General features: G+C 32.8%; 12 protein-coding genes across 12 annotated transcripts; 7 read left to right on the forward strand and 5 right to left on the reverse strand.

The window, feature by feature from the left end:
- Positions 1-15409: 15409 nt before the first annotated feature.
- On the forward strand, positions 15410-18171 carry TRIADDRAFT_19834 (uncharacterized protein; the record flags this gene model as incomplete). The annotated part of the gene is made up of 10 exons (XM_002107940.1): positions 15410-15535; positions 15828-15944; positions 16044-16138; positions 16443-16450; positions 16520-16695; positions 16985-17074; positions 17490-17605; positions 17721-17859; positions 17944-17980; positions 18071-18171. Coding segments are annotated over 10 exons (1005 nt in total), but the record flags the coding sequence as incomplete, so codon positions are not given.
- A 1245-nt stretch (positions 18172-19416) lies between these two features.
- On the reverse strand, positions 19417-24166 carry TRIADDRAFT_63181 (uncharacterized protein; the record flags this gene model as incomplete). The annotated part of the gene is made up of 16 exons (XM_002108704.1): positions 19417-19796; positions 19893-19964; positions 20071-20151; positions 20226-20307; positions 20388-20426; positions 20516-20577; positions 20662-20718; positions 20797-20863; positions 20954-21015; positions 21123-21210; positions 21305-21419; positions 21508-21575; positions 21692-21744; positions 21855-21894; positions 22129-22208; positions 24088-24166. The coding sequence occupies 16 exons, from the start codon at positions 24164-24166 to the stop codon at positions 19678-19680; spliced, it is 1164 nt and encodes a 387-aa protein (XP_002108740.1). The 3' UTR covers positions 19417-19677.
- A 1847-nt stretch (positions 24167-26013) lies between these two features.
- TRIADDRAFT_52003 (uncharacterized protein) lies at positions 26014-27846 on the forward strand (the record flags this gene model as incomplete). The annotated part of the gene is made up of 5 exons (XM_002107941.1): positions 26014-26016; positions 26765-26914; positions 27058-27171; positions 27378-27437; positions 27745-27846. 5 exons carry the CDS (start codon positions 26014-26016, stop codon positions 27844-27846), a joined length of 429 nt encoding a protein of 142 aa, XP_002107977.1.
- A 1732-nt stretch (positions 27847-29578) lies between these two features.
- Positions 29579-32409, reverse strand: TRIADDRAFT_52004 (uncharacterized protein; the record flags this gene model as incomplete). Its single annotated transcript, XM_002108705.1, has 7 exons — positions 29579-29833; positions 29963-30067; positions 30291-30575; positions 30772-30911; positions 31079-31173; positions 31540-31769; positions 32206-32409. 7 exons carry the CDS (start codon positions 32407-32409, stop codon positions 29579-29581), a joined length of 1314 nt encoding a protein of 437 aa, XP_002108741.1.
- A 3459-nt stretch (positions 32410-35868) lies between these two features.
- TRIADDRAFT_18955 (uncharacterized protein) lies at positions 35869-39251 on the reverse strand (the record flags this gene model as incomplete). The annotated part of the gene is made up of 6 exons (XM_002108706.1): positions 35869-36226; positions 36510-36703; positions 37069-37216; positions 37620-37795; positions 37941-38347; positions 38477-39251. The coding sequence occupies 6 exons, from the start codon at positions 39249-39251 to the stop codon at positions 35869-35871; spliced, it is 2058 nt and encodes a 685-aa protein (XP_002108742.1).
- Positions 39252-44887: 5636 nt separating this feature from the next.
- Positions 44888-45550, reverse strand: TRIADDRAFT_6656 (uncharacterized protein; the record flags this gene model as incomplete). The annotated part of the gene is made up of 2 exons (XM_002108707.1): positions 44888-45162; positions 45283-45550. Coding segments are annotated over 2 exons (543 nt in total), but the record flags the coding sequence as incomplete, so codon positions are not given.
- Positions 45551-49906: 4356 nt separating this feature from the next.
- On the reverse strand, positions 49907-51323 carry TRIADDRAFT_63510 (expressed hypothetical protein; the record flags this gene model as incomplete). Its single annotated transcript, XM_002108708.1, has 4 exons — positions 49907-50512; positions 50643-50838; positions 51032-51127; positions 51279-51323. 4 exons carry the CDS (start codon positions 51321-51323, stop codon positions 50313-50315), a joined length of 537 nt encoding a protein of 178 aa, XP_002108744.1. The 3' UTR covers positions 49907-50312.
- Positions 51324-52224: 901 nt separating this feature from the next.
- Positions 52225-65283, forward strand: TRIADDRAFT_49680 (uncharacterized protein; the record flags this gene model as incomplete). Its single annotated transcript, XM_002107942.1, has 9 exons — positions 52225-52299; positions 59806-59925; positions 62922-63092; positions 63210-63263; positions 63594-63791; positions 64133-64597; positions 64845-64955; positions 65053-65120; positions 65208-65283. 9 exons carry the CDS (start codon positions 52225-52227, stop codon positions 65281-65283), a joined length of 1338 nt encoding a protein of 445 aa, XP_002107978.1.
- Positions 65284-83632: 18349 nt separating this feature from the next.
- Positions 83633-94384, forward strand: TRIADDRAFT_52011 (uncharacterized protein; the record flags this gene model as incomplete). The annotated part of the gene is made up of 21 exons (XM_002107943.1): positions 83633-83662; positions 84131-84190; positions 84483-84508; positions 84888-84950; positions 85105-85169; positions 85404-85457; positions 85566-85625; positions 86349-88233; positions 88389-88428; positions 88520-88633; positions 88717-88826; positions 88931-89021; positions 89269-89356; positions 89461-89510; positions 89588-89645; positions 89723-89762; positions 89838-89925; positions 90500-90571; positions 90665-90765; positions 90864-90995; positions 92836-94384. 21 exons carry the CDS (start codon positions 83633-83635, stop codon positions 94382-94384), a joined length of 4776 nt encoding a protein of 1591 aa, XP_002107979.1.
- A 19761-nt stretch (positions 94385-114145) lies between these two features.
- TRIADDRAFT_18977 (uncharacterized protein) lies at positions 114146-116433 on the forward strand (the record flags this gene model as incomplete). The annotated part of the gene is made up of 6 exons (XM_002107944.1): positions 114146-114209; positions 114310-114408; positions 114967-115070; positions 115183-115340; positions 115942-116048; positions 116276-116433. Coding segments are annotated over 6 exons (690 nt in total), but the record flags the coding sequence as incomplete, so codon positions are not given.
- A 14206-nt stretch (positions 116434-130639) lies between these two features.
- Positions 130640-136572, forward strand: TRIADDRAFT_49681 (uncharacterized protein; the record flags this gene model as incomplete). Its single annotated transcript, XM_002107945.1, has 30 exons — positions 130640-130759; positions 130906-130965; positions 131073-131149; positions 131265-131365; positions 131500-131552; positions 131675-131758; positions 131853-131906; positions 131979-132036; positions 132152-132318; positions 132425-132651; positions 132745-132881; positions 132993-133039; positions 133147-133204; positions 133321-133370; positions 133467-133541; positions 133627-133729; positions 133860-134016; positions 134095-134155; positions 134238-134306; positions 134388-134499; positions 134574-134642; positions 134712-134782; positions 134865-134906; positions 134995-135095; positions 135182-135276; positions 135360-135442; positions 135613-135720; positions 136038-136119; positions 136237-136307; positions 136483-136572. The coding sequence occupies 30 exons, from the start codon at positions 130640-130642 to the stop codon at positions 136570-136572; spliced, it is 2682 nt and encodes an 893-aa protein (XP_002107981.1).
- A 2951-nt stretch (positions 136573-139523) lies between these two features.
- On the forward strand, positions 139524-141457 carry TRIADDRAFT_18691 (uncharacterized protein; the record flags this gene model as incomplete). The annotated part of the gene is made up of 2 exons (XM_002107946.1): positions 139524-140432; positions 140750-141457. The coding sequence occupies 2 exons, from the start codon at positions 139524-139526 to the stop codon at positions 141455-141457; spliced, it is 1617 nt and encodes a 538-aa protein (XP_002107982.1).
- Positions 141458-144179: the final 2722 nt, after the last annotated feature.

Genomic DNA, 144179 nt, shown 5'->3' on the forward strand with positions numbered 1-144179 from the left:
CTGATCATCATTTAATCCATTTCAACTATCTCTCCTTCATCCTCAACTTAATTACTAAATAGCCAAACTTACGGAATAGCTTAGGCTAACTCAAATTTGATCTTTTTGAAATAATTAAACATAAAATAGCGCTGTACATTATTCCTGGATTGGATTACAATCGAGACAAGAACGCTGAACAATCCACCAGTCATTGATTTAGCTTATCAGATTAGCTTGGCCAAGACGACGTCAAAACGATCCATTTTTCTTCAAATTTTAGTTGAATATTATCGCCGACAGCTGATTCTTGCACTGAACTACTTACCAGGATAGTATTCTAAGTTTCTTTCGTCGAGCGAGTTAATAGTGCTATTTAGACGATTAAAAATACCTTCGTCGTTTCATCTAAAAATAACTTTACACTAAAAACTTTTAGCTTTTTCTGTAACCTACACCTTCATTCATTATACCTGATATTACGTGGTTGGCAGATTATATGACACAAGTATAGGTCCAAAGAGGAAATTACACTATAATACTGTAATATTCTATTAACTCCTACCATTTAGCTCTATATCATTTTATGATTATTACCATTGGCTTCGTAGTACGGGTTACATCGATTTCATTCATTGATCTTTCAACTTTTCTTCGCCATCACGATCCGTTAACATTTATTCAAATTGATCAACATAAACTGAACTTGTTCAAGGAGAATGGTAAGTTTTAAATAGAGATCATAACAATTTTAAACGATCAAAATAAAACCTGTCCATATCAGAATAAGTCAAGATCAATCAAACCTGCTATTTTTTTTTATCGCTGTCAAGTGAATAATATCTCTTACCTCGTTCAATGACTATAATTTTCTGAAGAAAAGCATTCGACTAAATAATAATGAAACAAAAAGCACTAGAACGATTGATTTTAGATCTCTATATTTGAAATTAACTTATCAACTATGATCAAATAAGCGTCGAAGTAATCGTTTTCCAGGGTACCATTTCAATTTCAAATGACTACATACGCATATGCATGATATTTTACAGCCTTTATAGAGATCTAGGTTACGATTAATAAATTTCTAATTTATTTAGTAATGTAGAATAAAAGATCGCTTCTAACAATATTGATGATCAATAAATTTTTGACAAATTGACCACATCAATATAATGCCAATTTTAGTAAGAATTATGACAGCATTATATCGCAAATACCGATGAAGAAATACAATATAATTTAATTTCAAATGGCTAACGATAAGGCAAATGGAGTTTAATTTAATTTTCTAATAAGGCCCTTGATTACTAAATGGTAATCTTTTCCTACTTACGATACTTCTTACGAAGGTTACACACCAACGCCGAGCCCTATAACTTCTGATCTATACCTGTTAACCAAGGATTGTAATATGATGTAAATGCTACCTTATCTTACTAATTTAGCAAACACTTCGGTCTCCTATAAAATATCCTATTTAATAATTATCTACTAGTCTATTCTAATTCAGCAAAACATTAAGTCCCCTATAAAGTACTTTAGTGAATATTCGTCTACTAATCTATACTAATTTAGCAAACAATTTAGTTCTCTAGAAAGTATTTTAGTAAATATTCATCTACTAATCTATACGTGTGTGAACTATAAATTATTGGGCATTATTCAATTCGATAGTAATCTATTGCTAAGTTTTTAAACATATACTTTAGTATTAATTTATTGATTATCAAATGATACCGCCACAAACTGCGCGTTAAGCAGTTATTTTAACATTAAAGTTGTTTCATTTTGGTCTTTAAGTTATAGCAGCCTAAAAAGATAGTCTATTTCAACTTATGAATTCGTAGCAAAGAATCGAAACCTACTAATGATTATATTGCCGTCGATAGTATCAGAAAGGATATAACGGTAGACTATCAACCTAAATTGTAACTACCATATTAATAAGGATGCAAATTTTGAAGTCTACACAAATCTCTCCACGATATCGTCAACTCTATTCGATATTTACTCCCAGCTCAATTTTCTCTTCATGACTTCATCATTTCTGAGTTAGAATAGCGTAAGAATAAGAAAAATAAAATCGTTTACTTATAAATTACCGGTATGCACTATTTGTACATCATTTTCATTAATTAATACCGAGGTCGTAAAAGCTTATCGGTAGTTCTAATAGAATCGCTTAGACTTTTAAGCAATGGCGTTAGACTACTCATTTTAATATAGGGCTATCTGTATAGGATCTACACCAAATTTAAGCCATCGTAAGAGTTAGAAAAAAATTTAAAACCAAGTACCATGCTTTGCGATGGGGCTATTCACTTATTTCTTGATAGAAATTGGAGTAGATATGAAATTTAAGCATCTTATGGCTTTAATAAGATCATATAAATTCATATTGCTCGTTTCTTTTCGTCTACTTTTATAAATAATAATAACAATCCTATCTGTTGCAACAACTAGAAATTAAAATAGATATAAGGGTACATTTTATTTTTCTTTCTTGTTATTTCATCTACGGAGCCTATTGAAAGCTTCGACTTCATATGTTGTTAACAAGATCAAGTAAATTTTATAATACTTTCTATTTTCGCCTATTTTTTTACTCGTAATTAAAATTCTAAATCTTCTTCGTGATAACTTAGATAAGTATAAATGGTTTATCTTTCATAAAACTGAATGTATCCAGCTCTCTTCACATTGATTTCATATCAAGGGTACAGAAATAGTTAGCTATAAAGGTGTCATTAGTTAACGGACATTAGCAAAACTACTAATTATATCGGGTGAAATTATTGCCATGTCCTATTGTTGATGTGAATCAAGTTTATTACTTGTTAATCAAATAGAATAGCAAGGTTACTTTACTACCAAAGCACTATTTTAGGGCAAATGTTACTTCTTGCTTTCGATTGCAATCGTACTAACGACTGAAACTTGGTTATGCTGATTTGACTGATAATGATACGATATTATACCTTTTGCAAGTTGACAATTATTGCCAAAGGTTTTACCGAACAATACTAACATTTGAACTGGACAAATGATCAATTTAAACAAGAAACTACGACAGGATGAGGTATTTTACTATCTATGATGCTATTGACATGATCATGGTATACTGGAAATACTTGAAAATTTAATATAATATATAAGTGTAATGCTGATATAGCAGTTTTGTGTTAATGTAATCGGAGGGTGAATCAGATTTTGGGTATAAAAATTAGCAGACAAGATGACAAAATAACAATAAGATGGAAAGCTAGTTATAATCCTAGTAGGAAGATTTTTTCCTGTTCTATGTATAGTTAGCCAATACAGCAATAGTACCCATAGTTACAATCAACGACAACGGTTTATCCAAAGTCAACAGTTATAAGAAAAGGAGTCATGTATCTTTCCTGAAACATCATTTTTACGTCATATTGCAGTCATTTTAAGCATTTAGAACAGGTGATGTAGAGAACTTTTGATCAATAGCTAAAACTGAGGATATTATTCTTCATTTCTCTTTGAAAAATAGCCTACGTATGTCATTCTATTTATTTAAAGTTGTTATTAAAATTAAGACTGTGACATCGATAAATCCATAAGAATTGCTATAGTTCCTTAAGTATACCGGTCTAATTACGTCATTATGATCGTTCTTTCTTGCAAGAACTTGGATAAATTGTCATTATTATATACTTTTCAGCTTTCCTTTTATAAGTATAATTATTAGATAACAATATTTAGTTTCTTCCGGGTCACAAAAATTCATTATCTTAAATTTACCCGTACGTATCCATACAATGGGATTGGAAAAGGATCATCATTTTTTTTTAACTGATTATGCCTTTCATTATTTTATTCTTAAACTACGGATCTATATTCAGCTACGGTAGAAGTAACATTAGGATATTCGATCATCATAATTTACGCTATCTATTATGTATGCTTAGTGACTACCTTTCCTGTGCTAATATCTATTCATTTTAGCTATCTTGGTAGCTATGAAATATGTTTATACTAATGGCAGAGAGTAATTTTAGTCTAGAGGGATTGAAATATTGCTTCATGCCTAATAAAATTATCTGCCAATGATATCCAATAAAGTTCAAAGAAATAAGCAGTACTGTTGCTATCAATATCATTAGTCTCAGTTATTTTGCGATACCGCAAAATCTGCAGTTTTAGCTAAGCTGAATATCAAAGCATGAGCTATATCTAGGGCAGCTCAATTTTCATATTATTATTGTAAAATTAAAGTTATCCTTTGTATGTATTTACGCAGTATTATGGCATAAAATCTATAACGGACTTAAACTGTAAGCAACCAAGAAACGAATTTGACTATTTGCACGGATAAAATTAAGAATGATTGTTAGCAGACAAGAATGATATAATTTTAGCATCTTGGAGACTGAAATTCGTTTCTAATTTGATATTATAATCATGGTTATTTCTTAATGACTAGGATATCAGCTATGAATAGGTGTAATAGCAATGTATTTCGTATACATACGGTTAAATTGGTCTTTTACTTTGCGTCTTTAAAAGATGCATAACGATTATATAATTTTAAATTAGAATTTCTCACGAATAGAAAAGTTTATAAAACATATATAATTTATAAGTATTACCACTACTATCACCGTGCGGCAACAATAACTTCAAATACTCTATTTTTAAAGATTCTCAATGATAAATAGTATCGGCTAATGAAAGAGTTATAACATATTACAGCGGTCTACACTACAACTATTAGCTCTTTTTCACAAAAACTTTTTTTCAAGTACAGTAATTAATTCCTATCATCCGTAATTCATTATAAAGGACTCGTTTTATTATTCAAATTATTCTAGAATGTTTCAATAACTAAAAATGTTATGAGTATAAAGATAGTAAGAAAGCAAATGCCATTCCTAGTTGTTGAAATCGATCTATTTTATCCCTTTTGGAATCTTTTATTTCTATAGCAATAGCAGTAAGAATAGGTAAAGTAGCCATGATTAATATTGGTGAATACAGGTATTAATGATTGACGATTTATACGATTCTGAATTGAAGATACATCTATAGGAAGTGATAAAGGCACATTACCTTCATTTTCATGTAGTAAAGTAGCAGGATAGAAAAATAAATTATCGGGATCAAGCAAAATAAGAAATATTTTGTGTTTAACTATAGAAATCACATATCAATACTGAAGGAATTTTGAAAAGAAATGATTAAGAGCAATAAACTTCAATATTTTACACGGTACAGTGACTATATAAATAAATATCTGAAATCACACCGAGAATAGTATAAAAATTGTATACGAGTATTATTATCATTTATAGCGTATAGTAATGCAGGAGGAACTTAATTAAAATTGTGGACGGATAATGAATATGAGACAATAGATGGAAAGTAATCTAGAGATATAACCTAGTCATGCGAAGATAACATAATTTTCTATATTATTGATAACGGAATCCCCATTAAAAGTAGAGAATACGTTACTAAATGGAGTTGGCCAACTAGTCTACTATTGTTAAACAGTAGATTTTAATGTCTACTTAAATCTTGACTATTACTAGTAAAATTAGAGAGATCGAACTAAAAAATAATTTCAGTTTCAAATTTTTTGCAATATCGAATATCTCGTCGTGCCATTTTTTAACATAAGCTTCTGTTACGAAGCTATTTAACATCAATTCTTACACATAGTAATAGAATATCAATGTGCATGAACACACTTCGATAATCTACACAGTATCTATGATTGTAATATACAAATTTGATGTATAATATTTTAAAAGTAGTCATAATGCCGTTATTATGTAGATAACGTCCGCTTCTTATGTTCCTACTTTGTTATGATGACAATGAACATTATTTTAAAGCTACTAAATCGTAGAAAATAATTATACGAGTGTTATGTATTGATAACAGAAAGCTCAATTTACACATCAAGCTAGCTTGCTAATCATATCAAATCAATTATAGAGATAGCACATGTATTAGCAATCTTATCAAATAGATTGATTGTATAATTGAATTGTTTCTTGTCTCCATCATGTTGTTTATTTCAATCTACTTACTAATTACTCTGGCAGACTAGATAAAAAATTTTCTATTATTCATTTCCATTTTAAATTCAGACTGCCTGTCTCGTCATTATCATAAATTGATTCTTCCTTGTTTATTTGCTAACTAGTGCCTGATATTTTGAACTTGTCAATAGCTCTCTAAATCAATTTTTTCAAAGCGTATATAGTATTAATGATCGATGACAATCCTAGCTATGAATATATTTCTCCATGATTGATATAAATTATTACAAATAATCAAAATGCAAATTGAATAGCCCGTTATAAATAATTTTTAATTTGTTTTCATTACAATTCAATGATCCATTAGAAAGGAATTACGTAGATCAAGGTATTCTTCACAAACTAATGATGGTATAGGCGAAATATTATAAAACTCAACTTTAATAGTATTGATATCATATAAATCTATAAGGTCAATCAGATCTATCATACTCAAGCATAACCTAATCTAAATTCATATATTGTTAGCCGTTCATAGCCAATCCTTTGTCAACTGTTTAAATTGACATCATTTTTTATGAAATGGATATAAAAAATGAGAAAGATGATGTTGATGATGAAATAATTTTCGTAATAATAATTTGATGTTGTCAACATGTTGAAGTGGGAACTAATAATATTTTATTACTGTTTTTAATTTCTATTCAATAATAAATAACAATGCAATAATACTTAGGTATCTAGAATGACATCAGACAATTATTATTTTCTTATTTTAATGATAATTGTTTTCAAATTATTGACAAAACTTACAGATAGATCATGTTTTAGTCACCTTAAGGCATGATTTGCCTGTCTAATAATTATTTTTAATCACATTCTCAATCAATAAGTAACTTTAACCCTATTAATCAACGATCGATTCTCTTGTCATATCAAGCCCAAGGTAGCAATGCTTATCGTTATATTTTATCCTGTTTCATTATTCTTAATATATAGATATAAAATAATAATAATAATCCATTTGGATTTTATATCAACTGCATACAAGACTTTTATCCAATCGTGTTCATATACTTAAAATATTACGGTGTACGGAGTATGATCTTTGCTATTCCTTATTATTTCTATCCTATCAATACATTTCCTATTAAACCTCGAATAACAACCCGATTATAAGCTCTAAAGCCAGTTTATGCCTTCGGTAAAAGATTAATCTTATAAAATTATAGAATTTACATTGTACATCTTTAAACTGATGCAAGATTCGATCCTTATGTTATTACTTAATTTGTTTGCTTCTAAAGCAGCAAAAATTTAGAATTCCAATTATCCGTATTTCTATCTTTTATCATCTCGCTGTCTTTAATCGACTTCAAGTTATTAGTGCGACAAAGTAATCCTTAAACTATCTTAGTATTGATATTAGTATTAGTTTTCAAACTATAAACCAATTCCAATAAGCTTGGAATCGTTTCATTAAGGTATCTCCAAATTGGCAATTATTAAAAGTTTATTTCAGATTAGTGTACATTATTCCATTTTCTTTATAATGTGAAGAATTGAAACGTAATAACACAGGCACAGTATCAATGACAGTAAACTTTAAGATCCTTCGCCATTTGGGAATAAATCCATGGCTATTATTTCTGATGATCATAATCATTTATTCTTGACTCTTCTATACAATCTAGTATTAAACTTTGGCTTTTCGATGATTAATGACAATATAAGTTTACTCAAGTTAGAATTATCCTTGTTTCCTTTTGTCAGAATCAAAACTACCAATCTATTTCTACTTCTGTACTCGTTATCGTTCATTACCAACCATAATGAAATCTTTTCGCAATGCCTTGAAATGTTAAATGATAGTTTTATTCCTATATTAGGTCTTTCTCATACTGCAACTATAGTTAGACATTTTACGTGTACCATTTGCGTAAAGGTTTCTTTCACTTTTTATGCCTAATTGTTTCCTTCTGGAATGATTGATCATCATGAACTTTTGATCGACAGATCGTTGAATTTAAAGTATAATATTTGCTCGTATCTACGGCCCATATTAACTCTTTTCATGAATTGCTTCCTTTTCATGGGAGAATTTACGATCCTTGTCTATTGCAATTGAAAGTTAGGAGTAGAAAGGAAAATAAATGATCATTTACAGTATAGTATTTACTCACATCCATATCCTATATTTAGCCTTTTCGTAAATTACTCCATCCTGACGGGAGATTTTACGATCAGTTTCTATTGGAGTTGAAAGTCAGGAATAGTAACGAAATTAAATGATCATTTATCATTAAATATTCTCAAACTAAGTCAACACTTATTGATTACTCCAAAAATGGCAATGGGAGGAAATTGCCTCTACCGTAGTATAGGAAATAGATTCTATCAGTACACCACCCAGGAAGTTGCAGTATTGACATGACTACCATAAGTATAGATCAAGATCGTACTAGCACATGTAAACAACATTTAGCAAATATCAACAACATCATACTTGACATACCTCATTTTGAATTCTACATTAGCAAAATTATCGCTTAGGATACTATTAATTTCAATCTTCAGCCCGTGTCAAGATTGACTATTTTTTCATATCAGTTCACTAAGCTACCAAAGTATTTTATCGTGTAAGTACAGATGTTGAACAAGGTTAAAAAGGTAACGACTATTGCCGTGTAGATTAAGAACCATGGCATTCCCTAACAGTGATCGTCATAGCTAAAGAGCAGCATTTGGCCGTAATTTTATTATAGACTGAAATTGCATATAACAGAAATAGCTCTAGAAATTATACTAGATTCTCCATCCTATAGAAATACTGTATACAAGTATTTCGGGCTTTTTTTAATGATTGGCATGACTAGTATAATATTGATTTTAATACTGTTGTTTAATTTTAACTATGATTCTATAAATATATGCATTTATATTCAATTTTATATCATTTTCTTCCATTTTAAATAGTGTAAAAATGTCTGTTGGCCAGCGTAAAGACAGCAAAGTACATGTCTATATTAGCAATGTGGATAAGCAAGACGCTACATTGGAGGAATTGCTAGCAATGTGCTTAAATTCATTCGGTATGTAAGCATGATGGATATTTGTTATAGTCGTAGTAAACTTTAATAACCGATCGACAGGTTGATTACTTGAACTGACGTATACAGAATATTTCTATCTCCCTGGAGAATGAAAACCACCCTTAGATAAATACCAAATTTTCATCTTTGATACCTTAATGAGGATATTTAGTAACAGTTAAGGGAGATATTGTGAAGAGCTTACTGACAGATATTTCTTGGCAATAATCGAATTATTCCGTTGGAAATGTCAATTTATGAGTGTTACAAATCTTCTTTGTAACAAGAAACCGGGTCTTAAACACTATCTTCACTAGTACTTGTGTCCCCAACTAACTTAGGGACCTATCGTAGTTGAACTAACTCTCAGCTACACATAAAAAACTACTATTGAGTAATAGGTTTAAATACTTTACTTTATTTTCGTTAACCTTAGTCGCAAAATGTACTAAAGAAAAACGAAAGAATATTCTTAGCAATAATAGTCAAAAAATCCTGCAAATGACTAACTGGAACTGAGAAGCTAAGCTAGTGCTCCGCTTTTTATAGTCTCGCCGATGGTACACTTGTGAATATTTTTGAAATAGCGGCTTACGCAGTACAGTATACATATCCTAGTATAGCAATTAAAGCCTCAAGGCTCTGCAAAGCAATTGATCTTATACTTAAATAGCAAATATCTATCACAAGCGTCTATTGCTTGTAAAATCAGTTTAGTGTAGCATAGTCATGTATTATAGTCCATCTGTAGATTCTTCAACAAGAAAACTCAAATCAATTGATCAAGAGGTTTACAAAAAGTGAAATAGTTTAAATTATTCGGGTGTTGTTCATTTCTTCTTTGTCCTAGATGTGGGTATGATTAATCTAAACGGCTGTATGGAATAATGGATATAATGTTATAGTTCATTTGGAGGTTGTTGAAGAAGGTAACTAAAATCGATTGATCGAGAGGTATACAAATGGGTAAAGTGGAAGGATTTATATTATTTTAACGGTATTCGTTTCTTCTTTCTCCTTGATATGGGCATGATTAATTTCAAAGGGGCGCATAATAACAGATTTCTAGAATAATATAGTCCATCTGTAGGCTGTTAAAGAAGGTAAGTAGAATTGATCGATCGAGAGCTATGCAAAAAGTTGAAGTAGAAGAGTTTGGATTATTTGGACGATATTCATTTCTTCATTTTCTTATTAGTAGTTGGTACTACTCATAGGAAAACAAGTTAACTATACGAAATAGTAGTGACTCTACTTTAGGTCAGATCAATCTGTAATATCGATTTATTACTTAGAATTCGTAAATTCCTACTTTCAATAACCATCTTATAATCTCTATTGGTTAAATAGACCAAGAAAGAGTTTCTAATTTAGACAACATCAGTTTTGGATGATAATTACTATGTACGAGTATATAATAGAAAAAGTAATATCGTATTTATTTCTAAATCGAGGCAGTATTTACTACATATTCGATAGAAACTTAACAGGAGAGAATACCCAGAACTAGCTACTATTTTTCACATTAATAAAGCTAGCTTTGTGTAGAAAGACGTTATCGTCAAGGTTTACCCTGAAATCTAATTTCCGATATTCCATTTCAATACAAATAGGACGCCATGATTCAATTATATTTCATACGTATGTTTATTTATGTAGCCACATTCATCTCCATCGATGTGTCTTGATGGAAATGATGATGGATAATTAACAGTTCACTGTTAGCATTGAAACTTAACCTTATAAACGACAAAAATTCATCTTATTTTTAAGCTAGATTAATCAATTGCCTGTTATATTAGTATTATCGTCATAGCTAGCAAGCACTCGATGACGGCTACATCCTACATGATCGATAATTGTACGTTTTATGATTTTAAGGCGTTGAATAAGATGAAGATATTAATTGTTTCAAAGTTGCTGTTTTATTTTCTTTTTGGTCACCTAGTGATAAGATTACCTATAGATCATAACCACCTACTGTAGTACAACAATTAAAATATTGTAGAATAGATCTCATCAACCAATATAACCCTATGAACCCTAAACGTAATTTGCGTCTAATAATATGACTTCCTCTTCGTTATGTCATGCCTATTCTATGCAAATTGGCTATTGATCAATCCTTTCACTTTTTCCATTTTATAATTTTTCTCTGAATGGATATAAAAAGGTAAATAGACAAAAATAAAGGCTAATGCAAACATTATGTTCTTTAAATTTTTAATTTTCAACCTTTATTTTGACATTAACTTGTCGCTATTAATTGCTGCCAGTAATGATAGATACCAACGGAAAGATATTAGTACAGTAGCATCATAACACGAAATATATTATGTCAAATGAACATAAATTCTTTTGTCCATTAATATATTTTTCTAACTTAAATACCAATGATGCCAAAATAGCTTGTCTCATGATATTAGGTTCGAGATTGATGAGTGCGTTTTAATAGTCCATTCTTTCACTTTGGAACTTTCAGAGCAAAATCATTGAATACAAAGCAGAATTTGGGCTGCTAATAACGTGGTGGGATCACCTATTTTAAGAATAATTAAGCTAAAAGTTGAATTTTTATTGCTGGGCTAATATTTCTCATTACTTATACATTTAAAACTTTATTTTTTATTGTTGTACTTGAAGAGGACGTGCTATCTTTTCATATCACATTACCGTTTAACTTGCGCCAGAGGGATAAAACTTTGATCATTTCCGCTCAGCCAAGTGTTATTATGAACGCATATATAGCCAGTTATCTCTTATTGCACTTACCCATTACCGTATAATTTCTTACACTATTTTCCATTTTGGGAGCTAGATAACCGATTATATACTATGTCTGAACCGCTAATTATGACAAAGATTGAAGCTATAACATTTATTACTATTAAATTTAAAATTTTTAAATCACTTCACTGTTAATTCGAACATGTATCGTAACTCACAAGTTATGAACATTCTATTTCATGATACGGTTTTATCGTGATTCATTATCCATATCCTACCGCTAATTCATCATATAGACTAACCTATATTAATCAACTGAATATCTACACTACCTTAGATTATTTCCTTTGTTAGATTGAATATTTACGATAACTCTTGAGCTATGAGTATTGTATTCTACTGCCTTGCAATGATTAATCATCCATTTATCGTAACTCAGAAGTTGTGGATAATAGATTTCATTCTTCCACTTTCTAACAGTCAATTATTCAACATATACCGATAATCATGTTGTCTATAGACTGTAAATAGGGTGAATTCTATTTTATAACACGGCGCTATCCTTAATTCATTATCCATATCCTGCTACTAATTCACTATGCAGACTAACCTATATTAAAATAAACTAAATTTCTAGACTGCCTTAGATTATTTCTCTTCGTCAGATTGAATATTTATGATCACTCATGAGCTATGAGTATTGTATTCCACTACCTTGTCACAATTAATCATCTATTCATCGTAGCTCACAAGTTGTAGGTAATACATTCCATTCTACTGCTTTCTAATAACCAACTATCCAGCACATATCGATAGTCAAGATATCTAAAGGCTATAGATAAGATGAATTCTATTTCATAAGACGGCTTTGTCTTGATCTATCATTTATATCATGCTGCTAATTAATCACGTAGACTAATTTGTAATATAATATAATAAAATGAAATGAATATTTGGACTAGCTTAAATTATTACCTTTTTCTTATTGATTAAGCACAATTATTTATGAGCTATGAGTATTGTATTCCACTACCGTACCTTGTAATGATTAATCATCTATTCATGGTAACTCACAAATTATGAGTAATAGGTTCCATTTAACTTCTTTCTAACAAGCAATTATCTAGCACACATCGGTAATCATGTCTAAAGACTATGAATAAGATGAATTATGTTTTATAACACGGTTTTGTCTTGATTTTTTATTTACATCAAGCTACTAATTAATCATGTAGACTAATCTTTAACGTCTGTTATACAAAAATGAACTGAATATCTAGACTATCTTAGATTAATTTCTTTGCTTAATTGGTTATGCATAATAACTCATGAGCTATAAGTATTTTATTCCACTAACGATTAATCATCTATTCATGACAACTCACAAATTATGGGTACTAGATTCCATTCTACTGCTTTCTAACTACCAATTATCCGGCAATTATCGATAAATATAATCATGTTGTCTAAAGTAGTGTAAGTAAGATGGACCAGGCAGTTAGACAGCTTTAGATCATTTCCATTGTTTGATTAAATATTTACTGAAACTCATGAACTGAAGATAATCATGTGGACTTATCTACCGTATATAAAGTCAACTGAATACATATTAATTCTAACTCTTGAGCCATGAGTACTTGGATTGCTCAGCAATCGGTAGCACTCTGATTTCACTAGCCATCTCAAGTTATTAATCACGCAGTTTTCCGAAATAAAGTTGAATAGATAACTACAGCGCGTAATTTCAGTTTCGTAGGCAATAAGCATTAATACTCAGGATTAGAATTAGGATTAAAGTTAGGGCTAGGGTTAAGCTGAGCTTCTACACTTTCAAAATACCCGATTGGCCATCCTTGTTTTCCTGCAATTCAATTTGTTTAATATTATAAAGTCAATTTTTGATAGTAAAAGAGTCTATTAGAACTGCATAAGAAGGTTGCAGTTAGGCCATTTCCATTGATTGCTTGAAGACTTATGAATGACGAAATTGCTGCTTGAAAATGATTAGTTATATTCCTACTTTACGGAATAGCCATATCGGAAGTTTCATTTGTCAAGTTTGGACGCAATTTAGAAACATCATTCAATCTACTTAAGGATATCCTTTCTCTCGATCATATCTGCCTAAGTGATTTTTGTTGTTAGAGGTTTTCTGTTAAGGGGACTCAATGAAGGGTAGACTGGATAGTATATTAACAAAAGAGGATACTTTTCATACTTGATACAGTGATACTATATCGTTTAAATTTATCCTAATGATTTCTTACAAATACATTTGAGATTATCAATATCAGCTTCAATATAGATATTACATTCTTATTGAAGACAATTCATTTTAATTCTTTTCCGCCTTATTCTACTTTTATAACATTGTTTGGATTTGAACTTCAAGATGAAAATGGTATTAGGAATGAAAATGACCATTTCTTGCAAGCCTTTTTCGTTTGCCATCCCTGGTTTATTAATTCTCAAGATTTATGCGACAATCTGTTAGAAATGTAAGTGATAATAACTTGTTAAAATTCATGAAGACTGATAATATATGCTTTACAGTATATACCAACTTATCTCGTATATCTATCGAAACAAATAAAACTAAAAAGGAAAAAATCATGTCCTGTAATGGAATGCAAATAGTTTCATGAGGATAAACTAACATAATTCTCATTTCCAACAACTTCGCCCCACTTCAATTATAACAGATTCCACAGCGATATTTTACCTGACGATATTTCAAGAGCATTTCAAAATATTTCGACTCAAGATTGTCTAGCTACAGACTGGAAAATAGTGGTGGCACAAGTTTTCAGGTAACTCCATTTAATTTTAAATTGCTTTAATTTCCATTAGCACACTCATATGCTCATTTCTTTTCCTTTAAACAATTTACTATTGGATTCAATTGACAATTATAGATATTGGATTGAAAATTTCCCTCACCAATTCCGCCATGACGACATTCTTGAAGCGGCAATTATTAACATCCATAACGATTTAATGACGGCTGGCGATAAAATTCTGGCTCAATTATTCGATCCAAGTCCAATGTTAGCGACAAATTGATACTTTATATGTTAAAGTCTTTATAATATCAGAAAAAATTAAGTTCTCAAAGTTCTGTCATTAGACTAATGAATACTAATCTGAATAAACTATAATGAATATCTTATTTTCTGCTTTTCCTAATCTCCTAATCACCACAACTCCTCTAGTTCTGCCTATCAATCTATCGCCAGCGGAGCAGTTTATACGACTGATGATTTTTTTCAATGTAATGGTGAAATGGGCAATTTTTCATTGGATTTTGCTACCATGACTGCTGAATCCATTGCTAACCATCTAACTTATATCGAATCCACCACTTTCGCTGATGTACAGGTAATTGAAAAGAATCAACTATCGTCGGTAGTCTTTGGCGATCATGAGATAGCAAATATTAAGTCAACGCACATCAGAAAGGATGGATGTTACTTCCATCAGAATATCATTACCTAGTGATTCTATGATAGATTATACTCATCTTCTTGTTGTCTATAGATTCAAGAGATTCGACAATTTGCCAAAAAAGGAAAGGTGACAGAAACAACTCCACAATTAGGTTCATCAATCGGAATCTTTAATGGTGTTGTGGCATGGATACAAGGCATGGTGTTAAGTGGTATTACAGCAGAAGATAGAGCTAAGATCGTGACTAAATTCATCGAAGTAGGCAAGGTAAATCTATGGAAGCCAATTAGAAATCTGCTGCCTGATGAATTTTTAAATGTGATACTTTATGGGCTAAATATTTATAGTTTTCTGCTGATTTGAGTTGGATTCGTGTATCTAAAATGACTATTATTAGAATTTTGGGGATACTAAAGAATTCGATTCTAAATTCTAAGTAGATACCGATGAAACAAATATCAGATTGCTCTTATATAAGAAGCTAAATGTATTTTCCCCTTACTAACGCCTTTTCATCCATTTTTTTATAAACTGCTTGCCTCGCTACTATGGATAATAGTATCTAAAAGCTATCAATAACTTCGAAACACTAATGGCTGTTGTTACCGGTTTAAGTCATACATCTTTAGCAAGACTCAATCAAACGTTTGCATTACTTTCCAATGAATCTAAAATGGTAAAATATTATTTCATGAAATGTTTTACCTCTATTTCAGAATGTTTATGTTTTAAGTATAAATGGAAAAATATTATTTCTATTTCTTACCCAATGTAGGCTCTTGCAGGAATGATTGATTTGCTAACCGTTACCGATAACGCTAGTCGATATCGTAAAGCTGTAGCTGAATGCAATTGCTACAAGATGCCAATGTTGTAAGTACTCATGTACTACCTTTTTTAATTTGGAGTTAGATAGATATCCCGATCTTTCATCATTACTATATTATGGAGTGCTCAATTTTATAAGTTGCAATGCAGTTCTATTCATTGATTTTATACCGATGTAATATGCATATTTTGTGGAATCAATGTTATAGTAGTGCTAATTTAGATAATTTATATCTCTTCTTGATTTCTATCAATAATGCCTCGTCTATACTTTTATAACTCAATTCATCCTTAATCCAACATCATCCACTAGAGGTAATCATCATACATATATAGCGATGATTAGATTGTTAAGTTCATTTTCGATTTAAAAATAGCCAATAGCTAACATAAATCCTCTCTTTTAAAATGTAATTTTTCTAGCAATCCACTTGAAAGATTTAGTCTCATTAGATGCTGTTATGCCTGACTATACTCGCGATCAAAAGATTAATTATCAAAAGCTCTTACAATTATCATGTATTTTGTCTGAATTAACGAATGGGCAAAAATATTTTCCTGATATCAAAGTCAATGCTGAAACAATTGATATGATGAAGGTATGAAGAAATACGTAATTTAATTTGATATCAATATTAAGCATAAAATGTTGAGCTACAGGTAATTCATAGGAGTTTGAAAGAATATGTGAATTCAATAAAAGTATTTACCGTAAATTCAATAGAAATGTTCGAAGTTAAATACTTTCTCATGAAAGTTTACAGGATATATGAATTTAACAAAAATATTCAACGTAAACACTAAACAGTTGTATTAATACGGTATTCCTAATCAGGGTAAAGCTAATATGTGGTCATCCTGTCTCTATCTTGTCCTTTTCTCATTTAGTTATCGCTGGAACCTCGATTTTCTGAAAATGAAATTTATGAATTATCATTAGCCAGAGAACCTCGAGCTCCAAAAGCAGCCGGATCTATAGTAAGTCCACTTATTAACAGGAATAAAATGGGCACAATTTATAATTTATTTTATAAATCAGAGCAAAGTTGATTCATATTTATCATAGAAGTTAGCCATATTTTGACCGAATTTGTTTAATTTGTATACGCTATCCTCTTACACTTTAAAAACGTTATTCCAGAAAAAAACCAATGAGAATGTTTTTGGAGCATGGGCTTCCACTATTACAAGTAATATTAGCCCAGATATTGTCAAAAAGCACATCCAAGCTATGGTTAAGGTACGTATTGTACATGTTATCCATACTAATATAAATCAGATAATAAGTTAAAACTAGGAATACCCGCAATTTTAATTAGACAGTGAAACAGAGTAGATTACAACTTATCATAGACATTTAATAAAAGTATTTACACCAAAATATTTCCTTAAGGCTGTTTTCAAGTGTTATGATCGTAATAAAGATGGAGTGCTCTCTATGGAAGAATTTGCTGCTATTGCTAGTAATTTTCCATTTCTTGATGCGTTTGGGGTCATTGATACTGATGAGTAAGTCTTTTTTTAATTTCTCAGCTGCTACGCTAACTGATGATTTATCAAAAGAGAGAAATAAAGTCAAGTAAACTTAACTAAATCTTGCAATTATATCCTGCAACTGTAATAGCGATGGCCATATTACTAAAGAAGAATTATTGACCTACTTCGAACGGGCAAATTTTCAAGCTTTACGTCAAGGATTTGTCCATGAATTTCAAGAAACAACCTATTTATCTCTAACTACTTGTTATCATTGTGCACGCCTTGTAAGTTACAACCTAACGATAAACAAAATATAAAAAACTATCGCAAATAATTGACTGATGAACTATTTTGATTGCTTGCTTAAGCTTTGGGGCGTTATTAAACAAGGATACAAGTGCAAAGGTTTGTAAAGTAAAACGATTATGCTTCTACCAGAAACAACACAGAACTGACTTGATGATAGCATTACTAATGACTAATTGATCTATCTAGGCTGTGGAATAAATTGCCATAAACAGTGCAAAGATCTAGTGGTAGCAGAATGTCGGCCACGAAATAATCGGGATAACAGTAAGTTCAAGGCCAATTTCTAGAGCCTCCTGCAATATTTGGCATTTTCCATTTTATTTCTGGCTTTTTCATTGATAATAACAGCAAAAGAAATAGATGACTGTATCTTAACTTAATGCTATTTTCGAAATATTTAGATGATCAGATGCCTACCAGAACACATTCTCTGATTAAGAAAAAAGTGAAAAAAGATCAAAAGCGCCATACTATGGCCGCTTTACCCGGTGTTCGCGATTGCGAACAATTTCGAAAAAGTGCCAGTATGACTATTCAAAATCCCGACGATGATGAGAGGCACCGATCAAGAACGATGCCGGGTAGATTCATTAATGATCTTGTACAGAGAAAAAACAGCAGCGAAAAGCTATTACCAGCTCAAGAGAAATTTGGTAGTAATACATCAATTAGTAGTCGTAATGGTCGCGCATCTATTGCTGTAACGGAAGAGGTGCAAAAATATCTACGTATCAGATTTCAAGATAAATTCGACAAGATTCTACGCCAACGCTAGTTTAACATCGATCAAATTTTTGCTTTGTTTTTTGCTTTTCTCTTCAATTTTTTTATATTTTTATACATAATTCAGATGTATAACCAATTATGGGAAGAGAAAACACAGTTAGAGGAGGAATGCCTAGAGGCCAAAGCTACAATAAAAGCGTTACATGAACAACTTGACAATGTTCGTCGGATTACTTGTATGTATCTGTTAGAACAAATGAATCAAATCAACTTGCAAAGGGATTCGTCTATTTGATGTGTTTATTGTAAGACGATCATTTACTGTTAGATGAAATTTTTTCTACATGTAGCTTTTTCTATATCAAAAATTTAAACAAATTTGATAGTCGATTTTCAACTTTGCTTGTTATTCATTTTCTTACACAAGTATAGTATTTTTGAATTAACTGCCTACTACAATTAATTGATGCAACAAAGTAAGTTAAAGGTTATTGTAATAGTATTATCATCTGAAGATAATTGGATCATACTGTAGTGTACTTGACTATCGTTCGTCTTTTAGGAAATACTATCAGCTAATCAATTTTTAGATTTATTTTGTTATGATACAAAATCAATCTAATGTGTTTACGATTATTGATAGAAATATGGCTACTAGCTCATGATGATCTAATTTTGAAAATTTAAATCAATAAGTGCTATATTGCATGTTCTATAACATAATAACTAACTAACCCTCTAGTGCGCATAACGGCTCTTTAACCTATGAATAATTTTTTAACATATTTTATTGCAATTTGGGTTTAAACGCGTTATAGCTTCACATCAATAACTTATTAATACAATAAAAGTTTCGATGAAGTTTTCGCAAAAGTTTAACCAACTAACAATTTTTTAACCACAATTCTTATTCTTCAACGTTAGCTAACAACCAATAAAAGTAATTAAGAAATGAAAGAATGTAGATATATCAGTTTACAAATAATTAAAAATTGGACGACCATCCATTCGTCTTTACATAGAGTTTATTAGAGTCTGATTCTCTATTGCTCGCAAAGGGTGTCAAATTACATTTTCTTGTATTCCAATTTACTTTCTAATCTTTTGTTATCAGCTACTTTACGTACAGCTTTCATGAAGTCCTCATCGATTACGTAATTTCTTTCTGCGCGAATAGCATACATGCCTAAAAGAATAACCAATCAGATATTACTTCCGCTCTTTCTTACAAAATCAGTAATCACACAAAATTTAATCAACATGAGAGGCTTTAATATTTTACCGGCTTCTGTACAAACGTTTCGTAAGTCAGCTCCATTAAATTCTTCTGCTAATTTAACGACAGCTTCATAATCTATCAGGTAATAGTTTAAGAATATTAGCTTAGGAAAAGCCATTACTGAATGAAACATATTTCAGCCGTCTTATTCATCTTTATTTCGTAACATTCTAATACCAACCGATTTCGCCATGCTTGGTAATTGGAGAAGCATGAATCTTTAATATCTCTAATCTAGCTTGTTCATTCGGAAGAGCAATCTCTGTAAAAAAATTTGTAACACAATTATTAATCAAGGGACAGGGTGATCACGCCAAACACTAGGTGACAACTTACGGATCTTTCTATCAAGACGTCCAGGGCGCAACAAGGCTGGATCTAAAGTATCAGGGCGATTGGTGGCCATAATAATTTTGACCTGCAATTTATGGTATGTCAAATATTAGCATTTAAGTTAGTTTTAACACTAAACTCCGAAGTAATTAATTACACTTGTACCTGTCCTAATGCATCGAAGCCGTCCATTTGATTTAATAACTAATTCCAGAAATGGCAAGTAGAAATATTTTGTTAACTTCCGCTTATACGCATTACAGTTTTAAAGTAATTCTTGCTAGATATCATACCTCCATAAGTGTTCGTTGAATTTCACGATCTGCAGAAGTACCTTCAGAAAATCGTCTTCCACCTATATAAGACATATAGAGAAAATCTATAGAGCGCAACAACGGCAATTACCTAAAGGCGCATTACGTAGTATAGAGAAACTTACCAATGGCATCAATTTCATCCATAAATATAATGCAAGGCTGATGATCGCGTGCGTACGCTAAAATGGATGTCAAAGAAGGTATGTAGCATTTATACAAAACAGAAAACAGAATTGCCTATTCACTAATTTTTTTACCGAACATTTCTCTAATAAGCCTTGCACTTTCGCCGATATATTTATCTACTATAGCACTGGAAACTACCTGGAATATGAGCAAAAATTAGGTTAGGCATGTTTGCCAGAATATACTGTACATACAATACATAAAAGTCATAGGTTAAGAACACAATACCTTCAAAAAGTTAGCATCTAATTGGCTTGCGACAGCTCTAGCTAACAATGTCTTCCCTGTACCTGAAATAATTAATTAATAAAATCGTCCAGTATTAGCAATAGATTCGGTAAAAAGCACTGACAGTTGTATACTGACAAGGAACTACTGTTATAATGTAGTAAACAACCTGGTGGTCCGTACAGCAGTACACCTTTCGGAGGATTTATGCCAACACGTTGAAATAATTCAGGGTTGAGCAAAGGTAATTCTATTACCTGGAGGTTTATAGTAGGAGAATCAACAAATTTAATCTCAACACTTGTTTACAATTGTAAAATAAGAGCACTAAACGTTATCTATGTTATTAACCTCACGCAATTCACGAATTTGCTCACTTAGACCACCAATCCCAGAAAATGACACATCACCAGGATCTTCATGAGACATATTATACACTAAAGGATCAACTTCTCGAGGTAAACATCTTATCCAATAGAATATAATTCGGTACGAATGTTAGAAAATGAAACACTTAATAATAACTTTTTTTTTAATATTTTATTATTAATTACCTCATAATTGTTAGAGTTGTCATGTCCAATGCCACACGCGTACCCGCCTTAAGTTTGTTTTTATCAATCTAAAAATTTATTGAGTGTTAATACGAAACTATCATGCATAATATTTAGGATCGCCAAGACGAACTAAAGTCAGCTACGGTGTAATAAACATCAAGAAACATTATAGGAGATATACCCTTCTTCGAACGCCAACAACATATCTTGGTCCATTGGTAGCTTTAACGATATCTGATAAAATAAATATAGAGGGAATGTCAGCGAAAAAATCTCGAGCTGAGCTAATTTACCAATATAAATTTGTATAAAGTATAATTACGTCATAGAAATATAATCATTACATTTTTCTTCCGCTAGCTGTCTTAGTACTTCACCAACAATCTTGTATAAAAAGTTATAAATAGCAAATTTAGATCCTCAGTTGCATAGATGCATATTTATATATTATCTTACTGTTACAAATAAATATGACTCTTTAAAAATTTGCACTCAGATGTACATTTCTTATTAATAAAAAGAAGCGCTTGACTGTAATACTAATAATGATTGCGGTTATAACATGTTATAAAGAGTATTTCCTATTTGCCAAGATTGGCATTTAAATCAAGACGATACCTGTCCTACACTTTGAAGTGCCTTAAGGTTATCTTCCGATTTTTCATATTCTTTGCTAAGATCTTTTAATTTCATTCTTACTATAATATTTTGAAAGCACAAAATTATAGTAATACCTTTATACATCAATCTTGATCGACCTTTATGTAAAATATTCTGGAGATTTTATCGAAATGAATATAGCCGATATTTAGTAAAGTCTGACTGATAGATAACATCAGTAGATGTTAATTTGACTTAGACGATCTTTCTAAATAAGTAGAATTCGAGTTTTATGGAGTAGTCTAGCCATAAATGCAAAAATGTATAAAGCACAGTTGTATAAAGCTACAGTATTTTAAAATTTGTCTTTCAAATTATGTGAGGATATCTTAAATCATTTAATATACTGCACATGAGGCCCTTTAAAATATCTATTTTATTACAGTTCTGTAATAATGTGGGTTAACTCCAAGTAAGCACATCGTTTGTGAGGTCGCTCAAAGATAGCATTTTTGTGTAGATAGCAACACTAGAGTTTGCTCATAAAGTCAATTGAAGCTTAATAACTCTTCATTTTTGGTAAATGGGAATTGAGTACGGCACCTGATCGAGGATTATATTATTACTTTCTTACATTGAAATAAGCTACCTAAGTAACGTTGTAATATCGTACGAAAGTATGATCAAGTAAGAAATACCATAGCCGATTTTCAAAAGCTCCATTAATGTAGACAATGGCTCCATACCAAGATCTACTATTGCTGTACCAGTGTATTACTAATGCCAATATATTTCGAATTATATCGAATATAACATTACGGGATCCAGTATTGTTAGTGTACAATTAAATTTATTGTAAACTCATCATTTCAAGTCTGTCTGTATACGGGTATAACTGATGAGTTCATACTAATACTTTTACTGTACTTTTCGTTTCAGTTGTATATACTGTAAAAATTTCCAATATATCCTCGCAAAATACGCGTTAACTAGGCGTATAAGAAAAATTTCCATGTGAACTGCTGTAGTTATGAAACAGATATTCGATCTTGTGTTATGTTGTGGTACAATGACATAGTGCACCTTTACACAGTATTCGCTCTTTCTCATGACTCCACTACGAAGACTGATGCCGTGCGTATTTAGAGCGGTGAGAAGAGGAATAAATAAGTAATTTGTAGCGTAAATCTTCGAGGATAAAGTACTTCTACTTGTTGTAGGATTATTACCCAATAGTGGAGGATGACTACGGCCCGCAAGATCACGGCTTGAGAGTTGAAAACATTTTCAACTTTCAAAGAAATTGTAGCCTCTCATCTTGACTGCACCATCATACTCTCTAGTTCTATCTAAGTCTATAGACTACGAACGATGACCCTGATAAATTTATGAAAACTTGGCATAATTACTTTAAGGCATTTTCTTCCCACGATATGATAAGCAAACTGCCCTAATATCATGGCTTCAAAATAGAAAACTATTTTCAAACTTTCGAGCAATGTTGAAGTCCTGCTGACTGAAGGCGAACGCTATGGCAACCATATCGTTCCTGTAGTTTACTACTGTAGATCGCCTTGTGACGCTAGTCTCTATCTCGTAAGATAGTGATGAGAAATGTTCTAAAAACAAGTAGAATAAGGTAATTTCTACTTTTCTGCCGTTCTAGATGGTGCCTACATTGCCTACGATCATAGCTTGGTCATTTAAAACCGTTTCCAATACTGTATGTCCAGAAAGCGAAACTCCAATCATTAGCTGGTCCATATTGGAGAAAGTCTTCTTGAATCTACTGATAGTAACGTGCTAGAACAATACTGTGCGGCCAATACTGTAACGAGCGCTGTCATGGCTTTTGCTGGTCATGACTGATTACAGCGACGCCAACATTGCTATACTAACAACCATTTCTCTTGTATCCAACTTTTAGCCATAACGATGTTGGAGAATCATTTTAAATCGACTATCAATGTTACTTACAATCTTTTAGCTTGACTTCAAGCTCACGATGGCGTAATAATTTCTTTCGATAATTTTGCAACACCTTAGGACGATCCATAGCTACGCTCGGTGATTCTGTTTCTCCACTGCAATGAAAGAGTCCTAGGCTACCAAGGTGGCCAACGATCGTTTCGATGGACAATGACCAAGCAATCTAATGAGTATCAATCTACAGCACAGAACGGATTCACCGGAATGTCGCAGTGTCCGAGCGTCGGTGTCAAGCCAGTGATTTGAACCGTTTGAGTGTTTGACCATAGTTAGGGAGTTCTACAGTACTGTACTGTAGAGCTCCCTAACTGTGGTCAAACGACTCTAATCACTGGCTTGACACCGACGCTCGGATACTGCGACGTTCAGGTGATTCCGTTCAGTGCTGTACAGTGTACTGTACTGTAGATTGATTTCTTAGTACACTACAGTACTGTACATTGTACTGTAGATTGCTTGACGGAATTTTACTCTCATCAGTCTCATGTACTGTACTGTAATACACAGTGAATTTAAGACATGTACAGTACTGTACTGTAGAACTCCCTACCTATGGTCAAACGACTCAAATCACTGGCTTGACACCGACGCTCGGACACTGTGACATTCCGGTGAATCCGTACAGTGCTGTAGACCTGAGAAAGGTTCGGTTCAATACCTTTATGATCTACTGTACAGTACATCTACACTGTATGAGTGAAGTACCGTACTGTACTGTACTGTACAGTACAGATTGCTTGACAGAATTTTACTCTCGTGTACTGTACTGTACACTGTACACTGTACGGTACAGTGCAGAACAGTGCGCAGGTGTCTGTACGCCAGTACTGTACTGTACTGTACGTCAGCACTCGGCCACTTGTCACTGATAATGTACTGTACACAGTACTGTAGTACTGTGCAGAAGGTCAGGGACTTGGAAGACAAATACTGTACAGTACGTAAATTTTGTGCACGAATTCTCGTAATTTAACTCTTCCTCTATCGATTGACTCGTATTTTATTAAAAATCGACAGAAATTTCATTGTTTTATTTTCAAAGTTTATCGGGAAAATGGACTGGGATAAACTGTACAGTGTACACTCACTCACTCGCATTCACTACAGTGATATAGTGCAATAGAATGAGAAAATCAAGAACGTCAAAATGCCGTATAAGAGTCGTATATCCATGTTGATCCTGCTGTTTTTCCTCCATTTTTATACAACTGCAGTACAAGTGGATTTTAACTAGGGTTCAACTGCAGTGCTAATTTCAATGATAAAGTAGGATAAGAGGAAAGAATTTCACTGTCATAATCCTCACAGTACGTCAGTACGTCAGGCTGTCGTCAGCACTCGGTCATGGCGGCACTGGTACTAATAAGTGTACAGTATACTGTACAGTACTGTAGTGTGCTAATCAACATTAATCAAATATAGCCATTTTACTGTATATCCAATCCTACAGTAAATCATACTATCTGTTATTCGGGCAAATCTGTCAGTCGGACGCATCGGATGCCCTCAGTGTAAGGCGGACTAATTAATTTCCTCTAGTGTCAATGTGAAAGTGCTGATACAAAATGAAGATCTCTTCGGCGGTGTACTAGTACTACACGTACAGTACCGTCCATTTAGTCATGGACAACTCAATTAGATTAAGTAGTTCATCATTTCAGTGTACAACTACACTGTACTGTACACTTCCTTCCTCGACAATTAAGCACATAAGAGAAACGTCGTGGAGGTAAAAAGAAAAAAAAAAAGCCATATTAAAACGAAGCCTTTTCTTTTACAGTACAATAGTACAGTATACAGTACTGTACAGCATATACTGTACACTGTACTAGAAGTGCGATTTACATCTGCGCAGTAGACAAACTGCAATCGTGTAATCGGGCGTTCAAGGCAAGAAAGGCAGAGCAAGGCAGCATGGTATGATTAAATTAAAAAGTTGTTCATCTTTTTTGATTCATTTTTTCCCTTCCTTTGCAACAAATTGATACCAGTTATAATGATAATACTCTTGAGTTTAGTGATTACCTATTTAGAGAAATGATACGACTCTATAAAGTGGTCAAATAAATCATGTTGTTCATGTCGGAGCGTTTGTCGATCCGATCACGCCTTGTTGAAGGTGCGCGGTACTGCATACTGTACGGTACTTCAAACTGGCAGTAAAGTATTCGAGTTAGTCCAGTGGACGAATATCGACTATCTACGTTATCGACTACCAGCAGCCATCTTTATCGTATTACTATAATCCTACAAGGATTATGGAATCACAGCGATTAGCTACTTTTGCAAGAAGATCATTGCTTTCGATCTCTGTACTTATTAAAAAGAGTGCAATGACTTAAAATGATATCCAAGTTCATGGCGCTCGCTGTTAGAACTGTATAGCGTGATATTTGAGTCCTTTCTTGGCTAGCACGCCAAGCTCAGGCTATTATTGGGAAATGTTACTTGTTTCCTCTATGTTTACAACGATCTTCCGAAATACTATCTGGACTTGATGTTTAAATAACGTTCACTTAGTGTTTTTAACAACCTTTAATATGTTCTTAAACTCTATTTTCGATGGAAGAAAGTCGACAACGACTGTACAGTATATTCCAACATCAAAGTCCTACATGATTTGTTCCATAAACGTTATCCTAACCTTTGACTATTGGTCTTGTAGATTCGTTTCATCTTTATCCAGAATCGTGCTGGTAAAACACGTTTAGCAAAATGGTATATGCATTTCGAAGATGAAGAAAAGCAAAAGTTAATAGAAGAAGTACATGCTCTTGTAACTGTCCGAGATGCTAAACATACCAACTTTGTTGAGGTAATTCAATACGATCTCAGAGATGAAATTACTTGAATTACCTACATGTAGAATGTTGTATAAGATACCGGAAAATCACAACCTATCTCAAATTGGTTTAAAATTCCTCTAATGATATATGGATATCGATTGTATGTTTACAGTTTCGTAATTACAAGATCGTATACCGACGCTATGCTGGGCTCTACTTTTGCTTATGCGTGGACATCGCGGATAATAGCTTAGCATACTTAGAAGCTATACATAACTTTGTTGAGGTAAGGATAGCACTTAGACACAATGTTACAATTTAAATTATCAGATCTTACCTATGCAGTAGATACATATTACTCGTTTTTCGAATCTGTTTGTATTTCTAACTTCTAATGTTGTCATACAGTCCTAAGATAGTTAAATCGAAATCCATAGTGACTCTTTTATGCTTTTGGCCTATTCAATAGCTATGTTTCTTCAATCCTGTTAGGTATTAAACGAATATTTCCACAATGTTTGCGAATTGGATTTAGTGTTCAACTTCTATAAGGTAAGATAAAGTTTTCTACTAGCTATTGTCAGTGTATAGAGAATAATCTTCATTGTATCTCCTATTGTAACTAATTACTGTAGATGTTGTTGTGAGCCTACAAAATTTGGTGTAATCAACATGCCTCTAGTATTGATAATGATACACTTTATTATACTTACAAGGGCTTTTTATACCAACTATTGATTAGGTCGAATAGCAAAGTTGTTATTGACCTAATTTTGTAGATATCAGCTGATAGTATTCAGTTATAATCTTGTTTGTCTGCTTAATTTAAAGATTTTTTAAATTGTTTATTTTCATTCAGGTCTACACAGTTGTTGATGAAATGTTTTTAGCTGGCGAAATTCGTGAAACTAGTCAAAGCAAAGTATTAAAACAGTTGCTGACGTTACAAACATACGACTAAATTTAAAAGCCACACCAAACTCATTACATTAAAGATCTTGTAATAGTTATGTGACAAGTAAATTGGAAATAGAATTGCCTAAATTATGGATTACCGTCATTTACACACGTAGTTTGATATAATCCTTAGAGTTATAAGAGACACTTGTAAGTTACCAAGTTCATGGTAAATTTCCTATATGAATGTATTTTAATCCTAAGTAATAAGTATAAATAAGAATGGTTCGGCCATGGACTTCTCACTAACTACAACTCTATGTACCATAGTCTGTAATACTGTAGTAGTATGACCCAATAATTAATTAAAAATGTAATTATAAAGTTAGCTAGTTTAGTTTTGTACTTATTCATATAAACGATTACCTATCAACTTTTATGATAAAATTTGCTCTTCTGATGTATTTGATGATTATGATATTGTATTGATTGTTAGTAAATGAAATTTTAGAGACTAGCGTCGATGTTGTAGTTCTGTATTATCGCTAAAAATAAAAGTTTATATAAAATTTTATCAAATTTTATCCAAAGTGGTAGCCTGCAATTCATACTGTATACAGATGTAGTAATACAACTTTGCAAGATCAATGATAGCTACAATAATACTGCAATTGCTCTATAAACGAGGTGTAACTTGATTTTCAAGGCGTACTTTTCAGCAATCTTAAGAGGCTGACTATGTTTGAGCCTTCTAGTCAGGTTTCGTTATCTTATAGATTCAGTTAATTCATCCTGCACTCGTGCGACTACTAATAAGATTAAGCTTAACAGTTAGTTAGGTGAAGAACAACCTTTCTGTGCAGTTTCTGACTGCACTGTACATTCACTGTACGTAAAACATTTGATGATCAAAATTGTGAATTCTGATAGCTAGTATTTGTTATAAACATAGTATAATGTTGGTGCCACTTAGCGTAGACTTTTTTAGATTTATGTCAGTCTTAGGCAGCCATCCCCCGATTGGATATAATTCAATGACTCGTTTGTCAAATTCCAACTTTAATCTTTTTGAGAGCAATCTGAAGAGTAGTAAAGTCACATGATGTAGTAAGCTCAAGGAATAGTGAAACTACAATTCTATAAATAGTTTTCAAACCTGATGGCCAGCTCTCAAGGAAATCGATGAGCAATGAATGGACTTCAGCCCTTTAGAGCACAATATGGTAACTCAAAGCTCGAGTTGTTAAAATAAAGCAAATCTACAATATAAGGAATAGTCCAAGAATACCATTTCATTATACCAGCCGCAACCTACAAATATTCTCTTAGGTTAAACAGACTGTTCGACGTCACATAGCCTTTACAACAAACTGTTACCATACCTTCAAAATCCACAAGTACTGTAATCAGCTGAAATCACTACGTCATGTCTTCAAACATATATAAATAACTATATTAATATCGATACCAACACCACCCTTGCTACAACCCCCTTCAAAAAAATTATATTCCGTTAAAAACTATCGCCACGGAGTTTTCGTTCATAAATCTCTGATATAACAAAGTTATAAAAGGCTTACGAAGGATAACAGATAATTTTATTTCATATCTTAAAATTGTGTCAGAAACTTACAAGCTCGCTTACAATTCTTTCTCTGCTAATGCTATTAATTTAGAGTTAGATGATATGTAGCATTTTTTGATTTTAATTTTTAGTAAATACTGATCATAAGCGTAATACCTGATAACGAAAAAGAGTAAAACTTTATTATTTGTAGACATTAAAGTAAATTAGTTTAAATTACATTCGTTTCATTCAATGGTGAATTCTTTAGAATTCTATCAAATCCGAGTCTCGTTAGGTCTATGGAAGTAAATTTTCCATCTATAATTAATTCGCTAATGGCACGTCCAGCGGCAGGGCTTTGTTGAATACCATGGCCACTAAATCCGTTGATAAAGTAGAAATTTTGCAATACAGGATGAGCACCAATAATAGCGTTCTGGTCTACAGTGTTGTAATCGTAGAAACCACCCCAACCACCAACAATCTAAGCATGAATTTGGAAAGTGAACAAACGAAAATAGCTTTTCAAACTTCTTAAAGAATTACTCTAATTTTCGTACAATTTATTAAATCATATAGTTATCTACGGTATTTACGTATGCAAGAGTCGAACCTTAAGAGATTCAAATGCTGGTACGCGTTGAGCAAGGAATTCCCACAGTTCATCGTAGAAATACTCGAAATCGCAGTCCAAATTATCGCATTTCGGCTCTTGCTCCTAACATCAAAGTAAAAAGTAAGTATTACAGAAATACTATTTGAGTTTAAGCTGCCCATTTATACTGTACAAAATTATTTATAATTTAGTGTAAAAACTATTATCTGGAATTCAATGCCGAGCACACGCTCATTAAAATTAGAATGCCGTATGTAAGTAAAGTTCTGTGCCGGCACATTACAGCTAGTCAACGTGATAGATTAAAATACTGTCGATAACTTACAGCGCTTGGACTACGTCCACATATATAGTAGCCAGAACATTCACGCCGGAAATATGTGCCAGATGAATCAACAGTAACTGCGGGCGTTGACTTTGGTCCAGTAGGACAATCATAAACGTACACGTACCTTTTGGCTGGCTGAACTGGCAAAGATACAGACATTAATCCATCTTTCTCACTTCCGATACCAGCCATTGAAGCAATGTGGCCAGCCCATGGGCCACAAGCATTAACTAAGTAACGACATTTTATTGATTCTTTGTGATTGTCTTCGTTCATTTTCACCTATCATGTTCATGTGAATATTTAAAATTTTAAGATTAGAAAAAGCAGATATATTTTTCTCAAATCAAAGCTCAATAAAAAGTATGCAACACCAGTACATAAAGCAGTGGATAAATAAATTTAAATATACGAGCATATCAATTATGCGTACTACAGTTTGAAAACAGCAAAGGATGTCACGTAAACATTCAATCACCTCGATTCCTGCAATTTCCTTCTGGTTTCGCATGATATCAACAACTTCTCCATTCAAATATCGAACTGACATTGCCACAACTTTTTTTCTCATGCATTGTAAAAATGAATAGGGATCAAAAGAACCTTCATTTTCGAGACCTAGATACGAAACAAAAGGGCAAATTTAATTCTATTATGCTTATAGATATTTGACTATTTATTCGACAAGTTTACTCCGTAGTGGCAATCGATTATATATTTTCATAGTTAGTTTTGCATGCAGGATTAACAACTTAAAGGAAGGCTCGTAAATGAAAGTTTATTACCTAGAGAAGCAATAGCAATACCATCCGTATTTATCCATGGAAATATTTGCGATAATTCCTTTTTGGATAATAGTTTGACTGCAGCTCCCATGGAACTGTTGATACCGAAATATGAATAGTAGATCATCGTTAAGTTATAATTAAAAGAAACACAATTGTAATTATACGTACATAAGAAAATTGTGAACAATTAAAAGTGTTGAAAAATTTCAATAATTATATTGGCTTAGTATCTAATATGACTCGCTTGGAGTATTCTACAAATTGGATAATAAAATTTCTAAATAAGAAACTGATTCGAATGTTTCTCTTAATTGTAATTTCGTTCAATAAAACATATAGTTGGACATGAACTAACTGCTCAACAATTAAAATGAAAGTTGATTTGACTAATCTTGTATACTACATGGCCAATTTCACGTATAAGCCTATTATGGAATTATGATAGAAAATCACTTTACCGTTGAACATCATAGTTTTCACGCAATAATTTCTCTCGATTCTCATCAACGAGATAGACGTAAGGGGCGTTACGAAATTGGATATCAAGATCATCATCGTCTTCCACTTTCAGATATTGATTACATTTCGAAATAAAATCGTAACCAAATTTGGACATCATTATATTTTCAGGAACGGAAAATTGCTGGCGTATCGAGCCACAAGAAAGTGGTGTAGAGGCCTTTTCATACTATTACAAGATAGCATTTAAAATTGGAGAGTCAGACTTGTCAATACAACATTTGGATCGCGTGACGATTGCACTTACATAAATCATGCACTAAATGAACTGATTATAATAGTTCGTGTTCATCGATCATAAAGTACTTGCATGCAGTAAGAAATTGAGAAACCGTATTGGTTAAGAGAAACTTCTCAATTCACTTTGCCTCACGTTAAACTTGGTAACTTCAATCCCTGTACTCGTATAAGTCTAGTAGCACAGTTATAAAAAAATGCTATCAATTGCTAACTACTTAGTGTAAGCCATGAACGGTTATCGATACTTTACGAACATTGGGAGTAATTAAGTTACGGTCCATCCCGGGAATCGATCATACCCCGGAACATTTAGACATGTCTAATCTACAGTAGATGATGATTCATCGATACTATCATATATGTACCTTATTATCTCTCTCGATAACACATATCTTGGTTGGATCGATACGCTTGGCTAAAAAGTATGCTGTTGTCAAGCCCATAATACCACCACCAGCGATGACAACATCGAATTGGTCAGAAGGTAAAGATGACAGATGCTTTCCCCATCTTGCCAACATCGACTTGTTTAAGGATTTTATGGATGAATGTAGCAGACGACTAGCCATTTTGCAGGATGATTTGGATAGCTAATGGATTTTGGACGATATCATTTCACAAAGAAATGACAAGTAGAATGCAGAATACGGTAGATCAGTTCGAATTTATCTTAGCAATTAATGAACCAATTAATTAATCAGCCCAGCAACAGTTGCAATTAGCAATTTCCGAGCTAAAAAGCAGCTGGGTGTTATGACTTTTGCGATGGATTGCCCTTGCCACCCACCACTTAATCGTCCAATGTCTAGTGTCCAACCTCTAATACAAATTGATATAATTTCCAGTTCCCGTTGAGCTAGGTTATAATTCATTAACAGTTGGCAACGATATCGTATGGCAACAGTAGAGATGTTTACACTATTACGATTATATAAATAGACTATAATAAATATACTGTATCATGTAGGCAACGCTAATGCTGAAGTGTGAGGAGGTCCAAAATCCAAATCGTACTCACTCGTATGTTACATCGTAAACATGACTTTTGTCCCATACAAAATCATTGCAAAAGAATACAAGCGCCATATTCGACCTACTTGTACTGATGGTTTTGCAATATGACGAAATTATACTTGTAATGGCATCTAATAAAATGCCCATAATTATTACAAATGGAGACATAAAATTGCTTTTAGGACATAAGTACATATTGAAATTATGCTTGGATGATAAAATGAAGTTGGAGAGAATCAGCGTTGGAGGGTTAACCGGCCATTAGCCAGTAGAGACGTGCGATTGAAGTTGGAAAGTGCTGTTGTAGAAGAAAAATATTTTCAATCACAAGAGGGTAGAATATATCAAATTCCTCTCATTGTAGATTTATACTATGCAAAGTTTAAGTCTAGAACCTGCGAAAAATTACTTTATAGTAGTCTCTACCATTCGTATACTAACGGCTTTTCACCTTAAACGACTATTTGGAACTTTCTTAATTATAATTAGCGATCCAGCCGTAGGCGGTAGTTGCCTTATTTGACGGCCCAACCATATTCTATCTACACTGGTAACATTAACAGCGACTGCGGCAATTCTCAATAGAAAATGGCGGGCCCTATTACCATCTAAAGAAATAGGAAAATAAATTAATTAATGCTATACAGTCAATAAATTAAGTTAAGTTAATCTTATTACAAGTAATAAATAGCACGACCCGGTAAATATGGCATACAGACAACAAAATATACCGTAAGTAAGAGATACAAACGGTTAAATTTAATTTATGGCAGGTCTGGCGCAAAATTCTAGTCTTCAAGTGATTGTTTAGCCTGGATAAGAGTAGAAAATCCTGACGAAAAGAAAAGGCTAGAAATTTTGCCACTGCGATTAATTTTAATTTTAATTCCTTTACCCTTTATAACAAATTGTAGCTTTGCATCATGACTATTTGATGCCTGTAACTACCCGTTCACTTTCTTAGTATTAAACAGCATTGGGCAATGAAACTTAATTAAAAAGTATAAAGTTGAACTTGTGGACTATTTCCTTTTTTTTGCTTAAAGAATGGAATTTAGGTAGTTACATATTAATTAGAATTAAAATTATTAAATTAAAAATGATTAATTCTGAGGACAACAAACATGCTGTACGACGCATCTATCAATAATTAATATAATTAATTTACATTTCCTATTTTAATCATATTTAGCGATCCTTGATTAAAATAGCTGTTTTTCGTATTGCCTTAGCTATGTTTAAGGTATAATTGTATGCAATTAAAAGTATGTTATAGTTCTTACCCTAGCAGTCAAAATTGATTGTCGTCGAAGTAATTGTGTATGAAGGAAAATTTTTCTTCACTTTAGCAATATTATGAATAATCGTTTACTTATAATATTAAGACACAACTCTTCTGGATATTGACGTAATACAGCAAGCTGAGCAGTAATTATGAATGAGCAGACGTAATCAAATCAGCTAAAAATATCGCCTAAAACAGATCCAGTTACTAGTCTAGGTAACCTGATCGTTACTCACTAACGCACTCTTCCAGGCTTTTAACAGAAATGCCAAATATTTCTTGATAGGCTATAGAGTCAACGTATATAATATACACGTAGCGCTAAAGAATCATTTTACGACCCCATTAAATCGCATTTACGCATTCACGTTATCTGCATAGCAAGGGTGCAACTCGTTAAACTTGGAATCAATTTTAACTCTCCTTGCGGCCTTCCTATGCTTTTAAGTTGTATAAAGCAATTATATAATTATTGGTGAGTTCCATCTTTACAAATTTACAAATTGCTAACAGCAAAGCTAGCTTTAATTAATAAACGTTTTGCTAGGAAATATCTCATAAAATACTGAATAGATCTACTCGCTTCAAGACTTTTCTGAGTTATAAGTTATATCATTCAAATACCTACATTAACCATACAAAACCAATTTAAACTATTATTATTAATACCTTCAACAACGCCAGCTTTGATTTATAAGTGTTTTTATCACATGACAGTCTTTTATAGGTACTTATGCTGTAATATACGGTATTAAGCATAGTTATTGATAGGACCTTCTTTAGTAGCATATTAATCAGTTATTATACTGTAACGACAGTAACTATCATCTAATGGCTAGATTAGTAAGGATTGTTTAAAATGATAATATACAACGAGTAACTGGAATAATGGCCACAATATAGCAGAGAAAGTAACACGCACAGAAGCATTGTCATAACATCAAAGCCTTGGAAAGTCCATAGGATTAGCTCTTACATTAACGGTCATAAGTGATTGGCTTCTTTATTTTTACATAGAAATGAATTTTATAATCTCTTGTTCTGCGACAATAATGCTGAATTTGACAACCGGTCAGGCACATCCAATTTACTACCATTGTTACTAACGATAACGAAAGAGATTTTAACCTAAACAAATCTTTACCTTCAACAATTCATTGCACACATTTGCTTCACTCAATATCGTACAAATTTATTGCTAACAACAAAATGGCCAACATGAGATGGTTGCAAGCAAGTAGGGAAGATAAATTATCATTATTACAAGTCAGCATTAAATTAGATTTCCATTTTATTCCATAATCATTTTATGTACTTGAATAATAATATAATTTATGGCTAAAATTTCAATTAGCAGGTATATGGTTAATACTGGAATTACCAATACTTCATGATTTCTTCTTATTTCATTAGTTCATAATACGCTTGTAAATAAAATACATCAGCTAGCTATAACCTGACATAGTTTATAGCAATAATATTACAACCTATGGAAGATACCTGCTTTTTATATCAAATCTACAATGTTTACTTACTGTTATAAAAATATGTTCTAGCATGTTTATTAATCTTGGAAAGGGATTATTGAGATTAAAAATATCATAAACTTAAAAATGACATAGTGATTTTAAATTGTTTCTCACTCTTTATTACTGGTAAGTACCCAAATGAATTGTATTTCTTTACTAGCATCACTTTGACTATATAGTGCATTTATTATAGCACCTTCTTATATGAAATTGGCAGATGTAGCTGTTTGGCCTAAATCTTTTTTAGCACTTGATATCTCAGGGCTACAGTCATGCTCGTAAGGTTTGGAATGATCTTTCTTATAAAATATCCAACTAGCAAAGAAGCAAATAGTAGAAGCTATCTTGATAAATAAACTAATGCCACTGATATAGTACATTATAGCTTTGTTATCATAGACTAAACATACAGATACTTTATTACTACAGTTACTATCCCAAAATACACATGCTTGATCAATAAATGCTCCTACTAGTATCGGAGCCGGTAGGCTGGCAACTAATCTTAAGAATACCCACGAGAAACCAACAGCAAAGGACCGCTGACTTTCCGAGACACTTCTAAAATTATTAATAAAATAGTAAAATTAATGGTTTGCTCAAGCTATCATTATCTCGTCTTTTATATCATATCTACGTTAATATACGAGTAAATTAAATTGATAGATTCTATGTATTGAGAGTAACTTTTAAATCTTGAAAATTAACGTATTAATAAGCCTGCGACAATGTCTAAAGTAAAATTGTAAAGATTAATAGCTCTGTAGCCACGGAGAACTTGTAGCGTATTTCAATATTAGCAACTGAAAAGGCAAGTCTCAACTTCTTTCAGGAATAATACATGAAAAGAAATTCTTGCCTCATCATTGCTTCTGTTATTGGAACTATTTTAGCACTCATGATGGTTAAGGAAATTGTTAAACCAACGAGAAATGGAATCAATTCTTGGCATGATTTACGGCATAATCCTCCTAGAGCATCATATGGCCGTAGTGGAATTGTTGTTTTATTGACGCAACTGCAGTCTAGGTACATCTGAAATTAAGTTAAATATCATTAGCAAAATTCAGAGTAAAGAAATTAATTTTGATTTGATACTCACATTAGTATATTATTCTGAATAAGTAACTGTGATAATTAAAATCTGCTTATAGGTGTTATAAATTTTTTATCGAAGGTAGCGATGAAACTACATATTGATTTCTTCTTAAGATATGCAAGTATTCTAGCATTATAAAACACCAATACAAAATCTGATCATGTTATCTTCGGATAGCAATACAGGAATATAAAATACTATGATGAAGGTCTTTGAATCTACGAAATAAATTTCTTGCGTAGAATACTGCTGTAATAATATTGTCTATTAAACTTCATATTAATTTTGATAGAATACTCACATTAGTATAATATTCTGGATTAAAGGCACTGCTTGAGCAGCCAGCATGGCATGGAGAATAAAAACTAACTCCATCTATACCACATATAGGATTATATTTAACGCCATTACACATGCAGTTTGAATTGCAAGAGGACATCAAATTAGGACTAGGGAGCCTAGTGATGTTATAAATTTGAAACTTTTAATCATTTGAGTGTGCTATCAATCAGAAAATAACATTATATCTTTTAGGCTAGATTATGCCTTGTGAATGACAATCGCAATTTCATGAGAGTAAAATTTTGCAATTCAAAAATTGTAGATTCCTTTAGATAATTATACAATAATTGTAGTGCAAGTATATTTTATACTCAATATAGAAACATGAGACGATATTAATGCGGCAATGTAATTGTAGTTTCTCAAAAATTTTGCATGGGCATTATCAAAATTAATTGTAATTAGACATCATTTCGTAATTCTTGATTTGTAAAATCTTTCCTGTTAACATCATCTTAACTATCCAATGCTTGATATTAAATGAAGTAGTGTAGTTTGATTCAAACTTACGTTGTTGGTGTGGATAGAGGATTATCAGGATAATTACGGTTAACTCCAGCAAATGGAAGATCACCGCAGTAGACAAAATAAGTTAAAACAACTATGGCATCAGCTATACTAATGATCCAAGTCAATTTGATGGCGGCGACGCCATTCATCTTGAGAAACTTCATGATTATTCCACTCTAGTCCAATCAGAAATATACCTTCGGTTATTAATGGTAATAATGCTGTATAAAATATATCTTAAATAAGCTACAAGGTACTAAAAAGTTTTTGCAAATATGATCGTATCGAACTATCATCAATAAAACTAGCCTATCAGATTACCAATATAATGCCAGCTGTACCGCTAGCTAAAGCAATATAACCAGTAGTGAGGCTTGCTTGATAAGCCGGCATATAAAATCGTGTTTCAATAATTTTGACTAAAAAGTAGCCAAATCCAGATACTAATATATACTCGAATGAATTGCCTGCTACTATAAGCATGTATGGGACGTTGGTGACTAATGCTTTAATTGCTTTGAAGATATTTTTAGTCTTGATCCCATATTCATGATCGATCCGAGCATTTTTACCGGCCATATCTTTACGTAATGCTTTATATTTTTCAAATCCTGGTAAATACTTCGGAAATGCAAATAGTGGTATAGAAATCAGCACTAAGATAATTCCCATCGATAAGAAACAAATCCACCAAGCACCAATCCACCTAGGATCAAAAGGTGTCATACCTTGCACAGTAGATAAATAGAGATTTTAATTTCAGACATCGAATAATACTTTATTGGAGAGAAATAAAAGTACTAGAGATAAAATTGAAGGATTTTAAAAGGAGTAAAAGTATTTTAATTATTTGATACCTATAGGAGCTGACTTAGGAGTATCAACATAAATTTGTAATATCGTAGCAGCAATAATAAAGCCCAATGAAGGACCTATAGCAGTTACGCTCGACATAATCGCAAGATACATGGCTGATGACAGCGGATGGACATTTTCATCAATGTAAGCATAGCCAATATTCCACAATAAGTTATAGCCAGCACCCATGATCAATTGACTGATGATAAAGATTGGATAAAACCGACGCGAAGAAGTAGGAACACCTGCATTAATATTGCAAACTTGATCGGCAAAGGAGTCGGGTTTATCGATACATAAATCAGTATAATTACTGGTAGTAATAATAGGTTGATATGGTCCGACAAAGAAATGGGGTAATGCAAAAATGATCGAGCCGATACCAACTACCAATGCTCCAATGCTTAGAAATCTTCCTTTATGCCTTAAGCCTGCGTAATAACTAGCAATAAAACCGATAATTGCTGCAGAAACCTCTGAACATGCAGGCAATGCTCCAACTTCGGCACTTGTTAGTATAAATCTCTTTTCCAGCGAGCTCACTACAGAGGCAGTAAATCCAGATACTAATACTTCAGCAAAAAATCCATAAAGAAAGATGAATAAAAGTAACCACCATCGATGGTTACAACATTGAAGCCATGTTGGATGGAATGAGCCCCATCCAAAGTATCCATGTTTTATAACTTTAATTGATTCCTCGAAATGTAATATATCATCATTATCATCATCTGCTTGTTGGTGGTCATTTTGGGCGCCATTACTATTAGACATGATGACTTGCAGGTGGTAGAATAATAGGGGATACTTTAAATTATCTCTTAATCGCTATGTCTAATGGCAAATTAGATACAATTTGGTTAAAGAGAGCAACTAGATGACGACTAAATAGCGTCTTAAGTATCCACCCGTCTATAATTATAGTGAATCAAGAAAAGAATTTCATTAGGAACCATATAACAAATAAGAGCCATTGAAAGCTTATTATATCAATTAAGAATTCATTTGTTACTTTAGAAAAAAAAAATGTGATTTACAGTAGCGGGTTAAGTGTAATTTCTAATTTACTGTCCAAAAGTACGTTTATATAGTAATCATTAACGGTCTCAGAAAATTTCTGAATTGTAATATATCTAATTTGTCGCTAAAAATTCTATTACTAGCATAACGGCATACTCTAATTTATACGTGGAAAGTTTATTCATTCATCAAATAAATCATGACTTGATTTAAACTGAATAATTTACTTTTATCACGATATGTACGGTATTAAGTGGCATCTCCAAGATTATGAATTTATTTTGAAACTAACTACAAGCCCAACGAGAAGTTCATGGACAGTTTTACTTTGGATAAATTGACCAATTTCTAAAGGTGATAATATGAACAAATATGCGAAGAGTAAACTTGCTTTTTAATTAAAAACTTATTAAATGCAAAACCAAGCAACCACCTGGGCACTTCTATTACCGCTAATTATCAATTTGTTGGTCTCAGGAAGTAATTGCAATAAAAAAACGGGATAATTAAGCAGTTACGCATACGCATTTCACACTCATTAATTATTTTTGAGAGCGACGCCATATACGTAAGGCGTCTTCTTAAAATTTCAATAAACTTGAATGAAAGTGCGGCTTTATAGCTACAATTAAATGTGTTAACTAATTTCAAACGATTCAATGAAGAATATATAGCATTATTACGGGAAGAAACATCGATTTATTAAAAGTAATAATCGATGAAGTACTATCAATTTGTAACAAAATTAGAGTTGTAAGCGTTTGTTAGGGTACGCCCTTATTTTTTTACCTAAGTTTATGCTGTCTAGCTTTATTATAAAGTAGTACCATATAAACACTAATCATGTTCAGTAAGGCAAGTTTAGTATGTTAAAAGATCAGTTATAAAAATTAAAAATGGTTGAAAAAAGCCATAAACACTTTCAGGCTTCAATATTATAGGATTTCCTAACGCTAGATGTAATTTTCTGTACCGGTACTCTAGCACGAAGTTAATCAAAATGGATAGCAGCTATAAAAGGATAGCTATGTTTCAATGCACGCCACACTTAAATGGGAGCCCCACTGGCGGTAAAAGATATATACACTTATAGAATGCGAAAGGAATGATTAAATTAAAAATTTTACCCCTTCACATTTCCTATGAAAGCTATAAAAATAATAACAGATCGCGTCAAAAAGAACTAATTGAATAAATAAAAAATCCGGTTATCTTGCAAACATTTTCAAAGATGGACTAACTTACCTGCTGAAGAATAGCAATCAATGTTAAGTTGAATAGGCACCGTTGTTAGACTGAACTTGTATATAAAGGCACTTCTAAGCAAGCAGTGGGGTTAAATGCTCTATTTTATGGCTACTAATCTTGCTATAACTGCTAAAAAGGTGATCGATTTTGAATATAACGAAGACTTAGCCTTGGTTTTAGTATCTACTTTATGAAAGATGGCAATTAGAATGAAACAATTAAGGAAAAGAATTGGTTAAAAAATAAAGATGCAATTATTTTCTTTGTGGGATTGCCTTATTGAAAGCACAGCGGTAGGTTATTCAATAAACGTATTGAATATTAGTTCGTATGGATTTAATTTGTATGCAGGCTAATGGTTGTTCTACGTTGTATCACTATAATAAAAAAAATTCCAAGTAGCGTTAAAGATGGATTATACGTATTAGTTCAATTCATTATTAGAATTTTGTTTTCCTGTTTATTCAATTTCAATAGAACATCATGTCTACAGAACTTGGTGTTCCACATATCGACTGTATAATAGAATTAGTTAATCAATCACCTTATAGCATTAGAACTATTGCATTATTTGATTAGGCAATCGTGTTTTGACATACTACAGCTTGTTATTTGTACTAGTTGAATGGAAAGTAAATAGATTGAATCTTTAGCCTGGAAATAGAAATTGGGTATGTCGTCATTTAGACTACCGCGTGTAGAAATAGATCTAGATGTATTTCATGTCTAATAAAAAATAGTACAACGCAATTAGTTAATCGATTTGTTCTTATAGTCGACTTGAACGCTATGAAGTAATCACATATATCTTAATTCGAAAAGAAACAAAGAATAATAAAAGGATTTCAATAACATTATTAATAGTGTAGGAGTGAAATTTGTATAATGGATTTTGATATTGAATTAAGAAGGCATACCAGTAGTTTCATTCATTTATTACTTGCTACCTCAACTTGGACGTAAAGGAACCGTGCGATGGACAAGTAAAATCCATAAATGCGCTTATAATATCTGATTAAAAAGATATCATTCCATTTATCGATAGATTGGTTACTATATCCATTTCGAAGTAATAGGTTTTATTCAAAATTAAAAGCCATTAGTGATTATGTTATAACGACTAAAAGGGTTGGAATCCCATTCAAAAATGATACTACAGTAAGAATATAAACCGGGTCATCCCTACTTCAGGACAAATTTACTCTTGTGTTTCGATATCATCCGATACACCTAATAGGATACACCTAATGGGAAAGGTGAATAGTATAATAATATAGCCATGGATAATAATAAGTTTTGATATATACGAACTAATAAGTAATTGATCATCACATTTTATGTATAGGAAATTGTTTGAAGTTCGATGAGTAGTCATGATTGAATAAGAATACATACAGTAATTATAATCAATCATTTCAAATCATTTAAAAAAATTCAACGTTGTAGTCCTTCTTCTATGCCACAATTTTAGCAACTACCAATGTTATTATTGCACTAATTGAAGCGTTGAATAATAAAAATTTTTCGATTAGTGAAGAATTGGAATAACATGTTGCTTTGTATCAATGCAACAATAGCATGTTTCCGCTTTGAAGTCCTCAAAACCAGCCAACTTGTATGAAATAATTGGCCTGTGGTGATAATAGCTGACTTAGAGCCAATTTGCAATGGCACTAATTGAACCTTTAAAGATCCATTACAGTTGTAATAATGCGTAATGAAAATGAATAAAACCAATTTTTGAAGAATATCGCTAGTAAAGAGTAGAAAACCCAAGAAAAATTTATTAATACAACATATCAAAGTGTGATTCTCAATGTAAACATCAACGCCAGATGCAAATAGTCTTAAAATGATTAACGAGCTAGCAAAATACTACCTCTAGACACAAATAAAATCTAATCTGCGAAATATGAAATGTACAGTATGCTTAATGGGATTACAGTGAACCAGCAACCGTCAGAATGAAGTTACTTTAAATTAATGCGATAGGTAAAGGTGTGACTATAAGAGCGAGATTCAAATACTGTAGTTTTAAAATGATATGCGATGTAACCAATTCTATACATAAAACTAATCCGTGAAATATGAAATGTATGTTAAAACGGGATTACTGTGAGCTAACAATGATTAGAATGAATTCACTTGAAGGCATGGAGGAAACAGACTAAAGCCATTCACGAAGAACATCACGTAGGAGAAGCAAAGAAGCTCTGGTAATACAACAGGTAAAGTTATAGCTATCCATGCGAAGATCAAAACCAGATTGAAATATTCTTGAAATGATAAGTGGCCTAATAAATGGAATATTCATCGCACTATACGTATGCCATACTAAAATCGATACGAGTATGCTAGGCACTAAATGTACGGAGATTAAAACGAGGTTATCGTTAGCTAGAAGTTGCTACTGTGAATAACTTGAAGTGATGGATGAGTTCATCCAAAGGTCTATCCGTAAATTAATGTGCAAGGAAATGAAAGATTACTTAAACATCTAAACACACTCTACTAACGTTATAGGCATCGTTTTCCCTAGGATATGGATGATAGTGTAGTTTGTTGGTATAAATCTACTGTACAGTTGTCTGGAGTTTTTAAATGCCGTTTTAACCTGTGATACATCGAAGTCGAAAATTGCAGATAGCAAGAGCTAGAAATAAAATTTAAAGGCAGCACAACTAAATACTGAACACATCGACTACTAAGATTGCCCATAGCTTGTAATTCCACGGCTTAGGCAATAGTTATATATGGTGGTCATGATTTCAGCTAATTAAAGTGGCAATGTGTTAATAAAGTAAATGTTGGTTATGGCTACTATGATGAAACGGCTCATATCTACCATGTGTTCTATAAGTCTATAGTCGATAGCCTTTTAAGTGTTGTTATTAGGCAATGTACTAACGTGATTGATGACTCTTATGTAGAGTAGTATTTGATTGTGATTAAGTTATGTATATAGAATTGATATCGTAGAGGCTATAAATCGATTATCCGGTGTATTTTAGCCACTTTCAACAGTTGAAGAACTTGAAATTCTTCTCCGGCAGTATTATAGGCTAGTAAACCATGCATTACATATCCCCACTCGACAAGGATTGACTACGAAATGATAGCATATTCAATCGATTTCAACACTGCTTACGACTACAGGTGTAAAAAACATTTATAAATTTAGTAACCAGATGAAGGAATGAGTCATTTCTCTAGCTTTTCCGCTACGTATACAGTCCTATAGATTGATTATAGCTAATAGATGCTTTATTCTTGAACACTTCACTGATCGAACTACTATACACGAGTAAACCATATAGTATTATTCCTACTTTATGTGGATTTTAAAAAAGATATAATAGTATTTTCCATCGATTTCAACAAAATATACTATTGAAGCTGTAGAACTCTTTCATAGATTTAATTTATGAATGAAGGCAGAAGTCATTTCTCAAGCTTATCCGTCGCGTTCTTCAGATTGATTGTAGCTATTCGATACTTTATTCTTGAACGCTTGATAGCTCGAACTGCTATACACGAGTAAATCGTGTACTATAGTTCCTACTTTCTAGCGATTAAAAAGACTTGATAGCATTTTTCTTCCATTTCAAAAAAGTGTGCTATAGCTGTAGAAGTTTTTATAAATTTAATTGACAAACGAAGGAAGGATTGCTTTCAGTAGCTTTTCCGTCGCGCCGTCCTTCAAAATGATTAGCCATTCGATATTTTATTCTTGAACGCTTGATAGATGTAACTACTATATGAAAATTGCTATGAAACAATTAGGTATTTTATCCAGTATAGTACTTTAATTTTTGTAGTTCCAATTCAGTGTTATCATGAACGAAATACAACGATCGTTGAACCATTCATTATACGGCCATATCGACGAATAGGAATCGTCTTGTTTTTAAAGATCTAATAATGTCGGAAAAGAACGTTATCCTATCTACATTGGTATTGACTACAAAAACAATTTACAGCATCGTCTATGATATCCAAGACAAGACTGTCTACTTTTAGTTTATTGACGGCGGACTAGTGTGGGGAATACTTTAAGGTCGGAATCCAGAAACTCCAGATGGCGGTGGATAAGCAGCAGATGATGGAGGGCAAGCACCGGAAGGTGACGGATAAGCACCGGATGGAGACGGGTAAGCATTGCGTGGTTGTGGTGGATAAGCAGGGGCTGAAGGTGGATAAGTCGCTGTTGAAGTTGGATTTGCAGTACCTGAAGGTGGATAAGCAGCAGTTGAAGGAGGGTAAGCAGCAGTTGAAGGAGGATAAACAGCACCTGAAGGTGGATAAACGGTAGAAGATGGTGGATAAGCGGCACCTGAAGGTGGATAACCAGTAGAAGGAGGCGGTTGGGCAGTAGGAGGATGCTTTTGGGCAGTAGAAGATGGTGGATAAGCGGTACCTGAAGGTGGATAACCAGTAGAAGGATGCTTTTGGGCAGTAGAAGATGGTGGATAACCAGTAGAAGGATGCGGTTGGGCAGTAGAAGATGGTGGATAAGCGGTACCCGAAGGTGGATAACCAGTAGAAGGATGCGGTTGAGCAGTAGAAGGATGCGGTTGGGCAGTAGAAGATGGTGGATAAGCGGTACCTGAAGGTGGATAACCAGTAGAAGGATGCGGTTGGGCAGTAGAAGATGGTGGATAAGCGGTACCCGAAGGTGGATAACCAGTAGAAGATGGTGGATAAGCAGTAGAAGGATGCGATTGGGCAGTAGAAGATGGTGGATAAGCGGTACCTGAAGGCGGATAAGCAGTAGAAGAAGGCGGTTGAGCAATAGAAGATGATGGATAAGTGCTAGCGGAAGGGTTACTAGATGGCGGATAAGAAGAGGCACCATAGGATGGAGGATTAGCCATTGAATTACCTGGTGGTTGTTGTCCAGGGATTGCTTCTGATGGTGGTGGATATACTCCAGGCACAGAAGGTTGTGGATTAGGCATAGAACTGGGAGGTGGTTGTTGCTCCGGAATGGCCGCTGATGATGGCGGATATCTTGGCGCTACTCCAGGCGATGGTTGGCTTCCTACAGATCCTGCTGTTGGTGGATATACAGAGGATGTAGGTGGTGCAAAGTTAGAATTCTGATTTAAAGGATTATGTTGAGGATGTGTAGTAGGTGCATGCATGCCAAAATTGCTCGGATTGCCTTGATAGGGTGGGTAAGCCCCTACTGGCGCTGGAACCACTGGATTGACTGATGACGGCGTACCTGGAATACCAGGAAAGTTCATTCCATGCTTTCCCATTAGTTCATTATGATACATTTTACCCCGTAATTCAGAGGCTTCAGCGCGATTATGAATCTTGGCAGATTTCATCTAGATACGGCATAGTAAGTAACAAATTTAGAAAGTCTTTATGACGCTATAAACGAAAAGAAATGATCGAGGAGCAAATTGTCTATTTGTTGTTCCTACAGCATGACTACATTAACAAATTCTACCAGCATCAACTAATGTATCGAAATGTTCAGTACCGGTAGTTATATGGACGGCAAAACTATGAATATCAAGTCAATAAATAATATAGTTTAAGGTAATGATTACTTCAACATCACTGTTACGAGAATTAAACGTAAAAGTTAGAGGTTATTACTTTAAATCAATAGTATATTCCATTTACCTGCAAACGCTCTGCTTTTTGAAAGTTACCTCTACTTGCAGCAGCGGCAGCTTCGATGTTAAGTTTTTCTTCCTTTTGCATTTGCTTGGCTAGTTTCTGTTTAGCATTAGTAAGATTAGGATGTTTGAGATATTAGTGTTGAGTAATATTTGCACGAGTCTATCTGCCAGAAATGGGTAAGAAATTAGTTCTATAGAATCTTTGTCATGTTTGCGATGGTGGTTCTAGGCGTAAAAGAGATGACATACGAATATCTTTGGATGATCTTAAACGTTAGCGTAACTCAGAGGTATGATTATTAACGAAGGCTAGAATTAATTAATGGTCCTACTTTAAGTTGCATAAGTATCATTGGTGTTTATATACTAGCAATAACGAATTTTGCTGGCCGTCTAGTTAACATTTCGATTGGAAACATTAGTCTATCAGGCGATCAGTTGTACGGTATTTGTAGCTACAGAAGCAGTCTGTCTAGTCGTTTTATTAATTTATCATTTAAATTTAGGACAGAACTGTTAATTGTAGTTCATTACGGTAGCAATTAGCATAGTAATATAAGATGACTGTAGAGACGAGTACAATATTAATAATAGTGGAAACCTTGGTTCGGGCAAACTACCATAGTTCAGATTTATCTAGTTGGGTACAGGTATTATAAACGAATTCGGCTTTATATCGACGTAAAATTGTGATAACTACCTTCATGAGTATAGTGTGCTGTTATGGATAATGTGCTTTTCTAGTATGATGTTATAGTGCTAAGGTATCATAAACTGTAGCCATGACAGAGCATAGAATTAATTTACAGTACATGAGTTAGTTGTTTTAGCCTCTCGAATACACAACGGTAAAAGTCTTTTAAATAGCTTTTTTATAAGGACTATTGGGCTGATTATAGGACATAGCATTGCCCATTCTCAACATGGATCTTACAACAGTTACAATATACTTTTCCTCTACAACATTTTCCCTATTCTAGATGCTATCTAAGTGGTTCTATTAGTATATTTTCCCTTTCAAGTCTAATATAGTTAATCGTTCCACGTAGTGATTAATGTTAAGATAGTTGATCGAATTTGAAAATTAACACGATTGCACTAATCCTGCACTATATGCTTCTTTGATTAATTTTATGCTGTAGGAGTGATCTATTCTTGGCTCAAAATTGTACAGAGTTATTCGTAACGTAGTGAATAGTGATGAGTATCGTGATATAGGATCGAATTTTTAAGTTAATACGATTGTCCTATCCGTTATACAACGAGTACTTGCTTCATAGATTAGTTTCGTACTGTAGGAGTCCTACATCGGTGTTCTTTTCGCTCAAAATGAATATAGGTAATCATTTGACATAAGGATTTATATCATGATCTTAGGTCGAATCACTAAGTTAGTAAGATTGCATCATAGCTAATACTCTTTATGTTTTATCGATTCGTTTAAGTACTGTCCCATTTGCATATTGTCTATAAACCAACAGAATTAATGACTTCATGCCATCATTTATAATATCATTTTCGACGCAATGGCACCATCTCTAATACTCTTTGTTTTATCGATTAGTTTCGGGGCTGTACTGTAGAGCTCTATTAGCATCCTTTTCACTCCAAGCCAACGGGGGTTAACTGTTTCATAGATTAGCATGGTATTTTATCAATTGCTAAGTGAATGCGATTGCAACATTAGCAATATTCTGTACAGTGTACAAGCCTTAGCAGTGAGTTTTAATGTTGTAGCAGTAATGTACGAGTATTAATATTCTTTTCACTTGAAACTAATGGACCTTACCATTTCAAATCATCAATGGCCGTACTCCATGGCTTATTAAATTACGATTGCTTGTATAATTACTACCAGTTTATGATTAACGGTAAATTATGTTTTCCCTTACTGCAGACTAATCTAGGCGTCACAAGGGGAATTTCGAACGCGATAGAGCAGAAGGAGACTATTCGCAACAGAATATCGTGACAATCATGGTTAATCGACTCCATTTAATGGAAGCTACTGTCTACGCCAGCATATTGCCAAAGATGGAAAATCTCCTTTTCAAGCTGTGTTTTTAAGCTATTTTACAAATAGAACGTATGCAATATTATAAATGTAATACTTACAGCCATTTCTTTTCCTTCTTTTTTTATTAATTTTGCTATATTGTGATCCATTTTTATCTTTCTATAGGCTGTCGGTTAATTGCGTTGGGTTGAATAGAAGAATTCCCTTTCGGTAATTATTGGAGAATTAAACCAGCAGCTTCCACGTTTATGTATGCATGTCTAAATTTTGACGCTCGTTGGCAGCTTAATTAATAATTAATTTATTCAACAACGATGATATCAGTGATTGCCATTAGCATTAAACTAGTCTGCCCCTCCATAGCCTTGGTAGTTCTATAGCTTGTGCTAGCTAATGTATCGGTACCAGATTAGCTATTCAGTTTTGGGGCCCATCGCTACTCGTTCTTTACCAGCCTGTTGGCCGCAATGATGCCAAACAATAGAATCATTTCTACCTCATTTATATCGTTCATTCAGTGCTAGAACGGCTGTTATCCACTATAAATGCTACAGCATTCAATCCCATGTATTAAGATTTTTATTATGGTTGATAGGCTATTACAACGGGCAGATGCCAGTTACAAATCGGATAGATAGGTTTTGCATTTCGGCTAGTAGTTGATCTCGCTAAATTTATGATTAAATGATTGTATTATATCGAGCTAGCAGGCAGAAATACTTACTAGAAATTTGACTGTTTGTATAAAAATTGATAGAACTGATTCCAAATTTTAAATGATAAGGTATAGAGTATCCTACACTATTATAAAGAGTGTACTCTACACGTAATAATAAGTCAAGGCTTGCTCCTATGAAAGGTTATAGATAAGTTATGCTAGCATCTTGATAATATCTCTTATTGATGTTAGTATAATGTAGATTAAAGTTTTCCTTTATTAGTAAAGTATGATCAAAGTGGTAGCCATAGTGTACGTTCGTAATTTCTAATAAAGAAACAAAGTACCAGACGTTACAGGATCGATATTTAAGGCAAATACCTTTAGGTGCTCCTATGTTCTAATTTAACGCGTAATTAACTAAATTCTGAAGAATTCTTAAAATTAGATTACAGTGATTAGAGCTTTTAGTCAGACATACGTAATAAGCTACGGGTATGCTACCGTCTATTCGATGGATAAGGCCGACCCATTTATTACAAGTATCAGATTAGAGTTCTAGATGGCGTTTTATTCCATCACGATTTTCATCATTTGGATGATAATGATGCTTGTTATTATTGACGATAGTGCATAATTCAGTCTATTCAAGAAAGAATTCCAGGAGTTAGTAGGTCCCAGTGATATGGTAATGTTCAAATGGCCCTAAATTTTAGATTAAGTTATATCTGCAATTATAAGGATGGCTTACTATCTTTTATTGTATGGAATAGTCTATCTATTAGTACGATATAGAAGTGTTTTTCCAATCATTTATTTAGATAATAATGAAACAATCGAACGTACTATATTTTCTATAGTTGTTCGAACATAATCGAGAATGATTTCAATAATTTGTTAAAATGGCTATTTAGCTAAAACATGTCTTAGCAAAGTATTGTAATATTGAAGACATTATTTAATGTTAGTAATATATTTTCAAACGCACAATCTATCAATAAAAGGAATAAGTTAATAACGCCTTGGTGTATTCAGTTTTACAGACTGAAATAACAATTATTTATATGCTTGATTATATATAATATATTGAAAAATATGCGTATATACAAATGGTCAGACTTATGAAAGAGTATCTAATAATATAAGTGTAATTATGACATCAAAAGTTTGAACCACTGAAACCATGTACTTGATGATATTTCACATTCATTGGTGGCCAACAACTTCATTCCGCTGCTTTGTACCTAGTGGAATTAGGGTGCATAGGGTGGCGGATAAATTGGAGGTTTAGATTCACTAGAGCCAATTTGCGAAGGAATAGATGATGATGGAGGATAGATAGCTATGCCATCGTAAGATGGTTGGACATTTGGAATACTAGGAGATGGATAATTGGTAGGAGTAGGATAAACTGCCGCAGCATGATTACCAGATGGTTGCGAAACTGAAATGCCTAACGGTGGATAAATAGAAGGAACAAAATAAGGCAATAAACCAGGAAAGCTAGAAGAATCTAATTAGTAACTGCACTAGTGCTATATATCAGATTATTTGCTGGTGGATATGCTGCAGCGGAAGCATACCTGGTGCTGTAGGTACCGATTGGTTGGGATAGCTTTGATGCTGAGGATAAGCTCCAGTCGCAAGAGGATTGGCAGGTGTTGGCCCAGAGTGCATACCTGGTCTGTTCCTGATATTGATTTCTTCGCGAGCATTATGATACATTTGGCCTTTAACTTTAGAAATCTCAGCACGATTATGAGCCTTTTCCGATTTTTGCTATTGAATGTGATGTTTAAAATTTGAATAGTTAATTGGATGAAATTGATTAATTGATAAGTTGCACTATTTCTTAGAACACAATAGTTATATGCACGTATACCTAACATTGATGAATAGTATCTAATTACTTATTTCTATAAATAGTCAATCAGGATTTTACAACTATAAAGTGGCAAATTAATATATTTACCTCTAGGCGTTGGGCAACGTGGTAATGACCTCTTAGTGCGGCCCTTTCAGCTCTGTTTTGGTATCTTATTTCTCTTTCTGTCTGTCTTATTTGCCTCTACAGAAGATAATTTAAAAATAATTATTTAGTCTACCTTTCATAAAATTTTTCTTTATTAATAATAAAACCATCGATAAATCCTACTATATGATATTTTGTAAGATAGAAGTGAAAATTATTTTATTCTTTAAAACGCTACAATTAATACTTTTCGCCACAGTGGAGCTGCTAAATAAACTTCTTCAATATCCATTGACTACTATATTACTGTACTTTATAGTAAATCAATTATAGTTTGTGTAGATATATATGTATCTTAAATTATGGTAAATGATCCAATATGTAAGTTGCAAGCATGCGATTGTTTTTAAATATTGCTAATTAGAATAGAGGAAAGTAGTAGTTGATATACAAGTGAATTCATTGGGGTAGATATTAATTAATATCCAAGTTGATTATATTACCGGCTATATACTAGAATATCATACAGCGTATTTGATATCAATTTGAATCAGTATAAACCCTAAAAGAAATATATTCCCGATTTGCTCTATTGTATACCACACGCTCTTATAAACTAATTCTAGCACGATTATGACCCAATTTTTTACTTGTGCCGGTTCACCAAAATGATATTAAAAATTACACTTATATATGTTTATACGTATAACTATGATGATCTACTGGATCAAGTTCCTAACACTAAATTTAATTTACAGTAGTTTTATGTGATTAAATTAGCAACACACAATCTGAGGTACTAACTACATATACTATATAAAGTACATAGGAACGATTTCTTGATAGAAAGAATGCTATACAAGCACCATTATTGAGGCTATTTGCTAATCATGGTCCTTAAAGTCTACGAAATAATAACGGCTAAAGTTTATTAGTCTTCGGGAAGATGTATGTCGGTACTGCATAATTTTGACGAAGCATATAATACATGCTTGATAAGAAATAGAATGTGATTAGTTGGTCGGAGTTACAACATAAGTAAGTACTTTCTTATAAATCCATAATAGGGATGTAGAATACTTTGATTCAAACAGTCTTGAATAGGTATTCGTATATAATATCATGTCATACACTTTTATTCGATAGGGAATAAAGTAGATGCATCATCTCTGCTGCTGGGCTCTTTAATTAATATGAAACGTACAGTTATCGCTCTTTCTTCTCCTCGCAGTAACCTTCTTTCTGTAATTCTAGTTCTTCTATCCATGGTTTACTTCTTCAGGCGATTTACTAAATATACTGATAAAAAGCTAATTAATACACGTGTATTGAAAAATTAAGAGTTTAACTACGGCTTTTCAAAGTAGCCTTACAGTTATGCTACTTCTACAAACTGTAAAATGCAATACTAAATGATCGTGAGTAGACTAATAAATACAATCCGCTCTAATAGCACTATACAATTAAATATCACATGCTACTCAGGCGTATAAAGAAGCAGTACTTGAAATAGGCATTACATACATGTATTCTATAATAATGAGAGACTGCAACCGTACTGGCAGTCCATACAGTAATGCATCTACGGTAATATGCTTACTTCAAGCTTTTCTAAAAATAATATGCTAATTATTCTATACTGGATGACGTAATGGAATCGTTGTAGGCTCATGATGTAATTGGTAGATAGGAGTAATGGAAGTATTAAAAAATTTATAATTTCGTAGTATAACAACGGGCATACATTATAAGAGATTCAACAGCGAACGCATTCACGGGAAGCTACTTAAGACTAGCTCAAAATTAGAATATGATTGTTATATATGGAGCAATTACATATACAGCATACTGTAAAGTAGTATTATACAGTATATAGAATGATTAAAAGTCGTACTGTAGAATTACAGTTCAAAATGATTAACGTTCTAATTATGTAATTATCATTTTAAGCTAATCTTACATCTTATATGGATAATCATTTAGCTAAACCATAAGTGAAGTAATCTAGCAAATGTATGAATACCTTCATAAATTTATTAATAAACGATTCTCAATTGAACCTACACCGCTTACCACGAACATAATAATGATTGCATGTATCAATAATTGTTTAGCTTTGTATACTAGCTTATTTTTGGATGTGATTGCGTGTATTTCTTATTGTTAGAATTTTCTACTATCTAAAGCAACTGTTATAATACTAACCAAACTGATGATATCAAAATAGTATACCAGTTAGGATATGATTGCATATATCCGTTATCATTGACCTTATCGGCTAGCTGATTTTTAAGATACGATTGCATATATATTTAATAGATTTTTTTGTCTACTAGCTAAAGTAGCTGCTCTAATGCTAGCGAATCTGATGCGGTCAAAACAATATAGTATAACACTGTAATATACAAGCGCTACCCTGCATATTGCATAGTTGTTAATTTACGTAGTTGCATAACTTACATTTTTTACGCTATAACTGTAAAGTTAGTCAGTAAAAGAACAATAATCTACATTTCTGCTTTGATATGATAATTATAGCTGTAAAATTCTTGCTTTATTTAGCGGACTTTACAATAAACTGGAGCTGTAATATCTGCAGAACTAACATATAATGCTACTACTATTGCAATTAAGTTCGGTTTACAAATGACAATTATAGCAGTAAAGTTCTTATCACATATGATGGACTCTGCCATGAAGTAGAGACTTTGCTGCTGTAGCGCTCATCGTATTGTGCAATCGCCACAGCAGTACTAGATAAGCATCCAATTCCATAAAGGTAGCTGTTACTAATCATATATAAGGAGACTATCACCATTAATCGTGCAACGTCTGAGCTAAATTTTATATTAAGAATCGATATTATCAACTTATTAAACTATTTTATCTAAACAGTTAAAATTAATTTGGTATGCTATCCAACAAATTATTTGGAGATGGATGCATCTATACTGAGAGTTCTGATGTTAAATCATTTAAAGGAATTATACTAAATGGTTCTGCAGTTGAAGAAAGCTAGCTTCACGAAGTCTTAAAATACTTTCTATTGAATTAATGCCCGTAGCGCTTGTGTGCATATAAAAATGCTTCAATAGTTGTTAATTATTGACGACAGGATTTGTTTAAATGGACGAGAAATGACGAGCCAACTATCCATTTAACTGAATGAATGCTCTATATCAACATGGTATACTCGCGTTGTTATAGATTAGTCTTATTGGTCAATATTTGCAAAAATTTATTTAGCTTGTAGGTAATATACTACAGTACATCCTCATTATTTATATGGAAGTTCAATACGTAATGAAACAAAACGTACATGAGTACAGATGAAACCTATAAAAATGCTCAGGGATTAATAAAAACTTGTTTACTATGCGATTAACATAACAATTTAAGTATGGCAATATACGTATTTACTATCCTGGCGATTACAATACTGTATAGTAAGGCAGTTCCCTCTACTTATGCTTATGCGTATTATTAAATATATGCATGAAAGCGATAGCAAATCATTGCAACTTATTACTACAACAAATTCCGTTTCATACGTTTTTATTGGTATGTTCCCATACCATGACTACATCGATCTATGCTATATACCAAATAAATTTGTGCTTCCATAAAATATCTATTACATTGAAGAGCAACATTAGACCTGGCAAAATCTCATATGACAAAGTCATCTCTCAAACCGTGTATTTACTAAGAATTCCTAATACAACAGGAATAGATTGTAAATTCGGATAAAACTAAAATACCAAAGGTCTAATCGATCTCTTTAGTTTACAAGTCCATACGCTCATGTCATATATCAGAAATGAAATTACACCAACAATTACAGAATGTGCCAGAAAGACAACATGTGCTTCATTTCTCCTTATTTTCTAATCAAGGTGTTCTTCTAAAACAGTTGACTTTCCAGGTGGCCCTACGAAGAAGGATTATAACAGCAATCAAAAATTGATATAATAACAAAGTTTGCATCAACTGAATCCTACACATTAAAAGAATGGATCTTTATTGTAGCAATTGTCTGAAAATAGAATTATCCTATTCTACTATGATTTGGGCTTCTACCTTAACTGCTGCACCAACATTATTAATATCTAATAGGAAAGTGTCATGACCATATATCGAGTTCAGTTCATAATAAGTAACTTTTTGATTGCCTAATATTTTAAGGAGAGACCAATCCGTGAATTTTTGTTTGTTAAATTTGAGATAAAACTAGTCTTACCCGCTTGTTTAAGTAAATCCGCAATTTCGGTCTGTTGCTGTATAGGAAATAGAATATCTGTTTTCACGCCGATAACCTATAGACAATACGTTTCGCAACAAATATGCGTTAATAAACTGCTGTTTAAGAAAATATATATAAAAAAAATGATAGATAGTCGGAAAACTAACAAGGGTAGGACAAATAATTCGTTTTACTCCTTCAACCATTGAAGGAAAGCCTTCTCCAATGTCAAACAGATCAATTGCCTAATTTATTAATGGTGTTAATTAAGATAACAGATTAATACTTATATCAGACTCAATGTGACTATTAAATCATTTTCCAAACCTTGGATAGATATAATAGAGTATTCGGATCATAAGTAAGAGAAAATTTTTCCCCCTAATTATACGTTAGCGCAAAGAGACAGTTACCATTAGATTATCAGTAAATAAAATGATACCCTATCAAATACGCTAAGGTATTATTCGTACTTGATGTTCTATGTATTCTTCAATTTCAAATTGCGGGCAAAAGCTGGGTTCCTCAGTTCTCTTCCTATGACCGAAGCGAGTTTCCCACTCAGGTCCACTACGATATCCGATAGTACCAATCTCTCTATATAGCATATCCACATAGCAATTTAAGTATCAGGATAACAAATACGTATACTGATATACTATTATTATTACTATCATGTCTTCAAGTAACGCTTAAAATACACTCCATACCTTGCTAATTTCATTCCTCTTTTAGGAAAGATTCCATTGTAATAATAGCCGCTATTCCAGTTTGGATCTGTCATTAAAACACGTCGTTGAAGGTAACGTAGGGCAATAGCTGTAGGTGTCGGTTTAACACAACCAGAAATGCTAATAATTCTACAGTAATTAAAAACAGTATAATAATTAAATATTAGCTTTCAGCACTACCATGGACTTTTAGAGTAAACCTATAAACTATATCAGTTACGGTAATTTTTCTCATCTACGATGCAAACGCTATGATTGTAAAAATAGTATAATTATTAAATGCTAGCTCTTAGCTCTGCTATGGATTTTTAGAGTAAATCTACGAGTTATATCAGTAGCTATGATTCTTTTCATCTACAATGTCCATGCTATGATTGTGATTTTATTGACCTGTTAACACGATCCGAATATAACGCAGCTGTAGCAAGAGCCTGCATTCCTCCCATTGATGAACCAACCGCAGCATGAATCTGTAATGCAACATATCGTCATTTTATAAGTCCATAAGCGAAATCAATTTTGCTTGATTATTAATATCTTAAACATAAGAGTGTATCGATTTGAAATTCCTACCTTATTTATTCCTAAGTGATCTAATAATAAAAATTGCGCTCGGATAGCATCAGGAATTGTTACAATAGGGAAGGTAGTTGCATAATGCTGTAAAAATAGTTATGACCGTAAGATATAACTTGGATTGTTTATTGCAATTAGAAAGGATAATAACATACAGAATCTGTGATTGGATTGATAGAAGAAGGCCCTCTAAACGAATAGATAGAGAAAAATTGAATTTATTGGACTATGTTACCATCATCGACAGACGAATTGAATTATTTATTCGCCTCTACATTTTGTAGGTTTATCAGTTATACATCTCTGATAATGTTAGTTCACTCAGTTAACTGAGGAAGATTATGACTAACCAGTATATATGATGCAATGGGCAATAAATCACAGTCTGAGCTATATGACTTACGTTGATCCGAAACATCCACCCAACAAGTTAGTGCAAATAACAAAGAATTTGTTTGTATCGACAGCTTTTCCAGGTCCGATAAAATCTTCCCACCAGCCGGGCCGTCGATTTTTCTTCAGTATTCATAATTATAAAATGATATAGAATGAATGAATCCTACGTTAACGATGGATATTAGGAAGCTCCATTCGGTATACACTGCCAGAAAGCTTGCAATACCTTAAATTCAGCGCTGAATAGACAATTGATTAACAAACAAAGCAAACTTACCTCAGTACTTCTGGCATGTGAGGAGGCGGAAATGCCAGTTTGCAGTAAAACTGTATTATCTTTACGTTCATTGAGTGTGCCCCAAGTCTCGTAAGCAATTTGCATTTTGGGTAGGACGCCATGTTTTAGCTTAAATACGTTGTCGTAGCGAAAAACCTCGTAACCATCGTGTAGTTGCTCGTAGTTAGGTTCCGGGCCGGGCGCAAATCTTGACAGCGTATAAAAGAAGGGGAAATTAATGATATGCCATTAGTACGAGTGCTTTATTTACAAGCTCTATGAACACTGGAATATGTTATCGATAATTCTAATAAGAAGCAAAGTTTTAGAAGTTTATGCACAAGTAATCTAGCAAGATTGAACCATTGATGACTGCCATATATTGTTAGCTGGTATAAATATAGTAAGCGCAGTAGAATGAGACAGGAATGCTGAGCTAGACCACGTCAATTCAAGTCGGCGTCCATAAGAGTAGAATATCAAAGATTGATATGCGCTAGGAAACTTGTCGGTTTAAATCTACAATAGTTATAAGAGCTACTAATTGCTGTAAGTTAGAGACTAGAGTACGTAAATCAAAGTCGGTATTACATAATATTAGAATAGCAAAAGATACCAGTATCTTCTAGGTAAGTAGTAACTTTAAAGAATTAATTATGCTGCATTTATATATATATGGTTGATACGTACTAAGTAAATTGTCACTTTACTGCAAGACTAATTATTGTTAGAGTCATTTTACTACTCGAAAGAAATCGTCCAAGCAGTGTCAAAAGGAAAGAGTTTCTCCAATTGCCGGGAGAAATTGCAGATGGAAGTCATAGCAACAAAAAGATTGCATCATCATTCTGCAGTAATTTTTTTTTTTGATGAGAGGAAGAGTTTAAACAAGTAGACTATGGTATTTCAAGCAGTTATGCCTGTCGGTGGCTGCTTTAGAAAACCAGCATCAAATCGACAGCAAGCATCCAAATGCATGGAAAGTTATCCAGCTATAATAAATGCCTAGTCAATCAATTCAAAATTTTAAAATCGAAAACGCTTGGTGAGACCTCGTATGGCGTACGTATGCCAGCTATGATGTAGACGAGTGGCAAAATCAGCAGCTGATAAACTGATGATAATAACATTACAAGCCATGATATGCTGTAAAGAGGGACTAGTCCCTGATAAGACTATCATCCTACTGTATTCAATAGGCAAGCTAGCGTTTGATCCATGATGTCAGGATAAACATTTGCTACGATGAAAATAATCCTTAACAAAGTCATTTTTTTGATGAGTCAATGTCAACTTGTCTCTCTGTACAGTCTGTCATTGGTTAAAAGTTCTACACACCAACATCGATTAGAGACCTACTTTTGCAAACAGGGGAAATCACTCGTATTTCCTTCAAATACAGGATCACTTGTATCTAAATGATCTAAAGGAGGTATTTCAACTTGTGGCATATTGATAGTTTTCTGATTACAAGTTAAACTAGCCGATCGATGATACCAACGTCTGCAAAATAACGATCGCCATGGATGACGAAATATTGCAGTTCTATAGGCAGCCATCAAGGAGAATAGTGGAAAGAGAAGATGAACAAGCTGCTTGTATCTCAATGATATTAGGATAATAATGACCAAATCAAGGAAATGAGACCTCAATCGATACTTTGCTCTCTCTATCTGTCTAATCTACTGTCTATCTTCTTCAAATACTGGCTATGGCTTAGCTAGTTGCAGACAAACTCGTCTGGATTTTCCTCTTCTCTAGTCTCCACTGCAACGATGAAATACGATGACGAATCCACTCCCACCATCAGTCAGTCTGTCCAGCTGGCAATGCATCCGTCAGTGTCAGCATCCTACGTCAGGTATGATCGCTGTGATGATACGCAAAGCATTATCCGTGACTCATATTGATCTATGGTAGTTGAGGAGCTGGTGGCAATGGTAAAGTTCCAATTTTTTCCTCTCGTTGGTTAGTCATTTGAACTATGTTGAGACGGAATTTTTACCTTTGAAGTTAGGATCAGGTTAGACTTTAACTCAGAGCATGCAAAAAATGCCACATTCACTCACTGAGTTGATTAACCCTGACATGATATGATGCAAAGTGGAGCAGGAGCTGGACGACCAGAAGCTCAGCTCAGGGTGGAGTGAAGTGCGTACCTACTGGTACATGCCTCAAGACTGTATCGTTTTCTATAGAAAGGTAGACGATATTTGATCTAGCATGACCATGACACTGCAATTTGTGGGGACAGGCCGGCACGAGCAGCTCAGTGTGCAAAATAATTGTCACCATGTCAAGCCAGTACGGCTAGGCTTTTAATCAAGACCTAGCCTAAGTGGGCAGTCGTTCACTTTGCACGTGGTTAGAATACAGTATTAAAAGGTGACCGTGGTGTTACCGCAGCGACCACTTTGATCATTTCAGTCTCGTAGCAGCTTGATGAAAGATGGCCAAGATGATGGCTGGTAATCGATTGAAATTAGCATCCAATTCACGGCCACTGTTGGATTTGGTCAGTAAACGAGGTATCAAAACCACATCAATTCAGCTAGAGAATTATCGCTATCGTTTTGCAATTGCTGGAGGTGGCAGTGGTGGTATCGCCATTGCAGCGAAACTTGCAAAGAAATATGGCAAAGGAAAAGTCGTTATTATCGAGCCATCGTCGGTAAGTGGGTCATGCTGTTGCTGTTTAGGCCAGCCATAATACTGTAATAGGAATCGATTTGGCCTGATAGTGATTAGCTGTTGCATGGCTGATTACATCAGTAGATATCCAATATGGCCACTTGATGAATAGAGGATCACGATGTTGCATCAGCATAGCGATCGATATTGATGATGACGTTATTATTATTATTACTTACTTGTACTAGTAAATTTCCCGTTCAAATCAACGGGTACTTATTCGACGCAAAGCAATACATTATTACAAGAAAATTGGCAGCTACATTACTATCTTACTATCTATGCTTCTGAGATAGGTACAATACTCCATCAAGCCCATAGAATAAGTACATTATTACATTAGCTGTTTATGTTGTATTCAGTGAATGATCTAAAGTTATTATTGACCAACAATATCGAGTCTACTCGTGACTTATCATCGCACCGACTTCCTTACCTGCATAATAACAACAATAATAATAATGATATTATTAATCTCCCAATGATTAGCTACTATTCAATCATGAGCCATGGATAGTAATTTTATATTAATTTAGAGTAAGAATAAGAATGATGTAGCGATAATAGAAGTAAGATGACATTGCTTATGGCTGCAGTAACCTTCGACAGTGACTCACAACTCACAGCAGCTCTCAACAAATTGCCAATTCTGATACAGTGGCCATGGCGTCTAAGCATGATGCAATAAGGATGTCTTGTGTCAAGACGGATCTTTTTTGTCTATTGAGAACGAATGAATTCGATGAAAGCATGCTTACTACCACCCTTGGTTCAGATCATACATAATCCATTTTTATTAAGCATTACATTGCTTATAAAACTCTTCAATTCAGTGCCTACAACCTTTATGATGTTAACCATAGCATTCATAATTAGACGTGGAAAACGTTAGGATCAAGGCCAATAAATGTTATATATATCATAGATACATCGACAATCCCAACTCATGATGCGTGGTAGTACAATCATTCACAGCTGTAGTTATACCGATAGTAGGAATTATCCGTTCTCTTAATTTTGTAGGTTCCAAGTCTTGTCTCGTATACCTTGATTCATTCAACGGACGTCGCTAATTAATTAATCGATGGTAACGCGATCCTTTAGTGTAGGAATCATGATCCAATTCATTCAAGAAATGAATTATTCGCTTTATTATCGAGGCTAAATAAAGTTCATTCTAATTACAGCTCGTACATCCATTGATTAATCGTACGATTAATTAATTAATGTATATCTTGATTCAAGCAAAAAATTTCCTATTCACCTATAGCATAAAGTAATACCATAATATGAATTACAATCTACGCACCCCAGTTACAGCGAACATTTGCCAGCATCTAGCTTAACTTTTGAGATTAATGTACATAAACAACATGAGATTGAGTAACTTAGCCGCCACGTTATGAGAGCGTCCATCAATGTAAACGGGTATAGCACACTTTATCCATTAGGTTATATGTTATCTGCCTCCCAATGATGCAGATTAAGATTCTGTAATGAGATCGCATATTTATGATAGGATAATATGGCTTGCAATTCTGCAGGTGCAGTAAGCTCTTGTAACCCTAAATTACAATCTTGCGCACCTACGAGCCTTTCCGCGATTGCATAGTAGATATCAGTACGATGAAATGAAGCTAAAGTATGTAGCTTACAGACACGTAGTATCCGTCTTCTGATGATGTAGATTAAGATTTTGCAATGATATCGCATATAATAATGGTATGCCTTGCAATGCTATCGGTGCAGTAAACTTGGACAGACTCCAATTACGATTGTGGGTCTCTACGAGCCTTTCAGCTAATTTACAGTAGATACCAGTACGATAAAATGAAGCTAAAATATGGAACAGAATACAATCTATCCTTGACTAGTACCGTCCAGATGTTGGCGCTATTTCAACTTTCCGATTGACTAATACTGATATGATAACTGTGTAGTAAATGATAATAAGAATAGTAATACGATATCATTTATGCATATGGGCGTATTATTAAATTATTCATTAGCAGTAATATCATGGTACTGTAGTATCCGGACCACTTCCAGTAATGAATTCAAATTTACTATTGCTACATCAAACTAAACTAAATTAGGCAATCTGGTATGCACGCGAGTTCATTAAAATACAAGATGCAATCTGAGTCACTGTATAAATTATATTTTACACAGCGGCGTAGCAGCAATCCGGTATTCAGCTAAAGAAAGTTCTAGTATGAGATCAGAAGGGGTCCATTTGTAGCTTAAAATTTAAATTTCACAAGTATCGTATCGCGGCGAGATCCAATGTTGCAATCATGCGTCCCTCCTGCTGAGTAATGTGAGCGTACGTTTATGGCATCATAGGCAATCTTAAGCTTCGCCGGTCAAGAATGCCTTAAGGATCGTGTAATTATAAATATTATTTACGTCAATTTATTCTATTTTTCCAGGTTGCGAGTCTCTAGTTCAAAAGACTGGTAAACGATTGCAATTAAATGCGCCATATGTTACATAAAATAACAAATTAAGTAATAGTAAATATTCATTACCGTATTATTTTAATTAAACTGACAAGAAGGCTCTACGCTCATCACCAATATTGACCACATTGATACGGAGTAAGGGTTTTATAGCCAGATATCAGTTGTTTTATAATTAATTTTATAACAGAATCCCGTGTATATGTACTGTACTTTATTAGAGATTGTTTTCTACCATCTCCAAATTGTGGCCCTGCTGCGAAAGTCATAATATACTGATCACACCATGCAATACCTTGAATTACTCATCTTGCATCTTTTACTATACCAAGAATTTCTGAAATGCAATTATAAGCAGACCTCTTTTATTAGTTGGCATGATATGCAGAAACGCGAAATAGACTATCGCTAAAATAGTGTCAATTTTTACTCTAACTCAGATTTCTTAAAATTTAGCTAATTTGGCCATAAATCTGCTGTAACTGAATTACTAATCAGAGCATTTGTTTTATAGACTCATTACTATCAGCCATTATTTACCTTAGTTGGTGGTGGTTTAGCAGACCTGCCAGAATGTACGAATGCAACAGATAGCCTGATACCACCAGGTTGTACACTATTAAAAGATGAAGTCAAAGAATTTCAACCCAAACAAAACTGCTTGGTGACTGGCGATGGACATCAGGTCTTATATTGTGTTTACCAATAATAATATCTTATTTACTATTTCATTCAAATCGACCCTTTATCGTAGTAATATTAACAACAATACTCTTAAACAATTCTTACCTATTTCTAATAGGTTCATTATGAGTACTTGGTCATGGCAACCGGTATTGCTCTCAACTATGACAAGGTAGCACTTTGTATTTTGCACTTTTGCTCTAAATCTAATAATCGGTTTAAATATGTATACAAGATGGGATGAAATATTAGATCATTTAACACAATACAATTTAGGCTGCTCAAAATGAATAGATTACAGAATAACATTCAGTACTGAACATTCTCCTTATTAAATGTACCTTGTACGTTAGTCACAAGTTAGGGCTAATCTTTTTATGTGCACTTCTTTACTCAGAATACTTACTTTTCTAATTGTTCATGCTATTCTCGTGACTCAATCAATATATTAAGCGAGCTGTATTCATACCGAGTGAAAGCTTTCTCTCGATAATGTTATCAGGTTGAAGGATTAACGGAAGCTCTAGAATATAGTGACAACGTTTGTACCAACTATTCACCTGAGTATGTGCGCAACACTTATTACTACATGAAAAATATGACCAAAGGAAATGCTTTATTTACTTTTCCAACTCCTCCGATTAAATGTGCTGGTGCACCGCAGAAAATTATGTATTTAGCTGATGCTCATTGGAGAAATGTAAGAACTTGTAGCTGTTATACGAATTTTCAAATTGTCAGTATTAAAAGGAAATGATCTGCTGTTTCAAATGTACAGTTTCTTCTACGAGTTGTTCATACTTCTTAATCTAAATGTATTATATCCTTTAGTATATTATATAAGCAAACAGTAGAAGCCTACAGTACTTTGGATGATTAGATATTTTTAATATCCAAGAATAATTCAATTTTATCTATTGCCGTAATATAAAAAATTTATGTTATCAGTTTTAATTTTATCAAGATCCAGTAGTGGCTATAAAACAACGGTGTTTTTAATTCTATTGAAGCATTTTATAATTTTAAATGCTTTCAACTTAGGAGGGAGTTCGAGATAACATCAACATCCAATACTATACGGCCTTAGGTGTACTTTTTGGGGTTAAAAAATTTGCCGATGCATTAAATCAGATATGTGACGAGCGTAATTTAACTCGTAATTACCAACGTAATTTAGTCAAAATCGATCATGTAAAGAAAATAGCGACTTTCGAGGATTTGTCAAGCGAGAATAGAAAAAGAGAAGATTCTCCATACGATTTTATACACGTAACACCACCGATGGGACCTCAAGAGGCCGTAAAAGATAGTGAGTTAGCGGATTCGAATGGTTATGTCGATGTTGATAAGCATACACTTCAGCATGTTCGATACCCTAATGTTTTCGGTATTGGCGATTGCACTAACACTCCAAATGGTAAAACTGTCGCAGCAGTAGCTGCTCAACTACGAGCATTATACAAAAATTTGAAAGCAAGCGTAGCTGGCACACCATTGAAACCCAAGGTTAGCTAAGAGTTATACGAGGATTGTCATATAAATTCACATTAATAACATGATACTCTATTTTATAGTATGCTAATGATATTAATTCATGCATACACGAAACAATATGCACACAATGTCCATAATTATTAGGACATCATGCGTTTTGAAGGAGTGTAACTAATTGATTCAGTCAGTAATTACTATATCGGAAATGGCTCATTTGAATTTGAGTATATCCTTCATGATATCAATATTCCGTTACTAGTATGACGGCTACGCTGCTTGTCCGCTTGTTACTGGCAATAGCAAGCTTATCCTGGCAGAATTTGATTACGATAACCAACCGTTGGAAACCTTTCCATTTGATCAGAGTGAAGTAAGTTATAAAATAAATGATTTTAGGAAATATCATCACTGATTATTAGATGCTCAACTAAAGGTGTCATTCTGCACGTTTCTATGATGCATTTTAGGAGCGTTATAGCATGTACCTCATGAAGAAATATTTTCTACCACCTCTATATTGGAAAAGTTTATTAAAGTATGTCTATTGAGTTTATTTTCTTTGGAAGGATGTGTTGCGTAAATAATATTTAATATTAACTTTAATCATATGGATAACTTTTAGGGGAACATGGCTAGGCCCAAAAGAGGTTAGAAAAGGATTCCAAGCTGTGAAAAGACAAGTTGAGAAGGTTGCCTAGGACTTGGATTAATTCGTTCTGGAGCAATTATTTTGTATTCATAAGTACTGTATATCAAATATAACATGATGATTAGTATAATGCTTAACGGATACACTAATGCAGCTTGCAAGCCTTGCCTATTTTTAGAGATCAGAACTGTTTCTATACAATCGTACAAGGGAAATGGTATAGAAAGATGTAGTATAACCCATTTTTAATAATGCTCTGGCTAATACTCGCGTTTGTTGTGTATCTTCTAAGTGACTTATGATAAAAGCATAAAATCGTAAACGGAATATATTGTTTTGTTATCAGTCCTCGAAAAATCGTTACAAATGGTACAATGAAAATTTTTGATGAAATCACTATTCTAAGGTCAATATGAAATTTAGGCAATAAATGCCACAGCAATATCGGTACATATAATATTGTATCTGACGGACTGTTTGTATGAGTAGTACATCAAATATGTCGTACAGGAAATCTTGTTCAGTCTTTGATAAACATTGCAAGAAACCGTTGAATAATTTCGTTTACCTAGTAACTGTGGTACGCGTATTCACGTTATATTAGATCTTACTACGTACAGTATGTTCATTATTGGACGTACACATAACTGGTGTGCGTACCTGGACGTAAATGAATAGGCCTGCTAGAACTCAAATTCTTTTTCTTCTACAGTTTACATGCCACTATTTAGAAATTAATTCTTACGATCCAGCGTTGCAAAACTTCAAAATAAATGATATCTCGCTATTTTTAACTACAAATAACTACTTCACTCGCGACAGTGCAACATTATTACAGGTTGAGAATTGCTTTCCTCGGCTACTCTAAAAATTACTGATACTTTCATACAATTCCTACGAATATCTGTACATTTATTATGGAAAATTATATTTCTTACAAGCATAATTAAGAGTAACAATTAAAGCCAAGGGGTTAGGACTAACATCAATGCTTACACGGCATCAGGTCATAATATTACGCACAGACGCCAATTAAACGCTACTGAGCAGTACAAACAATTCATGTTTACGTTTTTTTCAATAAAATAGTGGAATAGGGACCAAAGCGAAATAAGGGATGTTTTACTTTATTTTTAAATTTAAGGCATTAATTTGCATGTGACAAATTAATGGTTAACGTGATCATTACAGTACAGTATTACATTTTTTTCAAATATAAATGATAATATTACGCAATCTTCAAAAATGAATAAAAAAATAGACTACGATACTTGGATATAAGCTAACTTTTCATAAAAATTTGGGATAATTCTATTCATAAACAGTTACACATAATCACTCACGTGAAATATACATGTGGGCGATTTCGCCAAGTTATCTTCATAATTTATTAAATAAAGATATGGATGTAGACGAATGCTACAGTTACTATAATCTATCGTAGCACCTATTTATATTCAAAATCCTATATCGATTTCACATGCTTCACTCTATGAACTGTATATGTAGAGTGAATACTAAACGACATCGTGTTTCGATTGAGCAAATCCTTGCTAACCTAGAACTAATTTTTATGTTACCTTGTTGCATGACTAAAACTTATGTTTTCTTCTAATTATTCAAAAATTGTAAATCTATAAAAAAAGAAGGCCGAGCATATCTTAAATATTAGGCATAATGGGTACCAGACGCTTTATCGGCCGCCAAAAGTTGTATCCAAAAAAATCTATGGCATTATCCGAAAAGGATATTTCTCCAATCCGTTCCGTGTTTTTGTGTTGGTGAAATATCACTACCTGTTGCAATGATTAATAAACATAACACATAAACAATACGCAGCGATCAATTTATTGCTGCAGACATTTAAGTAATCAATTTAGCTTACGATTATCAAGTTCTGGAGATTTGCTTCGATCTCTGTAAGCGAGGAAAAAAGAAAAAATTACAATTTAATTCTAGTTAAAATACATTCAAATCCAATTAGAAATGATACTCCCAATTTTTCACTTTGACTAACCTAACAGAGACGGAGGTATCTAGATATTGGCTATCATGAGCATTTCGAACTGGCGAACTTGTATATTCCTAAGTTTAATCATAGTTATGAATAATAATCCACCGTTATGTAAATGATATTTTCTGTTTTACGTCTAAAAGGACATTTCTGGTAACCTTGGAATCGAACGTGTTGTTGGCAAGCCTGGACGGGAATGAGCTCAACGGAGAAGAAATAACCTGAAATCGAATAAAAATTTATCAAAACCGTAAAGAAATTGTTAAGATTCATGTTTTAAATTTTTAATACATTAATACTATTAATGTAGTAGGATATAAGTAACCTGATAAGGTTCAATAGCCTGTTGACCGTTGCTCAATTGACTTTGCAAGAAATTTACTTTCTCCTTATATCTTTGGAGTAAAGATAAAAAATTAGAGAATGTAAATACTTTCTGTAAAATGCTAATTTGCATTTAATGTTATACAATACTTTAAATATCGATCCTGTATTTTATTCTTTTCCATTTCTGATTCCTTAGATAACAATTCGATTACACAGATTAATACCTTAAATCTACCAGTAATACCATTAGCCGAGATACATAATTTATATTAATATTGCCTTCTATTTATCCTTTACCTTTAAATCAAATAATTGTCCCAACATATTTTGTTTTTCAAGTAGATTATTGGTACTGGATTGTAGCGTTCTGGCGTTCTTTAAACATAGATTAGTCGTAACTATTTAGTATTATAAAGAACTGCACCCTAATTTGATCAGGTCTTCGAAACGGATAAACACTTACTTTCTCTAAGTGCTGTGTCAAGTTGTAGACACGTTCCTATTAATAACATTGAAAGTAAGATTAATGTTGTTTTTATTGTTACTCAGTAGCCTAGATTTTATATTCCTTACCTGAAGAGAATTTAAGGTATCGCTTCTCTCCTTCTGCTGAGCGACTATAAAGTCATAGAGACGATCATACTAGTATTATTTTCCTTGGAAGGAATCTCCATTTTTAAACAATCCTATTTAAGAATTGGCTATACGATACCAGATAATCATACCTAGCTTCTCTTTAGAAAGTTCCTCAAGCATTGCTTTTTGCTTTTTTAGTTCAGATACCAAATACGCTTTGTCTCTATCACTTTTACGGATAAGTTCCTAATAATTAAAAATCAAATTAAAACACTCATCATAATGATATTTAACAATAGCCAAAGGAAGATATCAGAGTATTTATTCTCTATGAGATACTCTGCTATTACAACGAAATTTATATGTATCTTAGGACTTCGATATTCTTATGAGATTGTTCAAAAGGCTGCTAATATATCTTAATCTAATATTATATCAATCAATTTTAATAATTGTATCGAAGTACGCAATGAGTTAATGCATAAAGTCATGCTTACTCGAATCTCGTTTCTTCCTTCTTCAATTACAGATTTTTGTTGATCATCCTGATGACGTTTATTTTTTATCACTTCTTTTATCCAATGAATTTGGCTCTGATATATATGTACGAATGGGCTAGTCAATTTGATCTCATGTAACTCAAGATTATGAAATATAATCTAATCGAGATATACTTGTAAAATCGATGACGAGATTTAACAAGAAAATTTTTCGAAAAAAGCGAGTACCTACCGTTACTTCTGAGAGCCATCTATGTGGCTCGTTCTGTGGATCTGCACCAACAGGTAATAGCTGTTTACGAAATGCATCGTAGTAAAGATACAAGTTAGGTGCAATCTAAGTATGTAGTAAAACTACTTACAATGCACTAACAACCCAAGATAAAACCTTACCGGCATGTTAGGATGACTGTCAAAAGTAAGCTGGTCTACTAAGCCTTCCAGTTCGCGAGATAATATCAAAACAGCATTCTAGAAATAATTGTCGGTTTACCATGACATTACTTCATTATATTCTTACAGTGTACGGACATTCGTAAAAAATTTTACTAATAATATTATAAATCGCTATACACTGTACTCGTATATTGAACTTGTATAGATAGTTATGCATACGTCATAGTTTGAAGTCAACTTATGATTTTTTTCTTTGATTTGATTAATTTCCTCTCTTAATTGTGTTCCACTGCAACAAAAGTTAAGAAAGGTATTGAGTTGATACATATGATTTTGTAATTTTATCAACATATCTACCGTAATGTGCCTCTTACCTAGCCTCTTCATCTTCTCTTCTAATTTTCTATATCATCAATGAACAGACAATACATATGTTAGAAACATGAAATTCAAATTAGAAATGTGTTAACTTTCAGGCCATACCTGTTCATCATAATCTTCCTTAAGAACAGAATACATTCGCTTTAATTTACTGTTCTCTTCAATGATCCTATAAAAGTATGTAAAATACTCCATCAAAAATCCCTTCTTTTAGTTAGTAATACTTAAAGATCTTCATAAATACCAGCTTAGTTCAGCTGTGATTCGCTCATATTCTTCTCTCTCCTTGGCTTGCTGTCGGCGAAGGGCCTTAACAGTTGCATGTTCATCTGCTAACTGAAGCTGAAGGTAAATAAAAGTTACGTAAGTTTAGCAATATATCTTATCAGAATAATATGTACTATAGTCATGCAAGCTTTTACCTTTAACGATGAAATCTCAGAGTCTAATTGAAGTTTCTCATCTTTAGCATCATTAAATATTTCTTGTAATTTTTGCTCGGCCGCCATCTATTTTTAATCCAATAATAAAGCTATTTACTTAAAATTTATACAAATGACTAGACTTTCAAAATAATTTACAAAATTACATTGGTTAGTTCAATTTGTTGTTCAAGTTCCTTAGTTTTACGATTACTTTCCTCCTTTTCCTGAAATTCGAGTGGTTTATAAATCAATGAAAGATCAATCTCAAACTATTTCCAAATTTTCTAGCTAAATAAGTAAGTGATTAATTGTTGTTCATTGCTGATATTCTAGGCGAGAATAAGTCTTTCAATTTCTTCATTATCTTATGAATTTGAAGATAAAAAGTATCAAAGTGCCGATGGTCATGCCTAGCAATAGAATTGCTATACCTGTTGTAGGCTTTTAATGACTTGCGTATTTTCTTCTCTTATAGTTGCTTCTTGTTGCTTCATTTCTGCTAACGTTAGCTTCAGTTCCTATTAACGCAATATTTAATTTTAATTAATTTTTTATTTTTCAAAGCTTTTTAAGTGATGACTAGCTGTATCTGTAAATACACCTGTCGATGGTTCAGTTGGAAATTAGTACTTTACAAGCAGTGTCATTATTCATGGACTAAAGTTTTCTTATTTAACATACACAGTATCAAATTTAAAATATAGGCTCAGCACATACTTGCTTTTGTGAAGCTTCATCCGTTAATTGTGAATTTAAATGAGATAGTTTACTTTTAAGATCAACAATAGTGACCTAAATAATGAAGTTAACTCGATAAGTCTACCAATGATTACGCTTGTATATTTCAAATGTAAATAGTACATGCATATTTGATTGTAAGTTAATATCTCATGTTTTTTATTAAATTACCTTTTGATCTCCAACAATTACTTCTAAGTCCTTAATCTGCTTTTCGACTATTCTACGTGCATCCTATTCATTACGATAATATAATATAATAAAATATACAAAATACCTTGGCAAATTGAAAATTTCTTGTCGCAAAATTAATATTTGAATTATTAAATTATTGGTTTCTTCATTACTTCTAAACGTTTAACTTCTTGCTTTTTCTCATCTTTAATTTCTGCAATTTGCTATAGATATATATTAAAAGATTCCGTTGATATTAAAGGTTTCACCATCGTAATGTTTTTTACGCCGTTTACAGACCGAAAAAATTCTTACCTCCTTCAAGTGTACTTCTTCCTGCTGAGCATTATTTAATCGTTCTTCAAATAATTTAACTTCACTATTTAGCTAACAACAAATGATAATACATATCAAAACTTTGTCAAGCCTTCACATGAGCTAAATAGAAAATATAAATTTTCTTCGATATTACGAAATAATGTGATATTAACCTTCTCAACTCGTAGCTGTGACTGTCTGATTTCTTGGCTTAATTTGCTATTCGCCTGCCGTTCCTGATTAACCTTTGCATATAAAATTAAAATGAAGTTGCAATTTTTGGTGTTTCAGCTATTACTGAATTGGTGACGGTAAGTCAAGCTGATGGCATAACAGAGTTGTAAAAGATTTTACATAATACACACGCAAATGATTTAACTTCGTACTAAAGTTATATTCTTGACTAACACTAATTTGGAGTGTGCTTCTATATAATTATAATGACGTAATTGTTACATGCTGATTTAATTATATTGTTATCGAATAAGGGATTTTATATAAGTTATTCTTTACCACAATAAGCTGGCGTGTGCTACCTGTAAATTAGACCGACGACAATTGCTACATTGCTGATCTAATTATATTGCTGTCGTATGAGTAAAGAAACTGTAGGTTATTCTATGCCATTATTACCTGCTCTTTAGAACTTTGCAAATCCTCTTCATGTTTGATAACACGTTCTTCTAGCTTTTCTCGCTCGGTCTTAAAGTAAGCGTAGTTTGATTGTTAATTTGTTGTAATATACTGGTGTAAAGTATGTAACTTATATCCATGTGATAGCAGTTTTAGTTATTTATGATCATTCAATATTTTTATACTGTACCAAAAGTTGAGATATTTCATGGTGCATTTTTTCTATCTCATCTGCGTCTATTTAGAGTTTCATAATAGTGTGTTAAATATATTAAATATTTTCAATATAGATGGATTGAATTGCACGAATTCAATTTTGTATTATATTACCTTGTTGTATCATCACAGAATATATTAGTAAAATACTGCTAACTATCCGTCATAATAATGAATAATTATAGCTTTGATTTAATGCAAAATATAGTAATTTTATTAATTAATATCGTGTTTTTGTTTTAAAGACTTCATGATTGCTTGATGGAATTGTTTATACACTAAATCTATGCTTATATTCTAGCCTATTACCTACAGCTTACCTTCAGTTGATTGAGATTTTAATAGTTCATACTCCTTGATAATGTTATCTTTGCGTTTCTATATAGCGTTAGTTGTTAGAAAGCTCGTGTTAGCATATATTTAGAAGGTCAGTGTTAGGATTACATTAGTAATTTTTAAGTTAAGAATTAACGTTAGGGTTAGGTAGCAAATAATAAATTACCTGTTCATGCTCTAATGCATACTGCACTTGTAACATATCTTTTTCTAAATTTTTATATTTTACTCTTAATCTAGCGAATATAAACACAATTAATTGAGATGCGGTAATAGAAATAAAATTTTGTCCATCAACTGATCATTTAATATTTATGAGCAGCCAAACAAAACATTCCCTTTCAACACCCATCAAAATTAACGTAAATAAGAGAATACTTAATCGATGTAGTTATATGATCAGAGTGATTCACTCATCAGAAATTCAAATAAATATTTCTCTTTGAATAAATTAACATTTAGCAACCACAATTTCAATTCATCAGATTGGTATAATTAATCACAAGATGATATCTAACACTGTTTTTTAAAGAATACAATAGAAATTTATAAGCAGCATCATATTTGTATAACTTATATATTTCCATACGATAATAATCCTATCACAAGAAGCGATACGAAAGTGAAGGCAACCAAAAATTATTTGTAATGCGTTGTTATGATCTTGAAACGTACTGTTTTTGAATTTCCGCTGATTTTTCTTTTAATGCCCCATATTCGTCATTTTTATCTGAATTGCGTTGTTCGGCTTGGCGTAATTCTTCGGTTAATGTTTTTACTTCAGCATTAGTATCCTTGATACGCTTTAACGCTTTCTCTAGTTGTTTAATCAAATCTTGTCGTTGATCTTCACCCAACTCTATTCTATGATTTAATTCATTTAACTGATGTAATAACTTTTCATTTTTTTTATCCTTCTCATTAAGATCTAACTGAAGTTGATCAATATGACGTGATAGCTGCGATAATTTCTCTTCTTTTTTATCTAGCATTTGTTGCATTTGATCTTTCTCTGAAATCAGCCTTTCATTCATTGTTTCTAACTTAGCAATCTACATTGAATATTTTACAAGAACTGATTAGCTTACTACAGATGCACAGATTCGTAGATTAAGTAGCGTGCAACAATATTTAAAGAAAAATTTTATAATTTATTACAAATCCTACTAATTCGATAGCATTTTCAACAAATACCTTTTTACTCAAGTTAGTATTTTCTATTTGATATAATTCTTTATCTTTATCAATCCTTTCCTGATCGATCTCCAATTTATGAACCTGCGCTTGAAGTAATTCAACACGATTTTCTAGCTTTTCTTTCAGAAGGTTAACTTGATTATACTTGTTCTTAATATCCTCCAATTTATTGATCAGGTTATCACGTGATAATTCACTATCATCATATCTCTTGTTGACATTATCAAGTTGTTCAATTAGCTTTATCTTCTCCGCATCCAGTCGAGCTAATTTAGTACGTAAATCACTGATCTGCATACATAAAAATCATAATAACTATTCTATTTATACATGATTCTACCATTATCCTTACAGCACTTGTTGTAAAAATGTTAGTAAAGTCATATATTGTATCCCCCATGCCAGACGTTAACTGAATAAAGTTTCTACATCGAATTTAAAGGCAAAATTTTGGCTATACTAGTATGCAATAAATTTTCAGCCTACCTGTTCCAGTAACGATATTTTACTAGTTTCCGTTTTGTCCAACTTTTCTATCGTTGTTTCCAACTTGCTAGCAGTACTTTCTAACTCACTTGTAACCTATGCCAGTTAACACAAGAAATATCGCGTTATATTTTAACTTATATATTTCATAAATCATTATATTTTTATTTTTCACACTAAGACTTAAACCTTTTGCTTTTCGTGCTCTGATTCAACAATTTGTTTGTTTAATTTATCAAGATACGTTTTCAATTGTTGCTGTTCCGTACGGCTGCTCTCCAAAGCTTGACGTTCCTTTGCTAGCTCTCTAATCTCAGTAAAAAATTTGTTACTATATTAACTGCAAATACTCTCATAAAAAGCTAACATAATTGTTTAAATTATGCACTACTAGGAAATGAACTATACTTAAGGTATAAAAAGAATAATAGATTGCTACTAAAATCAAACAATCAGGTAGAGACAAAGTGTAGGTACTTGATTACAGATCAAAAGCGCACATTTATTAACTTAATAAATAATGACAATATTGTAGCACGAAATCTTATCAATTCAATCATGAGTACAAGTAATAATTAAATTTAAACAGATTACGGAAAGCGATCGAAATCATAACGCAAAGAAATGAAAGAAATTTTTATATACGATCATACTCTGTAACGTCAGCGATTTCACTTCTTAATTTTTTGGCATGCATTCTATGTTGATTCTCCTCTACATTAAATAAATAAGAACACAACATAAAAACAAAGAGAAAAATATTTTTTGGCGAATCAAATAAGCAACATTGTTAATAAATGACAGCGGAAGTTAAGCTACGAAAATGTAAATCACTTTTAATACCTTTATCATGCTCCCATTCTCTTTGTGAGAGTGAACTCTATGTAACAATACCACGTAAGTAAAAAACATAAAGTACAGCAGCATAAGTAATCTACGCGTATTTGATCAAGACTGAAATGGTTTTTCTATCATCTAACTTGTGTATTTTTTAATTCTGTCGATAGTAGTAGAATTTCTTCCTTCTTCTTTTGCAACTCATTTCTGTCTTTACTCATCTATAATAGTAACAATACATGTTCATTACATGTCCGCCTAGAAATCATACAAACTCTGAACAAGTCTCAATCAGTGCATGGATATCGTATATTATATTGCACTACATGACATATATACTATGCATAAATACGAATTATTACCTCATCTTGTATGTTGTGTAGCTTTTTCTCAACAGAAAGGGTGAATTTGGCTTGACTTGTTTTTAATTGCCCATTCTGTCTAGTTGCCTCATGCAACTACATAGCAGATAAAAGTGTAAAAGTGTTAAGTGCATTGTATGCGTAATAAAAGGTGTAGATTATATCATAGATATAAAAAAAGTATGTTATGATAATGTGTCGGTAAAGTAGTCTTAGCATGCAAACTTACATCTTCTTTCAATGAATTTATCTCAACTTCGCGGGTTTTTGCTATACGGCGACTCTCTTCTAAAGCCGCTTGCTCTCTCTCCAATTCCTGCAATCCATATGTAAGTGGTTATAAGTACTAAGTACTTTTAATTCTATTGTAACAACATTGGTTAATAGGAAAAACTTAGTTTCCAACTTTAGATCCTATACCTTTGTCAATGCAGCCGTTTTTGCTCTACTATCTTCTTCGATACGTCTTAATTCATCTAGAATATGACTCCTAAAAATCACTTAATGACATTAATAATAACTAATAGTCAATACTATCTATAGTAACAAAATACAGCTTGCATACCTTTCCAGTTCTACTTCTCTATTCTTTTTAAAACTTTCTCTCTCAGTATCCAAAGAACGGCGCAATTCATCTAAAGATAAACAACAAACTGTTAATATCGTTTAATTCTTAAAAAATTATTACTCGGAGTAATTTTTTTGTTTTATGTTGACCTCCATAGCTACGCATGGACTGTTGTAGTGTATTTTCCAAGTTACGTAGTGCTCTATGACTGTCTGTTTCAGCTCTAATAGTAAAAGGTGGTTATTATGAAATTAAATTTTCTAAAGTTATCTACACAAATAATGATATAAATAGTTCCCAACCGTGTCCTTGCATCCTTTTCCAGCTCTAGTTCCTGCAAGATTCGCTGTTGCTCAGCTGTTAGATTTCTTATAACGTCGTAAAGCGCATTTTTACTATCCTGTATCTAATCAAAAATTATCATTGGATATTACGTTTATAACTTCATAAACATTATAGGCATTGAACATACTTTATTGAATTTGAATTAAAAATTATGTTATTCAGATGAGAAGGTTGTAATAATACATTTGTACTACCTCATTCTCTGAATCGGCGAATCGTACGGTAACTTTTTTGGCGGTAGAAGTCTATTGATAAAAAGCATAGTAATTTTTATAAAGAAATTACTCTTCTAGACAATTCATTCCGAACATATAGCTATAATATCATTTATACCTTATAATTAAGTGGAGAAGATAATGGTGAGGTGGACTGTCTTGGAGAGGCTGTACATTAATTTTAGCACATGCTTAGACACATGATATGCAATTATTAGAACAAAATCTACTTAGTTTGCTTACCAGTTCTGTCCGTTGGTCGTCGATAATCGCTTGTATTTGCAATGCTAATTAAAATTTGTTACAAACTACTTTATTAATACAAGTGATTATAAGTAATTTACCGTTACATACAGACAAACCTGGATTCATCTTGTCTAGATCGGCGATTGCGATGTAACCGTTGGGAGCGTAGTTGCTCCGTGGATCGATTTAATTCATCTCGTAACTGAGTTTATTATAATGTAAAGTTAGTCATTTTTCAGTACGATCCAGACGATTATTTTCAAAGCTGTAGTCTGACAATTTTAACAAATAAATTTTAGAGTAAATAACGAAAAGGAATATACATTGCCGATTTCACGCTCTGTATCAGCGCCCAAATCACGGTAGTGATTAATAATGCGTTTTGTACTTGACATTAATATCTGTTAAAGATAAATGAAAAAATGCTTCGTCAGGGATACTCTAAATTACAGCATATAGTAGTTGAAAGATAATAAACTATTAACAAACGTATGAAGCTACTGTAGTAATAAAAAATCGGAATAATTTATCAAAATACCTTTTCTGGATAATTGACTTCTTGTTGATCTAAATCTTTACGACTACGGTAGGGAGACGTGTTATAACTCTGGGTCGACGGGCTTGTTTCTTTGCTAAGATCAACAAGGGTGCTTATTTTTATATTACTTTCGACTTAAAAATTTAGATTGGCAGTTAAAAATTGATAATCATAGCGGTTTGGAATTCATTGCAGTGTGATATTCTTTCCCTTTTCATATATATCTACAATTTATTGGTTATTATCTGAAAATTAATATCAATCTTAACCTGTAATAAATTGGATAATGAGGCAGTTCTGAATTTCTGTGAGAAGCTGAATGTTGCCTAATATCTTTACGTATTGAGGATTTAATTGAAGTAGGATATTGATTTCTGACGAAAGCAATAGAAAATTTTTGGAAAGGTCACAAGAGTAGCTAGATATTGCAACGCCAAGATGACCTACTGCAATTCAATAACAATATTACGATAACAACGCTAAAAGACTTACGGTTGATGTGACCTTAGATAATTGTTATAATACGGTGGTGAGCTCTCTAGGTTATCTCTCGACAATTTATTAGGTGTACTAGCAACTCGAGATGTGTATGGTACTTTGACTCTTTGAGGTATATGAGTAGCTCCAGTTGATGATTTCTTAAAGTTTTGATTACTTGTACGTTGAGTGATTCGATTTCTGCTAGGGGTTGAAGTCAAATTTGGCCGTTCAGGATCTGAAGTAAAATTGACAATTGGATATTTTTGTCTAAAATTGGTAGAATGTTGTGGTCGATTATTGATGAGAGATTTATTTAAACGTTGAACAGAATCACTAGATTGATCATTATTATAGTCGGGCTGAAGTTGCAGTGAATTATTTTCTTGTGGTAGGAACGAAAGATGTGATGGTATATCTGCAGAATTTTGTTGTTGAGTACTACTGGCAGATGTATTTAAACGTTGAGCAGGATAGCCAGACTGATGAGTATTATGGTCGGGTTGATATTGTAGTAAACTACTTTCTTGTCTTAGGTTCAAGATAGGCGATGGTACTGTAGGATTCTGGTTGAAATCTAAATCAAATCATCGATTAACGGATATAGTTAGTCGATCGTGAAATATTTTCGATCATGAGAACGTTTCAAATTCGTACGACATATCAAGTTGATAGGATTTCATCACCTGATGTCGAAGACGTTGATTTAATGTCACCGTTATCAACTAATGGTTCCCTGTAAATATTTTCCATTGACTGAATTTTAGTAATTAATCTCAATAGAAGCTGCATTAAAATATAGCAACTTCAACATTATTTCTTTCAAGATATATTACTATTACATTCTCACTCAATCATTACATAGCAATAATACGGTCTGTACTCAACCTACAGATGTTTAAGGTCGATTTCTTCAATTTGGTCACTGTGTTCTTGGCGAGGAGTAAAAATATCTTCAGCAGAATCTAACTCCCACGGCAAGGGTTCATCTGCCATCCACGATTGATAACTTAAACTTGAGAAAGGCACTTGCTGTAGTAATGCTACTAGTAAATGGAGATGAATTTATCTAGCGATCAAGCATTTGTACATACAGACGCATCATATTAATTATATCAATTGTTTAAGAATCCTAGTACGGTTGAATTAATATCAGGCAACAGACCAATACTATATGGGGTGTAACCGTTGGCAATAATCTAGATTAACCTTTAACTACGTTATTTATGCATTTTACTTGCAAAGCAAGTACAAATGCAAGTACTGCAACAGGATCTAGCGACATATGAATTAAGTCCTAATAAACATCCGGATAGTCTGCACAAGTAATTGCTAAGTGTATTAATTGCAAACTTGATCGGTAGGTAACTATTATACATGAAATTGATACTGTCTGTGTTAGTTAAGTAGGCTTCAGTTGAAATTTTTATTCAAAACCATTGCTGTTTCAAGTGAATATGAAATGTCACACTCTATCTTACAGTGTGGGTTGAATTTGCGTTGTAGACTAAGCCTTTGTAGTGGCTTAATAAACTCTTGATTTCGCTACGCGCTTAAGTCACTGTAGTGATGCACCCATATTTGATTATACAGATACCTATATTTGATATAGTTAGGTTGCTTTGAATAGATATTACCGTGAAGCTAATATTAGTTGATTGCTAACTACTACATTAGAAATCGTTGATGACTAATAGTAGCCAGTTGACTAATTATCGTACAAGATTGATGTAGCTAGAAACACTGTAGTTGTTAAGATGCCCTTCGGAGAAAGGGCCTAGACGTTAATAGAAGAGTAGCGACATCTTAAGTAGAATGATTTCGATTGTAGAAAATATTGATGTACTATTAGAGAAAAGTATTTTGTTTGATGACTCAAGTCTGATTGTACTGTAGATTAATCAAGTTGTCATAAATGGATTGAACGAAATGTGTATAAGAACTGCAGAGATGAGCTCACAGAGGAGGAGAGACTTCGCTTTGCTTTGAGCTCGGAATACTTTCGATTTTAGTCTTGATTCTTGTAGGAATTAATTATTGCTCTACTATTCGTAAAACCTTGTAATAAAAGCGTATCAGAAAATACCATTTGACTAAGATAGTTATTGTGAGACGCATTTATTACAGTCACACGAATTTCAATCTGCAAAATAAATGCTTCCATTACGGTAGAATTGCAGTCTGTCACATTATTTAGACATGATTACTTGTTTCTTTGTGGACAAAACCTGCCTTATGGGTTCATGGTTGGACTAGTTTGACCTATTCATTCATCTTATAATTTACTACCAAAATGAAGTCACAATAATTTCGTAATACTAAGACTAGCACTAAAACCGTAGTAATTTTTAGCATAATATAAAAATATTTATCTTTGTTATTTGCGATTTATTGTTACAACATTTATAACACTAAGATATATGATTTAGTTTTATTATTCCATTAACAGCAATTGGATAGTGATTGCTAGTAACTAAGACATTTGCCATGTTTATCGATGATATTACCAATGATAGACGCTGAATGCCTGGTGAATAGGCCCATTTTCTATACTTGAGTTTTAAGAACACTGTGCGTGCGTCACCGATGACGATAGTCTTAATCTATCTATATCAGACTGCTCAAAGCACTTAGCAGATATTTTCTTTGCATGAAGAGTTTGCATGCATACAAAATTATATCGTGTATAACGTGCATGTTTGCACAAGTCCAATCATCTTTGTCCCTTGTATTATAAATGTAATTTAATTAGAGATGGCTGCATTATACTGTAATGAAAAGTCGATCATTTGAGCCATTGAGCGAGATAGATTAAGCACTTGTGCAGTATCTATTTCAATATTTCTTTTTCAATGGATATGATTGTTTCCTACCGAAATTGCTCAGTGGTAGCATCATAAATGACGATAGATCTTGTATGTAGACCATAATCCTCCATGGAGGTGAAAAAAATAACAACAACACTCGTCATATACAGTAGTTCTGAACAAGAGATTTTAAATCACTGCCAGACAACTATTACAGCCACGCCATTAATGGATTTCAACAACGATTCATACATAGGTCGTGTGCTCATTCACCTAACGTACATTGTACATTGATTTACTAAGTCCACAGGATACTATACGTCGATAGCCATTTTCAATTTTACAATGTTTATGACTCAGATGTATCGATTTTGAGTTGGTAACAGATAACAGCCAAGCTATCCATTGATTTCAACAAGGATTCATACATCGAATGATCATTAATGTATCTCGATTTGTTTAATTTGCATGATCTACTACTGTACTTACGGTGATTCTTGTCTTAAATTGTAGAAGTTGCCAGTGAGTGAATTCTCCTAACACATACTCTACTCTCTTAGAACAGCGATTGATAACGTAATTAGTATAACCTACTCACCATATAGGAAGAGGCAAGAAGAGTCCCCAAACTCTTCAAGGATAGAATCTACCTTCAAATTGAGTTAATGCCTTGATTCTTCAATGTGTATTTTATTTCCTATTTTATTATTGGAAGTCTATTTACGGTTATTTAAATTTAAAAATGAATTATCCCAGTGAATTATGTAAATGAGCAAAGACGGCAGTTTACGCCAGGTAGTATCCGTCATCGTGGATAGTACGCTACTGTACAGTATATGAAGAATGGAGTATAGTATGAGATAGTGGATGGGCCGACGTTGGTCAACATAGGATGGTACTAAAGTAGTACTTGAATCTACAGTACGTAGTGGTGTCACAGCTGCAGTAGTGTCACATCAGTGACTACAATACCAACGATAACAAAGAAAGTATTGTTCGAAAAACGTATCCACCAATCGTCATAGCTGTGGCCTGATTGAATAACAAAAGGCTTGGATTTGAATCGTAACCGCTGGTCACCACCGTTCACTGGCGTCACAGTACCACCAGTCCGCAGTCGATCGGTCAGTACAACCAGTGGAAGAATATTACGCATGCGTAAACAGAAGGGCGCAAAATTCAAAACTGACTGTTCTATGCCCCTGTGGTTAATGCAAGAAAAATTGTCGAGTAGTGTGCAGTACAGAGAGAACATAACCAGAGAACATACAGTACAGAGAGAACATAACCAGAGAACGTACAGTAAAGAGAGAACATCAGAACAGTACAGAGAGAACATAACCACAGAACGTACAGTAAGTAAAGAGAGAACATAACCACAGAACGTACAGTAAAGAGAGAACATAACCACAGAACGTACAGTACAGTACAGAAAAGTATCGACCCAGAAGGACTCAGTGAATCTTTGTTGATTGGTAACAAGAGAAACGTCAGTCTAGCGATCGACTGCTCGATTAGGTGACCATCAACGAGTCAACTACAGTCGCCTCTCGTCTTGACGAGCGTCAGTGCAAATTCCAAATCCTTCTCTACACAGTCGTGAGAAGTGTAAGAAAAAGGTGATCGTCGAGTGCAAGAAATTTTTCAACATTGAAGGTTAGAAATAGCACCGGAGCGATATTATTTCGCCATTCACAACCTTGATAGCATTGGCGGATTATAATAAAGTTAACCGTTGATAGCGCTAAAACTACTACTGTACTGTAGTAGTAATTATTTACAGGCAACCAACAGTTCCCACTATCCGAGTTAGGAATGTTTCGGTCGTAGTTATCTCCGTAAAAAAAACGTATTATCGTTGCACACATCATAGATGGATCCATTCCAGCCAAGGTTACTTGGTCTATTTCACACAACACTACTACTATTTAGTTGATAACGGATAGTTGTAAATGAATTGAATATGAACATTGAATTAGGAATACATCCACAGTGCCAATATTAATTTATTGACAAATGCCATACAGTAAGCAACCCGTACAAAGGATCTTTCAGGTATTTTGTAGGTGTTCAAAGGAACGTTAGACTTGTCAGATCAGAACGCTGTAACTACTGATGGCAACAACTCATACTGCACACTGTAATAGAGGGCCTCTAGTGGACATACTGTCACACTTTGAATACTGTATTGCTGAACCGGATCAAATCAATCTTATTCGATCAGCTAATACTGTACAATGATGGAAAACGGATGAGTTTATACCATCGAGATAAAATTATCTCTGTGCTTACATAGATGCTAGAACTGGCGAAAATCAACTTACAGTTTTACGCATTTAATGAAACCAATTTTATCCTGCAAGTACAATACGTAGATATAGAAATTCGCATGCAGTCCTAGATCGTCCTTACTTTAGGCTTCTTTACTGATACTGCATTAAGTCAAGTGATGATCGAGCATTCTATTCTATATCGTGGATCAATATTGATCCGCTAATACAGTACATTGAGCAACAAGTGACTCTCAATCTACTGGCGCTAATTTTGGATGCCTAATAAAATATTTTCCATTGCTTCCGATATAGTCAAATACAAAAATAGATATTATCGAACGATAAACTCCTACGCATTCATGGCTAGTGATTGCCCTTCCAAGAAATAAATCGACCAACATAGACATACTGTATTTGTAAGGTAAATTATACGCGTACAAACATCTATGATTATGGTAATCTCGCAATGACATATACCCCAACACAAAGAAATAATCATTTTCTGATCGAAACGCACATCTTTGATTAATGACTTTCCAAAGGTGTTCTCTTTTCTAAATTACAGTATGTTAACTGCTACAGCATTATGCTTACACATAACAGATTACGCATTATCAAGAAATGTGCCACGCATAGTTACGCGGTTTCGTAGAGCAAAATATTGCATTTTTACTGTCACAAAAACAACATCGAATGTCTTCACTGTGCTATAGTAACTGTTACAGCATTATGCTTACACATAACAAATCACGCATTTTTAAGAAATGTGCCACGCATAGTTACGCGGTTTTCTAGAGAAAAACATTGCATTACAGTCACAAAAAACAACACCGAATGTTTTCGCCTAGTATATTACAGTGCTGTAGTCAAAGTTGTATACGTACGTATATTACAAATTCAATGAACTTATTAAGAATACTGCTTACAGTTAATAACCTTCAAAAATTTACTCTCTCAACCTTGCTCAAGCCTTTTCTCTTTCAAAATTATAGGCATTGGATGATTATTAAGTTATGGCATCAAAAACGAAGAGAAGAAGCAGTGTAAGTGTGATTTTATTTCTCTAACACCATCTGAAAGTGCAAAAAAAAGTAGCTGTATTTCTACCTCTCATCTCTGTAGTAATGCACCCATCACGTATGTGATACCAAACTGGTATTGTATGCTGACCGAAAAGAGTGTCGTTTACGGTATTTGATTGATCGGTTGATCTCTAAGGAATCTACAAACACTTGATTTCAAACACTTGATTTATATTTTGGCAATGTACAGTACAATCTCACTGTTGATGTCACTCTCTTAAACTTAATTGTTTGATACAACATGCAATAATATGATAGGTAGTCGGCATTAATTGTATCAAGGTTAAATCTACAAAGTGTAGACTTCTAAATATGCGATACTCCAGCTGACTAGCTATTGCAGTAGCATGTGTATGATCGGTTCATTTTTTCTGCTCTATAAATATTCATCTGCGCTAATCGACATTTCACTTTCTCTCCATTATTCAGATCCTAAAATCTACCCAGTCGCCAAGATTAAGTATCGAAGGCGAACTACAAGTCAACAAGGTTAATAACGTCAGCGCTGTGTTAGAAATAAATTGTATAATATTCTGTGCAGTGTTGAGTCGACACATACTTTCTTTAAAACTTGATGGCCAACAACATTAGATTAAATTAAAATTTGTTGGTCGGTTCTATAGTCAAATGGTCTTAGTTACCCTGTATACCCAATGATTATTCATTGATAGCAGATGTAGTGGTATCGACCGAGTAGTAAATTAATGACAATTTGTATCAAAATAATCATATCATACAATTCATGTTAATCGCCTTTGTTCTATGTCGTACTTCTACGCAGGAAAATGACGATATAGGGAAATCAAGGTACGTAACTATGTAAATACATAACTTTGTATTTACTTTATTGTACTAGATTATTGTCTGATATTACTAGAGATCGCTGTTGTTTTATTGGACGTAAAATTACTGCTGATGATGTTCACTAATGTATAAGAGACTACAAGCTTACATTTGCTAATAAAAATGGTAACTTAAACAGAAAAAATCTCTCGTTGTCTTGCGTGCTAAGTTATGCACTATGCGATACTTTGTCAAGAAGTAAAGCCGATTTAGTTATTTTAGAACTAGTTGCCCGTAATACAAGAGAAAAAATTACAAAGATAGTGGCTGTTTAATGTAATAAACCTAAATTTCCTTTAATTTCAGAACTTGAATTTTATTTATTATGTGAATACATTTATAGGGCTAAGAAGAAGAGGAGATCATCTAACAGAAGAGTTAGTTTTGCGGATACAAACGATATCAAGTAAGTGTATCAGTACAAATATGCTAAAGATACTTATCAGAATTAAGCTGTTTCTGTCTGTAATAAATATAATTCAATAAAATGTAGGTGCCAGGCTGAGTATATAGCAATTTAATGAATTAAATCTTATCCATTTTAATCTATCACTACATAGAGAATTCATTCGAGATGAAGGTATTTTATCTCAGCCTGCTAAGCTTCCTAACCCCTCAATACCAGGTATGAATTTTAATTTGTTCGTCGTATGATGTATCATATTTGAGATTTGTACAATAAAGCAAGAAACGTTTGTTCATTGGCCTGATCCCAATCAACAAAAGAAGCTAAAAAAATCGTAGGAATCAGGCTAATGAGCAAACCTTTCTTGCAGATTAATTATATGAATTGTTTCTTACGATATATAACCACGCATTAACTGTTGGTGTAATATATTGGTATTGGTATTTTAAATAGGTTTAGAAATGTTACTCACTGGGGAAATTAAAACATCGCCACTAGAAAATCAAAGTATGAAATCTCTAGAGGCTACTTTTTTCAATTTTCCTGCGACTAACCGTGTAACAATAATCACATATTATTGTGTATGTAATTACAACTTTTATGAAACATTTATAGGTGAAGTAGAAGATAACTTTGGTAAATCTAAGAATGAGCCCCTTAAGGAAATTATTAAAAGTAGGTATAGTTAAGGACGTAGCTGATGGATGTTACAGAGTAGTAATTGTCAGCATGTACTTGTTACCTAACTAAGCAGATAACAGAATGACGGTTAAGATGAACACCCCATCTCCTAAGAAAAAAGTTCCAGGTTAGCTATGCCCTATTAGTTACATATTCCAACTTTTGCGGTAGTACTTATACACAAACTGCACATAAATTAGAGTAATTTCACATTTGAAAAGTAAATTAACATTTAAACGTTACTGTACCCAGCCATAGGGCTTCGTAGATCACCCCGCATTCTGAAAAGAATGCAAACAGAAGACGATGATGATCCCGTCGGTAATAATTTGAATTGATACTGTTTATTATTAATTTCTATTTACAAGAGTATATTCACGTCCTATTAAGTAAAACCTTTATGCAGATTTTCGTAAGATTGATTCACCTTCAGGTCGAATGAATCCTACGAAAATCTGGACTAGATTAATCTGTTAAAGACTTAAAGGTGATATAATTATAGGTGTAATGAAACCCCTATCCCAAGGCACCAATCGAAACAGTGATAATGATTTGACTGTTGAGATGATTATAAATTGTCATCGACATCTCGATTGGTATTTTGGGATAGAGATGTTATCAACAGTCGTGATGATAATTGTAACTCAATGAAAAGAGTGTGCTAGAATATTGATCAAACTGGTAACGATACTCTTGTCGGTAATTTTGAACGTCTAGACATGAATACCACAATGGAAATGACATGCGTGGCAAATAATCAAACTTGTGACAAGACTTTAACTGATCGTACTGAATTAAAAAATGAAACCATGGAACTTACCTATTGGAAAGAAACTAGCACTGGCGAGAATATTGCTCGCTTAGGTAATAATCCGCCTGAAGAAAGCAATGAAGATTCTTTCTATGGTAAAGATCTACCGGAAACATCGATGCAATCATTTATCGACACATTAATACCAACGGGTGGTCAGAACTTCTGTATTCCGCCAGAAAGGGATTTCAGCAATGAAAATGTTACTCGTATACTATCGTCAATTGCTACTCCTCCGTTCAAGAAATTCAAAAAAGAATCTACAGTCGAAACTGAAAATACAGCTTTCGAAAATTTGTCAATGGAATTTGACAGTATGCTAGAAGTTACTCCACTAGATGGTGGGCCAACTAAATCTTCAGCTAAAGCAGTTAACGAATCTATTCAAGTAAAAGCTGTTAATAATTCGGCACTCTCTGAAAATTTGACCACAAACGACGAAAATTCAAACACAATAAATAAATCCGATATAAATCAGCCTATGACGTCTGATGTTTTACAAATTGTAGCTAAAGATTTTATTGCTAGCAAGGGAGAATATACGGAATTTCATGATTTACATGACATTCTATCTGAGACAACAGCAGAAAAACATGATCTGAACGATGAAGACCAAACAACTTCAATGGGTACATTTTACTTAGACTCTCAAGCAATTACTGAAAAAGCCAACACAAATGATAATAACGTAACATTGCCATCACCAAAAGTAGTTACCAGTAAAATGTCTACAATTGAAAAACAGATGGAATGCTCCGATATTGATCTTACTTTATGTGAAAGTAGTCATCCAATTTCGCAACTGCCCGATGCTTCAGTAGAATTAGTGCAGACCGACGCAACTATACGCGAAAATGAAAGTACTGATAATTATTCAGTCCCGACAGCAATCAATATCCAAAACACCGAAAATTCTAATCATTTTAGCTTAAATAATACAAGCCCCCCTCAATTACCAGACTCAAAACGTAATTCTGATACTACGATAGGCCCGATAGAATCGCCGGTATCTGAAATACGCGTAAAAGCTACGAACTGTTCGAAAACTACTTTCGAAGAAATACACTCGGAATCGAAAGAGCCGTCAATTATTTCAAGCCAAATAGAACTGGCGACTTCGAAAGATGTAAACCTTGAATCTATGTTGATAAGCGACATTGATACTATCGTCAAGCCTACTCTTGTAATTTCAAGCACCGCTTTTAAGTCACCATTGCGCACGATAAATACCTCATTGGACTTAAACTGGAGTTTGTCGGTCAAGAATGAAAATATCCAAAAAAGTCATACAATCAACGATACCACAACGTCAGTGAATGAAAGCATGGATGTTACAGTTAAATCACCACTTCCACAGCTAAGCAATTCTTCAGATTTACTTCAAAATCAATCTAAAAGAGAAGATATTACTAACCCTGATATTGAGCCGAAAACATTAGCGAATAGCTTAAGATGTAATGACGACTGCGATGGTAGTCATATTAATTCGAATATGAACGCTAGTAACGCTGTGGTTGCTGAATCCAACATCAATGCCTCAATTATCCGATCTAATCCTGACAAGGCATCAATAAACAATAACACAGTTACCTTAAGCGACCCTGTCAATAAACCGACTGATGGTGATACTTTTACCAAGAATGAACTAGAGATTATGAAATGTAACAGCTTTGATGACATAAAAGAACAATTTGAATTACGAAACGAGGCTCCTATTGATTTAGTATCAATTTCTAATGCCTCAGAGGATACTGAAAACTCTAAAGAAATCAATGCTACCTCACCCGATAAGTAAGCAAGTGCTAAACGTTTTAATATGCTTCTCACGCATATGTCGCCATCGGAGCAATCAAATTAATTTAGACATATAACAGAAATTAAATTCAGTGGCATTTCTTACAAAGAGTTTTGATATTAATCGATTTTATGTACTATTCGACTTTCAGGCAGCAATTAACGACTGTTGATACGCAGCCCATGACTACGGTAAAAGCGTCACAATGCAATACGCGTATAGATTAAAGCTAATTTTCTTATCCTGGCAAACTTTACGTTACCATGCTCTTATAATTTATAGGAAGAAAGTCATACGGAGCCTTCTTACTCTTTGGAAGATTTATTAAGATACCTTGGTATCAGCTTCGGTAACAAATACTGTACGAAGCGAAGGCACACCACTTATCGAGGAATTGTAAGATAATTGTATAGCCGCACTATTTTTGGCAAATCATGTTCGTATAAATATTACATCAATCTTATCCCCCATAATCGCAGGATAAGCATCCTCCGACTTTAGCTGAGGCTTGGAAAGATCAAGCAATTACACGATTGAAAGTTGATTTATATAATGACGCTAGTAGCTCCATAGAGGAACGGATTGAGAGGTATAGCCGTAGCATTAACCTCTCACGCTGTACCCGCATCTACCAATTTTTGATGAATTATTAATATTAACTTCTATTCGAAAATTGTGCATCTCATTTTTCAGTTTGGATTCCGATAGTAATAAATGTGCTAGAAAATTAATTACTATGTTGCCAGAACTTTATGCAGACCTCGGAAAGAATGAGAATGCCAATGTAAGTACAAAATTTTACTATAAATTGGCGGAACAAGAAACTATAGTTTAATGTGTTTATAAAATTGAAGGCTATCAGAGACAAAATGCAAGCTTTTAAAAGAATAAACGAGGAGGGAGCTAAATATCAGTGGATGAAATGGAAACTTGAAATAAACGATAATCTTCTAAGCAACCTAACGGTAATGAACATATTAGCCGCATAATTAGGATTCAATCTCTAATCAAATTTTGCAACATTATTCCAGAATAAGATCAGTGACATAGAAGGAGATATCAACCAGCAAAAGCAAACAAAAGAAGCCAGTGAACAGTTGTGCCTTACAATGCAGAAAGGTAAAGACACTGAGAAATGTATTTACTTCAAATAGATCGTATTCTGATAATGTAGAGCAATTTGATATCTGCGATATAACCCTATACTTTGCTTATTATAACAGCTATAGAAAATGGTGTTGCTAATCTGGAGCGAAAAGCTAATGAAAAAGAGGTAATTGAAATATATTAGTCTCGACATACCTAACCTATTTTATCCGTTACTCATAAATTTGTTTATATCATTACTAGAACCAACGAAACGAAGAGATAGAACTTCTGAATAAGGAATTACAAGTTAAGCGTAGTGGTAAGTATCTAAGCTGTGATTCGGCTGTCTTTCTTTTGCTACTTACTATTGATAACATCATGAATCTTTTTTATTAGAAATTGTGCAGGAAGAAACTAAGGCCGGATCTTTTGAAGCGTAAGTCTTTCTCTTTACTTGTTCCATTCACGTTAGTCCTATTATGACTAATGAATTAATTTTAATTTTAACCAGACAAAAACAAGAACTTATACAAAAAATTAGCGATATCAAGAACAAGATAATAGACAAGCGTTATCTAATAAAAGAAGCGACAGAACGGGTATGCATTTACTAAATAGTACAGTTATCCAGTCATTTAAATAAATATTGATTTACTATTTAATATTTATTACGGGTTAGATGCAAAAATCGAACGCTAAGATGGAATTAATATCGAGCAGAAAAAGGCTATTTAAAAAGTATATTCGTGGACTAAAATTTTAAAGTATTTTAGCACAATATAACTAAACCTTAAAATCTGTTATAGGCTATTTGGTGTTGAAAATGTACATATTAATACTAATAGTACATCTATGGTTTTCTTTCATGGACTACTCACAATTTCTACTACATATGATTCTTGTACGTATATTTTTTATTTAATCGTCTTCTCGTGTACTGTACTGTACATTGCAATATCTGATCGAATTTCGATTCTTAACCATTTCAGGTGACTTACTATCTTCCATTACAGCAGCTTTCGATCCTTCAAGTAAAATTTTATTTAGTAGCTGAATTAATCTTATCCTTATGGACTTTAATATTTAATTTCCTTCCTCATAATCCGAAATTGCTATTTGATGATCATCATTATTATAGAACACTATTATCCTCCTTTCCCGAAAATTCTGGAGATTTTATACAACTCAGTTGTTAACATCGATATCCTGAAAGACAAATATCCCTATAGATCCGAAGAAGTAAAGGTTAGATCACAGGAACCTGCTCTTGTGTAATATGATTAATGATTTTCTATAAAACAAGAAATGGCTTAATGTATATCTATAAATCATGTATAGCTATGGCGTGAAGTTCAGAATAATGTAACTAGAATATACAGCTTCAGCAAACGATTATTCTACATCGATATTTTGCATCCTGTTTTGTTACGAGATCCTAAGTAGGTCACATTTTGCTCTATACATTTAAACCGCTTTTAATCAAATATGTGCCACATTTAAGAAACTAAACTAATTTAATGTTTGCTAACTACTGTAGGTTAAGTCTTACATTCCATAGTGAGAAGCTTTATTTCCGTGTAGTTTTTGATGATCTAACAAGTTTGTACAGCTGTGAAGGCACAAGCAAATACCCATCGTTTGCCATTTTAAGTTTTATTGGCAGCACCAGGTAAAACTTTAATTTAGATTTCGTGTTTGAGCATTTATTGGATATTGCGAACTTTTTATTCTTATTATTATGTACATAACTTTGTAGTGTGGAAGATATATTGCAAAGATGCCAGCTTGCAACTCCGAATCTTTTTTCCATTGCACAATTTATTACCATAGTAGAACAAATGATAGCTGATAAAGCAATGTAATAAATATTTAGTAATATAATGTTTATCTCATCGTCTACTCTTTGTAAAATATTATGCTTCTAGAACGAACTTATTGTAAATGAATAAGCGCTCAGTAAACACAATTTTATGCAAAATTTTGTTACTAATTATTATTATACCATAGTTGCAGCATTCAGTTAATGATATTTGTTGATAAGCTTATACCCCTGAGATAGTAATACACGTTAATGTTACGAGTAATATTTTTAACTTCAAATATAACTTGAATACCCATTATTGTATGCATTTGTCTACTCCAATTATATAGTATGGAATGAATTAATGTACTTGGAATTAACTGTGTATAAAAAATGTTGCTTTTACATGACGTAATTTAATTGGCATTACATAGGATTGACAATTTATGTTGTTTGCAAAGTTGAATAGGTTAATATATATTATATTTTTGAAAATAGTTATTAAAATAAGCTCAACCCATGAAACACTTGCGCATTTAGCTTTACCTTAACCATTTTCAAACACAAACAGTATAAGATTTTAAGATCTAGAATAGCTGAAGATAGCAATAGTACTCAGACTAAATCAGATACTATTCGATGCTGGATTTGCGAAACTTAGATCTAAAGGAACTGTGCGAACTTCTTCAGCTTATACATGCAAAGAATTTACTTATCATTCGTAAGCTCTATCAACATAAAATTGTACGTGTCCATCCTTTGGAAATAATTTTAGAAAGTTGCTTTCAAGTTTCGAACGTATAGATTTGAAGCTCCGAAATGGCAATGATATTGCATCTACCGTACTGGATATTCAGTTTATTAATCTGTAAAATTTAAGGAGGGTATTACTTGCATGATTTCTTAACATCAGGTTTTTGATGCACCAAGAGTTTTTATACAATATAGTAGCTTGGCTGTTTATACTGTGTTAACGTATTTCTATGGGGACATTTTGCATCAAAAATTGCAAAAGGAATAATGATAAGCGGTCAAAGTCAACGGCTTGGCCAAATAATAGCCAATTAGATAGATCTCGCTGCTAATTAAATTATCTTAAAAGCCCGCGTATTCTATTAAATTATCTATCTACCAATACTGTATTGGTACATACATACACGGATAACATGCTTTCAATAAAACTAATGAATGCAAAAGCAATAATTCAGGCATAAGGTTCACTAGTATGCTGCTATTACATGGTCGATGTCGATATTTTACTCTATTTGATCTGTACTAAACTGTCATTAATGTCATGCCTCAGCATTATTATGCTACCGCTAGTTAGTATTTGGCTATATCAATATTGTCAGGATATCAAAATCATAATTAATACTATACAGTGTACATCTAGCATATACAACATATCCTATATTGCTGCATTCAAGACTGTAAATAGAATATTCTATGTCTACCAATATCATTTAAATTTCATTTAGATGTGGGAACTATCATCAAAAAGTCTTAACTAATCTGCCTCCAAGATATAAGTAACATATGCTCTAATATAGCAATTAGAGAAAGATTCCATGTTGAAGTCTTAATCTTTCTTTCCTGCTAGCTGAAACTTTATAGCTATTGCAACCAGTAAAATGTTAATCATATCTATTGGAAAATTCTTTCTGGCAATTATTTACATCTTCTTTAAGAGCATTATCAATACCATTAGTTGGATATTGGGAGATTTTGGTAAATTTTTAGCGACGCTAAGACAGCCTGGTTATGGTTCGAATTTTATTTTTCATGTCTTAATATCAGTTTGTATTGTCGTTTTACCAATCGTAACATGGGAAAGTTTAAATACAGATGAACAAAATCGTCCCAATTTTATGAATCAAGAAAGCCAAGTTGCTACAGAAATCTTACGCCATTATTGCATACACAAAAATTTACTACCAACGATCGTACGTAATATTAAGTCCAATTATAATAGTAATCATCCGAAATCATTACCTTATCTTGATTCTCATCATTACTTAAATCGTTTAATGTATTACACATCTTGTAGTATACCAGCAAGTACAGTTTTATTAGCTTGGGGTCCAAAATCGTCGGGTAAATCATTAGGTATTGATCTCATTGGCGATTACTGGGCTAAGCATAGTCGACTTGTAGTCAAAGTAGAATTAACCCAATTACATCGGCATGATGATCACCATCAACAGCAATATCCACTCGCTATTATGAGATATACAATATTAGGCCATGGACAATATCAAGCTTTGACCCTGCAGGAAATGAAAGAAATCGACCAAGCCTATCGTCATTATCGTCGAATACTTAAAAACTTCCACCATCAAGATTGGTATAATTTCTCTTGGCTAAGCTATTTAATAAGCGATATAACATTTACCTTAAATCGGCGTTTATATAACATTAAAAGTTATTTAAAAGCACGACTAGGTGATGGCCTCCTTCAACCATTAACAACGCAATCTGTTCCTACATTAACATTACTACGTATTTTATTAAATAGCATTACAACAGTCAGGCCTGAAATTAGTCCAGTTTTAATTGTTGATCTACAAGCATTAGATTATCAAATTGATCAGCGATGGCGTCAAGATTTTCATAGTTTAATGAACAAAAACTATCTTGGGCAAAACAATTTCGTACCAGTAATTGTTGAAGTTTCTTTTCACTTTTGGGCTAGTGAAAGACATCATTTGCATAGTATTGAATCGGTTGCATCTTTATTACTAGATGAAATGGAGGTTGAGAATGCGCGACAAGATGTTGTTTATAATTATAAATTATGGAATGAGGGCGAATTTGAGCGTATATGGGATACCATTGGTGGCCATGCTGGCTCATGGATTGCCTTATTTTCTAAATATCAACAATTGAAAACAAATCACGATATCAATACAGCATTGCAGTTAGCTATAGACGAGATATCCTGGGATGCATGTATGCAACTAATGTCGGCCATGACCCATGCTGAACAAGACCATCAACTCAAATTAGTTGGGCAAGGACAAAAGTTACATCAAGCCATTCGAACTTATCTTGACTGCTTAGTTAGGCAACCGCGACAAAATCAAAATTGTCAAGACGGTCATGGTAACGCTATCGCACAATATTTACTCTCCCATCATATTTTGTATATTGATTCGCAATTTCAAATTAAAGTACAAAATAAAATTTTACAACGTGCTATTACAGGGCGATGCTTTAATATTAATTCGTTAACTTCTCAAGACGTATTTAGAAATTAATATATCAACTCCAAATTCTACTAATATTATCCGTATACCAAATATGAGATTTCAAATAAATTCTTCAAAAGCGCAGTTTCTTGACAACGTTTTAATTTCTGCTAATTTACTACTCAAATACATTCGAATCAAGATATTTGCTTTATAGCATATCGTATTGATAGAATTATCCATATACTGAAATTATGCTTTAATTAAAGGGTAAGGTTTAGTAGTGAGTACTGTAATCACTGAAAATAAATTTTCAATTTCAGCGCATATAGATCTCGAAATGTCAGAAGTCATAACATCGACTCTATAACTAATAGATTAATGGAATCCTCATTTTGACTATTCAACAATGGTTCAAAGTTATGCAGCAACCAAACAATAATGTCAAACATCAGTTGATTAGCGCCTAAACTTTGATGTTAATTTTACAGCTTGTTAGACTTGTAGATTATGCTGTTATCTTGAAATTAAGGTTTTATAATACTCAATGTTAGGACTTTAGTTTAACATTTTGAGTTCTTTTGAGACGTTCGAATTTATGGATCCTGTAATTTTAAATAAGGTCTTGGTTTGATCTACTATCTTTCTGAATTATTAAGACAGGATAGCTTTGAAAGAATACCGTATATATCATAATCAACAAATTTATGATTATAACAAATACCTCTAGGATAAAATTTATTTTCAATTAATACTTATTTCGTAGCACTACAGTGTTTTTTCCTCTCCCTATAATTATTTCCCTATAGGTCTTTTAGTAACGATGATGGTAATTTTGATTTATTATTAGAATGAAATGCTGTAGAAAATTTTTTCATCGGTATTTGATGCTTTAATTATAGAGCGAAGATATGTGCTATATATTAAAAACATGGACTATATTTTCTCTTATAGTATTTGTTCGAAAGAGTGACTAGTAGTAAATAATTGATAATCAGACACATATACTCTACAAAACATATTATAGCCGCTTCATCGCAATAAAGTAAGTTATAGTCTTTACATGTTGACAAATTAACATTTAGAATTGTATTGATTTCCTACATTGATAAATATAAATTATCAAATATCTATCATAATTATTCCTACTTTCTCATTGAACAGATAGTATAAATGCTCACATCATTATAACGCCTTATTATTCTCGTACTGCTACAGACTTAAAATAAATTATACGTAGAATGTTTAATTTTAACATCTTACTACATTGAAGATTTACAAATTTTCGCATTAAAATTCGTAGTCAATTTTTCTTTCTTTATCATAATAGTACGCATAATATTTGTTTTAGGTTTTATAAACAGCTTTTAGCTGCTATAACAGCTGGAACTTTACCACACTTGCATAGATATAAAACTCTAATAATTAAAGATTAAAATATTAGCATTGAAATGACAAACTTACTAGTAGCATATTTTAATAATTTAGCTTCAATTTATTATGAATTAGCCTTATTTCTCTTACCCTGGCTTGGTAACACTAAAAATGTTCCGTAGATAATTGATGGATAAATGTGGTATTCAATTTTGACTTCTTAAATACTTTGTATGACTTATCGATATAAATACGATAGCTTAATAAAGCTATTTGTTCATATTAAAGACAAGATACGGATCAATAAGAATTACCTCTGCGGAAATAAAGTAGTTAGCTATAAATAGATCATAGCGTTTAAGCCCTTAATTTGCTTCCTATACGCATACCATAATCATTTGGAAGCGAAGTATGATAATGACATTTTTCCTTATGTACTCTTTTGAGTAAGCTAACTATCCAGTTTAGCAAGTTGTGAATATATGCCGTTTCGAATTCTCTACGCAGCCTACAGTAATTTCTTACGGTGTCCTCTTTATGAGTTAAAAGCATTTTAGAAATGATCGAGTTAATACTCAATGACTCATAAGCACTTTACACAAAAGTATCAAAAGTATCTGCGCTAAAATTACAGGTAAATTTTCTCCTTAACTATGCTCGTGTTCTTATCCATTCTTTATACAATGCGAAATTTTTGAAATTTCAGTTAGGACATTGTGACTAGTAATGTCAACATGCTTTACAAGCCATCAATCATAAATTGGTATCAATAAAATTAGTTATTAGTAAACATACACCTTACGAAAACATATACGTGAAGAATACCTGAACGATCACAGCTATTGTCAAGAGCAGCTTTGATGTACTTTTGTTTGCTAATATCTGCCATATGCTCCACTCAACATTGCTGCCTTAGCTCTAATAGCATCATCGTTTTTCTTTCTTATTTCATTTTTATTTTCATACATCATCTACAATACATTTATTCTTAACTACGATCGATATCACTACAGAGACTGGAGTATAGCTACAGGTATACTATTTCATTCCTCCTTATTATATATTTATACAGCATCATCGTAAAATTAAAACACTGCTATTAAATAATGAGATAAGTCAGAGATACGAATTCCATTTAATTCTACCGGATAAATTTAGGCCAAAAGGCATTGAGATAGCAGATTCTGCCAATACATAGAGGTAAAATTAGCTGCACCACGGATAGTTGAGGGTTGCCAAAATGATCACATACTAACTATAACCCTAAATTTATTTGTACTGAGCAAGAACGCTATTTACCTTTAGTCATTTTTAAGAACTTATTTAACGCCAGAAATAACTATAATCGATTCTTCAGCAATTATAACGCAGCGATTGTCCTTAGATATAGTGTCTAAAACCTGTGAAGCATCCTATCAAACTCATGTTAAGTATAGTATGATAATGAACGGTTAGCAAGCAATCATATCCAATTCATACACTGTATCCTACGTGCTGTACTTGTAATAAACAAATACGTACACAGCAAATATTGTTTTCTTATAAATAGAGGATGAAAATACAAAAATGAAATCTATCCCCTATCATTACCATCTCAATACGTATACCAAGAATAAACTCTGCCCATATAATACAATATCTCGATAAATAGTTTGAAATTAGAATATTCATACTTATTTATGCATTTCCACACGAAATGCATGAGAAACATAAACGATGTTACTTATTTATTCGAGCTTGAAAGATTTTGTCCAATATTAACCGGTATTCAGTAACATGTTATTACGATACCATGATAAACAGTTTTAAATCAGAATTTCCTTACTTATTTATACACCATTTCCCACAAGGCATGAATAGAAACAAAAATTATGTTACTTATTATTCAAGAATGCAAGGTTTTGTTCAATATAATATATATCGCCTTCATGATATTCGCATTATGTTATGATCTGGTTAAATTGATTTATGATTAATTGATGTCGTAAAGAAGATTATGGTATGGCTAGCGATTATTACGTATTTGTTAATTTTATTCTACCTAGAAATTAGTACAGTGCAAATAAACTTTTTTGTTGCACTAAATTCTTTCAATCGGAAGTTTCAATTTTCGACTCACAGTAGGCAAAGTATTAGCAATAATTACCAACGTTAGTACTTGATATTTGATAGCAAATGATTCTTAAATTGCAAATTTTGGTTGCTATAAGATAGAAATCTGTTTATAGTCTATACGGGGAGCCTTAGTAATTATAAAACATATTCTCTCTTTTTTTAGAAATGACTCAGTAGAATACGCCCACAATATTTATAAGTAATTTATTATTTTGCATTTATGCATATAACTTGCTTTACTGTTTATACAGCACATCAACTATAGGACTAAAACAACTGAAAGTAGTACTACTGTGAATAATAATATCAATCTAATTAAATGAGAATACGATAGTCTAGTTCGGGAGTCCAGATTATGATTTTAGATATTTCATGCCTATTTTATTGTGATGTAATGACTAACTCAAAGAATTATAATCATGTATTCAAGTAGTAATTTAGTTTACGGTATTTTAGTCTCAATAAAAATAATTGAATATCAACCTAAAGGATTTATCATAAATATAAGAAATTGACAGAATAAAATCCTATCGTCAAGATATCAGGTTTAGAATTATAACAGTACAACGTATTCATCCATATAATTAATTATTTCTCTTTACTGTCAGTAAATAATCAAAACGATTTAGTGTAACTATCCCTATATGAATCAAAATGGTGGTGATCAATCAATTAATTAAGGTGCCTGAGTATAAACTAGCAATATGTAGTCTTGATTGAAGAGCAGTTCTGCTATGACGATAGAATTCAATTTGGCTTAGCAAAATATTTAATTTGTGATTTGATTTATTCTCAGTTCTATTGATGAAATAAATATTCCATCTAACTCTGCGGAAGTACTTTAGTGTTAAATAGTTAGAGAAGGTATATCAAAAATGTATTGATTGATCAGTCCGATGAAGGACGAAATGATTTAAGCTCATCAGAAAAGTAGTATTTTATAAAGTGTATATATACTACGTTAATTTTATACTATTATGTAATGTCACTTTACGGCTGTAGCAATTCCAGGATCTTGGGTAAGCTAAACACTATTTACAAAGTAGGAACTTTTTTCAACAATCTCCAATTTTCTAGATATGCGCATAACCAAGCGCAAAGGTAGTTGAAAATGAAGGATTTAAGTTAGACTTTAGTCATTAAGTCCGTCAATGGACTTGTAGGTAGCTAAGTATGAAACGATAACCAAGCTCATCTGCCTTAATATTAGAAAGCGATTCATTGCTTAAATATTACAGGAGCCAATGTTAGTGGATAGTTTGCTATTGCTTACATAGTCTAGATCTTACTTTAGAAAAGCATTTAATTTTGCTGATCAAAAAATTTTTCCTTACTTTAGCTTACGCCAATAGTGACTATGCTTAGCAATATAAGCTGCAACCGTTAGTCGTCGTTTACAAGATCATAGGCATACTATTTCGTGCTTGGCCATAATTATGATTATATTTATTATCACTAGTTTAATATTTGATCATCAGCTATAAGTTTAACTTCTTAATCGTAAGATCGAATCCATATTAAAGAGTATGTAACTTACCGAATCTCATGGTTCTGCTATCAAGTGAAATTGTTTAGCATCATAATTGTCATATCAACTTCACCTTATTAACATCCTATTGCATAGGTAAAGTAAATCTTGTTATTTTTAATTCGCCATAGAAATGAACTGATCTAATATCTACGATCTTTTTATCTATCATAAAAAGCTTAAAGATTCAAATATCAGATCAGGATCAAGATGCTACGGAGAATTTATCCTCACTCTACCTCATATTTTATAACAAAGGATAAATTAATTTAAACTAGAGATAGCTTAAATTAATTTAGCAATTCTATATTATTGTAGCTCCAATCAATTTCAATTTGGCACGATAGCTAATATTCCTTCAACTGTCATTAGTTATACCGTAAGACTTCGTTATCCGTAGAATCAGTTTCAGTTATTGATTAATTAATGAAAGAGTTCATTAATTATCGATGTCTTGATAATTCATAAGATCTACAGCAATTGAAAATATGCCAACTCTCCAAGTATCAAATAGATGTCAAGTTTAAGGTACTTGGATAAATATAAAATAATGGAATGAATTGATATTAAGTAGTGAGAGATAGACATGAGTTAACTTTATGTACTGGCAGTAGGCAGGATATTATCCAATTTTAATATTTCTATTTGAAGTGAGTTAAATTACAGTTCACAACTACAACGTATTACTATAATGTAGAAGTAGGATTAAACTTACTTGAAAAACTATATTTAATTAACATCTACTTTACCCATCAGTTCTATTATTATTATTATTAATTTGGGTCTTAATTACAGAAACACTTATATAGGCTGATAATGCTAATAAATTTAAAGTAATTTCTTCTCAAAATTCAAGTCTGTAGTCCTATGTTCTTATCTCTACTCTATTTTATCCTTACTCTACAATAGACTAACTTTTATTTTATGTCGATAATAGATAGAATAGCAAAGTAGTCATTTTATTCGAATTATAGCTCTATATCGAATGTAGATATTGTTTGAAAAATTGAAAAATATCAGCTAGTGTTTCATATGCACGAAAATAATCAAAATAGATAAGAGAATTTGATTATTATATAATTATCTTAAAATGAGAATTGCTAAGAATTAAGTAATACTCAAAATTTCTTATCTAGCAATCAACATGGCCTATTAACCCGAAGAATTAAGAAAATGTACCCGTACCATAAATATTAAATTCTAAAGAGTCGAAAATTAATCATTTTGTATACGGCTAATTTGCTTCCGTTATTTAAAACTTATAGTTTTTGTAATAGCTCTTATTTATCTGTCTTAACGTGGTTGTTGTTAACACTAATCATAATTAGACTAACTGCAACAATGAATTTAAGTCATCAAAGCAGAGATGCTCTACCGTTAAGATGATAATAATTAGCCACCATGTAGTAACTAAAAGATCATCTAGTATGCCATCTCTAATCCGTTTTGATTTGACTTTTATACGTATATCATAGCATATATTGCCGCCTTATTTCTAATATATTTATGCTTAGCACTAATGGTGGTTGGAGTAAATCAAAACTATAAATTGATGCTATAAAGGCACCAAAATATGTAGCAGATCAATCTAATAATCTGGTGATGAAGTGAGAATATCACTATTAGAATTTATCCTTTCTTTTTGTATCATTTCTGATTTATACTAGCTTTTTCAATAGCATTATGGACGTTAAATGCTGTTTCCTGCATTTCTTCGTATTAAATACTCATATCAACTGGAACAATTAAAACTATCGACTTGCACTATGAACTTAAAGACACGGGAGATTAATCAATGTCTACATCTACCATAAAATGTATTTAAGGGTAAAGTAAATAGCATAAAAATTTATCTTATACAGTAGTTATAATTTCTGTTCTACGATTGATCAACTGTAGCATATATATCTATCATAAAAATGACAGCAGTTAACGGTAAAGTAAATAGTATAAAATTGATCTTATATGCTAGCTCCTATTTCTGTTCTACGGTTTCTATAAATTTGATAGCAGTCATTTTCTTTTTTCGATACCATTCTATAGTTATACTTGGCGAAACTATAAACTATTGACTTTTAATAGAAGCCCACGAATATAAGAAAATTCCTCAAATTTAGTTATTTAGCCTTATCATAATAATAAATAGACATAGTTGGCAATAAATAGTTATCGTTAATAATTTATTCGATACATGATGTCAGACCGATCTTTCCAATACAAACTACTGTATATTCGTAGGTAGAATGATCTATAATTAGCTAAAGATTGATACTGATTGGTTAAAAATTTAAAGTTATAACTGGTCTATATTATCGTAATATTATCAATTCCACGCCCAAGTTATCTACTTGACTGTCCTTATCCCTACTGTGCTATAATTGACATTCGCACTATATATGCACCATTGAAAACTTTGATTACATTACTGACTATTTTATTTAAATTTTAAATCTACACAAAGCAGATCATATAATTAAAATTTAATTCATATTTTCTTGGAAGCCATATGGTCATGCTCGAATCACCTATGCAATCCATTGACAGCTTTATTTGTAGTCTTTGATTTACTTCCTTCCAGTATTTCTTACACTAAGACTACCGTTAGATATCAGTTTAGAATTAGAAATGTTATTAGTGGGGATTGAATGCACTAAAACTTTTAAACGTCCATTTTCGTTAAATGAATATTCAAGTATCATGAACCAGAGGAAAGAATAAGAAAGAACCTAGGTGAGAGTGATATTCTGATAGATAATTTACACGTTGTTTAGACTAAAGGACAAGACCATGATCCTAGTTAGAAGCGAATAAATTTATAACTTTTTGATTAAATTTTATTGTTATTGTTGTCATCATCATGACGATGCCGTTCTTTATTTCCTGCTAGTAATATTATTTCCTATGTATTATATTGTAATTAGCACATTCATGTTAACTTCTATCTTAGGTGGATAGAAAAGATCTGAACCAGTAGTCATTATTTTTCCACTAGTAGCCGGCAATACGTTTAAGCCCGCCAATATCTTGTTCTAATTTTCTATACAGAAGTAATTTTTCGTGTTTTATTTTCTCTACTTTAATCGGTAATCAAGCAGAATATTGAATTTAGGCTAAAATGTTCTTACATACGATCTATTGTTCCGCTATGGGTGTCGATATCTCAATATTTATGTACATTAAATGATGATCAAAGATTGGATATTAGATTCTCATATGCACTTGTCATCAACAGCGATTGATATCGAACCACGATGAGGTTGAAAAGTAATCTTCTCACCGATTATAAGTTTACTATCTCACATTAGTTTTTAGGTATATAATATAATAATTTAGGCAAAAAGTGAAATGATGCAAATAGCATGAAGTTTTTTGACTGATATCATTCTCATATAAGTACTAGAACGTCGCTTAATTAGTCTCAAAAATAACTAAAAAGCTACTGAAGGAAAATAGGCTAAAAATTCTTTTTGTTCTATCTCATCAATAAGGTGAGAGTAAAATTATATCAATATACAGTATTGAATCTGACATCGAGCAATTTCATTGTTACAAACAGCTATATTTTCTCTTATTAATATATTGCAGATATCATATTTGATCCAACCTAAATACTTAGTGAAAAGTTAAAGCAGGGCATATAATATCATCTGCAGTCCGCAAAGTAGACTTCGAGAATATTACTAGTAATTTGATCTAGCTCTACCACTTCTAGCTTTTTCATTACATTTTGAGAAAATTACGATCCTTGATTTCATCTAGCTTTAATAAACTATTTCTAAACCTTACGATAGACCCTAAGGATGTAGCAAGATGAATAACTATCACAGAAAAATAATCTGAGTTATCTATGCCTCATACATGAAGTCTAGAAGCTTAGCACATTATCAAAGTTAATTCACATGATACATCAACCCAATTTTTAAAGAAATTTTAGAATTGCCATTGTGTTATAACAATTATGATAACATGGTAATGTTATATCCTGAAGGTAAAGCATTCATTCCCTACATTGCAGTTACTTAATAAGATCTACAAAGCTTAGTAAATCATTGACTAACATCTTTAGTAGAGCAAGTTGGGATTCACGTCATCGATATAGATCAATTAATAGCATATAAAGATCAAGTTGTTACAATACTTACATTAAATAGCTCTCGATATAGCTGTCTAAACTGTTTCTAAGAAATTTTGAAATTATTCCTATTATCTAGAGTCAGCCATTCTGCAACTCTCGGCTAATTCTTAGTAATAGTAAACACGTTAAACAACTTTACTGTAAAATGATACAATTTCAAAAGTGGTGATTATTGATCAGCATTATCACTGGATAAATGAACATATATCTAATAGATTTTGAGTGGACTTAGTATCTGTAATAATCTAGTTTTAAAAATCTTCCGTACCAATTGATAGTGTAATACTATGTACTCTAGGTATAATATCGTATATGTACCTAAATATTATCATCCAAAAGTACCAAAACTGATTAATCAGTATATTATAATAACCATATACGGAAAACCCAGATAAATTAACGTTCTAAAGGATATCATAGAAGCAATAATAGAAATATCTGTATAGTATAGGCAAAAAGAACGATTAATGCTTTAACTGCTAGTTCTACTTCCTGAAACTAGACATTATGTATTTAAGACATATAGATATAGTTGATACAATATTGATAACAAACTATATATAAATGTAATTACTCAAACATATTATATTTTTCCAGATGCAATGGCACACTGATGTCAATAAAACTTGTAATGTGTTCTACAAAAGTAGTCAAGCAGCGATATGAATATGGTATATTTATATTGCTATACTTAATGACGATATCTCGCAAAACTAATTGGAACCCTCTATAATCAAATGCAGTATACCCTTGTATAGTATGATCAAAAGCCAATACGTTCTATTTTGGGCCTGAAAACTTAAATATTTTGCTTTAGCCGCTTCTTTACTAGCTAAGAAAAGTCTACCCAAAAGCGCCTACAATAATCTAAAATCTAGTATTCAAAACCATCTTTAGTAATCCTATTCGTTGATATAATAGATGATTATGCCATTAAAATCATAGAGATAAAGGAGAATAGTTTCTATCATTAAATGTAAGACTATTATCCGCCATCAAAAGAAATGCTCGTGATATGTATAAGTGGCAGTTTGGACAAAGACATTAAACGACTAACAGTTGTCGCTGGATCCTTTCTATTTATCTTCTAATTAATCGAAAGATAATGCATTTCTCTTTTAATATTGACGAATATACACAATCACAGTATATCAGCCAAAAAAAAAAAATGGCTGATATGTCACAGACTCAATGATAACTGCATTCCTATTGACTTTTTTTAACTACAAATTAAAGTAATACCTTTTCTAAACGATTAGAATCTAGTATTTTATGCTCAGGTCCTATTCCGCCTTTACTAACTTCTATTTATCCCTATAATCTAGCCTAGCAGAAGGTGCTCAAGACAATTATCGTGAGAAAACTATTGTATCTAATAAAGTTGGTATTATATATCAAGAAATTACAAGGTAAATAAGACATTTCCTTTATATTGGATGATTATAATGAATCATGTTCTTGATTTCACGTGTGATAGAATAAGTATCCACTCTATAGTATGATAGTTTAGACATGACTTGTGAAAAGTATCTTAACTCAAGAATTTAAATAATAATACTCGTAATTTTAAAATGGTTATTTACTAAAGATCATCTGCTAGGAAAGCATAGGAATGGAATACGCGTAATTTCATCTTAATTAGGGAAATCCAAATTACTATTAATGACAATTGTCTGAATATCTAAGCACAAAAATAGTTACTACTATTGAATGACTGTTTGAGTTAAAAGAATCAGGAATTATTAGCGATGCTATCGCAGTCAAGGCTATTACAGCTATTAAAACTACATAACACGTCTATGTGGAATCGTCATTACCTATCGGTCGTTATTTCCACTAACGTGACACTAAAGTTATTTGACTCATAGGACCAACTCAATAGGTAAAAATGAAAACATTAATACTATATTTTCTTAAAATTGTAAGGTACAAGTTGTTTTCTTAGCCACAAATAGTACTATTCAAGTAGTAAATTCAAGAATGGCAACTGTTACCTATTGGTGGTCAGAAACGTTAGCATGATCTATTAAATCCAATCGACTTAACGAGTAAAAAATTGTTTCCCATAATAGTATTGTAGTGAGTGATGTTGAGATTCTACTAGCATAAAGTAGAAACGAGTCATTATGAAGGCCATCCTGTCGTCACTAGGAATATGAATATTAAGATGATCAATTCAAAAAGTAAATAATTTAATACAGCTGTAGTTATTCTGTTGCTTTCGGTAATGTTATAACTATTTCAGTATAATTGACTCCGCAAGTAAGAAATGATTAACGTTATTCATCATAGTATTTAGCGATATAAAAGTTATTCCCCCCAAAATTGTCAATTCAAGAGTGAATAGCTACTGCTATCTTGTTGTAAATAAAGCTTTTCAAGGTTAAAAGTGATGAACTATAGCAAATTACGCCCTAAGTAAGAAATACCTAACGGTATTTCCATCATAACTATGATCATTTAAATTGTAGGATACAGATAATCAGAAATAGTCCCTAATATGCTATCGTCATCAGGGATATTCTAATTCTAGATGAATCTTATCCATACTATACGAGTTAATTAATGAATGACTGTGGTACTGTTCTTCCAATGAATTTTGAAATGTTGAATAACTTGAACTAACTGATAACTTACGAAAACGTCTATTATCAACAATTTTTCTTAATTTACAATTGTGAGGTCCATTCGAAAATCTTAAGTAATGAATTTCTAAAGTATCGAACAAGTTGATTCTAATTACTAACTATAAAACGATAAAATGGTAACAACACCTCATCTTTAATACTGCTAACTTACCCGCAGTTCATATAATATTATGATTACCGTAGACAATCCTAAACACCTCTGTTTGTATGTGTTAGTTTATGAATAAATCTACCCTAAATATGCTAACTCTTTCAAGGAAAACTATAGCCACTGATCTACCGAATCCAGAACTATCTTGCGCTAGGCTCTTCGATGATGACGGTCTAGAATTATGGCGATTAACTGTCGCCAACAACTAGCAAACCAACTATTCGGTGAAAATTGAGTGAGGATTTTCATCGAGTTGTGAAATTCCGGTAGTTGTTGAATGTACTCTCTTTACTAAATATAGCAAAGATTAATGGTCTATATCGCATAGTATACTTTTTTTCCTTTATTAGACAGCGCTGATGTATTTGATTGGACTTCCGCTATTAATTAACTTGAGTTACGTACTGATCGAAAGTTTTGACTCATTATCGAAACTAATTATTAATTAACGAATTTTATCCCTATGATGGAAATTAAATGAATAAATTGGTGCTAAAACGAGTGTGTAATACGTGAACTAGCCGAAATTAGGCCTTCCATACTTAACTACACTTGTTTCAAATGCTATTGAATATGAAAATAGCTAATATTGAATCGAGATATTTCATTATTTGTTGTTGTTGTTGTTGTTGTTTGAATATTATATGATTCAGTAGAAGAATTGATTGGTTGCATAAAAGCTGAACAATAATAATATAATCAATTCTTTCATTTTCAAGCTTGATTATCATTTTCTATTTTCTCACCAAGATCCTTTCATTCTTTCTGTTTTAATTTCTTTGCCTATAGTGCCATCGTTCCAACTATCATTTGATTATTAACCAATATTAACTTCTTGATGAGGAAAGAGTAGTTATCTTAAGCTAGAAATTATCCAACTGTAGTGGATTTGATAACTATTTCCGACATTCAGCGCCAATGTCAATTGAATCCAATTGCAATACAATAGTCTAGGACTGGAGATAATAAAAGTTGATTAAGCATCCAATAGAATAAAGGCAAGAAATTTTTTATCTAACGATGACAACCAATAAGCAAAATTATCAAGAAAAGGCAACATCACTTCATTATTATCATCGTCATTATCCAGTCAAGATGGACACCTATTCTACGTTACCTTTAGATGGGCAAAGTAGTGGTAGTAGTAGTATGAGTGGTAGTAGTAGTCTTCAGGATAATCATCGTAGTTATCATTCCAATCCGTCATCACCAACCAGTACAACATCATCGACACCATTACCATCACCATCACTGATTAGTAGTAAAATTGGTCGTTTTAATACTGTTAGTGCTGGACAATTGGGTAAACTATCACGCCAATATCAATACGATAGTCAAGATGGTGGCTACTTCGAGACGTTATCATCATCACCACCTAATCGTCATCAATTTTATTCACTTCATGTTACTGGTCATCAATGGAAGAAAACTGCATTCAATTCGTCAGGATCTTATCCCGATCAAGATGAAAATGATAGTCATTCAGGTCGGAAATTATTTCAAAAAATTGGCAGACCCTATAAAAGTGTTGATCAAAGCCAATCGTTATGTCGATCAGGATTTTGCCACTACGATTTCTATAGCCCATGTGTCGATTTCTATAAATCGATTCAACGTGGCCAATTATTTAAACAGCAAAGTTCGACTGGTGCATCAGCAGCAGCACAGGCTATGGAACAACATATCGATAGTCCAGAAAATAATTTCAGCGATGATAACTTAAGTCCTAGTCTAAGCCCTCTTGGTCCTTCATCGAATCAAATGTATTTAACCGATCAGCTTATTATTCAAGAATGTGCCCACTTTAAATGTGAATTCAATCCAATCTTAACACCCCATTCCAATTTAATTCAACAATATCCTAATGGCAATCATGCTCAAGGTAATTTAAAAAATGGCTGGTGGAAAATTATGGGACAATGTCATGATCAAGATATTGCACCCATGGAGAAATTTGAATATTTCGATTATGGAGCGCATTATTATCTCTATCGTTTCTCTGGTAAAGGTAAGATGACTTATTTTCTTTCTTAAATCGCAATAAACTTTTGCAACCACTGCTTACCTAGGAGCGTATGCTATTACAGTACGAGTGATGATCAATATCATCTATAAATAAAAGAATTGATATCGATATTAGCATCAATTTGATGACCGTAGGCTGGTTAATACTTGCCGTAGATGCCCCCCCCCCTCCAATTTTTCCTTTTTACTCTCTTCCTTCCTCACTACTCCGCCCTCTTTCAACAATGCGGTACAATGTTATACTAGCAGAGATTGTGGCCTACATAATTTTAACTTAAATGAATATCAATCCGTAGTACTATCCATGTCTCAAAGATGCTCATTATGGAGGAAAAGACCATTATAAGTTTTAAAAATTATCGTTTATTAAATATCAAATCCTCCTTATCCTAAATAAATTTATAGTTTTCGATAGTTGCTTTTTGAATATTTTATTTTCTTATAGATATGAAGCCTAATAAATGGGAATCGATTTTAAGTTCATCTTTCAATTCTGATAGCTATTTTGAATAAATTACCAGGGCGGTTAAAATATTATCATTATCTATTAGAAGATCTATAGGAAATACCGATAGGGACATGATAATATCAAAATTATTAATCTTTGAAGTAGCACTAAACATTCTATAAATAATTGTCTGCCAAATTTAAAATAATTCCACTGTATTATCGTAATAGAGTGGTTCGATTGGACGTATTTAGCTCTGTCTTAATCCGTAATAATATTCCTAAATATTGATACACTTACTTAGTATAATATCAGCCTAAATTTACCGTTTTAATCAAAGAAATGTCAATCAAACGAATAAGAGATTCATCCATTTGAATGAATCATTTTTAATTTATTTTTTTCCACCATTCATTCTGTAGCTCATTATAGATTAGATTGATTTAATACGGTAAGTTATTAAAGCACCTGAGATTACTGTCCTGATGGTCAAGGCTACTATTTCCGTAAAATAAGCATAGCTATTGCTTCACAATCGTCAAATGGAATTCTGAATGAAATATAAAGATTGACACTTAAAATAATTCCGATTTTACTCTCTCATAGCGGTTTCCTCACCAAAATTTAGCTCATATTTCTTACACTTACTTTATAATAGAAATACTTCCTTTGCTAACTCATTCATTCGTGAAATCTATAACAAAGTCCCCATTTATCTTTTTTATTAACTTATCATCGTTCGTTTTTGAACACTATCGTTGCTGATCTTCCAGCAGCGAGGCAATGTGAAGCAACAAAGTATTTTAGGAATTATCACTTGTCTTTACGCTAATTGATCATTTCAAATTAAAAACGCGGAATATCAATGCTATTTTTCTATAATTTATATATACGTGCATGAGCAAATGCCTACTTATACTCCTTCGCTATGAACTTAATAAATCATATGCTGGTCCTTTCAAATCGCGAATACTTCCTTATTATCATGATCTAATAATAGAAAAACTCATGATATGCTACCCAAGGCTGCTTTTCTTGCCCACATCACTGCTTGTTCTTCGTGTTTTTTTCTATGGTTCAACATTTAACAGCAATTACAGTAAAGAAAAAATGCCGAGATATATTTATTTATAAGAATTATCATCTATTATTATTTTCAGTATCATATATTCTTAGCTCTTACGTACTAGAGCAATTGCGCTAAGTCAAAAAGGAATAAATGTCTGAGACTGATTTTGCTACTAGCAAACATCATTCGATAACTTAAATATTCAAGTCGATGTTGGTCCAAGTTAATCACGGATGGATAGCCTTAGAAGTTGTAAGAAAGTAGAATATTTATCGCTCTAACGACATCTTTCGAATTTAAATCACCTCCTGTCGTTCTTAATAACTAATTTTCTTCCATATAACAGCATTAAATACAAATAATTTGCCTCTTAGGGAGAATTAAAAGAAAATACAAGATAGAGACTGATATAAGCTAATTACTGTCTATAGTTTTAAAAATTGAAGTCTATATGGCTCCAGAGCGATCATGAATAGGGTTCAAAACAGAGAGGAAGTAAAATATGTAACATGACGATATGATCATTTATATTCTCATCTTATATAGAATCATCTTCGATGTCTAATATTCTTCCTAATAGTAACCCCAATATCACGTATAAAAGCACGTATTTTCGGTGCACTTTTATAACATTGACTCCATTTTAGAGGGATTATTTTATGCAATGTAATCAATGGCAGTAGATGGCATTATTTGGAGATTAATAAAGTTACTATGACCTAGTATTTATCTGTTATTATTATGATACAGGATATTAACATTTCATGAATGAATGCCCAAGAATTCTAGTAATTTGAGTCCTATTTTTTTATCTTTATATCAATTTCTAACATCAATGACGTGAACAATATAATCATAAAAAAACAATAATTGTAATTCAATGAATGGTTTCAACTATCCAATATTACGGCATTAATATTCATGAAATCTATTCATATGAAGTTATAATAATGAATGATGGGTTGTGTAGAGTTGAGTTCATGAATAAGTAAAGTTATAGCATGTTTAAGTAGTACGATTAGCATCTTCAAAATAAATACCTAAGGTTACAGTTTACTATCTACAATGAGCGCTTTGTTTTAGCTATGTTGATATAAGGTACGTAAATTTTAAGAAGTAACAATCAATTTTCCAGAAAGACTTATAAATAATGATATCATTTATTTAAAATTCATGTAGAAGTTGCATCATAACGTAAAAACAGATCGACTACAAGCAACAATAAAGACAAGCTATAATATAACTTTCGCCAAAGCTTGCCCAATTAGCTTAATTTGTTTTACCACCCGATATGACCATGTAATATTAGCGTTAATCGCTTTACCATTTTTTATTATATAGTATAAAGGTCTTCTCTTAATATTCTAATGCTGATATCAAATTTTGCCACGTAAGATATGAAAATTAGTTCAACCCATTAATCTGATTTGGTTAAGCGGTTTGAATATCGCTATAGTAGCTGCAGCGAAATTATTGACTACATTCTTTAATTATTCTCACAATTTCCTTTATTTCAATACTTTGAATGGCAATATTGATGTTGTTATGGTTAAGAGATGAACAAGCAGCCTCTCATGAAGAGTTTAGCAAAAAGAAAATTCACACTTCTACAATATAACTTAGTTTGCTTTTCAATCTGATTTGCTAGTTTCTCCTTCGGTAGGCTAGAATAATTCGTTGATGGTTACTTTATAAATCAATATGATTTCTACCGATTTAGTCAGAACATTGACGATGGTTAACTCGTTGATAATGTTTGATTATGAAGATAAATGCTAGTTGTTTTAATATCGTTTAAATATAATAGCTGCGAGTTCCATGAATCTTCATACTTACGTCCTCATCCCTGTGCTTGTTGTATTTGTTATGCATAGACTGATGGTTACGGTTAAGTTTACATCTTTCCATATTATGGTTTACGTATTCTCCTTTCCTTTTTCGCTCATTTATTTACGAACGCAAGCTAGCTAAGAAATTGTTTCTTTGCATTTAAATTTTATTATTTAATTTTACTATTATCATTTCAAGACAAAAATTGATCTATATTGCAAAATATTTTTTTCTCAATTCTCACCATTTTAACAAAGATATTCTATGTTCTATGAAATAATCCCTAATTAATTCCTTTAATAGTTAATTCTTCTTCGCACATTCAATAAACAGAACATCATTGTCGAATTGATTAATCTACCATCGATAGAGTGAACTTGCTCAATTTACTATTTCAACATATGATTATCATTTAAGGCGAAACAATTAAGATGAATAACTATTACCTATATAGATCGATAATCTAAAAAAGTAATAAGTGACATTTGGAAGAAAATTCAATGCGAGATTACCATGTCAAAATGTCATGAATGAGTCGGTAAAGAAGGCAAATTATGCTATAGCCCCTAAATTATGAAAACGAGATGCCACATTGATAGCGATATTGTTTGGTCATCTTTATCCAAAGTTTGATTTGATGAAGCTAGCTAAACAGTAGCATTATTTATTGATGCAGCCTTAATCTCTTAGGTTGTTTTCAATTAACGACGAACGATATCTCTACAGATAAGATTGAGCTCATATATTATTTTGACAGCAACTTTATCGAGTTAACTACCTCTTTTTCATTCCTACTACATAAATAAATCAGAAAACCCTCATAGCCGGTTGTAGCCATACGAGATAGCAATTTCATTCGATTTTCCTAGAAGACTATTTTAGCACTTAAAATGATGCTAAATTCAAGATCTTTTACAATTAGGAAATAAGATTTGTCATCGATATAAAATTTAAAAGCTGAACTTCCTAAATCATCAATGCTGCTAGTAGATTTAATTAAACAGTAAAAAAATTCACCTTTCTCGAGTGCAAGGTCAATATATTATTTTGAAACATCTTGAACAAATAGTTTAACTTGGATAAATCGATGTCAGTTAATATGATCTATCATAAAATTAAAAAGATGTATGACTTTACTCAATTATCATACTTATAGACATTATTTAGTGATCATATCTTGAAGCTTTGGTAGATTTTATCCTAACTGTCTTATTTGTCTAACCGGCCTAATGTTTATATATCCCACCTTCTTGTAGAGCATTTCAATTATTTTGGCTTAGATGACCAAATTGGTCCAATAGCCATATCGATTCGACGCATAAAGGGTTCGAAGAAGAAAAATAACTTGTCTAAATCAATTCAAAATTTTAACAAGTATTACATAATCATTCGAAGTTGCCAGGTAAGGACGCACTGCGTTATCTCAAAGTGATTGCACCTTAAAAGTTTCATTCTATATATCATCTGTTTTAAAGTGAGCTTAATGACTGTTATGCTTCCATCAGGTGTATTGTATTGCATAACTTTCGTTATAATCGATATAAGATTTATTTACTCTATCTCTATAATCGATGTTAAAATGGATTATAGTTTATTCTAATTTCTCCTATGGCGTAATAGCTTCATAATAAATTTTTTTAATCAGCAGCACTTGTAGATAGTTGACGATAACGACCTTGTATAACTGAATTAGAATATTTATTATTAAATTAATTTTAATGCTAATCATCCGTTTCTCGTAATTCCTAGCTACTGTGATCTGTTTATCTAATGTAGATACAGAGCTATCATTCAATACAGTATAAATTAGCCACACATTGGTCTACTTATTAGATAGTGTTGATTAAAGACTTTAATCAAATTAAAGTATTTGAAAAATATTTTATTGCATCATGCCCTACTTACTTATTTTTCTAGTTGGAAACATTACGAGGAAGCATATCGGAAGAGTGTATTACCAAAACTTCGAAAGTTAAAATTGATACATTTCGCCCTGTAATTGAACACGTGGCTCCTGAAATACAAATATCTTGTCTACGACAAGGCCAATATAACGTCGAGGTCTATATTATTTTATGACAATCTTAGCATATTAATGCAAGTCGTACTTCAAATAGCTAACAGTCAAGCAAAGCAGATCAAAAATAGCATATCATGGGCGAAAATAATTGTCACTTAGGATTATTTCAATTTCCTTTTCTTATACTTTAATCTTACATGATAAAAAATATAAATATTTAAGAATAGATAAAAATTGTAAAGACAGGGAAGATTAACATCTTGCTATTTTTATATTTTAGTGTGCTTCTGAATTACTGAGTTTTGATAATCAACTATGGGTTAGTAGAATGATTAAAGCGACTTGTATACTAGTATTTACATGATGTTTTAACTGTTTTGCTTCAATTGCCCTTCTACCAATGTCAGATTAAGAAACTCTTCGTAACCAGTTGTTTTTTACTTTATCATTAACATTAAATTCTATCTGCTTATAGCTTACAGATGTGTATAAATTTGGAGTTTTATATTGTAAGAAAGATCAAACCAGTGAAGAAGAAATTTATCGAAACTGTGAGGCAATGTTTTTATACCTAATATGAAATATATATATGGATGTAATACAATATGATTATTAATGAGATAAAACGATCGATTTTAACTTAATAATTAGGTGATTCTAGTCCACGTTTCGAAAGATTTCTCTCCATCTTGGGAGATAGAATAACATTACAAGGCTTCCAAGGTTATAAAGGCCAATTAGATATTAAAAGTAAGGCAATAATGACCAACAAGATAATACAGTAGGTTTAACTTTAAAGACATAATATTCGCTTTAATTTCATCATAATTTATCCTGATTTCTCATTAGCTATCGTCAATATCATTTACAATCTAATTTAAGGACGAATTGAATTAATTTTCTGTTAATTAATTATTCATTAAGAATCATATTGATGCATATTAATTCTTAAAAGTGATCGATTTACCTATAGACTTTAAATGAATCTAATATCTAAAATCTCTATACTGTGATATAATTACAATATCAATCTCTTACATATTGATACTCGTGCTTTCATTTATTAGCTTATAAATTATCAAGCACGTACAATCTCAGTAAAATTATCTCTAGCAGTATTTTCAGTTAATCAAATAATTATCATGTTATTATCATATACTAAATCATAATATTGCTGTAATAATATGAGTCTAGATATTATTGCCTAACTGACATGCCTTTTAGTATAAATCTTTAAACTGAATGCCACTGTTACCTTACCTGGACCAGTTACCTAATTTTAATGTAGTCCTTTCATCGATAACTTAGATAATACTACTGGAACAGAGTCAATTTACACAAAATACTACGGCAATCAAATTATGTACCATGTATCAACCTTACTACCTTATAATCAAGATTGTGGACAGCAGGTACTAAAATTATTTACTAGAACTGGCTGAAGGCAAAGTAAAACTATACTAGGCCTGTATCCCAATTAAGCCATAGTTCAAACTAACAGCTGAATTCTTATTTTATGAATAGTTGATGAGGAAAAGACATATTGGAAATGATATCGTTACGTTTATCTTTCAAGAAAATGATGCTCCACCCTTTTCTCCAAGAATTATTCGTTCAAACTTCCAGCACGTCTTTATTGTAGTCCGCCCTGTCTATGATGCTTCTCAAAATCTTATATTCAAGTAAGGATTAATTTAAAGCACCATACTAAGGTTACGTACAATAATCTTGCATTATCCAATCCATAATTTATCGATATAAAACATCCATTTATATTCGATGAAATCAAGTCTTCACTAGATATCTTATCTATGTGCTAATTTCTTGCGGTTCTCCATTGGGTGGATGGAACTTGTAAATTCTTTAATAGTAGCCCAAATAAATTCTCTTCATCATCAATTTAATAACATCAATACTAGCTTATTAAACTTTTACCGATTATGGTCCATGAATGAAATAGAATACTATATAAACGCATTAGATGACAAATTATGGCTGCACTAGGCAGAAATACATTACTATTAGCGATAACTTTTCATCCGGTTGGTAGATCATCGGATATTTCATGCTGCAATTATTTCGTAAGCTTACGCTGATTTTTAATGTGTAAGTTACGTATATTATAATTATTTGGTCATATACGCGTATAACCAATTAGTTGGATACTTTATAAAATTTGGTAATCTACGGGTTTCGTTATTTTAATTATAGTTCATTGTCTTCAGATATCATAATACGTAATCAATACAACTATTAATTTTATGCTGATTCTTGATTGAATAGAGTCGCTGTTACTAAAGCATGTGGCATTGCTGATTTCGGCCCCTCTTTACCAAAGGAAGGTTTATTTACTGATGAAGACGAATTAAGGGATTTTCTTCTGACGAAAGGTAAATTTATATTTTGTACTTAACATCCATACACTCTGTCATTCTTATATTATTTACAAAATAGCTCACTAATATCAAATGAGATTTTTATTTAACCATTCAATATTTATTCTCATTATTTTTACGTTGGAATAATTCACTCGATTCTCGCTGCATCTACTCTCATGGATGATTAATCGTGGCGATCACTTTTCGGCCCTGATTATTTCATTTATTTACCTTTCCAGCTATCAATGGGGAGAATGCAACCAAAAGATCCTGTAAATTTCGATATTTAGCCATGAGAACACGAATGCAGTACTTAAAGGACATGTATGGAAGATTTACTACTAATTTAACTGTCGATCACGTTCCAAAATATGGTAATTCTTCCTACGATATTTAAAATTTCCTATGTTATTGTCAACTTTTAGTATCAATCTATTAATTTTATGTTGATAACATAACGGAATTCAGGTATTCTTTCACCAATTAAACAAATCAAAGTTAAAAATGATCCAAACATTGTAGAAGATAGTTTAGGAGGCTTTGCATATGGTGTTCAGGTACGTCCTTTTTCATATGTACTATGAGTAATACGACTAGATGACTATACATTGATAATGTTTTTCGACAATTTGTTTGTTGTAATCATAATAGCTTGATAGGAACAAAAATGATAAAATAGCGATGGTTATAACGGCATCAGTAATTCACATTATTAACATACATGAAATGGTAAGATTAAGCTGTATTAATATTACAGTTTGTACCTTCGATAAGGAGGTGACTTTAGCTTAAGATTTGTATAATATGAATAATAACTTTGTATTTTAGAAATTGATATGGAGTATACCTGGCCAGTCAATCATGGGATGGTTTAGGAAAGATATGCGGTAAGATAGATTTTCTTCAGTATAGTAGTTATTAGCTTACATGGGTAGTTAATTTAGATTATTTGAACTAAAAGATTAAATTGAAACGATTTGAGTGCCGTCGCCTTCTTAAACTAATGTTAATGTAACAAACTGATCCAAATGAAGTCTGCTCAATAAAATTTCAAAGCCTTCAATAGTTAACGTCGATATACTACTGTAGAAGCTGTTGAAATGCATTTAAAATATCAGTCTGTTATTTAAGGTTAACTATATATGCTCATTAAGAGATATGATAACACAAAAATTTTATCCTCACAGTCATGATAATTTATATCTGATCTCATTCTTTTCAAAGTTACAACATTAATTAGAATTAATAGTAAATTTACTTAATATTAAATCGATGTACAAGTATTTCTGAAAAAAATTAATTACAAAATACTATAATAATTGACGTGCTTCAAATTACATCAATTTTTGTTTTATTGTTAGAATCAAGATATTTTATCATCATGGTAATAGTACTGGACTCCATTTACTTAGTTATCAAAGTCTATCTGATATTGATAGTAAATTAGACGTCATTTCTAGCGGACATAGGGTGAGAAATTATTAGTTAAATTATTAATAATAAAGATTATTAATTTGGATCTGTAAAATTCATTAACTTTCATAATTAAATGCTATTTTTTATTGTAGTAGAAATAATTTTAGATCTATAATCTTTTAATACCGGTAAATCAATAATCTTCACAACTTTACATTATTAACCATGATAACATATAACTGTTATTGTTCGCTTTCCAAATCAGTAACTTTGTTACTATGGTCGTAGAATTCAAATCAATTATGCAAATTAGATGCCAGCTAATTTTTAATCGACAAATACTTAGTAGATAAGTCTACAATTTAAAATAATTAATTGATCAATTATTATGATTGTATTTGGTATAAAGATGGCTCTTAAGTAGTTGGATATAATATTTTATCCAAGCAACTGAGTATTTGCTAGATCAGATGCCTTAGAGTTATAAATTTGTGTATCCGATACTAAAATTCATAGAGTTACCGTATGCGATTTATCTCATAGAGAATATCCTTCATATTCCTTAATTAGGTATATGAAATAAAATTTAAACTCATGTCTCCCGGTTCTCATGGATTGCATATCTACCCGGATGGTATTATTGCTAAAATTGATGAAGACAGTATGGCAGATAAATCAGTATTAAGGTCTGGATTTAAAGTTATTGAGGTACGAATAATTTAGTCATCAAATTAGGTGTTTCGCCTTATTATAAATCTGTTGATGGATCATCCATTCATTTTTGTTGACTGCATATATTGTTAATTATATGTTATCTCACATGGAGCAAGCTAGTGATAATGTTACCGTCCAAGTACGAAATCCAGTCATTTCGCGAATTGCCTAGTAACAATAATTTAAGTAAAATTGTTTACAGCAATTAAGGGATAATTAATTATCTACTAGATGATAGAATCAGTATCACTCACTGTTCACACATACCGTATATACTTGTAAGTGTATAATAACAAAGGATATCCCCTAGATATCCAGCCGTATTATTTAATCTATATACAAATTTTAAATATGAAAATATTTTAGTGTTCAGCAGACTAACTATTTTCTGTGATTGTATGATAGGTCTGTGGGGTTCCATTCTTGTCTCATCGATACGAAGAAGTCATGGCTCATTTAGCTTATACAAATGACCTGGTATTAATCTACTTGATTCCCTCCTCAGATTCTTCGATCTATAATAGGCTAGTTTAAAACTGCATATGAAATAATACATCTTTATTCAATTTTACTTATATGATGAGATTGGCAATGGAAAGAATTTATTTAGAAGTAGAATACCATAATGTTGTTACTTTTTTAATCAGTGAGAACCTTGAAAATAGAAAGAAGTACCACCTGTTTAAGAAATTCAGCCTAAAAAAGATTTCTGAAGGATCAAAGCAAGACTTACCCACTAATGCACAGGCTTTAACCGTAGCAGTGGCGAATGATGTACAAAATCGCGAAGCGAGTGACAATTCATCCATAGGATCGCTAGAAGAGTAAGTGATTGTGTTTCATTCGAATAAAATATAGTAATATCAAAGATGTCTTTTCGCTAACTACTATAGAGGCAAGCTTTTTTAAATATAGGACCCATAGTTCATTGAAAAAATTGCATGCTATACGCAAACGATATTCTGCGCAGTCTTATAATCTAGCTATATTACATAATGTAACATTCTATCTAGTCTCGGAAGAATATATTTAGACTTATATTAACATTATAGTAAAATGGAAAGTTGTAGAAATTTTGAATTTAAATTATAATTATATGGATATAAATATTCAAATACTCGGTATAATTACAGTTTCCTTTCTTCAGTTATTTTTACATAAGTACATTTAATATTTTAAAAATATTGGTGAGCGATTTAAATTAGAATGCTGGATGATAGCAGTAAGACTGGTATAGATTAGGATTGCTTGTAATAAACTGACATAACTATTCAGTCATGACTATTAGTAAAATTGATTGCCTATGGTATCTATATCTTCGGAATAACCTTATCTTTGTTACTTGTATCTTCAATTCCGACTAGAATGACGATGGAAAAGCTAGAAGAATCTGAATTATCGATGGGAGCCAAAAATGGACAAAACCCAAAAGATAAAGCGAAATCAAACCCATGTGTTCCTTCACGAGATCAATCAAAGAAATGGCTAGACTTCAGAAAAGGTAAGATAAATGTAGGGTAAATAGTTCAAGTCTTTTGAGATTGATTTCTTAATTGTACTGCTAAATATCTGAGCTGCCTAGAAATAGTCTATATTGTAATAAATATTCTTAACTTATTTTTTCCATTATTTTGACAGCTTCCAATACTAGTAAATCATTAGATTCTCAAGACAGTAATCATAATAATAAATCAGTGCTCTCATTGGGTAATTTGATAGGGAAACGAGTTACTGTAGCACCGTTAGATCATGATAATGCTAATGCTCCTTCATCTAGTCAAAGCCATCATCCAGTCTTTCTACGTCGTGAATTGGATGCCTTTAAATCAAGTAGTTTCGAGCAGCGTAGCGTTCTTAAACGATCACGCCATTCTGATATTAGTTTATCAACTAACAATGACGAAGGCGATGATTATCATTGCGATCAAGGCTATCATCTAAGAAATGATCAAATTCACAGAAGAAATGTACGTCAGTTGCCAACTTCAAGGACGGAAGGTATTTGCGTCTAATCAGAGAGATATAGACTATTCTGATTACTTCTGTCCAATATTGAGCCAACTAATAAAACAACCAGTAAATCTCTTAATAAATATATAATAATACGTTTATATTTGGTAATATAGTTTGTATTTGCATGCATAAGTAGCAATGTTTTGTAGGATATCCTCTTACTGTTGAATAAGTTCCAAAGTGAAGAAATCCTAAATTCTTTTCCGTCAACCATTTACTGTAGGGCAAATTGATACATTAATTCAGGAAGTTGGACAGCTATTTTCAACTGATAAGAATGCAGACAATCCTATTTCAAAATCTTTCGATGGGACAATGGATGAAGGTAAGTTAATATCAATTAATTTGAATGTTTCTTCAATAGCCAAGTCTAATTCATTGCCTCAAAAATCTACCACAATAAAATGGGCTTATGCAACTTCCAAGATGGTCGTTATTAAAATAGAATTAAAAATTTTCATTGTTGACTTTACTAGGTGTAAGAGATCCAACGGATGATAAAGTTAATCGCCAAATTATGAATTCTATTCCCTACCAATATCGACACTCGACAGGTATTTTGCGATTCTAATAATTTACATTCTGGAAAATTTTCTTGATAGCCACTTCACTATCAACTTCTTGTTAATGACAAATATGAACGTATAATAAATCAGTCGTGCTAGAACTAACGTAAATAATTCGATAGAATACTCAGTACTGCCAGTAGTCTACAGATATAGCCAGTATATTTTTAGAATAGCAGATAATTTTTAGAGGTGTTAATAATTAAAACTCACAGATTTAAGTTCTTGTAAGTATTAGTCTAAGTATTAAGGTAAGATGTTTTAGAATATGCTATTCCAAGGTATACAATTTTAGGAATAGTTGTAAAGATGTCAGAGAACTTAAACATCTATATTAGGCTGTACGGTTCGCTAGGCTGTTGTGTGGATATACTGTACAGTATTTTTAACGATATAATTTTAGGCTAAGTGTTGATATTGTAAAAACTTTCGATTTTTATATTAATATAAGTGATTGCTGAACTGTTCCAAAATATATGTGTGCTATAATTCTAAATCATACAATTTTAATCGATTATACCGTATAGACACGTTATAAGGATTCAATTTTATTTAATCTAAAGAAAGTAATGGAAAATTTTAGATTCTATCATTTTAAATCATCTTCTTTTGTCCAATAATTGTAGATGCGAATATAACTGAAGATTTTAGTATTTATGAAGAACGTGAAGTCTAAGAATCGGGTGTACAGCTCAATTCTAAAAATTTATACGCTTGAAAGGCAACTGCAACAATTTATTATATTATATGTAAATTTTATCTTGCTCAGCTAAGTTTATAGGTCGTCTAACAACCATTTCATGATAATAAATACGCATACTTGACAATTTTACTTGTAATGTAATAGCCATAATAACTAACTAGTAAACTCATATAAATGCCGATCATTCATGATTCGTCAGCGATGATTTCACATCACCCCTCATTAATATGATTTGACTTTCATTTATCGATGCTAACCAAAGGGTCTTCTTGATTTGTAATAACTTTGGTCTTGTTCCGATTATCGAATACAGATACGAGTACCCTTTAATGATACAACTTTGAATGGTTGTATGTACAGTAATATTTCTTCTTGATCATATCTGAGTTATTAACTGATTACACTACATATAATGTAATATAGAAAAAATAATTGATTTTAGTCATAGGAATGCCGTATACAACTCGCTTATTTGCCACTGATGAATATGACCAATATTATTTCAACTTGAACTAGGTTGCCTTGCAGATTATTTTTGATTAATAGACGAGCAATGGTACTTATCACTTATTCATACAAAATTTCATTTTTAAATTAAACTATGTTGTGATTAGTCAAATATACCGTCACATATAGTTTTAGGCTTTACCTAATTTTTTTATATTAGAGTACGATGTTGTAATTGAAATTCTGTTTCTCATTATGACAAAATTGTAGACATTCTATGAATTATATTCTGTCCAAATGAAATTGTATAGATATTTATTAATTATAGTGTGCCTAATCTGATAGCAATTATGATAATATTGATAAGATGTTCGATAATATAATTGAATACAGTATATAAATATATTCAATATTGAGTTATCTGGATTTCAAATTGCATAAAAGTTCAATTTTGTTGAATTCATTTCAATGTCAATTGATCTGAAAATCGATTCCATTACTGTTCTCGATACTATTTCCTAGTAGGCTTGTAGTGATATTTTATTTCTTCAGTATTCAGTAAAATAAGAAATTATAATTATACAGTAGACAAATAACTATTTATAGAGACAACAATCAATGTCGTCCTTACGACGTGGTAGCATGCCACATTTTCATATGTACAATAATGTACATAGGTATTTGCAACAAAATTTTGCTAAATTTGGATAAAAAGCCGAAAATGTGCTTAAAATAAGATTACTCTATCATCTTTACATGTTACTCTTAGTGCATTTATTAAGCTTTCTATGATAGTTTTGGTTCGATTACTGAAATTTGCTTAGTTCTTTGTTAATTTACGTATGCATGATTGCCTTGGCAACTAATGGTAACACATGTATCCTCTAATTAGCTTAAAAGATATCAGATCTAGCGTAATGTACAATTTATATATGAAGCAATTATCTACCGCTATAATTGCGTGCTATAATCATTATTAGCAGATTAGATTGAAAATTTCTACGAGATTATGGCTCGTAAAATGACCGTGACTGAGAAAGAAACAACACAGTGATTTTAGAATTGAACTTACAGCATTCAGGTTCATAAATAAATGTTTGCCATGTTCCATTTTCGCAATCGTAGTAATATCCCGTATAATATGAGCAATATTACTGCATACTGCAAAGTCATCGTATCCATCAGTCTAGCCGTAAACTGGTAGCCTTATCAATCTTTAATCAAACTGTAATCTAATTGGATAGATCTTGCCATATTCGTTAGTCAGTCTTTGCACTTTTCGTACGTAAATCTAATTAGATTATGGTCAGTCCTCACTGTTGTCCGTAATGAAAAATCTTGACTATGAAAGAATCTTGTACCAGGTTAAATTGATGATTCAACTATTATTAGGGCTTACTTGGGTATATTTTGAGTTTAGATTTCATTAACAACCATTTCCACATTTATACTTATTACAACTATTGTGCAAAATTTGTGCTACCGTTTACTGTAAGCTGTATTCACATTTTGGTATAAACATTCTTTAGTTGAGCGGTTCGAGGTGATAGATAATTATTCTAATAATAAAGTGTGAAATTGTCTTATATGTTTACACCTTTCTATACTCCTTTAGTGTTTCTTTGGTTAAAACTACACCACTTCATTACGTAGGCACTAGGCAATAGATAGATAATATTTACTCTATGCTATTGAAATAGCTTCTGCGACTGGGAAATTATGGTACATCCATTAGGTGCTGTACTATATCTTGACGATAAGCTATTCAAAATCAGTTGTTTTACAATATTCAGTAAATTAGTAACATTCCAATATTGTAATCCAGCCACAAAATAGGTAGTTTGTAAGTCAATGTTATGATTATAATTGAACTTTTATTTTTTGCTCCTTTACATCAAGTTATCCTAGCTCTACCCTTGTAATAGAAGCCTTACCACTTTGAAATACAGTAAAACTACACCAATTTGTTATAGATTTAAATTTTTTGCTGTACTGTGATAGAGTGACATTCAATGGATCGAAACTTAAAAGTGATTCAGAATCAAACTTCTATACTGCTTCTTTACTATTAAATTTTGATATTGTTACTCGTATCTTGTTCGAAATACACTAGTCTATCCTAAATCGACGACTTAATTTTTAATTATACCCAACTATGTTTATCGCTGTTGTTAATTTTAGTTGATTAGCAAAATTGTAGTTGTTGCCGTTTTACCATATGATATTTCATATTTGAAATAGTCGATTTAAGTTGATGATAGAGTAGAATTATTATGCATAGTTGTTGTATGAAATGACTATTTAGTTTTGGTTACTGTTTGTAAGATGATAGATATTAAGAGTAATTGTCGTGCAGTTGCAATGTCATCATAGGACTTTATTTCATGAATGTTAGTCTAATTAAGTAGCTGACACGATTTATAAATATTATAACCCTTACCCAAAAGAATATGATGCATTTTGTTTGTTAGCAGCTTTTAATGAGGCTCAATGCAATATACTTGATATTATTTTATAGGAAAATCAAATCACGTAGAAGTTTTGGGTAGAAATGCTAAGGACGAGGGCATCGTATCCGCTTTTACAGTTTAGGTCGGTTTTTGCAGCTTAAAATTTTAATCATTTGAATTTAATAAATTATTCTTTCATAGTCCTGATGGAAATTAGTCAGCTAACTCATCAATAGAGTAACTAGTATAGGATAATCTTGTAAAGGTAGAAATCAATAGCTTGATTATTAATTAATTATTCGATTTATGTATGCAAAAATTTTTGATCGTCAAAGATCGTTAGTTAACTTGAGCATCTCGATGTCGTCTTACGCGAATGAACTTTAAGTAGACGCGCCCATAGATAGTTATCAAAATATGCTTAAATTTACATCGTGAGACTATGGATAAAATAATTAAAATTCTGTCCAATTCAATGAAATCATAAAATTTGATGTACTGAATACTAATAATGCAGAGATCGCTAACGCCATAATAGCGTAGAAATCAGTCATTTCTAGTATCGCTATATTTATCTTGGATATAGTACATTGGATTTTATACTTGTGCTTGTACAGCGACGCCATCGTTTAATAATGATTCAATTAGTAAAACCGTAGACAACTGGAAAGAGTTTAACGAAAATCATGTTATTTTGTCTGCTACAACATTATTTATTACCTTGATAAATTGGATCTGATAGGTGTGATCTTTAACGTATTATAATCGCACACCACTACGCAATAAAAGGCAAATAAATAGAGGCCCTTTCAGCATTATAGTAAAAGGGCCTTCTTTTTTGCCCGTTATTGTTTTATAGAGATGACAAGATCAACAATTTCCCTTCTATGCAGTTATGCGGTTATTAAGAGGTTCTTTGAAACGTGTTACTGTAGTTATAGTGAACAGTGGCAATAGGCATTGCTTGAATAGTAAGGTTAGGAGCCATCTTCTAGTCTGCAGGAGGTACGACGGTTAGCGTGCAATTCAATCAGCAGATTACGAAATATTACTATCAGTTAGCAGTAGGCAAATTAACGACGGCAAATTGGTGTTGTATGTATGACGAAATTAGGTGACCATGTTGCCTTAGGTATTTATTAGGTAGTTAACTTGCTGATCATTAATAACCCGTTACCAAACGAGGAATTTATCAATGACGACATATAACTCGTTGAATTGACCAGATCTGTCATCCATCTTCTATGAGGTGGCTAGCAAGCAATTAAGCGACCGATTATAATTATCATTATTCCAGATTGCTTTACTCATACAGCGATAATAACTATAATCAGCGATGATATACTAATAATTGATAGTATCATGCGTTCATCTCTTCGTATTATGCCACAGTTAGCAGGAGTTCAATTGGTCGATCTTTAGCGGATTCTTCTACTTCTTATTTACTATTAATATAAACCTCGGATACACTGTATAAAGGTCGACTCTACAAGTATCTACCTGACAACATGCTGTATCAGCCATTATCTTCTATACACGTACGTATATATCAAAGATAGGCATAATCGCCCGATCACTGCATATGGCATTTAGCAGATTCTTATCTATCTTTAACCGTGGAATAAAGCTTTCACATCGTATTTGCAAAAGTATTGAGCTAAACCTATTAAAAATTTCGACTAAAATAGACTATAAGGCATTGATAGAAATTGGAAATGTTATTATGAAAGCGCTCTGTTTGACTGATTTTGAAATATGGCATCTTTCCATGTCATAGCTGCCATTGAATTAGAGTCAACAACTACATGCTGTGCGTTTGTATGATTGATTATATATACGAAAAAGGCAAATCAATCGGACAAATCTAATTGTAATGCACATGATATTATGGTAACTTACGTCATCAACAATTTTATCTTTAGCAATTGATATAACTACTGTAAGCATAATTTAATAACGAATAACGACTTACTGTATACTATTCAGTGTCTCGTAAGATATTATTTTACTCTAACGGCCATCGTGTAATATCAAATGACTTATCGTTGTGCTACATGACAATGCCGTTTATCACGTTGAATATAGCAAAACTCATCTACTCGTGCAAGATGAAGTTCAAGGAATTTCATCTTTAGCAATTGACCCTGTCGGCCATAGAGGTAATGAAAGTCTCGAATTGCAAACTCATCTACTCGTGCAAGATGAAGTTCAAGGAATTTCATCTTTAGCAAATGGCCCTGTCGGCCATAGAGGTAATGAAAGTTGCGAATTGCAAAACTCATCTACTCGTGTAAGGTGAAATTCAAGGGAATTTCATCTTTAGCAATTGGCCCTGTCGGCCATAGAGGTAATGAAAGTCGCGAATTGCAAACTCATCTACTCGTGTAAGGTGAAATTCAAGGGAATTTCATCTTTAGCAATTAGCCATGTCGGCCATAGAGGTAATGAAAGTCGCGAATTGCAAAACTCATCTACTCGTACAAGATGAAGTTCAAGGAATTTCATCTTTAGCAATTGGCCCTGTTGGCCATAGAGGTAATGAAAGTTGCGAATTGCAAAACTCATCTACTCGTGTAAGGTGAAATTCAAGGGAAATTCATCTTTAGCAATTGGCCCTGTCGGCCATAGAGGTAATGAAAGTCGCGAATTGCAAACTCATCTACTCGTGTAAGGTGAAATTCAAGGGAATTTCATCTTTAGCAATTAGCCATGTCGGCCATAGAGGTAATGAAAGTCGCGAATTGCAAACTCATCTACTCGTACAAGATGAAGTTCAAGGAAATTCATCTTTAGCAATTGGCCCTGTCGGCCATAGAGGTAATGAAAGTTGCGAATTGCAAAACTCATCTACTCGTGTAAGGTGAAATTCAAGGGAAATTCATCTTTAGCAATTGGCCCTGTCGGCCATAGAGGTAATGAAAGTCTCGAATTGCAAACTCATCTACTCGTGCAAGATGAAGTTCAAGGAATTTCATCTTTAGCAATTGACCCTGTCGGCCATAGAGGTAATGAAAGTCTCGAATTGCAAACTCATCTACTCGTACAAGATGAAGTTCAAGGAATTTCATCTTTAGCAATTGACCCTGTCGGCCATAGAGGTAATGAAAATCTCTATATCTTGGGCCATTGGAAATATCAGTCGACCTTTTTGTCATACGACTTACGTCTCTGATGACGTTGCACATCATATGTGTATACTGTACTTATACTGTCTCCAATTCAATGAATGGGGATCCTTTATGACTGACAATCATAGGCCATTGAAAGTATCAGATGACTTTTGGTTGAATGACTTGATGTCGCGTTACTGTCTGATGGTGACGTTGCACAGAGAAATAGCTGTTAAGGTGTCTTCAATGAATTTGATCGTTAGCAAGTGACCCTCACAGGTTATGGAGAATATTCAATGACTTTCATAATTGATGTCGCAAGACACAGCGCAACATTCTGTGCGAGGGCCATGTTGCAACAGAGGAACTATTCGTAGATGTATTAAAGCTATCTTCGACTCAATAAATTCAATCTTGAGCAAGTGACCATCACAGGCGATTGAGATTGAGAAAATCCGATGGCATTTATGCTGAATAAATTTGATTTTTAGCAAGTAATTCGTAAATTGGATAAATTCGATATATAGCAAGCAGTATTCATAGGCCACACACCGGACACTATAATTACGCCTATTATATTATAAACACATTTACAGAAGAAATCAACGAGGAAATTCATGAATATTTCTTTATTTTACAAACTGTTAGACTGTGAATTAATATTATATCGCTTTTTTTTATCATATGGCATGCGTTGCTACTGTATTGAGCTGCAATGATAGTGATGATGATGTTGCATAGAGCTATTGAAAATAAAATTAAAATTAATTAATTAATTAATTCATCAAAAAAATACTACTGTACTGTATTATGACGCTATTGGATGACTTTGTCGTATGATGACTCTTGCGCAATAATACAATGTACATTGTACGTACTGTACGATGACGTGGTGACGGCTATCTGGCAAAGACGTCCAGTATTGTAAGTATTTGTAACTGCTACGCGTACTTCCCACAGTATACAAATCAGGGACTACTAAGCAACGAGAGAGAGAAAAACAATAATCTAGATGCAAGCCTATTACTGTAATGATATTGCATAATCACATTGGAATTCAATAGTAGACATATTTTAAGTTTTGCATGCTTCAAATCAGCTATCCGCCACTGAAACCTTCTTTATCCGGTTTTTTAGTTTGATACTTGCTCGACACGATTTGCATTTACTCTACATTAGGTGCATAGAAACTTTCCATAAGTTTCTGCCAGTACTATACTGTACTATACTTTACTGTACACTTAGCGAACTCTAACTGAAGTTCACTTGAAGTCCACAACACGTCACGTTCAAATCCAACTTCACACGTTCCCAATAGGTCACCGTATGCAGAACTGGATTCATACTGGCTACCGTACCAGTACTGTACAGTACAGTCAATGTTCTCCTTTTTTTAGGGTACTTTTTCGCGGCAGATCCACTGTAGGACGTAGAAGCCCAAGTGCTGCAGCTATTGTTTGGCGTGCGCGCGCATATCGACAACATTTACTCCTGCAGGTTGCTACCAATATGGAAGGGCAGAAAATGTCAGGTGGCGAAGCACAACTCTTACGTGGAGATGTTGTTGCCAAGTAAGTTATGACGATTAATTCTTAGCTTTCACTATAGAGATATTTTGCCTTAACTATATCAATGTTAATTGCCAGATAATATTGTTTATTTATACGATTATCTACACTTGACCATCTTTGCAACAGTTAATTCGAGCAAATTATTGAATCTTGATTGCATCATTGCAGTTTAGCCCAGCCGTCAAAGTTGGGGTACATTTGTTGAAAGGTGTTCAACGGTATTAAAAGATGACGGGAAAAATTGAGTAGTAAATGTAGTGGATTAAGTACAGACCAAATTGTTGCATATACTATACAGTATTCTACTAATCTGCCTTTAAACTAATCACTGAATCAAGTTATTTTTGCTTTCCTTTTAAAATGTTAAGTAATCTATCTTGTAATCTGCGGTCGTTTCTTCTACCGTATGATGTCGATGTTGGAAGAGTTTTCTGTAATGGCTAACTACGTACCTACGAACACTGTACCGTATGTTTTAGTATTTCATTTCCAATCATTGTTTGCTACTTGCGGTAGCATCCTGTAACCGTATCGGATGGAAATTATAATAATTATATACTGTATACGTATACATAATTAGCGTTTAAATGCGTTGACTTTGTCGAATTTTGCCCATAGTTACTCTAGTTTATTATAATACTTACAGTTTAATTATAAGGCTTGAACTACAGGATCGATTTGAGTACAGCGTAATCCAATGGATCCCAATTTCAAAACGAGTACTGTACAGTTTTTCGTTTTCATACTTACATCAACTGGCAATCATAACCAGCGATAGCGATGAGGTTAACACCTATCAAATAACCTCGTTATAACCCCTAGTTATAGCTGCGATTAAAGGCTATTTCAAAGTCGGAATAGCCTCGAGCCGTTGAGCACATTTCTGCCACTAAAATACATAGAAACTATGCTGATGAATGGGTACATTTCGCCCGATTGGAAAAAAAAATTTATTTTCCGCTTTATTTTGCGATTTTATAAGTGTTGTGGGAAAGGTGAAAAGTGCCAAACTGTATCTCCCAAAAGAGCTGAGCTAGAACCCAAAGTAACGAAGGCCCGCTCTTACTGTACTGTACGTGTAGCACAATGGATAGGTAGCGCTATTCGCTGAGGTTACTACTTTGAGCCCGTCATAGTCCTTCTATCCTTTTTTATCCAAATTTATCAATATTTGTATTGTTTTTATTCAATTCAGTTAAGTTATGATTTACTATACTGTGCACACTGGGTATTACAGTAGATAACTTCAGCAGATTGGGTTATAATCATATTGTGCCTAAGTTAAATGGTATAACCCGGGCTAGTACCTTTTCAACTGAAATGTCCTTGCTATTTTCATCAACGACTATAGTAAATAATGAAGCTTAGCGAATTCTATCGGTAATCGCTGAAAAATTATTTTAGAATTATAATTTTCACTTTTTATAGAACCATAAGACAACAATTAGCTGAAGATGTCAAGAATATGACAATTAAGCCTGGTTTGGCGATCGTTCAGGTAACTTTAAAGATATTGTTTTTAACTTAAACATAGATTGATTAAAATGACGTCTTGTATTTACTACTATTTTATAATGAACGTAATTGGTCATGATCAATCCAGGTTGGCAGTGATGCGGCATCCAATAGATATACGAAACATAAACGTAAGGTCGCTGAAGAAATTGGAATTCGTTGCGATTACATCAACTTGCCATCGACAACTACCCAAGATCAGGCAAGATATACGTACCGTGGATACTGTGCTACTAGTAGCTTACTATGCAAACGTGTTATTTAAGCTATTGTGGTTTTCTTAACATTTGTGTTGTCTATGTTAATAACCTATGACTATTTAGCCACTAGATGACTCTGAGATTAAGTCACATTGTCATTTTAGATAATTAACCAAGTCAGGAAACTTAATGAAGACAACAATATCCATGGAATGATCGTCCAGGTTGTTGTTTGTAGCAATCTGTACTATTCCTTTATAATTTTTTTTTGATAAACTTTGCGAAATCCATGCAATGCATTTTGATATTATCTTCTCTATTTTTACCGTAGTTACCATTAGACTGTGTCAATCCTGTTGATGAATCTATTTGCATCAATTCAATCTCTCCGGAGAAAGATGTCGATGGGTAAGTAATTCTTGCTAGTGAATTGACTACATACTATCTTCGATACTGCAGTATGATTGGTAATTTATTTTTGATGCTGTGGTAATTTTCTGAGCTAATCATAAACCTTTCGTAGGTTAACCTTTGTAAGTGCTGGTAAGATTATGCAGCGGTCTGAAACCAGGTATTTCATCCCATGCACTCCGCTTGGATGCCTAAAACTCATACAGCATTCAGGTACATTCACTCACATGATTAATAAATCAGAATGATTCAATTCTACCATTTTTATAATATAGTACAATAATCTCTTAGTACATTATTTAATTTCGAGGTAAAATTTGTAACGATTTGATTGTCATCTCTATCAGGGGTTGGTATTGCTGGTAAAAAAGCTACCGTTGTCGGAAGAAGCAAAATTGCTGTAAGCAAACAGTCTATTTCAGTTCAAATCATCATTTACTTCTGAAACCTGATTTGCTAATGTATCCAAGTTAACCACTCATGCACCTAATTGATATATCGATCAATTTCTTTGTGTGTAAGGGTGCACCTATCGCTAAGCTACTGAGCAATCAGAACGCCACAGTTACAGTGTGTCATTCAAAAACTGTTGGATTAGAAAATGAGGTAATAACTTTTGTTAACATTTTACTGGTGGTGCGATACCAGCTTTTATCCTGTCACCAAATTAATGTATTCACTTTACAATAACTTGGATCAGGTCAAAACTGCGGATATCGTTGTCGTAGCCATTGGGCAGTCAAATGCTATTAAGGTTATTCAATTTTTCCCTCAACAAATTGCATGTTCCTTCGTACTTACATAGCTTTATCCCAAAATCTCATAGGGTGACTGGATTAAACCTGGAGCCGTCGTAATTGATTGTGGAATTAATCAGATACCAGGTAATGTTGCCATATTTTGGCTCAGTTATTTGCCTGTTGCATAAAGGAGCCCTTACGACTTTTTTCGTATAGTTCAAAAGCGATAATATTTTACGTAATATCTTACTACCTAAAGATTCAACGAAAAAAAGTGGTTTTCGCTTATGTGGAGACGTTGACTTTCACGAAGCTAAGATGGCAGCTTCATGGATTACTCCTGTTCCCGGAGGAGTTGGACCTATGACAGTAGCCATGTTGATGTCAAATGCTGTTTTAAGTGCCCAATGGAAGGCATCATTTGAGGTCTGCTTATTATTGTAACGGAACTAATAATTTTTTGTTACTCTAGGACAGAGTATCAGTTTAAAATAATTGTTGCGCTCATTTAAGTTGATAATCATTTTTGTAGACCACTTGGAATACCAGCTATCTGCCATTGCGCCTTCTCGAGCCAGTACCAAGTGATATCGAGATTGCCCTTGCCCAAAAGCCTAAAGATGTTGCAGATCTTGCTAGAGAGGTGGGAATATTACCTCACGAACTTGAACTGTATGGGAGAAAGAAGGCTAAAATCTGCCTTGAAGTTTTAGATCGTTTAAAAAATAGTGATAATGGAAAATATGTTGTCGTTACGGGGTAATTAAAACGTGTTATGGTACCGTAGTTATTTTATTATGTTCTGCACTGAATAAGCTTAGTAACATGTCTTTATGTTGATACTGCAAACAGTATTACACCTACTCCTCTTGGTGAAGGCAAAAGTACTACAACTATCGGTCTCACTCAAGCTATTGGTGCTCATTTGAGAAAGAATGTTTTCGCTTGTGTTAGACAACCTTCTCAAGGGCCAACATTTGGAATTAAAGGTTACATCGGAAGATCTAGGCTTATCTATGTAGCATGCATTCAAAAACGCTTATATACTTATCTATTACTTTCTTTACTGTTGAACTAATAAAGAGTCTTTTAAATGCCAGGTGGGGCTGCTGGAGGTGGATACTCACAAGTTATTCCCATGGATGAGGTGATTATAAGTTATTATTGTAACATTTTACCAGTGTATTTATCGAGATATATGCATGTGTTATTCGTGTTTTGACCATAGCATCTGTTATTCTACTGCAAATGTAGTTCAATCTTCATCTTACGGGAGACATACACGCTATAACTGCATCGAATAATCTTTTAGGTAGGGATTGGAGCAACCCTCGTTCATTGAATGTAACTAGTTAGATCATTTTTCATGTACCCAATCGCTATCATATAAGTTGAAATATAAGTTATTTTAACTGTATGATTATACAGCTGCTGCAATTGACGCAAGAATGTTTCATGAAACTACACAAACTACTGAAGTAAGCATCAGATTAATATTTTCTCTTGAATTATAAAAGATACATGCGAATCTATTTCTTCCCGTAACACCGTATCTGAATTATACAAAATTGCAGGCACTTTATGGGCGCCTTGTACCTTTAAAAGATGGTAAAAGAGTTTTTTCGGAAATCCAGTTGCGCCGTTTAAGGGTAAGTTCCGTTAGATTTTCCACTATTCTCTTAAGGCATTCTAGTTAATTACTTAACTTATTGTTACAAAATTTCTGAAACTTAGAGATTAGGCATAGATAAGACTGATCCTGATGCCTTAACTGAAGAAGAATATACTAAATTTGCGAGGTTGGATATAGATCCTTCAACAATTACTTGGCAGAGAGGTAGCGCAAATAATCCGAAATTTACGAATTTACGAAGTGTAGATTTTTGTGGCGCTTACAGACCTGCTGCAATGTTCCAAATTTTTGCAAATAGTCATGTAAACATAAATTGCCCTTCTTTGTTGTTCAGTCATCGATACCAATGACAGATATCTACGTAGCATCACAGTCGGAGAATCCCCTACCGAAAAGGGTATTACCAGAAAAACTGCATTCGATATAACAGTTGCAAGTGAGATAATGGCAATACTTGCTTTGTCGACAAGTTTGGAAGACATGAGAGAAAGGTGCCGCTATAGATTTGATTCGAAAGTGTTTGATCTTGAAAAGGCTATTTCAATTAAGTTTTTTTATCATTGTATCAGGTTAGGTAAGATGGTTATAGCAAGCAACAAATCAGGGCAACCTGTTACTGCTGATGATGTGGTATGAATCGATTTATTTTATTGATAATAAGTATATTCCAGTAACGGAAAAAAGTTATAACCGCCATTTTATCGTTGGTTAGGGAATTACTGGAGCCCTTACAGTTCTTATGAAAGATGCTATTAAGCCAAATCTTATGCAAACACTGGAGGTTAAATTACATAGAAGTATACAAATAGATTCATGATAGTTTTTATCCTTTTCATGGTCATATTGGCTATTTTTTTGACAGGGAACACCTGTATTGGTACATGCCGGTCCTTTTGCTAATATTGCCCATGGTAACTCGTCTATATTAGCTGATAAAATCGCCTTGAAGCTAGTCGGTCCTGAAGGATACGTTGGTTAGTCTTTGTATGGAATATAGTGTTGACCATATGATTGGTAGAATTTAGTGATAAATTTTCTTATGTATTAGTCACTGAGGCTGGATTTGGTGCAGACATTGGCATGGAGAAATTTTTCGACATTAAATGCAGAGTCAGCGGTTAGAATCACTTTTGACTGTCTTTTTTAGATAAAATAAATTTAAATTGTTAGCTGGCATCTATTTTAGGATTGCTTCCAAGTTGTGTTGTTTTGGTTTGTACGGTTCGAGCTCTGAAAATGCATGGGGGAGGACCGAAGGTAAATTTTGTGTTTGCTAACGTTGTTAAGTAATTGGATATGATTGTTATTTGATAAACTTATGCCGCTTCATTTTTCGAAGGTTGTTGCTGGCCAACCTTTATCGAAAGCCTATAAAGAAGAGGTATTTGTACTATCAATAACATCTAATTTTATTTTACGTCATTAAATTCTAAATATTCATTTAAATTATTTTGTAATTTGCAAACTAGCATATCGACTTAGCAAGAGCTGGATGCTCAAACTTGAAGAAACAGATACAGAATGCAAAATTGTATGGAATTCCTGTGGTTGTCGCCATCAATAGATTTGTGTAAGGCTAAGTCGTGCTAGTGTAACTGCTATGGTTAATTTGGTTATAATAATGGCAAATTATTACTAATTACTTGCATTAATTAGGAGCGATACAGAAAATGAACTGGCTGCTGTTAGGGAAGAAGCTATTTCAGCTGGAGCTTTTGACGCAGTGGTATGTTCCCATTGGAAAGAAGGGGGTATGTAGGTCGTACTTGTCATAACTCAATATCAGCAAGAATTTTGACTATTTAGGGTAAACTTGTGATCCTATAACAATTAGGTAAGGGGGCTGTAGCTTTAGCTCAAGCTGTGGATAAGGCAACTGCGCTACCTAGCAATTTCCAGTTCTTATACGATCTAAAGGTAGATTTTTATAAATGCTAATTGCATATAACTTAATGTCGTTATATTTCGTAGTGTCATTTCGTTCACTACTATACTAACGTACCCCGAAACCGGTGCATATGCGAACAGGCATGGACTCACAATAAATATCAGCAGTATAATTTCATTGTTTGTAAAATTTTCTCCAGCTTTCTGTTGAAGAAAAGATTGAAGCTATTGCCAAAAACATTTACGGCGCTGATGGAGTTTCTTACTCGGATGAAGCCAGGCGAAAAATCGATTTATATCGTAGTCAGGTATGATATCAATGATATTTATAGCGTTAATGGGGTATAATGTTAAGACTACGTGGAACGGAGTGGTATCTCGTCTTCAATCATTGTATTCTAATGTTATTGGACGGCTTTGTTCATATCGAAGCGATATCATGACATGATTGTGCATGCTCATAAGTGCTCCGATCTTTTACACTCTTTCATCGTATTTTCAATCTTCTAGTGACATAAATCGTAATTATTGATTAGTGAATTATTCATAAAACCATTGAGCTATTAAAAGCTTTTAGATTGCAATAAATAACGATAGCATTAAAAAATTACATATTTGGCTGTAGGGTTTCAACGATTTGCCTATTTGCATGGCTAAGACGCATCTTTCATTATCTCATGATGCAACTTTAAAGGGAGCACCTTCGGGTATGCAATATTATGGACTCTGATATGATGCTCACTTAATTTATTAATCTGTAATCTTTGTGTTATCATTATTAATAACAAGGAATGAATACACTATGTTTTCGGATTCTGTTATAGGCTTTACATTACCAATTCGAGATGTGCGTGCTAGTGTCGGTGCAGGTTTCTTGTATCCACTGGTCGGAACGGTTAGCCTAAATTTTTGATTTAATGTGTACCTTTATAATAATTGTCAAGAAAGTAAAGTTCGGTATAACCTGTTATTGATTTAGTCTTATAGCAATGTGTTTGCCATGTTTGATATTACACACATTAGCAACTATATCATATGAATTACTAACGCATTTTTTTACTATGACATAGATGAGCACAATGCCTGGATTACCGACCAGACCTTGCTTCTTTGATATTGATTTAGATTTTGAAACAGGAAACGTGGTTGGTTTATTCTAATAATGTGTAACTAAGTTTTTAGTTTGAGCTATTAAGCGCTATATGAAGGTTCTTACTTGACGTCAAGGTTGTCGCATCAAATAATTTATGCCACTTAAGTATCCGCGTAACTTAAAACGCAATAAATGCTTGCTAGCTAAGTGATTTTGATTGACGGAATTTTTTCTTATTACGGCTAAGGTGATATTCGATATCAGTGTGGACATTTATAGTTAGGGTTGGGATTATAGATCAGAATTACTCTCAATGTAATATTCGAAATAGTGGAATGCTAAGAAGTATGTGGATCTTGACGGTATTCATGACAATGGATTATTTATTAGTACGTTATAAGAAGGGGAATTACAGATTGTACCCTAATCCTTAAAATGTAACTACAAGATCGTGGTTGTACTTATGTTGGCATTTGATATGATGTTCATAATTGGTTTAGAGATGATTCATCTTATCACTTGATATTCATTTGTTATGAGCAAGAAGTATTCAGTATTAACTTGTGAGATACAGACGTAGATCTGCAGCATTCAAGCGATTATACGGAGTATTTGATACTGGGGAATAAAAGTGAAAAAAAAATGATGTGTTCTATGCACCTATTCTGTTACTGCCTTAGTAACTGCACACCCTGACAACGAAAAAATCGATCATGTTTACAGTAGGGAAATTTAATCATTTGCAGATTATCGCTACTATGAGTGCTGTATATATTAAGTTATAAGATACTGATAGGTATTACATTATCATTTAATTGCAATACTTGAATCGTTCTTTGGCACGAGTACTGTAGAAGATGATTTTATTAACTTCATACTTATCGTAAGCATACGATTACGATAGATATAATGTGAATTGATATCCAATTTTCTTTATTATTTTCGCGCTTTGTTGCAATACAGATATCGTTAATAGGATGAAGTAATCGGCAGTCATTACCTTTGATATTTTTCCTTCTGTTATGCACATATCGATGGATATGTTACAAGTTATCAATCGGGGATATTACGATAATAGTGTATCTTGCTTCACGACGTAATCAATAGTACATTTATACTACAACAGTATCATCAGATTTGTTCAACAGCAAACTTATTGTAGGTTGACAATGATAGATATTTTAGTTCTCTTCTTTTCGGATAGATGACGTAATTGGAATATTGACGTTACCTTGCAGCACTATCATGCACGCCATTCGGTGATATTAATACTCGTGCATAACATAAATATAGACAGGTCGATTAGCATGAGTATATAAGTACAAATAAATACATAGGCTAATGAATTGATGATAAATACTATCTATCTCAACTTTTCTTATATAACAGTGCCATGGTTGCATCCAATTTCTCTACTCAATTTATATATTACATCCATAATTATATAGTTCAAAGAAATGCACTGATAAACAATGCATCTGCAGTTTGTAGCACCTGGATGAAGCTGCCATTTATGCCATAGGATGGTCATCTATGGTCATTTTCTTGGATTTTGGAGGATGCATCATTACGTCATAACGCTGTGCAGCACCGGTTATATATAGATTGATAGTACTGTACTTGTACTGTGCACTGTGAAGTACAGTACTGTATACTGTAATAGTATGAATGAAGGGGCTGCCGCATGACTGCATGACTCTGAGATCTATTTTTGGCAAGCTTTGGTAACTGACAGTACTACGTACTGTAGAGTACAGTACCTTGCACGTTAATGTACTGTAAATCGTGTAGGCAAGATGACTCATACTACTCATACAATACAGTGGAAACTGTACTAATCATGTATACTGTACAGTATTATCTCAGTCTACCAAGCGACTGGAAGTTAAGTTTAAGAAGACTTTTACAAGCAATCGGTACGGTACAATATATTCAATCTACAGTACAGTACTGTACTGTACTGTAGGCGGAAGACACACAACTGTATGAAATCGCGCTTGAGTTTGAGTTCATTTACGCCCTTCTCAACTGCAACGTTTGATTGTACTTTTACTCTTGTACTGTACAAAGGTAAAGCAAAGGAACTTGGGTACAGCCATCAGCCTGCATGGCGTACGCGATGCAGCAAGAGTCCATAGCCAAACCCCTTCGTCCCAGGTACACTAAAAGTGAGCACACGTACTGTACAGTACAGTACACGTAATCACGTACAGTACAGTACTGTACACGTAATCACGTACTGTACTGTCATCCGTCATACTGTAAGTACTGTACTGTACACTGTAGTACAGCAGACCGTGGATTTTTAGCAGGTCAACGGCACTTGGCTCTTTCTTGTGACAAGACGACGGCAATTTTGGGCTTCCATTTTGGCCTGGCTAATCAGTAAGTTGCTCATTCTTACGACATATGTCATTCATTAACTGAGTTTAGCCATAATGTGTCGAGTAGTTAGCCACAAGGGTAATGGTAACGATAAGATCGTAATATTGCAGTGGTGACGTATTAGCAACAAACGATCCTTTCCACTACACTACTGTACTTCTACCCGTCGTAGCTGTATACAGTAGGTGGGTTGTACTGTAGGTTACTGCTGGAAAAAAAAATCACAGATAGCTCTGAAAGTGTGTTTGCAATTATCGAAGCATTCAATGTTAACCATTTATCAATGATAGTTCAAGTAGTACGGCTAATCTGAACGATACAAAACGGTTGATCGTGTTTCGTTAAATGACTCCACTTTTCGCCAAATAGCAGTGGATATTCGCTTTAGCAAACATTGCATTTCAATATTGTAAATCCATTCTAGGCGTTGGTACAATACTCTACTTAGTGCAAGTTCTAACTGTCAATCCCAAATTTACTCCAACTTAGTACAATTACATTCATTGAAGAAGGAAAGAAAACATCGATTGCCTTCGCCTAACGCTTGTTCCAAAGTGCTTGAATAAAGATACCCAAAAGTTCGCTTGACTTGGCAATTTGGAGAAAAGATTGACTGAAGACCAATATACTGCCATGTTTAGTTGGTTAAAGAGTAGTGAAGCTAAAGAACCTGAGGTGTTCAACTCAGTCGTCGATGGATTGAAAAAAATTTACAGGCATACCATTCGCCCTTTAGAAGATGCATATAAATTTCACGAATTTCATTCACCTCCAATGGAAGACCCTGATTTTTTTGCCAAACCAATGATATTATTGATTGGTCAATATTCAACTGGTAAGACCACATTTATACGATATCTACTAGAACGAGAATTTCCTGGTATGAGAATCGGACCCGAACCAACAACTGATTGTTTCGCTGCTGTCATGCACGGAGAAACGGAGAAAGTCATTCCTGGTAATGCTTTAGTAGTTGATCCAGCTAAGCAATTTCGTGGCCTGTCGCGTTTTGGCAATGCATTCTTGCAACGATTTTGTGCATCTGAAGTGAATAGCAATGTCCTAGATCATATCACCATTATTGATTCACCTGGTATTCTATCTGGCGAGAAGCAACGCGTATCACGCGGTTATAGTTTCACTGGGGTTATCGAGTGGTTTGCTGAAAGAGTAGATAGGATCATTTTATTGTTTGATGCCCATAAATTGGATATTTCTGACGAATTTCGCTCTGCTATCAAATGCTTAAGGGGCAATGATGACAAAATTCGCATTGTGTTGAATAAAGCAGATATGATTGATGCTCAACAGTTAATGAGAGTTTATGGTGCTCTAATGTGGTCGCTTGGAAAAGTTTTAGGCACACCTGAAGTTGCTCGTGTTTACATTGGATCCTTTTGGGATCAACCTTTACGTTATGACGACAATAGAAAGCTTTTTGAAGTAGAACAACGCGATTTATTTGAAGATATTAGGAAATTGCCACGTAACGCAGCATTACGAAAGCTGAACGACTTAGTAAAAAGGGCGCGACTTGCTAAGGTACGCTAACTGCTATGAGATGAATTCCCTCGTTCAGATAAGATTGCTCTAAGATTGGGTAGTATTAATATAATTAGTGATACTTGTAAAAATGTACTAATTTTTAAGATACAGTAAATCATTTTTAGTATACGCCTATCATTAATATACATTCGTCCTCAGGACTCCATTTGATTAAGTAAACATAATGCTGTACAATAATTATGAGTAGACCAATAACTTCAAACAAGATAGTTGTAGTTTTTGTGCGATAATTAATACATTCTTTGTCTAGACTATTGTTGATTATATTGCCCTTTCATATTGGTCTACTGTAGGTCCACGCACTTGTTATTTCAACTCTAAAGAAGGAAATGCCCTCTATGTTTTATAAAGACTCTAAAAAGATGAGTTTGATTGATAATTTGGAACAAATTTACGATCGAATAAGCTCTGAACATAGTGTATCTCCCGGAGATTTTCCTCCATTAGCGATGATGCAAGAGAAATTGAGAAAATATGATTTTAGCAAATTTTCATCCTTAAAACAAAAAATGATTGACGAATTGGATAGAGTTATGGGTAATGAAATTCCTAAATTAATGTGCATGGTTCCTGAAGAGGAGAAAATGGAAGGCGATACCACTGTTACTGGTGGAGCATTTTCCGCAACTGACAATGCTCCGTTTAACCAGAATAAAGCCTTAGGAGCTGATGAAGGTGGAGAAACAGATTGGGTTATATTTGAGAAAAAGGAAGAAAAATATGACGACATATTCCGTAAACTCAAGCCTAAGAATGGTAAGCTCAGCGGAGAGCAGGTGAAGACTGAAATGACCAAATCGAAACTTCCCAACTCTGTCTTGGCTCGTATTTGGAAACTATCAGATCTTGATGGTGACGGCTATCTAGATGAAGATGAATTTGCAGTAGCAATGTATTTAATTGAGTATAAGTTAGAAGGTCAAGACTTACCATCCGAATTACCTGTTGGTGTAATCCCACCATCTAAGCGTAAAGGTGATCAGGGTGGTAATCCATTCTAATAACACTTTTTGATTTGATTGTAATGTATTGGTACCAAAATTCAGTATTCTCACTAGAAATTGAACCGATTATAGCTATGAGCCTTGGGGGTATTTATAGGATATAATGCTTTACATGGACGTGTGGCCTGATAGAATTTCTAGCTAATTAATTTTGTGGTGTTGTTATTAACAATAGATAAATATAAATTTCCGTAAAATTATTATTTTTAGGGCATATTCGTTTTGCAATTTCTGGTAATTATATCTGGTAATACTTGTTCATGACGTACCGTTATCAACGAAATGATAACCACTTTTTTTTATGTTAGGATATGATCATACTTGTAGACTTTATCTGTCGCGTCATCATATAATCTATTGCAATGGTGTTACAAACTTGCAAGCATTCATCAGTTAAAATTGATGTTGAATGCTTCTTGAGACAAAAATTACGTTAACCTCTATTAATTTTTAAGCTGTGACTTATAGTGCAATAGCAACTTGGCGTGATGATGTTATTTTTAAACTCTGTTAATGTAATTGTCCTCAATTTCTGCTGTAAGTTTCCTTTCGTAGAACATTAGATTAGAGTTATAGTAATAACTAGTAATTATTGCAATTAAATTACCATTGCTGGAGTATCCAGCCGCATATGTATATTTATCTTTCTTTCTAGATGTCAATTTCAGTAAGTAGCAAATTGCGCATGCTAGGATAGATAGGCATATGTTAGAGTGTTACCTACCAAAACTAAGCTGTTCCTATCAATTTGCTCTGACGGATTTACGTTTTAGTTTTATGGCATCATTACGTACGATATTGTAGTTATCGCAATCTCAATTATTGGCTGGATTAGCACTTGGTTTTAGCAACTACTGCGTTTAAGTACGTGCTGCACTTATAGCGTTAGGTATCGTTCTTCCAATAGTCCACTACATCACCCTGGCTGAGTTGTAGCACCTGCACGAACTTGCAAACTTTGGTTTGTAGCGTTTTTTGTATATCCAGTGGAAGTGATGTGTTGCATTTATAAAAATATAGTTCATGCGATAAGATTGACCGAATTTGTATATTGATGACTCAGCAGAATAAATGAAATTTAATGGAAAAGCTGACGGAAAGAAGATTTATTTTATATAATAGAGAAACTTGCTTTCTCTTACATTATTTGGACTTTATGACCTTAGTGATGCTATAGACCGTTATTCTGCACTCATGTATCCTAATTAATACCAAATGATAACTTTATCATTAGAAATTTGATAACCTGACAGAGAAGTTAGTGGCTCGGGTCTCATATCGATGTATAATGTTCAAGTACAGTGTTCAGGTATCATTTAGATGCAATGCTTTAAACAATTGGCAGACTTCGAAGGTTACACACACTCCTACGAGTATGTCGTTTCGAATTCATCTATTCTCAGTCACACTGTTTTAGACCATAAGTTTTGTTCCATTTTCTTCCTATACCTATGCACTGTTAGCTAAGTAACTGGTTAAGGCTTCTATTTCAATATATATTACTAGATGGTAATCTTAAACTATACTAAGTTGAAACATACTTACATTAAGGTGATGATAATAATGAGCGTCGTGCCTGTTGTGCATTAGTTCCTGTACGTGTACGAGTATATCATTTAGAAATACTTATTACTGTTCCTGTCTACTACGTATTGTTTATAAGTTGTTGACAGACCTCAGCATTGATATCCTTTTACATATACGTATTTATAAACTTATCTAGGATATGTGTAAGGGTATTCATACAAGGTATTGTATATTCTATCAACAACCTGATATTGTGGAAGTAATTAAGCCTACAGTAATAGTATCTGGGTTATGATTCAAGCCTTTCTGTTGCTTTCGTGTATGTCACCAAATACAATTATGTGTACAATGCTCTTCATGCACGTACACAACATATCCTCTCAAAGATATTTATAATGGACGTTAATTTTGAGCAAATATGATTATGTAGAGTAGTATCATATAATAAAGTTTTGAATTTAGTCAGTTCTGTATGACCAATGTTTACTTTTAACATATAAAGTATTGTGATTAGGAGTGATGGTATAATTACGTTAATATTGAAATCGTCAATACGTCCATTGCAAAATGCAACAAATTGACGACCGTATACGTCTGGCAGATTTATAACTATGATTTTGAATGACAATAACCAATAACGTAGTGGATGCGAAATTACGTAACCCGGAATCCATGGTATATTGCTCGTTGCATCCTCGTCATCAATGATCAAGGATTCGCTCATTGCGTTTTAGCTAATAGCGTTATTGATATCAGACTTGCTACACTTGCATTATACGATATTGGTCGATACATCGCCTACAGTAAGTTTTAAATTATTTTCATTCTTTGGATTATGGCCTTATTATCCTTTGGTTTATTTATCTACTAAGTGTAATTAATTCATTTTTATAGTCGTATACGCATATTATTCTTTCTTTTGTTTATAATTTATTCTCGCGAAGTAATGATAAGAAACGGTATTTATGAATTCATTGTCATCACTTCATATGGCTCTTCAAGCATTATAACCTATTGTTATGGATAATTTCTCTATAATGTTTGTTGGCTAATTATTGGCTAAATTAATTCCATGCCTTGATTCAATACTTCAACCATCCAGCTGCTGGTTCGAATTAACCATAAATATATCTGCTGATAAAATACAATGATGGGAATTTATATTCTTCTAGAACGATACCGGGATAGATAT

The sequence above is a fragment of the Trichoplax adhaerens genome, genomic scaffold, assembly GCF_000150275.1.
Source record: "Trichoplax adhaerens TRIADscaffold_1 genomic scaffold, whole genome shotgun sequence".
NCBI lineage: Eukaryota > Metazoa > Placozoa > Uniplacotomia > Trichoplacea > Trichoplacidae > Trichoplax > Trichoplax adhaerens.